The 110,968-nt window shown below is 44.3% G+C and overlaps 7 protein-coding genes and 1 pseudogene across 9 annotated transcripts; 3 read left to right on the forward strand and 5 right to left on the reverse strand.

Moving 5' to 3' along the window:
• Window positions 1-16,444: 16,444 nt before the first annotated feature.
• On the reverse strand, window positions 16,445-18,109 carry LOC100832844 (UDP-glycosyltransferase 90A2). Its single transcript, XM_003563918.4, has one exon. The coding sequence runs from the start codon at window positions 18,010-18,012 to the stop codon at window positions 16,576-16,578; it is 1,437 nt and encodes a 478-aa protein (XP_003563966.1). The 5' UTR covers window positions 18,013-18,109; the 3' UTR covers window positions 16,445-16,575.
• A 1,058-nt stretch (window positions 18,110-19,167) lies between these two features.
• On the reverse strand, window positions 19,168-24,403 carry LOC100833155 (aldehyde dehydrogenase family 2 member B7, mitochondrial). The gene is made up of 11 exons (XM_003563919.3): window positions 24,097-24,403; window positions 22,586-22,723; window positions 22,276-22,418; window positions 22,026-22,179; window positions 21,696-21,925; window positions 20,922-21,011; window positions 20,650-20,823; window positions 20,382-20,519; window positions 20,097-20,234; window positions 19,785-19,846; window positions 19,168-19,677 (listed from the first exon to the last, which is right to left on the reverse strand). Exons 1-11 carry the CDS (start codon window positions 24,200-24,202, stop codon window positions 19,404-19,406), a joined length of 1,647 nt encoding a protein of 548 aa, XP_003563967.1. The 5' UTR covers window positions 24,203-24,403; the 3' UTR covers window positions 19,168-19,403.
• An 11,030-nt stretch (window positions 24,404-35,433) lies between these two features.
• LOC100833469 (potassium transporter 24) lies at window positions 35,434-40,454 on the forward strand. Its single transcript, XM_024457420.1, has 10 exons — window positions 35,434-35,549; window positions 35,684-36,053; window positions 36,185-36,641; window positions 36,747-36,800; window positions 36,990-37,250; window positions 37,348-37,400; window positions 38,322-38,445; window positions 38,553-38,807; window positions 38,999-39,405; window positions 39,556-40,454. The coding sequence occupies exons 2-10, from the start codon at window positions 36,000-36,002 to the stop codon at window positions 40,201-40,203; spliced, it is 2,313 nt and encodes a 770-aa protein (XP_024313188.1). The 5' UTR covers window positions 35,434-35,549; window positions 35,684-35,999; the 3' UTR covers window positions 40,204-40,454.
• Window positions 40,455-46,038: 5,584 nt separating this feature from the next.
• Window positions 46,039-50,195, forward strand: LOC100834977. The gene is made up of 7 exons (XM_003560774.4): window positions 46,039-46,448; window positions 46,530-46,610; window positions 46,713-46,901; window positions 47,426-47,596; window positions 48,213-48,422; window positions 48,566-48,654; window positions 49,130-50,195. The coding sequence occupies exons 1-7, from the start codon at window positions 46,334-46,336 to the stop codon at window positions 49,910-49,912; spliced, it is 1,638 nt and encodes a 545-aa protein (XP_003560822.2). The 5' UTR covers window positions 46,039-46,333; the 3' UTR covers window positions 49,913-50,195.
• Window positions 50,196-50,632: 437 nt separating this feature from the next.
• LOC100835286 lies at window positions 50,633-53,910 on the reverse strand. The gene is made up of 7 exons (XM_003560775.4): window positions 53,357-53,910; window positions 52,492-52,733; window positions 52,289-52,411; window positions 52,014-52,130; window positions 51,740-51,922; window positions 51,504-51,645; window positions 50,633-51,122 (listed from the first exon to the last, which is right to left on the reverse strand). The coding sequence occupies exons 1-7, from the start codon at window positions 53,826-53,828 to the stop codon at window positions 51,046-51,048; spliced, it is 1,356 nt and encodes a 451-aa protein (XP_003560823.2). The 5' UTR covers window positions 53,829-53,910; the 3' UTR covers window positions 50,633-51,045.
• Window positions 53,911-57,279: 3,369 nt separating this feature from the next.
• Window positions 57,280-61,503, forward strand: LOC100833776 (aluminum-activated malate transporter 9). The gene is made up of 6 exons (XM_003563921.4): window positions 57,280-58,245; window positions 59,382-59,519; window positions 59,615-59,884; window positions 60,052-60,188; window positions 60,283-60,429; window positions 60,507-61,503. The coding sequence occupies exons 1-6, from the start codon at window positions 57,843-57,845 to the stop codon at window positions 61,179-61,181; spliced, it is 1,770 nt and encodes a 589-aa protein (XP_003563969.1). The 5' UTR covers window positions 57,280-57,842; the 3' UTR covers window positions 61,182-61,503.
• A 253-nt stretch (window positions 61,504-61,756) lies between these two features.
• LOC100834086 lies at window positions 61,757-65,496 on the reverse strand (annotated as a pseudogene).
• Window positions 65,497-89,046: 23,550 nt separating this feature from the next.
• On the reverse strand, window positions 89,047-102,895 carry LOC100835901 (autophagy-related protein 2). Of its 3 annotated transcripts, XR_729615.3 has the most exons (14): window positions 102,533-102,893; window positions 100,947-101,986; window positions 99,947-100,095; window positions 97,393-97,646; window positions 94,203-97,298; window positions 94,010-94,122; window positions 93,193-93,385; window positions 92,828-92,941; window positions 92,623-92,730; window positions 92,276-92,408; window positions 91,932-92,134; window positions 91,510-91,706; window positions 89,527-89,723; window positions 89,047-89,429 (listed from the first exon to the last, which is right to left on the reverse strand). XR_729615.3 is itself a non-coding variant. In XM_003560777.4 (13 exons), the coding sequence occupies exons 1-13, from the start codon at window positions 102,716-102,718 to the stop codon at window positions 89,663-89,665; spliced, it is 5,847 nt and encodes a 1,948-aa protein (XP_003560825.1). In that variant the 5' UTR covers window positions 102,719-102,893; the 3' UTR covers window positions 89,047-89,662. The 3 variants fall into 3 exon arrangements, 2 of the variants coding, with proteins under 2 accessions (XP_003560825.1, XP_024313772.1); XM_003560777.4 differs by having other exon boundaries at window positions 89,047-89,723; XM_024458004.1 differs by lacking the exons at window positions 89,047-89,429; window positions 89,527-89,723; window positions 91,510-91,706; ... (1 more) ...; window positions 92,276-92,408; window positions 92,623-92,730 and having other exon boundaries at window positions 92,859-92,947; window positions 93,198-93,385; window positions 102,533-102,895.
• Window positions 102,896-110,968: the final 8,073 nt, after the last annotated feature.

The following is a 110,968-nucleotide window of genomic DNA, read 5'->3' on the forward strand; positions in this document are numbered from 1 at the left end:
CGCAGCTGACGGCCCGGCAACAAAGAAGGCCCGCGCTACCCCGCAAGAGCTTGCTGGGCGAAGTGCAGGCTCTAGCTCGTGCCCCGGCAAGGGCTAGAAGCTCCGGGAGGAGGCCCCTCCAAGCCGGCAACAAGTAACGCACCGTCACCGTCGGTGCGAACCTTACTGCCGAATAAGAAAGCGCCCTCATCACTTTCCTCCGGGAGAATGCCGACGTGTTCGCTTGGGAGCCGTCGGATCTTCCCGGAGTCCCCGGGGAGGTGATTGAGCATCGGCTCGCGGCGTGTCTGGACGCCCGCCCCATCAAGCAGAAGATTCGGCAGCAAGCACAAGAGCGCAAAGATTTTATCAAGCAAGAGGTGGACAAGCTCAAGGCTTCCGGGGCTATCAGGAAAGTTCTGTACCCCACTTGGTTAGCTAACCCTGTACTAGTGCCTAAAGCAGGAAACAAGCTCCGCATGTGTGTAGATTTCACAGATTTAAATCGTGCATGCCCCAAGGATCCCTTCCCTGTACCCCGTATCGATCAAATAGTTGATTCCACCGCTGGCTGTGATTTACTGAGTTTCCTAGATGCTTTTTCCGGCTACCATCAAATTCAGATGGCGGTCGAAGACGAGGAGAAAACAGCGTTCATCACCCCGGTTGGCTGCTACTGTTATACGTGCATGTCTTTCGGGTTGAAGAACGCGGGCTCAACATTCCAGTGCGCGCTGCGCGAATGTTTGTGACCCCAGCTAGGCCGGAACGGGGAGGCCTATATGGACGACATCGTCATCAAATCAAAGCGTGGGGACTCACTGATTGATGATCTGCGGGAAACGTTTAATAACCTCCGCAGGATCAAGCTCAAGCTGAACCCCGAGAAGTGCACCTTCGATGTGGACTCGGGCCAACTTCTGGGTTTCTTGGTTTCACATAGGGGGATACAAGCCAACCCAAGCAAGATAGAAGCAATCGAGAAGATGGAGGCTGCCCGCAAGGTGAAGGATGTCCAGCGCCTCAACGGTTGCGTTGCCGCGTTGGGCCGCTTCATCTCAAGGCTGGGCGAACGCGCCCTGCCTTTCTTCAAGGTGATGAAGAAGAAGGGTCCGGTTGAATGGACCCCCGAGGCCGAGGCGGCGTTCCGGGAACTCAAACAGTATCTGAGGTCGCTGCCCGTCCTCGTCGCCCCCAAGCTGGGCGAGCCGCTGTTACTCTACCTAGCAGCGACTGACTGGGTGGTCAGCTCGGTGCTGGTTACCGAGAGGGAGGAAGACGTTCCGGGGACTGAGGCTGCGGGGCAGGGGGCTGAATGGCCCCCAGCAACCGCCTTGGACCCGGGGACCATGCCCGAGCCGGCAGCTCCAGCACCGCGCAAGCGGCTAGTGCAGCACCCGGTGTACTTCGTCAGCACGGTGCTGCGCGACGCGCGAGCGAGGTATCCGCAAGTGCAGAAGCTCCTCTTGGGGGTTCTGCTTGCGTCCCGCAACCTGCACCACTACTTCCAGGCGCACCGCGTCACGGTGGTGTCGGGGTTCTGCCTTGAGCGAGCCCTCACCAACCGTGAAGCCACCGGAAGGGTGGCCGAATGGAGGATGGAGCTGTCAGAATTCGATCTGCACTTCACCAACTCCAAGGGCATTAAGAGTGCGGCTCTGGCGGACTTCGTCGCTGAGTGGACATCGAGTAGGGTAGAAGAGGAGGAGCCGGAGACCAGCCTGCCCAGCAAGCTGGAAGAAGGCCACTGGGTCCTCTACTTCGACGACGCGTTCATCTGCAAGGAGCTGGCGCCGGGGTCATCATCGAGTCACCCACGGGGGACCAGCTAAGGTTCGCTGTCCAGCTCGATTTCCCGAACTCCACCAACAACACGGCGGAGTACGAAGGCTTGCTCACCGGGTTGCGGGCAGCAATCGCCTTCGACATCAAATGCCTGATTGTTCGCGGAGACTCCCAGCTCGTGATCAACCAGGTGAACAAGGACTACGACTACCCGCAGATGGCGCCGTACGTGGAGGAAGTCTGCAAGCTAGAACGCAAGTTCAAGGGATTGTGGTTTGAGCACGTCAAGCGGAAGGACAACTTCGCGGCTGACGAACTGTCCAAGATGGCAGCAGAGTGCCGGAAGCCCCACGGCGGGGGTGTTCTGCCAGAAGCAAGTGGCTCCTTCAGTCGCCCCCAAGCCGGTTGCCGGGGATGCCCATCCGGCAACCGAAGGAACCCCCGCAATAGCAGGGGTCCATGCCGCCAACATAGCAGCATGCGTAGGCGGGGAGACCCCTCCTTGGGCGGTGGAAATTGCCCACTACCTGAAGGAGGGGGTCCTCCCAGAAGACGACGTCGCCGCAGAGCGAGTGGCGCGGCAAGCCAAGATGTACGCCGTGGTGGACGGGAACCTCTACCGCAGGCGTGCAAATAGGGTCAAACTCATCTGCGTACCGCAAGACGAAGGGCGCACGCTGTTGGAGGAGATACACCGAGGCACATGCTCCCACCATGTGGCCTCCCGGGCGCTGACCGGCAAGGCTTTTCGGCATGGCTTTTACTGGCCCACGGCCCTGGCCGACGCGGATCAGCTGGTGAAGACGTGCGAAGCGTGCCAGTTCCACTCGAAGAAGAGCAACCAGCCGGCGCAGGCCCTGCATGTCATCCCCTCCTCGTGGCCGTTCGCGGTCTGGGGGCTAGACATCGTCGGCAAGCTACCGAGAGCAGTTGGCGGTTCGAATATTTATTCGTGGCCGTCGACAAATTCTCCAAGTGGGTGGAAGTGGAACCGGTGCGGAAGGTGACCGCCCAGGCGGCCATCAAGTTTTTCAAAAGCATTGTGTGCCGGTTTGGTGTGCCTAACGGCATCATCACCGACAACGGCACGTAATTTACGAGCGCAGTGTTCCAGGCCTACTGCGAGGGCATGGGCACCAAGTTGCACTTCGTGTCTGTTGCTCATCCGAGGAGTAACGAGCAGGCGGAGTGAGCCAACGCAGAAGTGCTGCGGGGGCTCAAGACGAGAACCTTTGATAAGCTCAAAGGCTACGGGAAACACTAGGTTGAAGAACTCCAGCCCGTGCTGTGGTCAATCAAGACCACACCTAGTCGGGCAACGGGCAAAACTCCTTTCGCCCTTGTCTACGGGGCAGAAGCGGTGCTGCCCCTCGAGCTCAAGCACGGATCTCCCCGAGTACGCGCGTACGGCAACACCAGCCAACACGAGCAAAGGATGGACGATCTAAACTTCATAGAAGAGTTTCGATGCCGGGCTGCTGTGCGAGCCGCGCGCTACCAGCTGGGACTCTGTCGTTACCACGACAAGCGAGTCCATCCCCGGGGACTCGAGAAAGGATACCTTGTCCTGCGCCGGTTACAAGGAACGAAGGCCGGGAACAAGTTGACTCCGAAATGGGCGGGGCCCTTCCGGGTAGTGCAGGTGACCAGACCGAGGGCTGTTCGGCTGGAAACCGAAGATTGCTTGCCGGTGCCAAATAGTTGGAATATTGAGCACTGTACCGCAGGTGATGCTGCCGATGCATACCTCTCGAACTAGTGTAGCCGGGCAGCCCCCGTGTGTAAACCACTAGTTATTTTGAATAAAGATAAGTGTTTCTTTCCTGAATTTTAAAGTTGCCACGTTTATTTGTGTGTTCCCCCATCTTCTGTCTCCTGTTTCTGGTGCAAGGAAGTGTCTTTCCATACTTGGTTGTGAGCAGGGAGCTGCTGGAGCCTCGAAAACGAAAACCCGCAGCCGGATCGCTCCGGCATGGGGCATGCAGTTGTCGGGCTTCCCGCGGCGTGCATCACAAGACGTGCAGTTGCCGGGCTTCCCGCGGCGTGCATCACAAGACGTGCAGTTGCCGGGCTTCCCACAGCGTGCATCACGGGATGTGCGGTTGCCGGGCTTCCCACAACGTGCACCACGCAGCCGCTGCGTCTGGGAAATAAAATGCTCACATCCAAGTTTGGCGTCGACGCTTCCGTGCCCGGGGGCTGGGAGGCAGGAGATTACCCGTGTTGCTTTCTATATTTTCGTGAATTTCGAAAAAAACGTGCAGCACCTCGGGCCTGGTAAGAATCTAATCTGCAGGGAAAAGTGGAATCTTGTGCACTATAATACCCGTGGGCTGCCCACGGGTTGCGGCATGCAGCAGCACCTTGTGGTGCGGAGCGAGCGCACCACGAGGGACTCACCGCACTCCGAGGCTCTTGACTCAGGAGGGGGCCGCCACGTGTGCCACAGCAACTTGGCATGCAGAGTGGTGAAGACTGTACCGCACTTTAAGGGGAGGGGTGCCATGAGCGCTGCGCTGATCCGTCGCGCGCAATGGCGAGCCCTTCCCCCGCGCTTATAAAAAGCGCGCCCTAGCCATGGAACGGCTCAGAGCGAAGGCAAGGAAGAGGTTGTTGAGGCGGGCGGTGCGGCGGAGGCGCGATGGTGGTGCGTCCCATCAGCGCGTAGCGCTAACAGGTGCACTGCCATCGCGCCCCTGCCGCATCACCCCACCGAGCCCGCTCCGAGGGGCATCGCAGAGACACGGAAGTAGTGCATGCCATCAGTGCTCAGCTCCGACAGGTGCACTGCCGCCGTGCCCTTGCCACGTCTCCTCTAGCGAGTGGCTCCGGGGCGAGGGTTGCCGCGGAGGCACTGTGGTGGTGCATTCCATCGATGCCCGGCGCCGACGGGTGCACTACTGCAGTGCCCCTGCCTCATCCCTCCAGAGGGCATCTCCGCAAGGAGCAGGGGTTGCCGCGGAGACACTACGGTGGTGCATGCCATCGGCACTCGGCGCCGACGGGTGCACTACCGTAGTGTCCCTGCCGCATCCCTCTAGAGGGCACCTCTATAGGCGGGGGTCGTCGCGAGGACGCTGTGATGGCGCCGGTGCCAGCATTCGCCGTTCGTTCCAGCCCATCACCGCGTCCTTGCCGCGGCCCTCGTTCAGTTTTGCTCCCAGGCAGCGAGGGCTGCTGCGGGGACATCGTGACATCCTTGCCGCCCGCGTTTAGCGGTGGTGGCGAGGAAGCCACGATGTCCCTGTTGCGGCCCTCAGGCAGATTTTCAACAAGTAGCGAGGGCTGCTGTGGGGACGCCGTGACGTCCTCGTCGCCCGCGGTCAGCGACGGTGTCGAGGAAGTCACGGCGTCCCCACCGCATCCCTCGGCACAGGCTCTTCCAAGGGCAAGGGTTGCCGTGGCGACGCGGCGGTAGCATCGTCGTCGGCGCTTGACGCCGGCGGCGTTCTTGCCACGGCGTCCCCACCGCATCCCTCTATCAGGTATTTGCAAGGGCAGCGAACCAGGAGTGCATCACCGGCAAATGCTCCGAGCACGAGACTGAACGAGAAGCTAAGTACTTGAACCTGAACGGTAAAATCCTTAAGAACTGAACGTAATTGAACGCTACTTCGCCAAATGTGGCCCCGAAACCTGTGCGTGGCTGGAGTGTTAGAAGGACGCTTGCGGGGGGGGGGGGGGGTGCGCTCCCCGTGTGGCTCCCGGATCCGTCCCGGGAGGGCATGGCTTGGAGTTGTTACCCCGCAAGTGGAGAGGCTCGCCGCTACTGCTTGGCCCCAGGTTGGCACCGCGGGTCCGTCCCGGGTCCCTGGTCCGGTCAAGGGTCAGGCGCGCGAGTCCCCGGCAACACAAGGCGAAACACGCAAAGGCTAAGGGAGCCGCCCCGCGAGGCAGCCCCGGGAACAAAGAACCAGAATTAAGCAAATTAAAGAAGCTTGATTAACTAAGTATAGAATGATTACATGAACTAATAAAGATGTAATTGTTCAAATGTCGCCAAGCGCCACACTTGCAGGGCAAAAGCAAGGAAAGATAAATAGAAAGCAGCGGGGACCGGCAGGAGGCTACGGCGACTAGTTGCCGGAGTCTTCCGCCGGGGGCTCCGGGTACGGCTCAAGGTCCGCCTTCCGCTGCGTCCGCTCGACTACCTCGTCGACGAACCTGCGCACCGCTTGGGTGTGGGTGGGCTTGTCCTCACTGTCTAACCAGGCATCCAGCAGGGACTCGAAGGGAAACTCCGGGTCCCGGAGGTGTATCCTCAGGAGGATCGTCCAGGCAACCTCCCGGGCGCAGTTGGCAACCTCATTGGCGCCATATTGGGTTGGGCTGGGCTGCCGCGAGCACCCCAGCATGCTCTTTTTTGGTTTCCTCGAGGGTCGCCGCCAGCGAGTCCAGCGCTCCTTGAAGCTCGGCACACTGGGCCTCCAGTCGTCGGTAGAGCTCAGCCTCCGGGATGACCGGTTCCTTGGCGTCCTCCAAGGCTTCCTTGGCAAGGCTCGCCTCCTCCCTGGCGAGGCGCGTCTCCTCGCGTAGCCGGAAGAGCTCTCGCCGCTCCTTCTCCACGGCTTCCCGCACCTCGCCAAGTTGACTCTTGGCGATGGCGCTCCCTCACCTCGTTGAAGGAGGTGACGAAGGCTTGCTGCTGGTGAAGGGGCGCGTAGAGATAAACAAAAAACTTTTCCTACGCGAACTCCCAAGATCTAGCCGAGGTAGAAAGCCACGAGGATTACCACTAGACGCGCAGTTGCGGATTATCGATGCAGCGCCTTGATGCAGTGCAGTCCCTCGATCCAATCCCGCGATCGTCAAAGTGCTGAACGTACAGCACCTCTGCCGGTATCCACACGTGCGAGGAGGAGCTCCGGCGGCAGACTGTTAGGTCCGGTGCGACGGTTGGACTGAATGGGGCTAGGGTTCTCAACGCATGAGAGTGGCGAACCATGCCCCTTAGGCATCCCACGCCCCTGCTTATATACCGAGTGGAAGTGGGCTCCAGCACTTGTGGCCCATCCACTTTGCGAGTCCAACTCGCATTGTCAGTCCATTTCCGGTTTGGGTCCAATCCGACCAAATACTTGCTCCCGCTCTTAAGTGTGTGACCCCACAGGCTCTTGGCGACTTGGACACGATTGGAGTCTGACTCTCAATCGATCAATCGGTAGCGGCTCCTAGCAGAATGTGCCGACTCCCAAGTACCATCGAGTCATGACGACGTACCTTCCAATGTGACATACGTCTTAGTCCCTTTTGCCTCACGATATACCTTGTCGAACTATAGGCGATTAATCATCATCCCTTTAATAGTTCAACTCTCTTCTCGATCTGTGATATACGATTCATCCGACTAACTCTTAGTCGATCGACTCGGTTAACCGAGTCACGCATGGCCATGCTTCCCGAATCATATCACTCGAGAGGGTCCAGAGAATATCTCTCCAGTCGGAGGGGCAAAATCCCATCTTGGTTATCCACATCACACAGCTTGATTCTCAGTCAACCCGAACTCTGCCTTTATAACTGCCCTGTTACGGAACAACGTTTGACAGAACCAAAGTTGGTGATCCACAACTCGGATTGTGCAATAACCTCAGGTCTAAGGATTACATTGATTGAGACATGCAAATGACGACCTACTCGTTGCATCTCAATATGGGTCAGTTCGACTCGCTAAACTCTTTAGCCGAGTCCGTGTAAGCTAGAATGACATCACCATGCCCATGACAAGTGGAACCGAGTCATCAGCCAACTTTCACATTAGTCTAGGTTATGTGTCCAGCACAACCTCAATGACTAAGGACAATTTAGTATGAACAACATGAATACATAGTTCCACAATCAAATCACATATTCAATGATACATATCAGATGTTCAAACAAGGACAACTTAATAATAATTATGAATACATTGGTAATTACATCATATATGATTGCCTCTAGGGCATATTCCCAAAAGCTGGTCCCTGACGGCGTCCAGGAACTGGTGCCCTCGCTCGAAGACGCTCGGATCCCAGGTAATGGGATTCCAAGCCACCCCGGCGAGGGTGCTGAGGTTGGCGTGGAGGGAGGCGGCCAATGACGACGAAGCCCCCGCCGCCATTGTAGAGCTGTGCGGGGGGTCGTCTGCTTGTTCCGGGGTGTCTTGTCGCCCTTCCCTGGTGACCTCTCCTTCACCCGCGCCCGGGAACCCTAGGGCTGGAGAAGCCACCGTGCGCCCGGCAGGGGCCGTCCCCTCCTGGGCGGCAGGCGAATCCATGCCAGCTGCGTCCGCGGCTGCCGGTGAGCCGCCATGCGCCGTCCCGGCGGTGGCGGTGGTCACCGCTGCCGTCGTGGCCGGCGCGGTAGGGCTTGGTGTGGGAGACGATGCCGGCTCCGCCGCCGCCCCCGTGGCCTCGACATCGGGGTCGAGACCAACCACGGCAGCACCCGCTTCCGATGTGAGCGTGCTTGGGCCTGCAGCAACAAGAAGTGTAAGAATCGGCGGACGAAAGGGGTAGCCGAAGGAAGAATAAGGAGATCAGGGTGGTTACCCGGCAAGACCGTTGGACTTGCGGGGGGAGCCTCCCCCACCTCATCCGTCCCGGCGGGAGCCTCCGAGGGGCTTGCCGCGGGCGAAGTGCCACCTGTGGAAAGGAAAAGGTATGGTTGTGTGATTAACTAACAATTGAAAGTGCAGCAAAGGAGACAAGATGGCGCCGTACCTGTTGCCGGCGCCACCTCCGTTGGAGTTGGGTCACCGGCGGGCGCGGTGGCAGCGCTACTGGCCCCATCGGCGCCGGGGTCGGCAGCACTGCCAGCGTCCACGCGCGCCTTCTTGCTCGGCGTTGCGGGCAGGGAGTCGCCCCTCCCCCTCTTGCTGGCGCTCGCCGGCGAATCGGTCCTTGGGGGGTTGCGCCGGAGCGCAAAACCCCAGAAGACCCCCCGAGCGGGCGGCGCCGTGGGTGCCCGTGGGGTTGCTGTGACCCGGGCCGTCGCGGGATTTAGCGACGGGGCTGCCGCGACGCCGGGGGCTGCCCCCGTCGTGGGTGCCGCCGCGGCCCCCAAAGCTGCTGCTGGAGCAGCCGCCGCCGGGCCGCTAGCTGTCATCACCAGCGTGGTCGCCGCCGTGGCTCCGGCGACCCCCGCGGTTGTGGTCACCGAGCGGCCAGCGGACGTCCGCGGGGCGGCTGCGTCCGCGGACACGTCCACGCCTTCACGGCGGAGGCGTGTCCTGTCTTCGGCGCCCGTGTACATCCACGCAGGCCAGGAACGCAGTTGGAGCAGCGCGATGCACCGGGTGATGAAGGTGCACGCCATGTCCACATCGGAGAGCCCCGCCAGCCGCAGTGCCATGATCTGCTCCACGATGGGGAGGAGATCGGCATCGCGGTGGTACCTATCCTGCCAACCGCTGTGGGGTTGCGGCAGCTCCGTGGGCGAGAGGATGAACTCCTGGGGGTCTTCTACCCGGACCCAGCACCAGTCTCCCCGCCACTCCTTCTCGATCTTCTTCCCCAACCGAACGATGAACTCGGACTTCATCTGGTCGCGGGCGCGGAACACCACCCCAGACAACATCGCTTCGCGTTATCGATCCGGGGGTAAAAGTAATGGCGGAAGAGCGCCACCGACGGCATCACCCCTACGAATGCTTCGCAGAGGAATTGGAAGGTGGCGAGGAGGAAGAGCGACGTGGGGTGGAGCTGCACCACCCGCAGCTGGTACGACTCCATCAGCGCGTGGAGGAACAGCGAGAATGGCGGCACCAGCCCGGTGAGGATGAAGCGCCCAAACACCCGGAAGTCTTTGTCCTGGTGCTCGGCGCCCGCGGGGAAGATCAGGGTCTCCCCGTGCTCGTTGAACTTGGAGGCGACGGCGTGCGGGATCTTGTCCAGCGCCTCGCCGTTGTAGCCAGGCCGGTAGAAGACGAGCGTGGCCCGCATCTCCCGCTTCCTCCGGTCCTTGTCGGCGGCTGCCTTGGCTGCCGCCTCGCTGCTTCGGGACCTGCACCTCTTTTCTCTTCCTGGTGGTGGGGGTCGCCATGGGAAACGGGGGCGGAAGCTAGCAGAAACACTTGGGCGCAAGATGCGAAGGAGGTTGAAGACGAAGGCTGTGGGGAACAAAATGTTTTCCCCTTGCAGCGGCAGTAAAAACTTTATAGCGCCCGGCCATTTGGTAACGGCCGCCGCACCATACGGGTGCGCGGGGATAACTCCTAATCAAAAGGAGTAATGCGGGGGTGGCCTTAACTTCCCTGTTTAAGGGGGAGGTTATGGCACCTGTGGCATCCCCTTGGCTATAAAAGGAGGACCCCCCGCCGGCGGTCAAAGGGTTGAAATTCCAGTTAGTTCCAGTAGGTTGTCCGTTCTGGTTCTAGGCTCTGCAGTCTCACAGTTCGGTCAGCTCACAGTTAGCCTCTAGCATTAGCAGAGAGTAGTAAGGAACACTTAGCCAAAAAGAAGAGAGTACCCGGGAATTCACCCGGCAACCTGTAAACACTCTGTTTTGTGATAATACGAGCTCAGACAAGCAGGACGTAATGTTTTACACCTTCGGGTGGCCCGAACCTGGGTAAAAACGTGTGTGCGTGTGTTCTTACCTTGCATGCATTCTGGGCGCACCTCTTTGCAGGTTACATACGCCATCGGCTACGCCGGCGACCGCCGGAGCGATCTCAGACGCCCCTGCCGAACCTAAAAGGGGGTGTGCCAGCACGCCCCCGGTGTCAGAGCCCCGTGCGACGACAGGTAATTGGAACACGAGTGAGGGTTCACCATATTTCTGTTCCACGCACCAGTGCCGCCCTGCCACTGGTTAATATTTTGGCTCTAGTATTATATTCTTATTATATTCTGTGTCTCTCTAAAAATTATGGCACCTGTACTTTCAAGTGTATAATAATTATTTCTTGTGTCACTAAAGATTTCAATGCAAAATACATTGCTGAAAATGAAATATTTATGCTTTTGTAGTGTTTACTATGGTTAAAAATTGTTATAAATTACAAAATTGCTCAGAATGGTCTGATATTTGGCATGGAGGCTTCTCACACAACAATATGCCTGTATAAGAAGTTTGGTGTCAAAATTCCAAATGAAGCCCATAAGAATACCATATTGGGATCATCTAGGTAGATATCTCTGACAAACACCGCCACTGGTGATGGACCACCAGTGACAGTGACTTGTTTCGGGACATATTCACCGTCACTGGTGGTGGCGCTCGTGGATGCCTCGAGAGGCCTCCAGTGGCGGTGTGTTTTTTGGTTCGTTTTAACCGCCACTGGAGAGGGATCACGGATGAGGTTTTCTGTAGTAGTGTTATGTTATTGATGCATGTATATTATTTAATTTTGCACAGATTAATTAATAAAAATGGTCATTCTTGCATATGTTTGCCGTATCCTATTTTTAGTGGACTAGTTTTCTGTTGTGGATTACTCGTAGAATTCCTAGCCTATGCCGAACTGTACTGCTATATAAATATTTGTGAAGTGCTGATTTGTGTGTTGCTCTTTGTTCGTTCTATTTGGAGTTTCTGCTATTTATTTATTCGCGTATACTTATATGACGTATAGGAGGAGAGGGCGACTTTGGCTACGGTTCAGCGGGTGAAGGAGAAGACATCCACGCTGAAGGTGCCACCACATTTTTCTGATCTTTTTTTTTCCAAAATGAATCATTTACTTAAAATTGCATTATGCTTTTGAGTCAAACTATTTATGCCTATCATCAATTATGATGCCATGCCATGTTACTTACTGTTAGTAGCAAAACCTGTTAAACCTGAATAGTTAGTTGATGCTTAGCCATGCTTAATAAATTAGTTCATATTCTTTGCAAGTATGTATTGATGGTGCATGACCATCAAGAGTGAGTTGTTCATTTAAAACTGAACTACTTTTGAGCATGTTGGATGCTGAGGGTGTTGTCGGACTTGTGCGACAAGTGCCGATGGTGTGTTTTAAAACTATTCTGGTTAACTTACCAAGGGTATGGCGGCATCGGATGATTGGTGGAGTGGGTTGGAGTCCCTCGAGTGTGCATCGATCGATGCAGAGTCCGGAGAATTTTCCTCCTTCGCTAAAAAAATATAAGTCTAATATGAGTATTGTGTTAAATGATCAATATTGTATTACTCGAATTGCTAAAACATCACTGATGCATTGACACTTAAGTTTTGCGGTGACGATAATGCACATATGATGGTGCGAACGAGACTGTAGGATGCCTGGAGTGAAGAGTGGGTTAGCAGTGCGAGACAAGAGAGATATATCAACACTTCTGTTTAAAAAATTAGGTTTACTTCTTGTTATACATGATCCGTATATTGCAACCACTCAAAAGAAACTATATTTATTATATCTGTCATGAAAAGTACTACTTCCGGTTGTACTAAATCAGCGACACTTATTATGAATCAGAATGAGTATATAATTCCACGTAAATCGATAATTTTTATCAACATTCAAAGATTGTGCTATCCAGCGCACATGCTCACCGAGACTTACCGTGCGGTACGAGGATACGAGGATCCCGTGCTCGCTCGCTTGTTTGATCCCGTGCTCGCTCGCTTGTTTGCTCGCATGCGCAGCCCAGCAGAGCGCGGCCTAGCAGAGTGTGCGCCCCAAAAAATCATTTGTTCCTACGCACTGCCAGCAGAATGTGGCCCAAGTGTGGTCCGGCCTAGCCCAGTTTCAGCAACGTGAGTGGCTTGGCCTTTGGTCCACGTTGCTTTAGTTTTTTCTTCTTCTAAATTAGACATATTTTTGCAGCTTATGAAATTTTGGTCGATCTAAAATATATAAAATTCATCGATACTCCAAGAAATGTAGCATCCCGTATATGTCGCAAATTCATGTTTGCTTGTTTAATTGTGTCCATTTGTCAATCTACCATCACACTGCCCGTTTATCTGTATACTTACTCATTTATATAGGCCTACTTAATAGATTGTCCACGTCTACTTGTTGTTTAATTGTAGATGCTTATGAGATTAAATGTACATGTTTACCAAGTTAAATACAAAAATTTAACAGGTTAATTATTCCTACTTACTAGGTTAACTGGCCTACTTAACAAGTTAATCGCACGTGGTTATCAGGTTAATTGTTCCTACTTACCAGGTCAACCGTGCCTTCTTATCAGGTTAACATGCAACGCATAGTTATCAGGTTAACCGTACCTACTTACCGGATTAACGTCACATGATTACCAGGTTAACCGGCCTACTTACCAGGTTAATCGCACATGGTTACCATGTTAAATATCCATATTTACCAGATTAATTGTTCATACTTACTAGGTGAACCGTGCCTTCTTACCAGGTTAGCAACGCATCGCTATCAGGTTAGCCGCACCTACTTACCGGGTTAACGACACATGGTTACCAAGTAACTCTCGCACATGGTTATCAGGTTCAATGTTCGTATTTACCAGGTTAATTGTTCCTGTTTCCAGGTTAACCATGCCTTCATACAAGGTTAACAACACACATAGTTATCAGGTTAACCATACCTACTTACCGGGTTAACGGCATATGGTACCAGGTTAAATCCGCGTAATTATCGGGTAACCGAGACCAACCAACATGCCATCTTAGGACCAAAGCAATACGGCGACTATTACCAAACAACATTGCAACTAGAGGTTTAATAGAAACAATGACCCATGGTAAAGCAACAATCTATGTTGCACCAATACAGGGATACAGACACAACGCCGTGCATACCGGAACAATCATACGGGAATAAGAGAATATATATAAATATTTTTAAAATACCATATATGGATTTTAACACACGATAGGAAAGAAGAAGCAAAGTAAGTACAAAAAACAATGCCTACCAGCAGCATTTAGGAGTACACAACACACACTGCCTTAAACAAATATTTTCTCCGTCCCATACTAAGCGAGTTCTATTACATGTATCTAAACACTTTTTGGATATAGGTATATTCATATTTAGACAAATTTGAGTCACTTGACATGGGAAGGAGGGAGTATAAAAAACAGCCGTTGTAGCTTGTAGGTAGCCACTAGCCTGCTTTCCTGGCCTAATCGAAAAAAAAGGAGAAAAGAACAGAAGGAGAAGAGAAGGAACTCGGTGGGGGAGATTGGAGAGAGTAGCAGCTGGCTGGTCAAAGAGGTGAGGACGAGGCTCTGCCGCCGCCCCTGCCCCAACTCTGCTCCGCCGCCGCCGCTGCATGCCTGCCCTCCGCTCTGCCGCCGCCCCTGCCCAGCCGCTGCATGCCTGCCCTCTGCTGCGCCGCCACCACTGCCCTTCCTCTGCTCCGCCGCCACCCTGCCCCGGCTCTGCTCCACCACCGCTACCGCTGCTGCCCGTGGGAGGGGAACCAGAGAGACGAACGGGTACGAAGAAATCGAGACGACGAGATCGGGATCGCAAGGGGCGGACGCGCTGCAGCCGTTCGGTGGCCAGCCCCCGAATATCCACGCGCGCCTCACGGGAGCGCAGCGGTGGGCACGTCTTCTCTTTAGATTTCCCGTACATTCATTTGTTTTGTTCACACGAAGAAGTGACTTCTGTTCGCTCAGAGCATTTCCAGCCGTCGCCCACAAACGCCCATCAAACGTCAAATGGGACGTCGGCGCGGCCTTCGGGGGCCGGCTCAAGCTGAAAAGCAACACGGGGCACCACTATTGTGAGACAAAGCAAATTGGGGAGGAGGGCAACGTTTGGGGGGTGCGGCTGGGTCGGTTTCATCCCAAACGAATTGCTTGCATCGACACCCCTGTATGGCCATGTGCCGAACGATTTATGGGGGGATGAGTGGAGATGCTTTTAGATCGTCTAAAAATTCAAAACGGATGTATAAAAACAAGGAAGAAAAAAAATCATGTATTTGGAAACTAATTAAGAATGGTATAACAAGGCATCGTCTAAGGCCTCTCGCGCAACCAAACCCAAGAGCCGCGCAGTCACCTTAGATGGCATTTCTGGATGTTCGATTTTATCATACTAGATGATGCCCCGTGCATTGTTGCGGAAATTTTTAGTTAACATACGTGAGCCCACGTTGTGAAGAACATACATGAGTAAAAAGTAGCAACAAAAGAGTATCCAGTGAAAATATAATGGAATTGTATGATAGATTATAGATTCTTCACTTAGTGAAAATAGCTTGATGAAAAGTAGCATGCATGCATGTGCAAAAAATATAAGTTTCCACCAAATAGGTATGAATAAATTAACGCTTGCATGTTGAGAGAAATCAAGTAGTTGATTTCTCCTACTTAGATATAGAAGATTCCCATTTGGGCCACGGATAGACTCTTCATGGAAATTAGTATTTCATAATTCCGCAAAAGCGACAATTCTTAACAACATATATGTTCAAATTGATCGAGCTGCGAATTCGGTTGCGCATGGGGTCGATAAATATTGTAAGGGTGTGAGCAGTAGGGGTGAGTTGTATGGCGAGGTACCCTCCTGCGTGTTGGAACTAGTCGAAACTGATTGTACATATATTGTTTAAGCAACACTTAAAATGAACATGCATTTGGAAAGCCAATTAAGTGAGAGTGAGAGGAAAGACATATCTTTGGACAACATAAGAATGTTCATTGGCCTACCATAAATTATTTTGTTGTGTTCACATCAAGAAGCAATTTTTTCTTACACGCTTTGGCCGTCTAAAATTAAAAATGGCTCTATAAACACCCAAAAAACATTACCATGCATAAGCAACACTTAAAATCATTTATTTGTATGATGTTTTTGCTCATGACATACTATATAATAATCAGAAGTTCACAAATGAAAGATGGTCTTTAAATATATTTTTTCTCGTGCTTCTGATAATTTGTAGATCAAAATAATAATAATTATTTTCCTGAAAAGCAATAATATTTATGGTGACTATAGAACCGAACAAAAAAAATGCAGAGGAAGGAATTCCACGGTCGCTGCATTGATTGTTACACTTAACCTCATGATTTTATTACTAGTTCGATGTTCGACGTGATCACAATCATCTTACAAAAATGGTAACACAAACAAAAGGCTACAAAGCACTATGAAGCACCAATCGCTGAAACATCACCCCTACTGGTTGAATAAATCTTGTGCGGTTGTGCCACTTTCTTCAATCGATTGTACCAATGTCCATAGAAGTAATTAGGACTGATCTGACCTTACGGTGGCCGCGGCGTCATTGCGGCAGGGCTAGCTCAGTCCGGCTGTGCATCTATGGACGCTGGTCCTTCGACGTCTCTCCCCTTTCATGAGGCGTCGTCGAGGTACTCCCGCATCACTCCGCTCTAGATTTCCAGGTAAAAACCTAAAGTCCTCGGACTAAGCAGCGACGATGCTGGTAGCGTCGTTCTCACTTCTCCCCTTGGGGTCGCCGTTGGGGGAACACTATATCTGTGGACGAGGGGATGTTTGTCGCCGGCTAGGCACTTACTTGTCTGGTTCTGGTTTGCGTCGTCGTTCTCTGGTAAGTTTAATGTGTTGTTCTCTATTTTAAAGATATGTTGGCGAAAGACGGTGACGGCTGACGTGTGAGCATGTTGAGAGTTGACTTGATCGGTTGGACCTTCGTGTCCCCGGCCGGATGATGGACGGTGGCGTGCGTTCAGCTTGGCCACATCCTTTCTTCAGGATAGTAAGTACATGGTGGTGGTTTTGGTTGGTATACAATTTATGGCTTCCATGAAACCAAACTATGCCCCGATCAGACAATGTAAACGCCAAAAAATTATTTTAAGACACTTCCAGCACATGAAAGCTGAAGTCCTCGCATGTACAAGGACCGCTGTGCTGTCCCAAGTTAACAGAACATAAACAAACAAAACAAATGATTACGACTACTCAACTTCACTCTCGGCTGGAGCTCCACCGATCTCACTAACCTCCTGGACCATCCGCGCCAGGTTCTCAAACGAGGAACCACCCACATCCATGGCCTTTCTAGAAGCCATCGAGAGCTCAGCGGCCCCCGCAGCGGCACGTCTCCCTCCTTCTCCCAACACCAGCTCCCGTGCCGACGCCTGCACGTCTCCGCTCACAACCAACCCTCCTTCTTTGTGCCAGACTCTAAGCCCGGCATGGACCACGTCCACGACGAACTTCGCGTTGAGCTTCTGCTCGGCGGCCATCGGGAACGCCAGCATGGGCACGCCCGTGGCGATGCTCTCCAGCACCGAGTTCCACCCGCAGTGGGTGAAGAATCCTTTGGTGGCTCCGTGGCTTAGGACTTGTAGCTGGTTGATGAAGCCTTGTACCACCTTGCCCCTGTCTCCGAACCTGTCCTTGATGATGAGTTCGTCCTCGGGGTGGTCGAACCACTTGGGCCGGACCACCCATATGAAGTCTAGGCCGGAGAGTTCCAGCCCAACGGCGACTTCCTCCAGCTGGGCCCGGCTGAGCTCGGCCTGCGAGCCGAACGCGACGTAGAGGACGGGTCTGTCCATGGCGAGCCTGGAGTCGAGCCAATCCAAGATCTCCCGGTCGATATCCGTCGTCGTAGCCTGCACTGGTTGTTCAGCGGAGGAGGCGAGGCACAAGGGACCGACGGGCCACATCTTGGCCTGCGGGACGGAGCGGTTCCAGAGGTCGACGTAGCACGACTCGAGCGCGTCGAAGGTGTTCGCGATAATGCCTGCGCTGGTGTGCATGCATGTGGAGCTCTGGCACACGAAGTCCCAGAGCGGGCCGGACGGGGCCGGGTCGTCGAAGGGCGGGTGGAGGTCGGATTGCGTGAGGCGGAGATCACCGCCGGACACGCCGTGGAGCGGGAACGGCTCGGACGGCGAGGCCACCTGCGAGAGCGGCCTGTGCGCCATGACCGCGTGGGCGACGTAGGAGGCGAAGGCGCTGAAGCCACAGGTGACGAGCCGCGGCACGGCGAGCTCGTCCGCGGCTTGCTTGGCCCAGAAGAGGAAGCCGTCGTGGACGAGCACGTCCGGCCGTGGCTCGATGCGTGCCAGCGCGTCGGCGAACGCCGGCCCGAGCGCGTCCGCCACCGCGTAGATAAAGTCCCCGAAGCAGGAGGACGCGGAGGGTAGCTCGTCCATGCTCTGCGGGGCGTCCTCCGAGGGGAAGGGTAGCTCGACGAAGGCGGCGGGAGTGCCGGCGAGGGAGGCGCGGAGGAAGGGCGCGTTGCGCGGGGTGGTGAAGAAGGTGATCGACGAGGCGAGGCCGCGGTCCAGGAGGAGGCGGGCCAGGTGGATGAGCGGCATGGCGTGGCCCTTCGCCATGAAGGGGAACATGGCTACGTGACGGAGCGGCGGCGGCGGCGCCATGGCCGGTGGTGCTGTGCTGTGAAGCTCTTGGTGCCTAGCTTCAAGTGCGAATGTTAAGTGTTTGTAGAAAGCTCACTGTCTCGTTTCGTCCGCGGGGTAGTCGCTACTCGCTATATAACTCCTCAAGGCTTCCTGTCAAAGCCGGGAGTACTGAAATGCATCGGATGCCTTTCGGATGTGTGGAGCACACACACGCTTAGGATAGCCTTTTATTCGTAGGCAACTGTCCTCTGTACTCTTGATGACTTCGTAACTTGTGAGCCTTGAACCTTCCTCCGTCAGTATCGCAATGTCTATTTAGTTGGTTCGCCTATGCTGACCAACGGGCAACATACCTCACTCGTCGTGTAATCCTCCGATTCATAAAAATGTCATCGGGAGGAGTACCAATTTCAGCTTCTGCAGGTCTCGCGGGCCACCACATGCAATGCATGCATCACGTCTTAGATTCAGTCAGGTTCACAGGGATTAAAGAAGATCCACCCACCGTTATGGCTGCTAACCGGAGCGGCGGGCACCGGCGGCTGCCCTGTGTTGTATTGGAGACTTGGAGTCATGACCGAGTGTAACAAACTCTTGTATACTGTAATCTTAATGAGATGGCATGCACGCAAGGATCCTTTTCATGGACCCAATCGCCCGGCGTCATCAACTGATCAACCCCTCCAGAGAAAAATATCTGTGCGACGCCAGGTCGCCAGCGAGCGGTCCTTTTCTCCACAAGTTTAGTTGGCCCAGCCCGTTTTTCGGCGTTTGGTGACTGAACTAAATGCATGGCGGGAAGACTCTTATTGTATGCCTGCCAGCGTCTTGCCCAGATCAATCATGCATATGTTTCAAGATATACTTTGGGCTCCTTTTGTTCTGTTCCTTACTAATGAGCACTTGAACACTTCAGATAGCCGCTAATAAGGTAGTTTACCACACTTCTATTTCCCTTACGTGTTCTTGTTTTCCCAAGCAAGGTGACAACTACTCCACTGCAGCTAAGTGAAGTTCACAGCTCCAATCGAATCAAACAGACTGAAGTATTCAATTTTAGTTGCATAACACTGACATGACATAACTACGATAGTGATCCATCAGCGCTTCGGCTATATAGCAGAAAAGGAAACTGAGAGGCAGGTTTTACTGTCAAACAGAAGAGCCAGGACAACCAAACTGATACTTCTCCAACCAGCGATAATTAATGAACATGTTGCTACAACACATATGTCTTTCCGCAGTAGAAAAAGGAAACAAATTACATAAACCGAGCAACCATGAGATTTATTAGAGACGTCGAACAGCCCACGCATGCTAGGGCAAAGCTTATTTCAGACCCTCATCATCATCATTATTTCATCCGATTGTCGCGATTTCACCATTATCCAGTTTCTGACATGATTTTATCACAACCACGCGGCGTTCTTAATTGGGGTGACGACTGCCTTCGTTTGTAGGTAGTTCTTCAGGCTGTCGATGCCCTTCTCCCTACCGATGCCACTCATCTTGTACCCGCCGAAGGGGATCGCCGCGTCGAAGATGTCGAAGCAGTTCACCCAGACAGTCCCAGCCCTGAGCGCACGTGTCAGGGTGTTGGCTGTGCCCAGGTTGTTGGTGAAAACACCGGCGGCCAATCCGTAGCGGCTCGCGTTCGCCCTCTTGATGACCTCGTTGAGATCACTGTCGAAAGATGCACAACAGTCCCAATGTTACTTAAGAGTTTTGGTATTAATCTTGGTTGCTTGCATACTGTTCAGAGTTTTAGCCATATCAAGAACGGTACTCACTTGAACTTGAAGATTGACTGAACAGGCCCAAATATCTCCTCTTGAGCTATCTTCATGCCATCCTAGAATAACCATATAATGAACGTTAAACATATGTTACAATGGATGGAACAAAGGGTTGTCAAAACAATTTATTTTTTTTGAAACAATGGGCCTCCCGTCGATTTCCAGTAAAGAAACCGCCAACATGTTCTACAAAGGAGTTCAAAAGGCAGGAAAGCGAAAAAGGTCCAGAACTTGTTACAATGCCTCAGGCAAATACAAAAAGAAGCAGTTGTCCAAACATATTATGATGTGGCAAAATAAACCTACCTGCACATCTGAGAAGATTGTTGGCTGGATGTAGTAACCTTTGTCACCTAACTTGTCACCACCCGTCACAAGGGTGGCTCCACTGTCAACACCTGACTTAATGTAGCGCAAGATTTTGTTGAATTGCTCATCATCAATCTAGAAGCAAAACGGAATTTGCAAGGTTAGGATTGGTCAAAAGTGTGGATTCAGTTATCTGTATAAATGTAGAAATTGCAGCAAAGCTATTAACCTTCCAGCACAAGAAAATGTGAAAAGAACCCTGCTTAAGGAGCAAATATGTACCTGAGGGCCCTGTTCAACACCTTTCCTGAATGGGTCACCAACTACACGCTTCAAAGCACGAGCTTTCGACTTCTCAACAAACTCATCGTAAACACGCTCATGTACAAATGTGCGAGACCCAGCACAGCAGCATTGTCCCTTACAAGTTCATAAGGCGAGCAAAGTGTTAGGGAACGAAAAAAAGTGATTTGAATACATTTTATTAATCATCATGCTTATATTTTCTCAAAAAATGTCATGCTTATTTGACATGAATATTAATGAGTACCTGGTTAAAGAACAGCGCAAAATGCGCAAGCTCAACAGCATGGTCAATATCAGCATCATCCATGATGATAAAAGGAGACTTGCCACCTAGCTCGAGTGTCACTGGCTTGAGATTGCTCCTTGCAGACAACTCCATGATAATTTTGCCAGTATCGGTTGATCCAGTGAATGCAACCTTCATCGAGGATTATGTGTTTATTATGAGAAATTTTTATTGAAACATTAAAGTATACAAACGTGCAGTGCAAAAATTGTAAGGAAGCAAAGGTTTACCTTATCAACATCCATGTGACTAGCAAGGGCAGCACCAGCAGTAGGACCAAAACCAGATACAACGTTCACGACACCCTCGGGGAGTCCAGCCTAGTTAATCATGTAAAGTTATGATCAGTTAAATCCAGTTAAACGACGCAGGACACATGAAAACTACTTGCATATATATTAACAAAAATTAATTATACTTGTGCAGGCATAAAATGAGATTCGTTTCTATGGTATGCGGTGGACCACGGCTTAACTGGTGCCCACATTGAAAAAGTACTAAATAAGCAACTCGATAGTTGAATTTAAATCATTTAATATAGGATGTCTCTCTAAAACAATTAATACCACCAGAAGGGGTAGTTTTCATTTGTCCCATCTTCCTTTTTGGGGTAGGAGGAGATGGATTTGGTCACTACTCAGGAAGGAAACAACTTGCACAAAATACCATCGAGCTTTCTGAAATCACTGAATACATGCAACAGAAACACATCTACTATGTTAGACATTCAAGAATGTTGTGTTAAACTGATCCTAACACCTTCTATTACTAATAGTACACAATCCAAGTATCCAATCACTATGTACATTACCATTTTTCAAATACAAAGATGAACAGAACGCTTGCATGTTCTAGAGCAAACAAACTGTACCCTCTACAAAGGTTATAAGATCAATCAAAGCCCATTGTTCCCAAGGTAAATGTAATAACTGCTACGTGTTTCTAAAAAATGTAGTAACTGTTCAAATAACACGAAGTAATTATGAGATAATCAGAACACCAACCTCATGCAACAGCTTAGCCATATACAGGGCAGACAGAGGAGTTTGTTCCGCAGTCTTGAGCACAACAGTGTTCCCAGACGCCAAGGCAGGACCGACTTTCCAGGCAAACATCAAAAGTGGGAAGTTCCAAGGGATGATCTGGCCCGCAACACCGATCGGCTCATAAAGGACCTGTACATGGTGTGGGCTGTCAGCCGGCACGACGAGACCATGGATCTTGTCAGACCAACCTGCAAATATTTCAGCAGAAATGGAATCCTTATTAGTCATGTATATAGATTAACTTCTTGGCTAGATCTACTTGTTATCGTCAGGAAGGAAGCTGCTCACCAGCATAGTACCGCATAAGCCGCGCAATCATAGGCAATTCAATGTGGGCAGCTTGCTCAAACGTCTTTCCATTGTCCCAAGTCTCCAATGCAGCAAGATCATCATTGTGCTTCTCTATAAGATCAGCAAATCGCAGAAGAATCCGGGATCTCTCCTGTAGAGGAAAATTTCGAACTGTTTATGAGCATGACTTGCGAAGTACTGCCATGATAGTACAACATCAACAAAAGTGCCGAGCTGGAGTGTTTACGTAGGCAGTCATCCTTGGCCATGGTCCTTCATCGAATGCCTTGCGGGCCGCAGCAACAGCGAGGTCAATGTCTTTGGCATCACCTTCAGCCACATGAGCAATCACCTCCCCAGTACGAGGGTCCAGAGTTGGAAAAGTCTTACCTGATGAGATGCAGACACACGGTTTGAGTTGAACTCATCAACAAGAACAAAAAACAGAATCTGGAACCTAGAGTTCCAGTTTATGGGCCTATAGTGCTCAAGGAGACGCTGAAGCCCACCGAACTGGTCCCTACTAGTTCAGCCACATTAGAGTTGAAGTAATGTACCAGATACAGCATCAACAAATTTGCCATTGATAAGAAGCTTTGTCTCTCCCACTTTAACAGGTGGTGAAATAGGTTCCTCTGCTACTGCTGCAGTGCCAAACCTCTGAAGGACTCCCGGCACCAGTCCTCGTGTCCCATCTGCCGACGGAGTTAATACACATAAGTGTCATAATAACATTTTGCTAATGTGTGAACAAATGACATAGTGAGCAAGTATATTAATTTCCATTCATGCTCACAACATTGTCAGCATGATCTTGTGGCAAAACAAATGCAACAAATATCTCTAAATATGACGGGGTGAAACGGATGTGCATTGTATTGCCAATTTTCAAACGAATTTCATGTATGTGGTGAATTTTGTTCGGCATGAGTGCGAGCCAGATCATGTAGGAAGGAATGGTGAAGGTATCACACTATATATTTCAGTAAACTGGATTTGGTATCAGAAAGAGCAGACGTTGTGTTGACCAATAAACCATGTCGGTAAATTATCTTCAATCAGATTCTGCACCGAAAACAACATCACTCTTCTGCATGTTTGTTCAGTATCTATGCTTTCATTCCTGTTTGACCGCTCAATACCGTGGAAAAATATTACAGCGCTGCTAGACTATTTGGGAAATTACTCTCGGTCTTTAAATAAAATACATCCTAGACTTTTTTATCAGTTGCAAAGGAGCAGCGGGGAAAATGGGCAGAAAATCGTGACCTCATTTTTCCACAGTTCTGATAACGACCGGGAAGAAGAAGAAGAAAACACTGACATGACATGTTATATGTTATCATGCCAGGAAAAACCTTATCTCCAGAGCACAGCAACTAGAAAAGTCCAAACTGGCGCCCACATCTTGACTCACTGGTGACGGCGTAAAGCCAAAAGAAACGGGCCCATTTTTGAGATGGAAGTAAATCCTCAGGACATCCATCCTAGCTGAGCAAAGAGGAAACGCAAGAAACATTGGATGGAAGCAAACGTCCACCGTCTACGAGGTAAGGACGATATATCGTTCCTTCAAGCTGAGGACAGCTAAAATATCATACCGTATATTAGAGTACCATTTAGATAGCTAACTCGAGAGCATTATTTTTCCTTCATGGGAGGAACAAGGGAGAGTTGTCTAAGATCGGATCAACAGAAGCATGAACAGTCAACCGTAAAACCAATGATTAAACTGGTTGTGGCACGATAAAGAAGCATGGACCAACGGAATCGATTAAACTAGTACTGACGAAGTGACACAACGGCAGCACGAAACGCCCTGGGATTTTCAGATCATCAGGCGGGGCCAGCCTCTGCGCAGATCTGAAACTCAGCCGTGCCAAGAACACAAAATACAGGAGCGCAAACTTTGCTTGCTACGAACACCAACCCAACCCTGGCACGAAAAGAAAAGAAAAGAGAAATCCTAGTACTCCTGGTCGCTGCAAAGTACAGAATACTGGGAGTTATTACTCCTGGTACTAGTACTACCAGCAAACAGGAGGAAGAAGCAGGGAGCAATCAATACCTGCCCTGCGGAAGGCGGAGGGGACAGCGGGCGACGCTGCGGGCCTGCCGAGCAGGCAGCGGGAGACGAGGGAGGAGGCGGCCCTCCTCGTTGCAGCAGCAGCCATGATCGCGCGGGGCTGTGCAGGAATTAGTTGCGCCAGATCAATCAATTCCCCCTCTGCCTCTGCTAGCAGAGTTGTGCGTGCAAAGAGGCTCACTTTTATGGATATCCCGCCTGTACTTGCGGACGGCGTGCGTGCCCCAGCAGTGTGGGGGGAACGGGAGTGAGGAGTAATGGGTTTGGCTCGCTGATGATGTGACGAAAGCGAGGGGTATCCTCCGGGTTTAATAGGGCTGGGATTTGGACATTGGGAGGGTAAACATGGGGGTATTTTTGGTATTCGGGGACAGTGAAAATTCATTTGGGTGTGTGCGCAAGCGAGGAGTGAGGATGGGTGGTGGATGCTTTTTGGTTTTGTACGGTGCTTTTTTTATTGGATACGAGGGATCTTCTGTAAAGAAATTGTAAGGTTTGGTCCCTGCACGTGCAGTTTGGACTTCCATGACTCAAGGAAAAACTGACCATAGGTAAAGAGAACCTGACCAGAATTTTCATTTTGACTGGTGGATGCCGCTTTGGATAAAAATTATATAAAAATGCAAATGCAAAATAATTACTACTAATAAAATGGTAAAATTCTTTGTGGTTATAAAAGAAATTAGAACAAGTGTGTTTGGTTCTTGGTCAAATTTGGTCGATCAAAAATTGGCAATCAATGTTTTTTTTTGGCAATCAATGTTATTTGGTCTTCGTATGGTTCGTAGGCAAAAAATTCGGTTACCAATAGAACCTTGCCAACCACCTCATATCTCTTTTCACAAATTTTACTAAATTTTTGGCCAAATATGAGCCAACAAATCATTGGCTAATGTTTTGGCTAGCCAGTGATTAGTAAAAATTGAAACAACATATATAGATGGACAAAAATCAACCCAAATTGGCATGGTAATTTCAGTAGCTGCCTTGGATGGCATGGATAGGAATTAGGGACAGTCATGGATGGTTTGGATAGGATATCCATTAGTGCCTCGGCGTGTGCAAAGGTTGGAGCTCGGGCTCCATCCTGCCGAAAATAAAACCCAAAAGTAGTATATGTAGAGGCTTTAGAAAATCTGAAAAAAAAAGTGCTTCCATATGTATATGTACAATTTATGTGTAAAATTTTATTAACAGATTATAAAGCTATACTGCATAAATTTTATTACGTAACAGATGATTTATGCTTCCACATGTATATGTACAACACCATGGGCCATAGCGCTGTCTGCCGTTGAAGATCAAATTAGGTGCCATCTCGCCGTACTCTTGGAACTTCTCCATCAGCGAGTGCATAGAACAAGATACCGAGAAAGGGTCCCACGTTAACAATCATCTTGGAAAGAAATAAAAATCGCTCCTAATTGGCTCGCATATTATTATGCAGCTATTGCAGGTTAGCGACGGCAAGCAAAATCCCATGGGCCATGGGAACAGAGATACTGTATATGCCTGTCTCTATCGTCGCTGGCGGTACTGAAGGTCTGAAGCTGCGAAAGACGATGGAAATTTTCTTGCTGCTCTAATCAGTTACCTACTGGTGTTAGGTAGCCCACGCAACTTTGGGGTGCCACGGAATGGGCGGCGTGCACGGACGCATGGAGAGTTTCTCAAATTTGTTTAAATATGAATGTATTTATAACTAAAAAATATCTAGATAAATGTAATATTTTGACAGGTAATATGGATCGGAGATCGAAGGCAGTATGTTTCACGTGGCGATCTTGGAAACGCTTCTCACGCTCGTCGCATCGATCCTGTGCTTAGTTCTTCATTGTCTTGACCTCACCAGCCCAAGACCAACAACTCAACGTACGTTCGTGCATGAACATGTTCTCACTATGCAAGAAGAAAAGCAGGGGCAAGGTCAGTTTGCGGTGACGGGTCAAGGAGAGGCCCCAACCTCAAACACTAAAAACGGCAAAAGCTGAACCTCCTGTCCACATGCATACAGTACATTTGAAAGCAATTCAGCAACGGAGAAAGACGTTTAATCGCGCACAGCTCTTCCCGGAAGTCCACGTTGCATCGTCGGATTGGTTTATGTCAGTATGTGTACAGCCACACGACAGCGAAGCCTGAACAAACGAAGATCGGAATTTGGTGGCGCCCTCTTTTAATTCCCATTGGTGTGAGGTGTACGTACCGATCTGTCGATCTGATTCCATGTTATTATTATTCAACTGAAGGGAGCCTTTCATGCGCTTGCATAAACAACAAGATGGGAATCACGTAATCACATGAGCTCGATCTCCAGCTTCCAAGGGGCTTCAAAAAACAAGTGCAGGTTGACCTTGAGGCCAAGCTGGCATGTTACGTACTCTCTCCCTTGTTAATGAGCACGCGTGAACCGCAGGCATAATATACTTTGGGCTGCAGAAACTCGAGCTCTAACGTAAGTACATACATAACAAACCATTATTAAGAGATGCTCAACATATATAATGTTATCCACCTGCTATTAATTTGATGTCCGGTAGATCAAAAGTAATCTGGAGATCTTAGAGAAGGATCGTTGAGAACATATATAAACAGACCACTTGTCACGCACCGGCCAGACAGGAGCATGCAGAATAGATGATATAAAATCATTATGCATGTGCAGTGGAGTATAATTTAGCAAGTGTGATGCGATCATCTGTTAATTAACAAATTCTTCAACTGTGTGTACCGTTAGTGTGACGACTAAATAACTGTTCACTAGAACCGACTCCATAATGGCGTTCTCAAACTAATTGCCACTTGAGATCAGGGGCGAGCTAATTCCTTAGGTCCAACCAGCTGGGCCGGTTATTGTTTTGTCTTTTTTTTTCCAAAACGGAGGACGTTCTCCTGGACTCGCATCGGTCTAAGTATTGCGGAATTCATACAGGGAATTCCTAGAGGCTAGAGGGGAACTCAAGATCCGATCTCAAAGTGTTTGTTTATGAGATTGGAATCAATACATCAGTGAGTTCCACAGCCGTAAGCGCCTGTTTATCTTTACTCCTAGCTCCGTTCGTAAATACTTGTCGCTAACTTGTACTAAAACAGCGACAAGTATTTAGTAACAGAGGAAGTATTCTTTAAGCCACAGTTGCGTCCGTCGTAGGTATGTCCTCACACGCCCGAGCGAAAAAAACAGCGTAGAAAAACCGGTTCCTATCTGCCATCCAACAGAAAAAAGAAACTGCCGTGATTTTGCCGCTCAGAAGGAGCACCGAGAGCACAAAAAAGAAACTGCATCGTCAGATTATCGCGCAAAAACAAGCAATCAGGCGCATGTTAATTAGGCAACTACTCAATCGTGGCATGATTTCCAATCGCAGCTAAAATCAATCAATTTAATTAGGCAACTATTAATTAAAACATGTTTCCTAATTGTAACTGCAATCTTAGGCCAACTAGCAATCGATCGTTATTTTCTAATCGTCCCCAAATTTCGATCGTTGGGATATTTGTGTCTCCGTCGCAACGCACGGGCACTTAGCTAGTAGGCGTGTAAACCGTAGCAGTATAAAATGCTTGGACGGTAAACAGTAAATCGTAGGTCTTCACAATCACAGCCGTTGATCCTGATACCAAAGAATGGACATCTGCACGCTTTAGTTTAGGCACTTGAACGTCTTCAGGTAATGTAATCGTTATTCCGATCCATTTATATATAAAAAAGCTAACATTGGCCTCTTGGAGCAAAGCCCATTAATAACAATTATTTCCTCCATTTCATATTAAGTGTCACGATTTTGTGACAAAATAAAATGTCACGACTTTGTTTAGATTGACGCATTTTAGTTTATAAATGCATATTTAATAAAATTGTGGCATTTATTATGAGACGGAGGAATTAGTACTCACATTGAGATCGACGAAGATCGGCATGACTACTCTGCTCCACCAGAAGTCCAGAACATCCGTGGATGGGTGAGTTGAGTACGCACGCAACTCAGGTGCGTGCCGTCGCATGCATCGCAAGCTTCCGAGAGGCGTGATCGTCGCAGTTCCGCTTAATCCTAGTCCAACTTAACTAATGGGATTGCGAATTTGCGATTTAGGGGTCCCGGGGCCCTGAGCGCTCACCTCGTCCTGGCTCATGGCCATCGACGAACACTGGCGCGATGCAAACACGAGGCGAGATGAGCCTCCACCACATGCGGCCATCCACACGTAGAGCCCAGCCCGCCGCGACGTTCGATCGTGTTTCTTGCGTGCGCCCACGCGTTCAGGGCTTTGTTCCTCCACGCGAGCGGTCAGTCCGTTCTAATATTGGGCTAGCCAAGTGCGTAAGCTGGGCCATGACATGCCGAACATACCCGTGCGCCGTGGCCGTGTGGCCTCTGATCCATGAACCAAACAGGTGTGGGCCAATGCTAGATTATGGATCGTTTTCCTGCATCATTCAGAAGCATACAAAAAAAAGAGACAGTTTCCTCCTTTTCCTCTAAAAAAAAACAGCTTCTTTGTTTTACAAAATAAAATGCGAACTTGCCAAGAGAAAAAACAGAGCATATCTCACTTTCTAGCAATAAGATGACAATAGTAAAGAGATTGGTTTAAAAAATGACGATAGTTGGATCAATGACGGGTCTGAGGTTCGATTCTGGGAGAATATTCTATTGGGCAGTTGTTAGTACCCAGGACTATAGGGAATTATCCGTAACAAGCATGACACCATTGTTCAAGTAGTTAATAGTTCTCCTCCTAACATGTCGTTTAGGAGAGACTTGGTTGGTCCTTCGTCTTGGCGTGATCCAATTGACTCAGAACCGAGATGTATTCCAATGGAATTTAATTCGGATCTTTTACCATCAGCTCGCTGTACCAGGTGTTAGTCAATACGGGTGCTCTTTCAATGAGTCGACGCCTTTGGAAACTCAAAGTTCCGCTTAAGTTGGCTTCTGCATCATGTGGTAATTCTCACAAAAGATGATTTGATAAACAAAAACTGACATGGTGACCCCAAGTGCGAATTTTGCTCTCACAGTGAGACTAATCAAGCACTTATACTTTGATTGCCAGTCCGCTCATTCCGTATGGTCTACCATTCAGGTAGCGTCTAATCTTCGCTCGCCACATAGTGAATCAAATATTTTTGGTAATACTACTCCCTCTGATCTATAATAAGTGTCGCTGACGTAATACAACTTTGTACTAAACCAATGACGCTTATTATGGATCAGAGAGAGTGCATGGCATAGATAGCAAGTTTAGAGTAAAGATTTTAGTGGGAACAACCGCTCTTTATTGGTTGATTTGGCTATGCAGGAACGAAGGAACGACATTGTTTTTAATACGAAGAGGAGATATGATACACTCCACCCTCCCCCTTCACATCCGACGTGGATGCGGAAAGATTGGAAAAATGGGGGGGGGGGGGGAGATCTCAGCTCCACTACCATGTTAAGATATCCCATCCATCCATCTATCCCAAAAGACCGATCTGATGGGAAGAGAAGATATGATACACTTAACGGACATCTGGACTGTGGGAGAGGATCTCCAGTAGTAAAGTCATTGCCGGATCTACTCAAGGCCAGATTGTGGCCTTTTGTGGAGCAATAGACAATGCCTTCAACAAGAAACCCACACGCACACGCGCACATGATTACCATATACAACCCACATGAAGGTCAGACCTAGTGTTTTTAGGGCATCTCTAAGGGTGAGCCCCCATTTATCCTCCATATTTGTCCATTTAGAGGGTTTTTGGACAAATAGGGGTGAACAAAATATCAAGTTGTCCAAGGGTAACCCTCATTTATCTTCATGAGCATTTGACATGTGGGCCAAGAAGACAAATGGACAATGTTTGGACAAATTTTGCACAAAATGAGGACTCCCCGGAAGAAATGTGAGATATGGCCACTTTTGAACAAATGTGGGTTCCCATTGAATTGTGTATTTTGTTCATGTACTCTTAAATGGATAGATTTGAACAAATGAGAAGAATTTGGGACGTTCTCTTGGAGATGCCCATGCCCCGAGCTCGAAATCATGTGCTCAAAGAAAACAACTAACTTCACCATGCGAAACTTAGCTTGCAATTTTTGATTTTTGATTTTCTGTTTACTGCTATTTGTATTGTTCCCGAAATCTGATCGTTAAAACCCAATTTTTGGGAGCCAAAAACAAGGCTTTTGTGTTAGGCCGTGCTGTGCAGCAACACAAGTTCGTCGTTGACCTGGTATTCGTCACCTAGGATTTGGGAAAGGATTCATATATAGAAGAACTAATTATATTCCAACATTACCGTACGCCTGCAAGTTTATGTATTCTAAACAGTCCAGGGCAGGGTGGAAAAAGCGATCGAGCCAGCTACCAAGGCGATCAATTCGTCGATCTACGAAGAAGCGGCCGGCATGACATCTTTGATTCGATTTCGATGCAAAAGCAAAACACGGTCCCAACCTGTGCGTCTTTTCCCACAACCGCGCGGGTCATCAAGCATTCGGCTTACGCTCACGCAAAAACTCTTGTTTTGAAGCTTTTTTGACTCTGGAGATCGAGGAAGCATAGCAGCCTCCGTCACACGCACAGGAAACAATATTCCTCTTCCGATACGGCATATCCGCTCCGGGGAGATCTGACTGACGTGATAGCTAACATCTGTGCGGCCGTGGGTGCCAGGGAACGGCGACTTTACAGGACAGCAACGTGGCGCCGGCTTCGGCCTGGGCGACGTGACGCCGGCAAGCTGGATTTTCTCCCCACGCCAGGGGCAGACAGACAGCTGCCTTTTTTGTTGTTCATATATCTTTCTTGTCCTTGAGGTATTTAATCGTGCATGACTGCATGAGGTGTGTGTGTGGACTAAACGGGCCGCCCACCTACTAGCTGGGTTCAAGACTTCAAGTGTGTGTGTGTTTTCAAAGGAACTGGGTTCAAGTGTTGTACCCGGTGAAGTTGTTCGCTTTTGCCTTTTGTGGACACGGCTCCCTGATCTAGCTAGTAGGAGTAACCGGGAAGAAGCTATTAGCAACCGATGGGCGAAAGAAGAAGAAAAAAAAGAGTATATTTTGCATGGACAAAAATCATTCCAACGAGACTATATTACTCGGGGGGTTGTTGGCGCGCACACGTCGCTGACAGCGGCAGTAGTAATTTAAAACGGAGAAAAATTCGCGGAAGAGGACAGTTAGTTTTTCTTTATCCAACCAGACCAACACGTCATCGCTTATGAAGCTTGTTTTGAGCCAAGAACCGGATGCGCACAGCCATCACTTACCTATAAGACCTAACGTATCAAATCAAGCAATCATCGATATATCGTGCTGGTGCCTGGTGATGCCGCGATACGCAGCCACGCACTTACCATGCCGTTTTCGGTACATGCGGTTTTCCTTAAAGTTTCTTTTGGTGGGGGGTCTAGTCTAGGAATTTGGATGTCAGCTCATGATCGAATATGAATGGAAGACATGCAGCGACGAGACCTTTTCATTTTTTTAGAAGGAAACCAGCAGATCAATGATCTACTACAAACTTATTGCAAAATGTTAATATACAGAATGTACACGACAACGATAGTTATCTAAAAGCTCTAACCCAATCTCCAAATCTGGCGTGATTCTGTCTTTTTGCTCGATGAAAGACCATATTCATCTCATCTTAAAAGAGTCTTCTACATCTATAAAATCATGGCTGAACATTATTGAAGATATTGCGGGTCCTCCAGATGCTCCAGCATACATGCGTGCATGGCAATTTCCATGAATGGAACATCGAGCTGGGTTTTGATCTCCTTGAAATTCTGATGGATATTCACTTGGGGTTCAAAATGAGGGCGGATGTAACTCCAGCATGCCAATGCAAAAGGGCAGCAGAAGAAAAGACGATCTCTCGTTTCCAGGTTAGATCCATGACAGAGAACATATACATAAGATTGCATGAAAAAGTTCTTCTTGAGGAGCATAACTTCTAGTGTTCAGCCTATCAATGAGGAGAAGCCAGCAGAAGAACTTGTGTTCTAGCTAGCAGGACGAGTCCCAGATCCATCCGAACGAAGTTGGAATCTCAATATGATCAATGAGGTATGAGTATATCCTAGCAGCAGAAAAACCATCTTTGGCCCCATCAATATATATTCCAGTTATCATGTTCCTGGTCAAGAACAAGTTGATCATCTATGTTCCTAAACTCATGGAATTGGGTGAATGCTTCCAATGAGAGTGGAAGGTGGAATAGGGAAACTCTATCCGTGCAGTGGTGGACCTTAACCACAATAGCATTGCAGTTGATTGCAAAAGAGAAAAGTTCATGCCATTGCAATCTATAAACTCTATAAAGTTGAAGCCCACTAAATGCAGTTAATTTAGCAAGCTGCACATGCAGCCTATCCACATCAGCATTCATCTAATTACGACCCCACTCATGCAGCCACGTCATCGTTTATTCCCTGGACGTTTTTCTCTGTACGAGTGTTGCACACACATCTGGTTTCGTGATATGGGCTTTTCCTTCTCTCCCCTGACATGGCCCATTACCCACCCGAATCCTCCATGGCCCATTCCCACCAACTCTGCCCAGCCCACTCTCCCGAGTCCCGAACTGTCGTCTTCCTCCTCCTCCTCCAGCGTTCCAAAAATGTATTAACCGATGCCGTCGTTTCCAATCCCCTCAAAAGAATCGTTTCTTGCAAAATTGACAACGGAATATTTATTCTCGTGGTTCCACGAAGCGATTCAGGCCACCAGTCATCTGCCGTCCCCTATTCAATCCCCATTTGCAACTGACGCGCACCGAATGCCAGCCGTCATTGAACTCTCGATCTCCCTCCACGGCCTATAAAACCAACTTCTGATCATGTCATCTCGAGCCACTTGCCGTCCTCTCTCAAAGCACTCTCCCAATTTCAATTGATAGAAACAGAGGAGTTCAGCAGGGAAGGAGAGGAGATAGGGAAATCACACGGGGGCTCACCGAGGGACACGTTGGTGCGCTCGGCAGGGTCCAGGAGGAAGGAGAAGGGCCGGCAACGTCGAGGCTCAGTGTATGGGTCTCGGAGAGAGATCGTGAGGAGGTCCCACGTCACTGTTGGACCTGTCCGGCTGCTGCAGCCTCTCCATCCAGACGCGCTGCCGCCCACGTTGACACCGTGCGGGCCCTGGTGGTCTGGTGCGCATGCCCACGTAGGTAGTCCTCGCCCCCGCTTCTGTCGCTACTGCTCCGCCGCTGCCTCCGGTGATAAATGGTGGGTGCAAGTGAAAAATGGCTTTCTAAAATCTCTAATAGAGTTGATTTAATTTATTTCCATTCAAACAATTTTATCATCAGATTGGAGAATTTTGTAATATGATTTTTGTCCAAAAGATGGATAAAGTCATCAGAAATATTAAGCTTGATTAATAACTTCCTCTCTTCTATCTTGAGCTTAAACATGTGGTCAGTGATGAATGCATGTGTTATGTTCGATCGATGAGCAAGCTATTTCAGTGAGGGCATGATAGGCCAAACATGCATATCCTCATCTGTTCATATATTTCAATTTGAAAGAAATTATTTTCACTATAAGATCAATGTAATAACATGCCACTTCCTTCTTTTGAACATTAATGCCACTTGATCACCTATTGGCTGTTGATAGCATGGGTCAGCTAAGTGATTTCAGAAGCTCAAAATTGGTACATATTTCAGCGGAGAGGCCCAAGCGATTTTATAGAGATTAATTACTCACATATGCAGTACAACGGATCAATAGTCGATGAATAAAACGTCGTCAATAAGGCAATTGCTCAGCGAGTTATAATAAGTACAATTTGAAGCAAAATTGTATTGTTGGGTGTGCTGATTTTCATGTTATGTGGAACGATTTTATTTTGTACAGTGCAATTGCGTCTGTTGGTGCGACATTTTGCAAGCATCCTACATCAGCTATGGTTCATGAGATCTCCTTTTCTTTTCTTATATTTTCGTCTTCTTACTTTCACTATTTATATTTAGCTTATAACCAGTTTTCCGTGGCAACGTGCGGGAAATCATCTAATTCATACGGTTTCTCCTGCCAGTTATCTTTTCAAAAGCATATCGACGAGACCCTTTCGCCGTACTGTACTTGTAAACCGAACATTGAATGCTGCATAGAAGACGGATATATACAAATCGAACCGAACCTGTTCAATTCTACCACTTGATTTAAATATTCAAGAGCTCATGTAGACATGTAGTGGACATAGTATTGCAATAGTACTTTAATTTATGCTCCTGCTCACGCATGGCACATTTGGTCATTCTCTTTTGCCCTTTCACTTTCGAATCAAACTAAACTAAAACACTCGTTCAACCGCCTAAGCATCCTGCAAAATGTTATTCGATTCATACTATCAAATCCAACCAAACAGACGGCCGGCCGGATAGTCATCGTATGAAAACAACACTTCGTGTGGCCAAAGTCGGTGCACATTCGAATACAAATACTAGATGGGCCGAGGAACGAAATACAGCAGCCATGAATAATCCATTTTCTACTCCTACATACATACATACACATTTCGCTACCGTCCGAAGACGACATGGAAGCAGCTGATAAACGGATCAGATTGGCATCCTTGTTCCTGCTGCATGCAGTCATGCACCGCTTGTTTTCTTTCACACGTATACGTACCAAGGCATCAGGAGTACGTCGCAAAGTTATCTAAGCAAACCTCGGAAAGAGACTCTTCGTGTTTGCGAGCAGCACTGTCCGTTTACCAAACAGATCTCTTTCGCTTTAATTATTTCCTCTTTAATTTGACTTTGATAAATATGGCAAGCGAAAAAGAACTACCGTGTCTTAAACGCCAGGAGCTAGCATTTAGTGGCAAACGAAGATCTCATTATCTTCAAATTACTTCCGCATCTAGATCTAGATAATGTACACGATCTTGATCCGCCAAGCGAGGTTGGGAATTTGCCAGGAAAGACACGTGAAGAAATGTCTAGAAACATGATTTACTTTGAACACTATTTTGTCACCGACGCTGTGCTGATTCACATGAACAAGTCAATTTTCTTGGAATTACTTATATAGGACGATAAGACGAGCAATTTAACCGGGGAACCATAATGAGCTTAAGCCTATCATCTCAACCGCCACGACTTTCATGGAGGAAAAAATGACATTTTTCTTTAGGAAAGCGTGGGATGCCAGGAAAAGCAGACAAGGAAATAGCATGAGATATCTTTGGTAGTGATAACCACAGCCCCCACAGCCAAAGATCTCCCACCCATGGAGGGGGTAGGGAATCTAAAAGGAGCAACCACATATCAACTTGCCCCTGATACGGCCACAACACCTGATAACCCCCCCCCCCACCCCACACACACACACACACAATCTGCCCAATCCTCGTGTTGTATTGTGTCATCTGCTTCTTGACTTCTGCGCACCTATATAAGTACAAGTCTAACTCTTGTGCCATTGTGTAAGGGCAGCATGATAAGATTGTTGGCAACAACAGAGAAGGAATATCCTCTGATTTGCCTGTTCATCAATTCTTGCTTCTTCTTCCATTTGGATTTATCTAGAGGTAATTTTGGATATTTCTTTACTGCGTAGTAACAAGTACAAGTACAGAAGGAAGCAAAATCAAGGACAAGAACCGGTACTACTAAGCTGTTCTTGCAAGAAGCTACGAGAAGGGCATCAAGCGCGGGCCGCGTGGCGTTGCTTCTGCTACCTTCCCTCCCAACCGAAGTCCAAACCGAGAAATCCTTCCAAAATCTCTCTTACTCCTCTCTCAATTCGGCATCGGCTAGCGCTACGTGGGTTCAGCGAAGGTGGCGACTTGCACGACGCTCGGCAGTTGGCAGTTTGGCACCGTGACGCGCGCGTGAGCGGCAGGCAGAGAGGGCCCCAAAGGACGGCGGCGGGAATGGACGCAGAGAGCGGCGGCGGCAGCGGCGGCTGGAGGGCGGCGCGCAGGAAGGTGAGTCCAGTCCGGAGCTCCGGTTTTTTTCCTTGGATTCCGTGGGAAAGATTTTCGATCTCTTGTTGCCGTTTCGGGGGAGACATTACGATGGTGACGGGCGGTTTCCTGACTGACGCGGCCGGTTGCAGCCATGGCGCGCGGAGCTGTTGCTGGCGTACCAGAGCCTCGGGGTGGTGTACGGCGACGTGGCGACGGCGCCGCTATACGTGTTCAAGAGCGCCTTCGGCGGGGGCGACATCGAGCATTCGGTGGGGAACGAGGAGATCTACGGCGCGCTCTCCCTCGTGTTCTGGACGTTGACCCTCGTCCCGCTCCTCAAGTACGTGCTCCTCGTGCTCCGCGCCGACGACCACGGCGAGGGCGGCACCTTCGCGCTCTACTCGCTCATCTGCCGCCGCGTCCGCGCGGGGCTCCTCCCCGGCGGCGACGAGCTCGCGGAAGGCGCGTCGCAAGCGCCGGCGCCCCTGTCGCGCGCGCGCGCCGCGCTGGAACGGCACAGGGTCCTGCAGAGGCTGCTCCTGCTGCTCGCTCTGCTCGGCACGTGCATGGTCATCGGCGACGGCGTGCTCACCCCTGCTGTCTCTGGTGGAGCCCTCCTCCTCCTTCCCCACAGATTTGGTTGATATTGCCATTGGTTGGTGTTATGTTAGAGGAGGCTGATGTCTTATTCTTGCTCTATTTTATTTACAGTCTTCTCGGCGGTTTCTGGGCTCGAGCTCTCTGTGGACAATGAGCAGCATGAATGTAGGTCAATTGCTTGCTCTACTTACGTTTATGATCTGTCAATGTCGATGTGTGTTGCTTTACTTGCTGATTCTAATTGAATATATTCTGGAAATTGCATCAGTTGTCGATTTGTATTCTGATGTTTATTTTCTTCTTCTGAATATCCAGCTGATGGTTGTGTTTCTGTTGTGACATGTTGGTTTTCAGATATATTGCTACCAGTAACATGCGCGATACTGGTGGGTTTGTTCACCTTGCAACATTATGGTACACACAGGGTTGGCTTTCTTTTCGCGCCTATTGTTTGCTTGTGGCTTCTCTGCATCAGCATCATTGGTGTCTACAACATCATCCATTGGAATCCCCATGTGTACCGAGCTCTTTCGCCATACTACATGTACAAATTTCTCCAGAAGACTCAAACAGGTGGCTGGAAGTCACTGGGTGGGATCCTTCTATGCGTGACTGGTAAGGGAAAATAAGCTGCTGTGAACCATTTGACTCCGCAACTTTGAATTAATGACGATAATAATTGATCACATGTAAAACTATTCAAAATTCTTAGGCTCTGAAGCTATGTATGCGGACCTTGGGCATTTCTCGCATTCTTCTATCAAGGTACAAGACGAGTGCCTTATAATGAGGATAACATTACATAGTCCTTTTTCACATGGCTTGAATTGTCATCCCTTTGCCTTTGAATTAGTAGCTTCTAATTTCTATGCTAGTAAGATGGTTCATCTGTGTTAGATGTCTACGATGTACTTCTGTACACATCACCAACATGAGAGGAATTTTGAAGTTTGTATATGAAACAGTTAAGTAAGATGCAAAAAAAAGAAACCTTTGTGTTGGAAAACAGTTAAGTCTTAGAAAAAAAACCTTCGTCTTGGAAAACAGTTAAGTCTTGGAAAACTAAAGGAAAAGCGGGTAAATAATTTATTTGAGTGGCAAAATAATTTGACTATATGTAACTATTGTTGTCTAGTGCAAATCTGTGTGCTGCACAATTACCATATTAGAGTGTAAGCTCTTCGTCGTGGTGTCATATTACAGATTGAGGTGGAGAATTTAGAACTATGAGCCTGTCTCTGTGGAACAGCTTGTATCAGTTGTTGTAAGGTTAATTTTACCTTTCTCGTCAGGTTGTACTTGTCGCTTAGAAGACCTATAGTTTGTCTTGTGAATAAACTTATTGCCAATTGACTAAGCTCTGCTCTGTGTACAATTATACTTGAGGTGGAGCCGTGGGGTTGTCCATGAAGCCGAGAGTCGGTACAATCGGTTACTTAACTTCAACAAAAGTTTGGTAATTGAAATTTATAATCCTTAGGAATTGACATTAGGGGTGTGAATATCACATCATTTTTCCTGATAATTAGGACTAAAATATTTATACTAACATAGATGCTCTTGTGATAATTGAAATTTATAATCCTTAGGAATTGACATGCTACTGGCATTCGTGATCTGGTGATCTTCACCTTAAGTTCTTATTTAAGTCCAAAATCCCTTACTGGTATGCTTTAATTCCAACAGATAGCTTTCACCTCTGTAGTTTACCCTGCTCTGGTACTGGCATATATGGGACAAGCTGCTTACATTTCAAGCCATCACAGTTTTGAGAATGTCAATCATATTGGATTCTACGTATCAGTGCCAGGTACTCTTTATATTTTCCTGTTCACCTTCATGGTAAACATTTAGTGAGCATAACTGTTAAAGAAATCCCCCATTTAGGTATATACTTATGCAATAATCTCTTTCTAGAAAAATTCAGATGGCCTGTTCTGGTGATTGCAATACTTGCAGCCGTTGTTGGGAGCCAAGCAGTTATCACTGGCACATTTTCAATTATCAAGCAATGCTGTTCCTTAAATTGTTTTCCCAGGGTCAAGATTGTGCACACATCCTCTACAGTACATGGCCAGATATACATACCAGAGATCAACTGGATCTTGATGATACTATGCCTGGCCATTACTGTGGGCTTCAGAGATACAAAGCACTTGACAAATGCACAAGGTAAAATTGCAGTTACATAAACATATAGTTTCACCATTTCGTCCTTTTCAAAAGAAGAAAATAAAAATAGTTTCATCGTTTTCAAGATAACACCATGTTTTCCTTTTTATGCGAACAGTCACAAGTACGAACTTATATAGATTTAAGGTCAACTTTGCATGCCTAGCTAATGTGTTTTCTTCTTGGTTCAGGTCTGGCGATCATAACTGTTATGCTTGTCACAACTTGCTTGATGTCACTGGTTATAGTTCTTTGCTGGGACAAGAACATAGTCTTTGCTCTTGGATTCCTTTTTTTCTTTGGTGCCATTGAAGTTCTTTATTTCTCAGCAGCCCTTGTGAAATTTCGTGAAGGGGCTTGGGTACCCATCACCCTTTCCTTTATTTTCATGCTGGTGATGTGTGTGTGGCACTATGGTACCATAAAGAAGTACGAGTTTGATGTCGAAAACAAGGTGTCTATAAGTTGGCTCTTGAATCTTGGCCCTTCCTTGGGGATTGTTCGGGTTCGAGGAATTGGTCTGATACATACAGATCTTGTATCTGGGATTCCAGCCATTTTCTCTCACTTCGTCACCAATCTGCCTGCGTTTCATCAGGTATCTTATCATCTTGTTTTGCTTTAACATTTTTGCTTTGAACATAACAAGAACACTGTTCTAATACCGCATCTCTATCCTCTATGCTGCCCAAGTTAACCAGTATGTGCATCTAGCTAACTTCCAACAATTAAACATGTCTGTTGCCAGGTTCTGGTCTTTCTTTGCATTAAATCAGTACATGTACCACATATCCAACCTGAGGACCGATTTTTGGTTGGCCGCATTGGCCCAAAACAGTATCGTCTGTACAGAGTGGTTGTCCGATACGGATATCGCGATGTACCAAAGGATGACATAGAGTTCGAGAAGGACCTGGTCTGCAGCATTGCAGAATTCATCCGCTGTAGCGGTTCTGATGAGAAAAATGGCTTTCTGGATGGTGCAGCAGACCTTTCCTATGAGAGGCTGTCTTCCATCAGCAGTGGTCTGCCATTTCAAGAGGAGGGCAGTGAGCTCTATGAATCAGATTCACCAAGATCATCCACAGATAAGGAGATAAACCAGAATGCAATAGCGCCAAAGGCAAAGAGGGTAAGGTTTGTGCTCCCAAAGAACACACGGGTAGACCACGAGGTGTGCGCTGAGCTCCATGAGTTGACAGATGCTAGAGAGGCAGGCATGTCGTTCATCATGGCGCGCGCGTACATGAAGGCCAAAAGCGGGTCTGGTCTGATAAAGCGGGTTGCTATAAACTTCGTTTACGAGTTCCTGAGACGGAACAGCAGAGGTTCCGTCTGTGCAGCTAACATACCTCATGCTTCGACCCTGGAAGTAGGGATGGTTTGCCAGGTCTGATATCATAGTCACTGCCACGCTCCGCTGTTCATGTATATTTCTGTGCATATATGTATATCCTAACGAAAAGAGGTAGAGGGGACTTGGCCAAATAGTTCAGATCATAAAGTGTCCACAGTTTGCTCTGCAATGTCTTGTGTTGAGCTGATCTTTCTTTCGGTTTTTTCGTCTGTTGCTACCACTATCGGCGTTGTATATTGGTCGGAGAGTGTAGGAGGAATACGGAACGAGAGAGCGTTTTTTGTGCACGAGCTTACTGTTTAGGCTGCTGTGTTATATTCTTATAAAGTTTTACTCCAAACTAGTTTGTTAGACAAACTGAGAAGAGGTTAAGAAATGATACACTGTTATTTGCCAGAACTTGGCAAGTTTAGCCAGGCACTGCAGCTAATCTATTTCAGTTAGCTAATTAGACAATGTACTTGGCTTTCTTGCTAGCTGAAATCCAAAACAATTCAATCTCTGCAGGAATGCAACAAACTCTATAATGCAAGCACTGCAGGTGAGTTCCAGTACACTCTTGAAAGAAACGAAATGAATAAAACCTGCAAGTTACCAATTTCTTAATGATTTTTAGGGAGGCACAGTTTTTCTAATACTAGGAACCTGTCTCTTTCAGTATTTCGCATCCATTTTCTTGTTTCTGCTTTGCGCTTTTCTTAAGATGGGCCAAGCGGCGACTTCCTCTTTGGGCCCAATAAAGAGCAGACTCACAAAAACAAAGACGTATTCTCAAACAAAAAGTTAGATTATCCTGTCCTGGCCCCCACATATCAAACAAACTCTCCGCATCTCGAGGAGAACCTGTCATGAACCAATCACATCTCCACACGTTGTGTCTCAGGTCGCACTGGCACGCCTTTGTGCTGCTGGCTGGATGCTTTGGCTCGGCGCCCTTTTGTCCTACGGATGTGATCTGATCCCCTCAACCGTGCTCCTCCTATCATTGCGTATCTATGCCTTCTAATGGTCACCTAAAAGGCAAAGGACCCTTGATTAAGTGCAGTTTATAACAGAAAAGGAAGAAGAGAGAGTGTAGTGTAACCATAAGATTCAGTGGAACACTCTTTGGTGTGGTCATGTTCCTTCTTTATGCTTTGGAACGGGCACATGCTTGCTAGCCTAATAATCGTGACGATCGAATCAGGGAACCATTGTTGATGAATTACTCATAAAATACCCTCCACACTAAATCAAATCGAATCAGGAACAATGTGTCGTGGTGCTCACATTGTGGACATGTCGCACGCCAACTGGAAAACACATTTTGCAAGGAAAAGAAAAATCTTTGAACATGAGAATATTCTCTGGCCGCATCGATCAGTGCACACGGACTTTATATTATTGAAGTCTCCGAGGGAAATTGGTCAATTAGCGAAACCACGATGCTTCTCATTTGGCCTGCAATGTGTACAGTATTTGAGTGCGTAGTCATCCTAACAGACGGTAATAGGATAATCATGGCAGAAACACGCAAGGCCGGGCCGACGGGAGTGCGGCCGGTGCGGCTGCACAGGGCCCCAAAATCTGGAGGGCCTAAATTCTCAAGTTTCTGTTATAAAAGCATGCAATCGATCAGCACTTTGTTTTTATAAAAGCATCTGCCTTGGTGAAAAGATGTCAGACAGGCCTACCTGCCTAGCCGTATGTGTTCGTGAGAAAAGGCAAGGGTTGTCCAATGTGCAAGTGCAACATGTAGGGATTTCACTGCGTTTCTTGCTTTTGCATGGTAATTTCGTTGCATGTACAATTATTCAAAGATCTGAATGTTGAACTGAAATAACTTTATAATGGTGCGTTTGAATTACAAACAAATTTGGGACACACATGCATGATCAAGTCAATAGCATCGCTCGAGCCCTTTGTGTTTCTCGCGTTGATCGTCGAAACTAGATCTCATGTTGATAGGTTTTGATAAACTTTTTTTCCTACTAAAGAAAAACTAGTATACAGTACTTGTACTCTGTACATCGGCAAGGATCGGTCCCCGGGTCTTTTCATTCTAGAGCAGTGCCGTAGCAGTTTGATGAGGACACGAGCTGAGTTCGTTGTCTGCCTAATCACTAAGAAAATTCCCAATTCTCTAATTAGATTGATGATGTGCCTAGTGTTTCAAGAATCAATACCTACGTTATCATGAGAATTTTGCGTTATAATTGGCATCGATTTAATTTCTTTTGTGAGATAGGGCCCATTTTCAAATTTGGCACAGGGCCACGGATTTTGCTGGCCTGGCCCTGGAAACACGAATGCTAAAATGTAGTCTGAAGTGAGGAATTATGTTTGCAAATTTTGGTTTAAAGTGGCATTAAAAACACACACTATATTGTTCCTGCCATAGTGCCATCCACTATATATGTCACAAATATATAGTCCAAAGTGAAATTTACTTCACCCAAAAAAAAAAGTGAAATTTACTTCTGGAATCAAGATAAAATGCTTTTTGAAAGAAAGAGAATTAAGGACATAGCTTTGGGTCATTGGAACACAATAAAGCTTGGTCAAGATCCCATCAAGGCTACCCCAAGTACTTTATTAAATACAAAAGAGGACAAGCTTAAGCTCACGTATAAGTTAGTCTAATTTACCACTCATATAACGAATAGAAGCATGGATACATCATCGCCCTTGTGCATTTTTTTTTTAGTCGACCCTTGTGCATCTTTGCTTCTTTGTTTTGCTGGTGTGTGATCGTGAAGACATGAGAAAAGCAGGTAAGTAGTAGAGAGTACTAGAGAAAACTTCTTTGTCGTCAATGCATCATGTCACCTCATAAAGAAGAAGCTGTCACATGCTGACATGCGTGTCTACGTTCTACGCTAGATAGCATTAACTGTTGCCTTGGAGAGAGAAAAACAGAATGGAAACAAAGGTGAAAGGAACAAAATAAAGGGGGTGCAGCCCAGCACAGAATGTGGGGCGAACTGGATAATATCAGCTGATCGGCCGATCGCGAGCTCTCCGACAGGCCACCCTCCCCGTAATCCCCGTTGCCCACTCTACCCATACCCATTGGGGATTTGGATAATTGGGTCACAATCCACAGGCCAACGTGGTACTCCGTACTCTGGTTATTTTGCCTGGTGCGAAGCAACTTACGCACGTGCCGTCTTGCCGGACGTGCACGGCCACACACTTCGATCGTGCACACAAAGACACTGAACGACCGGCCAAATGGATGATCTATCGTGAAGATGTTTCTTGGGTGATGAGCATCCACAACGGTTTTCGAACTAGGGGGACAATACAAAATGTATTTTGGATCTCGGGATGCAATCTCGTTAAGTAAGAACATAACTTTCTTTTTTGAAAAAGAGGGAAATTCCGACTTCCGCAGTAGCCATCAATTTTTTAAAACATTCAAAGTACATGTCTCAAAGTTAGAGCTGAATACAAAAGTATAAAAAGGATAAAAAAAAACATTTTTCCAGCCTAAGACCTGCGCAGCCACTCAAACCGGCTGAAAAACTCCGTGCTACCGTCTCTAAACGGTTCTGAGTTCTAGATACACGTTGGTGAACTAATATCTCAACCTATTTTTCAGTTTACCGGGTTTATTGAAGGTATAGGGGCTGACTCGTGGACTCCACAAGTCAGGTTTGCGGTTAACCTACTTAGTTACCAAATTATCTGTTTCTTGTAACCGATTGGCACAAAAGTCATAGTTGTGTGGTAAAAATTTCAAGAGTTGTGTTTTTTTATAACAAAGTTCCAAAAATAAGGGTTATGTGATATTAACTCTTATTTTTAGGACTATTTTAGCTACCCTATACAAACTTTGTTTTGTATGTTTATTTAATTACTACTCCCTCCGATCCTAAATTCTTGTCTCAAATTTGCTCAAATATGAACGTATCTATTCTTAAAAGGTGTCTAGATACATGTAATATTTCGACAATAATTTAGTATCGGAGGAAGTATTTATTTAGCAAGACTATACGGCTAGACCTAGACCTGATAGTAAATAAATAGTATGGTAATACAGATCGATGTGGATGACACCAGAAGTCATCTCAAAGAGGCCTGCAAGACAGATCTTTATCACTGTGTAGATAGGAGGCCTGAAATAGGAGTGCTTGACAAATTTAAAATATGCTATGGGGTTTTTGCGTGTTACGTGGACATCAACACCATCTACAACTATAAGTTTCCTCCGAAGAAGTGTAAGTGTCTATGTTCAGGACTATTTTAATGGTTCAGATTCTCTAAGGGCTTGTGCCCACCCCGGTGGGGATCAAAGAGGAATGGTGAAATTGTAGTTCATGTTCGGCCCCAAATCACTCTCAATCCCTGCAGGTAACGTTGCAACCTAACATGGCCTAAAGAATTTCAGGAAATCCTTTTACATTATGTTTACATTCATGGGCAAGGCATGTGGGAGTTTGAAGAGCGACCCCTTAAAAATCTTTATATGATGGCTGAATTGGAGTCCATATAATGATTACCCCTTTTGGCCGAACAAAAATTCAAATGATCTGTGATGATATGTCCAAACTTGAAATTTAAGCAACAAAATGTGGTGCGTAGAACCCCACGGACGAAACATAAGCATCCTCATAGGATGGGCAGCGATGGATACATGGAGAACGTCTCAATAAGGCACGATATGCTCAAGCTTACTAAAAAAGAGCCCAACACGGGCAACACCATCCTCAACCCCCCGATCTTAGAAGGGGTCAAGCACTTGTAAGATACGGAGTATCAAACTACATGTAGTCATACATAAATTGATGAAAGTTCATATCTCATTTTGTGAAGCTCATGCTCGTTCGTGGAAGCTCATCTCAAATTAGTTGAAGCTCATAACGTCATTTCAATTTTACAGAAAGTAGTCCAACATTTATCTAAATAGTTGAAAAGCTAGGTTCAGATTCGCTCTAGATGCTCTGACTATGCTCCGTGAATCAGGATGGCAATGGGGCAGGTCTGGACAGATGGACCACATCCATATCCATCCCCAAACACATTATCCACCATGAAAATATCCGTGGACGCAAAACGATATCCACATCCATATCCACGCAACATACACCATCAACAACAAAATACAGCATTATGCATCGGCATATACGGCAGCAACAACAGCATACATGAGTGAATAATGGACCCACATGAGTGAACAATGGATCGGTTGTGGGGGTGGCGGCTGAGTGACAGAGAAAGAGGGAGGGAGTTAAGGTTGGGAAATATTTATATATGAGTGAATAATGGACCTACATGTCAGTACTTTCTCTATTTCCTTAAATACCAGGTGTACATGGATATCTATAAATCAAATATGTTATCCGTGTCTGTTCCGCGAGTTGGCGGGTATCCATCTATGTAACCATGGAGCGAGGTCGTGCTCTATACCCGCGATCCATGAGCTGGATATCTATGATTATCCATTTTTTCAGTATCCATTGCCATCATGACATGTGAAAGGGAGGACCGCCAGTTTGACGATTGCATAAAACCCTCACATCACGTGAGAACCGGCCAATTAGTGTCTTGGGCTCTCGCACTATTCCTCAAATAATTCTCACAAGTAAGGTTATTCATACACGGTTTCAATCAAAACCATATAAACCGGCGGAGAGAAGTCTAGGTTTCAATAAAAATTGCAAATCCACCGGTACACTGGCAAAAATAAATTTTGAATACAAACCATTTTCCGAACGCTCCTGCCCACGACCCACGGGAATGCCAAACGGAAAACGGAAAATAGAGAAGCACCTCTTGGTCTGGTGGTGGAATTGTGAAAATCCTGATAATCACGGACTCACGATATACTGTCTTTCCCTCAGAAGAAAACGGAAAACCGAGGTAACGGAGTCACGACGGCGGTGCTGTAGCAATAACAGCGGCGGCAGCAAAGCAATACCGGCGAGCGAGAACCGCAGGGCGCAGGCCTCCTCACTCCCACTCTCTCTTCCTCGCTTTAACCCCTCTCCCTCTCCTCTTTTCCTGCCTTTTTTTGGCGGAGAGCGAGAACTCCAGGCGTCCCCAAAACAGGTCGGATTCTCGGTGCTTTCTGAACCTTCTTTACTTGTCCTCGAATGGCTTCCTCCTCACATTCCCCCTAGTTCTCGCCACCCTCTCCCTCCCCTGCAAGCTTCCTCTGGGTTCTTTGCTTCCGCGAGTGGACCAAATGATGGAGACCAATGTGTCGGCAGGAAGAGCAAGAGGCGTGGCGGCGCTCCTAGTGGCCGCGCTCCTGCTCAGTGCCTCCGGCTCCGCGTCGGCCGCGTCCTCGTACCCCGCAAGTGAGCAAAGCTCGGTTCTTGGTCTTCGAGTTTAGTTTGGTTTGGTTTCTTGGGGGCTAATCGTTACCGATTGGTTGGCAGAAATTGTGGGCGGGCTCCTGAGAAGCACGGCGTCGGCGGTGGTGAAGCAGCTGTGGTCGCTCAAATCGACCACCAGGACCGGTAATGGGCGTGGTTCTTGTTGGCTATTTCCTCAGGTTCATCATCGGTTTTGGTTTCTTGAACGGGGGTTTTGGTCGGGTTTTTTTGTGTGTGTGTCGGCAGTGGCGTCGACGGCGGCGGCGGGGAGGTCCATGGTGAAGTACGAGGGCTGGTACGAGGTGGAGACGGTGTTCGACGGCAGCAAACTGGGGATCGAGCCGTACGCCGTGGAGGTCACCCCTGCCGGCGAGCTGCTCGTGCTCGACTCCATGAACAGCAACATCTACAGGGTCCAGCTGCCGCTGTCCCGATGTGAGCACTGCACGCCCCCATGATCCCAACTGCTTCTTCCAATCCTTTTCAGGTTTCGTAATGCCGCACGTAGTTATTGCTGGTAGTACTCCGTCATCCATCACCGGATTCTGCTAAACATGGTTGTTTTAACGACTAGTATGTGAGGCCTTTGGGCGGTTGGTCAGGGGTGATGTGTGATGGGACCTGGTCACTTTCACTTCACATGTTTATAGAGTGTCGGATTCTTCCCAGAGTTGAACAAATAAACCTTGTTTTATTCACCTGAAAAATTAATAGCAAAATGTAGTACGAATTGTTTGCCAGAATGATTAGCAACATTTGTCATGTCTGATGTGAAGATCTGTTATTCCAACTTTTGTATGAGTGGATTTGATATCTATCATTTCCCTCCCTTGACACAATGTTTTACTCTGGAGTGATGAAATTATTACATATGTGTACTGTATTATTTAACAGTAGCTACTGTTCAGCTTATATGCCAGTTTCTCTTGCATCTTTGTAAAATGGTTTGAACTATGCAGATAGCAGACCAAAGCTGGTCTCTGGTTCCCCTGAAGGATTATCTGGTCATGTCGATGGGAGACTCCGAGAGGCGAGGATGAACCACCCTAAGGGGTTTACAGTTGATGACAGGGGCAACATTTATGTTGCAGATGCAATGAACATGGCAATAAGAAAAATCAGTGATACAGGTAAGCTAAAATGTCTCATGTAGGGTCTGTGCACATGATATGTATGGTCCCGAAGTATCCTATGTTTGCTCTTTGTTTCCCATTGTGCTTTTCCAGCATTTTATTAGACTTGCGTCCAAAAGTTGCAGTTGGAGCTAGGTACGCTCTCAGATTGAGTGCGAAAATCAAACACAAAATGTCAACATGGTAAACTATTCAGTGTGGGTAGGGGAATTGCATAGTTAGACTTACATACTAAGTTTCTTAAGATTTAGTGATACAAAAAGCTCTAAGAGAGAAATCATTACTCCATGCCCTCACAATTGCTCATTGAACTTGTACATGTTTTGATTCTTGAGCGTGTTGAGTTAAATGAAGAATTTGCATACACAAAACAGGTATGTAGTGTAAAGGTGAATATCATAAGTTGAGGTGCTGGTTTGAGTTTGCCCAAAATGCCCAGCCATTTTAACTTCATCATTATATTTTTCAACTGTTTTTGAAATAAACAAGTTTTCTTGTGATTAAACATATCTCCTGAAGAAACTACACATCTTTTTATTAATTGAGGTTGACTTCAGATGATTTTTTTTATCTTCTCAAATCTTCTAACATAAATGTTGCAATGAGTATGTAGGGGTCACAACCATTGCTGGGGGGAAATCAGTGAGAGGTGGACACACAGATGGACCCAGTGATGATGCAAAATTTTCTACTGATTTTGAAATCCGCTATATCAGTAGTAGCTGCTCCCTCTTGGTCATTGATAGAGGAAACCAGGCAATTAGGGAGATTCCACTCCAGCTCGATGACTGTGAATATCAGCATGAAGCTGGTTTCCCTCTAGGTACATTCTACTCAAAGCTTTCCGATGGTACTGTTTCACCGAAGAATACTGTTGTTCTAAAGCCAGATTATCGCATTTGCTGCTCATGCGGACAAGTTCCAGTAAATCTACACACACTAATACCACAGTTTGAATGCTTACAGGTGTTGCCTTGCTTTTTGCTGCTGGTTTCTTTGGTTACATGCTTGCATTGCTCCAACGCCGGGTTTTCGGAATGGTATCAACAACAGAGGTAAGTGCTTCATTGTTTATATTGTTTTTGTTATCTGAGAAAAACATCATGTACACATGCTGGCAGTATGGGTGGGCACTTCACTACTAGGGCAAGGTCTACGATGGACCACAGTCCTGCAGGCCTGCTGGAAACCAGTAGACCGTCGCATGAATCCATTACTGTCAACATTTGATTTCCCTAGAGCTAGTGCCTATCATCATTCTGCCCCAGCAGCCTGGTCACTCATTCTGCCCCACACCTATCATCACAGCTACAAGAATTATGGTATGGTGGTAACTTTAGAGTTGATAATAATCCTGTGGACCTGTACCATAACTTAAAATGTATCTAAAGAAATTCATTCGTTATCCCTCTAGAGTCTAGATCATAATTTAAATAAAGATGAAGGTCATATATCTTCGTAGTAGCTACCTTATTTATGCATTGGATGTGCAAGCTACCTTGTTGGTAATTGAATTTTTTTACAATACAGGAACATCACCCTTCTCCAAGAACCACCAGTGCAAACTTCCCTCCGTATCAACCATACCAACCATATCAACAGCCATTAAAGCCTTCTCATCGCCCCCCACTAATCCCAAATGAAGATGAAGCTGGAAAACAGGAAGCGGGAGAAGGGTTCTTCACCTCAATTGGCAAATTCATGGGAGGAGCAAAATCATCTGTGGCAGAGATACTTTCCAGAAAGAAGCACCCAACAAGACAGCAACATCATCATCACCACCACCAACAGCGAAGAGCTAACCCATGGCCAGTGCAAGAAAGCTATGCCATCCCACATGACGAGACGCCTCCACCATTGGATACAAGAGCACCAACCCCTCGGAAGAACTATGCTTTTATGACAACTGAGCCTGAAAAGATCCACCACGTCCGTAATGGGCAGCCCTATCTCAGCAGTTGGGATGCACGCGGCCCTCAGCAGCCGCAGCCGGAGCAGCAGACATATCACCACCAGCAGCAACACAGGCGGCAGCCGGAGCAGCAGGCGTATCAGGTGCAGCAGCACAGGCAGCAGCCGGAGCAGCAGTTGTACCACCTGCAGCAGCACAGGCAGTACTCTGCTGGGCCGCAGACTTTCTACGAGCAGAGCTGCGAGACGACGAACGAGGTCGTGTTTGGCGCGGTCCAGGAGGTGGACAGCAAGCGGCGCATGGTGGAGATCAAGGCCGTGAACTATGGAGACACATTCTACGAGCAGTACGGGGTGCGGTATCGCAACAACTACATCGGCTACAACAGCAATAACTATTAACAGCTAATCCTTCCTGTTGCTATTTTCTTCCTAGACTTCTTTTCTTCCCCCTTTTGCTATATGATTAGATTTACCGCTCGTTCTTGTACTCCATGCCCTCTTCATTCCGAGGCATGTAAGAAAAGAAAGAGGAAACGGAGAAGGTAGAATTTAGTAAGCTCCTGTCTTAGTTTGTGCAATTGAAAAGCTGGGGATTTTGGTAGTCCACCCTGGTGAACGATTATCAATGATTCCGAGCCTTCATTTTGTATCTGTCCCATTTAAGTATCAACTGCTTCGATAAGCACTGTGCCTGTGGGATGAAGTTCCAGACCATCATATTAAGCTCGCCGCAGCATTTATTTGGATATCATGGCAGTCGGGTAGGAAGGCACAAGGGGGGGCATTCGTGATCCCTGGCCTCGTGCAGCTGGTGAATACACTCAGCCTCAGGAGCATGGACGGTGGTCAGAAGAAGTATGTGGCAAAGTTTATAGCGATGGGTGCAACAGTATCAGCACACCGGCGCAGCTCTCTTGACACGTGGGCCTGGGATGCGGACGAATTTTTGTAATAAATGCATCTCGTGACAATGTTTGTCACAAGATATACAGGATAAGTTGCAATGGATAAAATGAGACGAAGATATGCAGGATCTGGATAGGTCTGAGGAGCTTGTTTGAGGGGAGAGCATTGGGCTACGCATGCTGTGTCTCATGAAAATGAGCAATAACACATTCCTAAAGCTTTGAAATAGAGCTTCATGCAGAATCAGTACAAAGAAACTTATAATGTAGGTTGATTTACATTGAGGAACCATTGATACATAATGTTCTACATACAAAAAATCAGCTTACCCGAAGTGTTGAGTCAAGAAATCCACACCATCATTTGGTGTAGCTCTTTCATGCCACGGCGTACCACGGTTTTGTTTCCACAAGTTGTTAGGCCACTATTGAACCACCTCCATTCCTTGTGCTACTGGCCATAGCTGTAGTTGATCTTAATGCACTGTCATTCTAGCTACTCCGCACATTAGGTCGCAGCAATGATCATATGATAGCATACAAAAACAGTTATCATATGAAAAATAGCTTAGCCGCCACTGGCAAGTCTGGTGAGTTAATCATGAAGAAAAGCCACCAAATTATGCATTAACTATTCATCTGGTAACTGTCCTCTCCTGATACATCAAGAAATGATCCCAGTATCTGAACCATCAAGCTACCAGCTGCAAAAAAATAATACAAGTGTTATCGTTTCATTTTGAGAACTACTCCCCTTCTTGAAATATAAGGCATAGTTTGACTGTCGAAGTTTGAACTTTGAAAGTGAGTTTCTTGTAAATATTTTTTAATAGTTAAAAAATAGAAAACATAACAAAGTGTCTTTGAATAAAAATCATATGGTATTTTATGTACCATAATTCAAATAGCATTAGGTTAATTATTTGTCAACGCTTGAACTTGGATGGCAAAACAGATGCAGCACTAAAATGAAGGATCACTGACCTCTTGCCCTATAACTAATCTCAAATTTCATCGTTCATTCTTTTTTAGTTTGTAATGGAGAATATCGCTGAGAACATGGTGACTGGTGTGGTGGGAAGTACCTATGATGAAGATAGCTCCAATAAGTCCTGTAACGCCCCATCTCTCGCCATGGATTGCCCAGGCAAAAGCAGCACCCCAAACTGGTTCAAGACCATAAATTATTGCAGTTTCTGTAGCTGACACATCACGCATAGCAACAACCTGAAGACAAGGAAAACTGCCAAAATAAGCATTGCTAAAGAATTAAACATGGCATCAAATTGAACAGAATTTATATGGCAGGACTAACACTAACCTCTGCCCATAAACAAAAGGTAGTTGAGAGTATGCCAGTGTATAGTATTGCTAGCCAAGGAAATGCTGCCATCATGCTGAATAACTGTGTTGGTGTTTGTGATTTTAAATTCCAGTGTACCATACTCTGAAGGAGGCGTTTAACAATGAACGAGGCTGCCGACACAAGAGCTAGAACAAGCACCTGGTTTAAAATAAATTCATAAAGCACTACATCTAGAAGAAAGTGGAAAAGAAATGCAAGATGAGCATTGAGGTTTAGTCAGAAAACCCACCTGACATCCAACAAGCGCTAGGAAATTATCTTTTTTCATATTTCTGGAAATATGCTCTGTTCTGAGCATATGAATTGCAAAACAAAAGGCACTAAGGAGGGTCAGAAGATCACCGACCTAATGACAGTAGGAAGAGACACGATCAATAAAGATGATATGTGCAACTTGTGCAGTCATTGCTAACTCACTGAATCAAGGATAGAACAATACTAGTCCATAAGACATAAAATTATTTAGAAAAGCTTTTGGACATTTCTATGGGATAATCGACTTACACATGGCGGAGAACCACTTAACTCTAGAATACCAACACCAACCATTGATAAAAGTGCTCCCAGCCATGTATAGATAGGTATTTCTGCACCAAGAATACCATCCAATAGAGGGACAATAATCACCTGAACATGTTTGAGTAAGGAACATACACCATATATTAGAGGGAAGACTTTACTGGACTAAGCTTGAGAACAGATCTTACTGTGAGTGCAGAAATGAAAGATGCACGACCAGCATCAGCCGTAACTAACCCAATAGACTGAGCTAGGAAGGCCAAGGTTACCCAAATGCCCAGTTCTACTCCTCTAATAAAGACTTGCATGTCTCTCAGTGACTTCAGCAAGAAAGGCACAAAAGGAATGGCCGCGATACTGAAGCGTAAGACATTGAAAAGGTCAGGATCCAACATACTCTGCGCCTCTTTAACAACAGAAATGTTGCTTGCTGGAAGGAAAGATTCAAATTAGCTGATTACTAATGAGAGCTAGTAGTACTTGTCAAACATAAAATTGGATTGTGAGGTATGAATTTGCTACGTAGTATTCTTCTTCCAAAAATATTAAAAAATTCCACATCAAGCTACTAGAGCACATAGATTGATTTATTTTATGTGCAACAAATGTCGAACACAATGGTGATACAAGGCTGTATAAGCATGGACTTCTATTGTTGCCGAGTAAGCATTGGATAAATGTAACATTGACACTCAATGATGGCTGAGAAAAGTAGAGAATTTTCATGCTATAACAGGCGAAAAAGATGGATTCATCATCCATGAGAAGACATGCACTGTCCCGCGAGACAGACCATACCGTGAACAAGTTTGCACACAACTTAAACGGATTTTATATCAAGATACCCAAAAATTTAGTATCATGGATACCATTCAACAAGCCATTATTACCTGAAATTTTCATTTTTTATATTTATGAAAAATCTGATAGAGTAAGCATATTTCAAGAACCTCCCTGGCCTCGCCATCTCTTGTTGAAATAACGTCGAATAGATGGTGTGCAGCATGCAGTCATTAGAGATTTAGAGCGCCCAGAAGCCGAATATGTGCGTACCAAATATGAGGACGACCAGATTGAGCAGGATGACACTCCTTGCCCTGCTGGGGACCAATAACGTCACCTTTCGCCACGCAGCGTGCGCCTGCCGCCTGACCGTGAACCAGGACGGCGGCTCCTGGGGGTCGGGGGTGGAGGGCTTGGGCGTCTTGGGCGGAACCACCTTCCACCTCCCGCTCTCACCAAGTGCCTTCTTCGAAGAAAATCGCTTGGCCGGAGGAAGTTCGGGATCCTCGGACAGATAGTCTGAGGAGGCGGCGGAGGGCGACAGGAGTTGCCGCCTTCTCGGTACAGGCATAACCGGTACGTTGGGGAGAGGGAGTTGGCGATGGCGACGGGGGTGGGTTTCTAGACTGCGAGGGCGCCATGGGCGGGGAGGATTTGGAAGCTTGGAGAGAAGCATTTCGCCGGAGGAGGGGCACAGCGAGACGATCTTGAGCAAGACGTGCTGTTTTGAGTGGTAGCACATGGCGAAGCAAGAACCCACGCACAAATCTCGCTTCTTTTTTTTTGGAAAACACAAATCTCGCTCAGGTCCACACACAAACGCTTACGAAGAAGAAATGGAGCGGCGGCCAATTCTTTCTTTTTTGAAAAGATCTTAACTCTTTTTTTTTCTTTTTTTCTTGGAAACCATAGACAAAAGTGACCCGCTAGAAGAGGGACACCGGACACGTCCTGAGAAACAACAAAAATAAAATCAGACGCTTCCCATCACGCCACTCCGTCACTCCCACATCGTCCGGCGCAGATTTTTTGACTACAAGTTCATAGACCAGATCCTTGCAACAAAAAGAAAAGTACATAGACCAGAGATCCAAAGTTGCAAGTCATACGGTTAGATAATCTCTTTGCAAGTCAAGTCTGGATTTATGTGTGCTTATTTTCAAGCTTGCTCAAGTCACAACAAGCTTTCTTGTTCATCTTTGTCCAAAGGACCTGCAAAAGAGATAATGACAATGGGTGGTCCGATCTTCTCGTTGAGCTCGTTGTGGATGGATAATACTCGCCAGACGCTGACGAATGTCTGGTTGGTCCTTGCTGCCAATGCAACAATTTTCAAACTATTTGATATTCGCAACAACACACGCTTGCGCACGTGACCGCTGACCACGAAGCGGTTCTGCAATTTACCAATTCCTAGTGGAACAATAGATAGCACTCGAATCTTCAGTAACAAAAACACCAGATCGCCACAAAGTGGTGAAGATAAATTTCTGATCGAATCAAAGAGGAATATAATTTCAGATGAATGCTTGTAGCAGTTCAACGAAAAGTTCTAAATAATCTAAACGTGGTCTCACCTAATTGTGGACGCCCCTCAACTTAAATAGGAGGGTGGACGTCCTGTGACCTAATTGGACTCGGACTCGAACTTGGTTCAATCCAAACTTGATACAAACTGACCCAAAACGTTGGGTTCAGCCCAAACTAGGGGCACGCAGGCCCAACTCTCATCGTGCACACACTTAGGCAAAATAACATGTCATAGGCAGCCCTATGTGTGTCACATATCCCTCAACGTGCATTTAGTTGATTTCCTCCTCTTCATGTGGTGCGCCGGCCTCCCTCTCCTCCCTCGCGCTCTTCTTGATATAGGAAATCATTGGCAATGGATCTTGCTGCAACTCTCCTCCTCCACGTGCAATGCTTAAGTCATCTTCAAATCTGATCATACATAGATGCATAGACTTAGGTAGTATAAAGCTCTCATCAATAATAACATCAGATTCAATTAAGAGTGACTTCACCTGTTGTTCAAATAGTTTTGCACGTGCTCTTGTTATTGGTTCAAGTCTAACTTCATTGGGCTTGTCTTGTGCGGCAACATCATCAATTGGAGTTGATGACAAAGAACTAGTGATGTTCTCATCATCCTCGCCCCCTTGAAAGGCATCGACCCTGACGCAGCAAGGTCTTCTCCAGCATATGGCGTCAAATCAGCAACATTGAATGTATTACTAACGCCAAACTCATCGGTTGGAAAATCAATCTTGTATGCATTGTCATTAATCTTGGCAAGCACTTTATATGGTCCAGCACCACGTGGTTGCAACTTGGACTTGCGACGCTCCGAAAATCTGTCCTTGTGAAAGTGTACCCAAACCTGTTGTTCAAGTAGCTTTGCACGTGCTTTTGTTTTTGGCCCAAGTCTAATTTCATTGGGTTTGTCTTGTGCAGCAACATCATCAATTGGAGTTGATGACAAAGGACTAGAGATGTCCTCATCAGATAAAAAGAAAACGAAAAATAAATTTGACACCGTAGGTCAACTACACAGGTTACTACGGGGACCTATTGTTAGCCATGCACTAAGAAAGATAAAACAACAAGGCAATAATGTGTTGTCGTATTAGGCTACTCATAGTGGAAGTAACATAAGTGATAACATGAGTGCCAACTAAGCAAATTTGGTGATGTGGCATGTTATTAATGAGGAGAAAGATGTTTGTGGTAACTAGATATGCTACCATAACATCACACAAATCAAGACAAGATGAGTCTACAAGCTAATAAATGACATAATGAATGACATCACATATATGTTACTACCCACTATGGAGGTAGTAAGTTACAAAGATATGTTACTACTCTAAGTTGCCATGCACTATGACCAGACTTAGTACAACACCGGAATTACGGATATCGATGCTTGATGGGTTTAATGTTAGTGGATCATATATGTCGTCTTTATAGAGAGACATGAGAGACACGGTACACTCCACAAGTTGATACGGCGATTTTTTTTTAACAGATTCGAGCAGCCTGAGTGGCTTACTTCTATGTCATGAAAGTCACCTGGAGGGGCTAATTACCAAGAGTTTCTTGTCTGCTATTTTTTGATTATCTACACTCTACTTCGGAGTTTTAGGCTCTCTTCATATGAGTTCATTCGAGGTGATTCGTATGAGTTATAGAACCCTCGAAAAGTATTTATAGGATTTGGATGTGCGTGGGATCGGTAAAATAGTAAGTTCTGGAAATTATCAGGATGTCTTTCCACATTTTTGTGGTTGAGTAATTTTTCTTCATTTAGGCCTCCTTTTGACTTGCTAATTAGCTTAGGTGGCTTGACTAATCATTATTGTTTTTTTGACCGAACTAATGTTTTGTTGATTTGGTCTCTTGCCATGTAGAATGTAAAACTCGGCCCACCGCCGACCGGAAATTTTCTATTTCCCCACACGATGGATTTGAGGATATGGAAATGCATACGAGAGTTACAAGATGTTGTAGGACGGATATATAAAGCACACTCTGAACAATGTTGGTATTAAGTGAACCAAAAGTTTTTTTTGCCTTTAAATTTGTTGTCAATGTGAAGTAATTTTTGGGAGAACATTGAGAGTGTAAAGTTGACAATCTCCATAAGCAAGATGCATTTCAGGTGGGAAAAAAACAAAGAGAATGATTCAAATGATATGTTTTTCTATGTTAATTGTTTGAGTTTAGGATATACTTTATAAGAATTTTGAAATGGAGTCTTTAATACTCTGTTTCAAAGGACAATTTATCAGGAGCTCGTGCCTTCTGGAAAAGTTCTCTTGGTCTTTAATTGTGCTATAAATCATACGGAATTCCACATTGCAATTCTCCTTTCCCGGCCTGTCCTGCGTGAAACGAGGATTATAAAACACAGAAACAAGAAAGACTACAATCCAAGAAATATAATCACATCCATCCGTAAAATTGGCCCCTCCGACTTTTTCTATGGATCCAAATTCCAAAGCTTATGTTATAAAAAAATTAGAAAGTCAGAGACTGAATCATTCCATAAGAATTTTATAAAATCTATACAGCTGCACCGCGCGATCAGTAGGCACCACAAGAAAATCTCCTACAAATGCATACAGTACAAATCTTTCAACAAAATAAACCAACAGGGTGGCCACGATCGAACTGTAAATCGGCTCGAGAAGCTACCAAAAAGTCCAAAGCAAAACAGAAGAGGCAGGAAGAGCCAATTAATTCTTGCGGGTGACCTTACGTTGAACTAGTAATGACCCAGCAAGAAAAACACTTTCCCGTTTCGTGCTTCGTCCGACGAATTAGGAAACGAGCAATGAAGTAGAAGCCGTTAATAATTGGATCTTGATTGCGGGCGCCTGAAGAATCACCGTCTTGTCTCGTCTTGCAGAGCTTATTCTTATTCGCGGATCGCTGCACATGCGGTGCCCATGCTGTTTCGCGTCGTCCCGTCCCTTCCCGTTTGCCGGCTAGCTTTTCTTTTCTCTCCGCATCCCGCGGCAGCCACCCACAGGCTGCCACAGGCCACAGCCAGGCAGCCAGCAGCCGCGCGGCGCCACGGGCAGGACGGCAGAAGAGTCCAGAGCGCAAGAGTGGAGAGGGCAGCGGGAGCCGCCGACCACAAAAATCTGCAAACAACACTGAAAATCCACTCATCCATTCCAAACCCCCGCACACAGCCCGGCAGCGCGATCCGGGACCCTCCTTCTAGAACCTTCGGCAAGCAGATCCACCCATGGCCTCGGGCGCGGCCACCGCACCGGTGCCGCCGGCGCAGCTGGGGACGCTTTGGTCGGCGCTCGAGGACCAGCGGGGCACGCGGGACGTCCCGCTGCTCTCGTCGGCGTGGAGCCTGCCTGGCTCCCTCGCCGGCGAGCGGGGGGAGGCGCAGGCGAAGGAAGGGTTGCTCCGGCGCGCCGCGGCCGCGGTGGCGCGGGTGTGGGGCGCGCTGTGCGCGGCGGCCGCGGAGATGTTGGCGTTCGCCCGGGCCGACCCGCGGAAGCCCGTGTTCGCGGCCAAGGTCGGGCTGGCGCTCTCGCTCATCTCGCTGCTCGTCTTCCTCCGCGAGCCGCGCGACATCGTCAGCCACTCCGTCTGGGCCATCCTCACCGTCGTCGTCGTCTTCGAGTTCAGCATCGGTACGCTGCTCATCAATCGGCGCTGCTGCTTCTTTCTCATTCTAACGTTCTGTGTATCACTTCTTCGCTTTCTTGAACCTTCTGTCCTTCACCACCTGATCTCGTGATCGAGCATAATTAGGTTAACCGTCGCCGTCGGTAACATTCCCCTGTGCAATTCTGATCTGATCTGCGTATCACAAGTTCCTGTTCAGTGAAGAACATGCGAATCTGGCAGGCTTGAGATTTGAGAGCATAAGGTTTGTGCCGTCAGCAGTGTGGAGAGGCAACCATTTTGTTTTCCTTTGAATTCCGAGGGAAAGCATTGGGAGTCACATATTCTACTGCTAAGGGAAAGGGAGAATTTGTCTTCCGTTAGGTCCATCTGTTGACGTTCCACTATTGTCGCTGTTGCAAGAAACGTGCAGCGCAGCTATGGAAAGAGGACCCTGACCCTGTGTTTCAAAAGAAATCGGAGATGACCTTGTGACAGATAGATTAAGATAGTGGTGACCTGCACTTTCTTATTTTCTTTAAGCATGTGTGCTGGGTTGTTAGATGTTTACATCCATATTTCAAGTTCTTCTGGGCCACCACCTGGAAACCGAGCCTGTTAGTTTTTCTGTAAGAAAACATCAGTGCCACTTAATTTTATTATTCGCTATTTTACTTGGGACCGCATTGACCTTGGACCAGTTGTAGAACTTACTATATGAAAAAGGTATATACACATGGTTAAAGAAATGAATGCTTCATTGGAAGAGAATCTAACATCGACCGAATGTTGCTGCAGTTCTTAACTAGAAAATGAAGGCTATTTCTTTTAATGTTGCTTGCTAACTCGCATGCAGGTGCACACCCGCACACATAATGCAGTTATGAACAGGGAAGGAAGGTGCTATTGATCATCTGTAGTTCTTAGTTAGCATGTGCAGTTCCTAGTTAGTATGGTGCTATTGATCATCTGTCATTTTGCTTATTTGTGTAGTACCATTTTGATACAGAAAGTATGAAGCATAAAGATATTTACTGTGTATGTTTGTCTTGCCTGGATCTCACTGATATGGAACTCTGTTTATTCCGTGATAAATTTCACGGTGTGTACACCTGCAAAAAATATCCATCGCCCTTTATTAATTTAGCCAACTGTTATGCAGGTGCAACCTTAAGCAAAGGTTTTAATAGGGGATTGGGAACACTTACTGCAGGAGGGCTTGCTCTAGCAGTTGCCGAATTGTCCAAAAATCTGGGGACACTGGAAGAAGTGATTCTTATTATGAGCACCTTTATTGTTGGTAAGATTTGGGAGCATGCTGAGATAATTTCCTGGTGCATTTTTACCGAGTGTCTCTAACTTGTAGTCCATTGTTTTTATGTTTTTGACTGTTAGGATTTTGCACAAACTTGGCAAAGCTGCACCCAAAGATGAAGCCTTATGAGTATGGTTTTCGTGTATTCTTATTGACATTCGTTTATGTCATGGTCTCTGGGTACAACACAGGGAAGTTCACTGATACAGCTGTTAGTAGATTTGTATTGATTGCTCTTGGTGCCGCTGTCAGTCTTGGAATCAATATAGGTATTTACCCAATATGGTCTGGAGAGGATTTGCACAATTTGATTGCCAAGAATTTTGCTGGAGTTGCAAAATCCTTGGAAGGTATGCTTAGAAAATCATATTATTTGTCCTGTTCCATTATTTAACTTCACATTTCTAGGAAAGCTAGAAAACATTGATAGTGGTATCATTGCAATTTGCAATGCCCATAGAGAATAGATACATCTGAGTTTTTATGCATTTATTTCCAATTTTGCTGTTCACTCTAGGCTGTGTCGATGGATATCTGAAATGCATGGAGTATGAACGGATTCCTTCAAAAATACTTGTATATCAAGCTTCGGATGATCCTCTATATAGTGGGTACAGGGCAGCTGTTGAGGCATCAGCACAAGAGGAAACCCTGGTTTGATCTTGCTCAAAAGTTACACTTCTACTTTGGGTTGGTTATTTCCTTTTTCTGGTCAATTTTGACCTGGTGCTTTTGCATGTGCTTGCAGTTAGGTTTTGCTATATGGGAGCCACCACATGGCTCTTACAAAATGATGAACTATCCATGGAAGGGTTTCACTAAAGTCGGTGGAGCATTAAGGCATTGTTCCTTTGCAGTCATGGCATTGCATGGTTGCATTCTTTCTGAAATTCAGGTTTGCTCATACAGTTTCATGGACAGCTTCTTGAAGTTCTGCATTTATTTCCTAATTAAGTATATATTTGATTTTAGGCACCACCAGAAAGCAGAAGAGTTTTTGCTTCAGAAATTCATAGGGTGGGAAGAGAAGGTGCTAAAGTATTGCGTGAGCTTGGAAACAAGGTCAAGACGATGACCAGGTTGAGCTCTTCAGATATACTATTTGAAGTCCACTTGGCCGCTGAAGAGTTGCAAAAAAAGATTGATGAGAAGTCGTATCTTCTGGTGAATACTGAAAGATGGGACGCTAGCAAGCGAGCTGAAGGAATCAAAGAAGCCATGAATGGTACCAGTGTTGCGGGAAAGGAAAATAAGAATGAAGTGACGGAACCTACCATTGCTGATCAAACTTCAACACACCATTATAAGAGCTTTGCTGCTAATTCATTTCTGAGTAGATATGATTCATCGTCAACTATAGACGGCTACAAGACACTAGTGTCTTGGCCTGCTCGGAGATCATTCCATCCAAATGTGCCAGTTGAAGATGAGGAGTCTAAAACATATGAAAGTGCAAGTGCATTGTCCTTGGCCACATTTGCCTCACTTCTAATCGAGTTTGTTGCCCGACTACAGAATGTTGTTAACGCATTTGAAGAGCTGAGCAATAAGGCTAACTTCAAAGAGCCTGTGGAGGAGCCTATTGCAGTTAGCATGGGTGATGGGTTTCTCGATAGAATATGCAAATCTGTAGGACTGAAGAGTTGACATTGGCAATGATCCTGCAAGGTTCCTCCATCTGAAACCTTGTCTCTTGCCTTTACCATGCAGTTTAGTTTAATAATTTTGGACCCCAACATGTGTAAATATTAAACTTGTGTATATGCAACGAAAGATTGCTGGCTGTATTGCTGATGGAGCTCAGTTTGCTGCCACTAAAGCGATCAGCTATGGTAACACTGTTGATCCATATATTCCTTTCTTTGATATGTCTAGTCACGCTGAAATTATGTTTAACTCCTGTCTAGACAGCTTGCTGGTAGGACGCTCATGTATACTTTGTGTAACAGGGATGTTTCGTTACATGCTTGATGGAAAGATAGCTGTGTTGCAGTTTGATGATAAGTCGTGATAGTGCTTTGGGTGTGATCTTGCTTTCAATGCGTTGTTGTGCTTTGTTGCACTCTCCTCAAAGTGGTGGTGTTGCTTTCTATGTGTTGGTGTGGTCTATTTGGACACGAGACTTGGCGTTGATTTAGTTAACCTTTATGTCTAATCTTCTCACTATATTCATCGACCAAAAGCTCCTGTATATCCCATCAACTAAAACCGTTCTTGTAAAATTAATAATCATAGAAATAACATTACTGCTACTCATTTTGTATTGATATGCTTCACCACTTAGTCTTACAAGTGGATGAGATATGCTCTAGAAGGCTACAACACAGTTATAATACAGAATTCTGCTTCTTTGCTATATATACAGCAGAGAAAAATTACAAGTATATATTCATCTTTCTTTCCTTTCTTTTCCTATCCCCTGTTTAACTACATCCATTATATGATAATGGCAGCTTCAAATGCAGAATTGCACGTCGAAAAGATGAGCACGGGGTCAGGTGAAAATGTGGTCATCTGTCTAGTCCATTTACGGAAGTTGATTGAGCAATGCTCTTGAAAGGAAGAAGGGAACCCTGCTTTGTTTCTGTGGCCTTGTGCAGTCTGATTGAACCCATCCGATCCGATTCTCATCATTGTCATACACAACAAACTTCCCACGGAGAGAAGCATCTGCATGAAGCAAAGAGAGATAGGTAAAGCATGGCAGCGACAGTTAGTGAAAAGATGGAAATGTGCCAAGAAAATGTCCAATTGGTACCTCCAATTATTATTGTTGAGCTGTGGCCAATCTCTGTTCCATCAAGCACCCCTAGGCATACATTTCCCTTGTCCTGAAAATGTGTCCCAGGCAAAACATGATGGCCGTGAACGCCGAAGAGGAAATGAAGTTCAAGATGTTACTCTTTGCGTTTTAAAACTTACGCTGATGATCAAATAGTTCTCAGGGGAAATTGCGAACGTTGTTGGGATCACAAACCATCTTTTCCTCAGTTGCAGAATCAAAGGGTTGAACAACTGCTCCACATCACCTACAGACCTGGAAAATGCACAATGTCATAAAAGAAAACGACAGGATAGTAATTCTGCATAACATGTAATGATCGAGAAAGAAACAATCTATTACTTCTCAACAGATTTCCATCACATTACCTCACTGGAACATTGGGTTTCATGCAGAAAGGTAGTGTCTGATCTGACTCATCACGTACAAAGCCTGGAGAGGCATCTTCAAGCTGTTGTTTTACAGGAGAATAATCAGGTAAATGTAACACGGAACTGAACTCGTTTCATCTGATGGACAGTTAATACAAAAACTCACCAAGGCAATCAGGTTTGTGTATATTTCATGTGGGAAATAAGTGTATGAGCTCCCGCTGTCAAAGATCACTTGGGTCAGTTTGCCTGCCTGCCCTCGCAAATTAAGCTCCTGAGCCCCATAGTTTACTTTCGGGACTTCTGTGCTGTATACATTTCTGACAGTACACAGAAGGCAAAATTTCAATCTTATGTGCAATCTAACTAAAGCAGTGAAAGTTTATTAATGGGTCAGAAAAAAGCACAATGTTAGCAGTACGGAAATTTACTATAATTTCACGCTGTGATGCTATTAATTGCTATGGCTTGTGTAAAAAAATGGTCACTTTGTTTGTAGCAACAATGCAAATATGAGGAAGAATTGGGCATTTTTTTAGGAAAGAATTCAGCAGTGTTTCAGAGCAGTTTGGGCAAGTTTTCCCTTCGCAGTTTGAGCCTTGAGAGTGACAGGAATTGGTTAAGATTTCTCGGAGATTTGTCACAAACAGAGCATGTCGTATCCGCTGAAGATGATGCAGGGTATTGGTCTCCAAAAGAAAAATGATGGCCACATATGAAGTTAATCTTCAAACAAAAGGATGAGACTTACCCTGGTCCATTCCGGATGGGAACCCATGTCATTCCCCATCTGGGAACATAATCATCACCGAGGAACATATAGCCACCACTGCTGGGATCTGTGGCCATACAATGGCCAAAAACATTGGAAATAATCCCACTGTTGGCTAACTGGGTGGAAAGGCTTATTGCCCCATTGCTAAGGCCAAGGATCCCATCAGTACTTGTTGGTGAGTCCAAAAGCTTTCCTTGCTGATTGTGTGCACACCTAACATATTGTACACAAGTAGCAGTTTGTTAGTATACAGACAATATAACCCACACGTCAGAGCGTTTAGTTGTTGACAAGTCGAATCTTATTCTTACCCGAACACAAAGTCTACATTTTTCATTTCACCATCTGCAGTGGTCAGTTGCATATTATCCCTTGCAAGCACACCCTTAGAGGAACTTCGATCTGCATATGTGATCTCATAGTCACATTGTTTGCAAGTCTCGCAGTAATTTTGGTTGCCTTGCAATTCCTCGCAGAGTGGATCCCTGGGGTGAACTATCTTCCCTTCTGTAGGCTTATATACAGGATGAGGCCCCTGTAACAAGTTTTAAGATGGTGATTACAGGGATACAACAAAGTTGGGAGAATCAGGCCCATGATGAAACACTGGAACTAAGACATCCACAGAAATTGTATTGCAATGAAGCTAAAAAAATCTCCACACGAACACGAGAAAAGAAAATGCATGTAATTGAAAATAGTGCGCACCTTTGTGCAGTTTGTGCAGGGTGCATCACAATGAATCCATGTGAAGTCGCTCCCAGTATCAATATCAAGAAAATATGGTCTTGGAGGATTCCCAATGTTTATAGAAGTGTAATACTGCCTATTTAAAGGGCAGAACAACCAGAAGAAGAACAATGCCATGTTAGTGCTTAGAAATAGAATTCACTGCATTCTGATAGAATCATAGAAGAACTAGCAGGCAAACAGGAGGAGTAATCTGAACACCAAATGTTGACTTTAGAAGGTGGACAGCGTGAGTCTTCCTTTTTTTATTTATACAACTAACGACATGCCTATATCTAAGTACACGTTAGTTCTGTAGGACAAAAAAAAATGCAACATTCCAAATAGTATCCTATCAGGCAATCATTCCAACTTGTCCAAATTCCTGTAGGGATTCAGTTCATTCATGTGAAATTCTTCAGAGTTCTTTTTTTTTTCTTCAGAAAATGAGATATTCCAGCAATCCAATTTGCAAACATGCAGTATATGAAAAGATCGGCTACTCCCCAAAAATCAAACAAAATGTTAAAATAAAACTGGCATTTCGATAAATTAGGGACAAAATTAATCCAACTCAAGGCCAGCGAAAACGCAATTCAGAAACCGACAAACTCCGATGACCAATGCGCCAAGCGAACGCGCAGAAGTGAGAACAACAAGAAACCAAAATTTTGAGGAATCCCAATTGGCCGAAAGGAGCTGAATTGCCGGTGCGTCACAAACAAGGAATCGAATTCCTGCACGCACCTCTCTGGAACCACGGCCGTCGATTTCTCCGCCGCCGACATGACGCAGGCCTTCGCGTACAGCGGCAGCAGGAAGGAAGCGCCCCCCTCCCCGGAGAGCGGCCGCACGGCCGCCTCCTCGGAGTACCGCAGGCGGTAGCAGTGCCCCGCCACCACGAACGCCGCGAGCACCATGAGCGCCGCCGCCGCCGCCGCCGCCGGCCGCAGCGAGCACGGCGGCCTCAGTGCCGCGGCGAGCTCCGACTCCGCCGCCCTGGCGTCGTGGCCGGCCAGGAGGGCGGCGATCGCGACGACGCCATGCGGCCGCGGGGTCTCCTCCGGCAGCAGCGGCGAGGCTGACGACATCTCCGGCCGGCGAGGTCAGCAGGGGCAGGGGCGGAGGTAAAGGCTAGAACTGGTTCCTTAGCCGTCGTGGGCACGAAGGCAGCACACAGACAGCAGCGCGCGAGTCTCTTTGGAACGCGGGCGACGCGATTCTGCCTGTTTGCTTGGCCTGGGTTTGGTATATTATCGCTTCCCTCGCTGCGGGTTTTGGATTCTTGCGAGGAAGTGTGCGGGTCACCGAATGGCCCGCCCGGTTGACTTAATCGTACGTAGCGGCGGGAGGCCAGGCCACGGAGAAGAATGGTTAAAAGCAGAGAAGCTTGGAAGAAGGGATCTCTGCTTCGTTGTCCTCGTATGCAACTTGCTGCTGAATGTTCGAGGCTGTGTATTTGTGAGATGAACATCTTGATTGGGTAATCCTCACTCGTGTAGGCTGTGAGGAGATGTTGATAATTGATTGAGCCTAGCTATTTAGGCTGTCCAAATATGTGCAGAAGACTACAACCATTTAGGGTAATGATGTAGGAATATTTTTGGACTTTGTACATAATGAAGGGGAAAGCAAGCGGCAATTCCAGAGTATAGGTTCCATTGGAGAAGAAAAAGAAAGATTAAAAGCTTGTCATCAAGCCAAGAGGGCTCATCCCCAAGGAATGCCAACGTCTTTGTGTAAGGTGATTCCAAATACCTGGCTCTGGTGCTCCAGCTCTACTTTTTGCCCTCCAAGATGATAAATTCTTGATGCATGTGAGCTCTAGTTCCACCTAGATAAGAACTTTGTATGATTGTATCCCATATTTGATAATAGTACAAAAATAGTTGGTGATTCGTGTTTTTTTCTCCAGTTTGGACGGTTCCCCACGTTAATAGGTGGTGTTGGAGGTGTTTTTATCTCATTTTGTTCGTGTCTACTTAGTGGCTTATCAATACTTACATGTCGGTTTAACTCTGTCTACTGTTTGGTTATCCATACCTACTTGTTTGATTTTGTGCTTCTGGTTGGCCCAATAATCGGCTCCTCATTCTCCGCCAAAGAACATTTTGAAAGTTTTGCTTGTGCATGTAAGTTTTGAAGACAACTATCTCAAGAGGATAAACACATTCCACAAACGAAGCAAAATCATGGTGAAATATATACATTCGAAGTGCAAAAAGTCATATTTGAACATATTTGGACAAATTTGAGTCACTTAATGTGAGACGGAAGGAGTAATTAATTGGAAGGGGGTAGAAATTGAAGCCAAGCTTCTCAAATCAGCTGCGATGGATGCCTGGAAACAACCCGTTGTTTTGCAAACCAAATTCATCAATTTTTCGGGAGGTGAGTTTGTGTGCTAGAGGAGTAAAGAGTTGCTTCGTGCTTCGAAAACAATAACAAAAATAAATAAATAGATGTTTTCTTTCTGTGAAATCACAGTGTGGCTACAGTGTTTCAAAAAAATTGCAATTTTCTTGTCCTTTTTTCAAATGGTTCAAAAGGATCCATTTCTATGAAATCCCTTTCCTTTAAAAATCCCGTAAAATTATTTTGTTCCAAACGGGCCCTAATTAACTACGTGGATCCGCAGAAAAGTTCGTGTGTTGGTTCTTGATTCGAGGATCTCTGTACTATTGACTTTATCATTGATACCCATCCTGCTCAGAAACAAGATAAAAGGACAGATCGATGAATAGTACTCTGACCAAGCCAAGCCGTTCTCGTACACATACGTTGCTGCTGCCTGTCTACATCAGCGATCGCTCCGTGGCGGCTCTGTACCTTGTCTATACAAACCTGGGAGTCGTGGCCGTGTAGTTGGTGGCACAGCGACAGAGTATTGACAAATCGGCGCTTAATTAAGTTAAATCACTCCGTCTAAATTAACACACGTGGTGCTCCCTACGTCCAACAAAATATGTTTCAAATTTGACTAAATTTGAATACATCTATACACTAAGTTATGTCTAGATACATTCAAATTTTGACATCTTTTGTTGAACGGAGGGTAGTAGATTTTCGCAAGGTGGAGCATCTGGATTTCCATTGTTCCCCGGGAAATCATGGCCGTGTGGACTCCGACGCCGGATCAGGGGACTAGGGGAGTCCGTGCAACTGTCAGGTGTCAATTCCAGGAACAAAAGTTTCCTCGCAACTTGGCTCCGTAGTACTGATGCGTTTTCTCTATCTGGTCACGTAAAGGGGGCGCGTGTAGTCTACGGGGAGGAGTTAAGCGTAATGGTTGATTGCATGATTGGATGGACTTGGACTTTCTTGCACACATCCGTCGGCCGGATCGAGGAGGAGCCGGTGCAGATTAAATAAGCTATAGCTAGGCGAAAGCGCTTAGGTTTGTTGAGGGTGTTAGCTAGTCTGATTGCTCGAGATTTGTATCCTAAGCAACGTTTGCATCAGTTAACCCATCATTGTTAGTAGCAGCGAACTTACTTTTTGGGATGTTAGCTAGGTGAGGCTTGTATACTATGGCCACCTTTTCTGTTTTCTTTTTCATTACAAATGCACGATTGAAAACTATCTATATCCTACTCGTGAGAGGTGCTGCTTATTTGGACACAAAGGCAGCGGCCTAAAGTTGGTTATAACTTATAAATAACAAATGAGAAGTCTACTTTAGGCCTCAACTAATGTCCGAGTCTGAGTTCGGTCCTTAAGAGCAATGCTGCATATGTCTAATTCGGCACACTCTCGCACTCCCGGTTCCAAAATACAAGATGTATTTTATTTTCTACGACCGAGGCTTTAAGCAATAATTAGTTTATTAATATGTAATTTTTGTGAAGTAAAATTGATATTATTGTATTCGTGTTCAAAGTAGTTATTTATGATTTATTTCACATAAGTTATATGGTGATAGAGTAATTCTTGGTAAAAAAACGAAATACGTCTTTTATATTTTGGAACAGAGAGAATATGTTTTTATAAATGGGCACATCTAATTTGTGGGCCATCTGATACTCGACTGATGGTAACAAACTCGCACAAGGTTTGTCTAGGTGAGCATTAAAGAGTCCTTCAAACTCAAACAAATAAGTTTGGCTTCTATACTGACGAAATCATAATTCTCAAAAAAAAAACTCTTGAACTTACTAGTCTGTTAACTAACGGCGGATGTGGGAAGATGAACATTTGACAAAACTCAATGATCGGAGAGCATGTGAGCATGGATAGGGAAAGTGTTTTTTATACCTGTATATATTAGAGGTACTCTGTCCACGTTTTGTATCGCTCGTTCTCTAAAGTAAAGTGAAGCAGCTCTATCACCTTAAAAACGTTTGCACTAAAGATTTGGAATCGCAGGTAATCACAATCTTTTCCTCTTCGCAAAAAGAAGAAGAAGAAAAATCTCAATCTTTTCCTATTTCTACATCACCAACTGGTAGCTACATCCGCCAGCCGAGAACCCTGTCCACACTGCTCTGCTCGATCGGCCGATGTGAGCCTGTAGTTTATTCAGTACACAATGCCGTTGCAGACAATCTCGTACGTTGCAAGCAGCACAGATAGATGCTGGTTCGGTTATCTGGGAGGAGTGGGATCATAGATATCCAGACGGCAGTGGCGGCATCGATGAATTATTGCCTGCCTACGCACACATAGCGGCTGCACGGTCAGTTTCAGCGAGCGAGCGCCTTTGAGTGCCGCGGAATCAACTCGCAAGGCTCCAAAGATTGCAGGCAGCAGCAACAACAACTCTAAAGCGCACACGGATTTGTTCGTCCTCAACGCTGACGCTTAACCCTGTACTGATACACTCTCACCAAATAAAGGCGCGGCAACGGCGCCTCATGGGTTGCGCGTCAGCATCGATCGACGGTACCGGCCTAATAATAAAGGCCACTGAAACACCTTTGGAATTCTGTCATCTATTTTATTAGCGTTCCAAAATGTAGAGCGTATAATTTGTAAACTTCCTAAAATTTAACTAACTTTACAGAAAAATAACATCACCATATACAGTGTCAAACCAGATACGATGAAAATATATTTCGGGATGGATCTAATGATCTTCATTTGATACCATAGATGTTAACCAACCTTATAGAAATAATATCAACATATATATTGTCAAACCAAATACAATAAAAATATTTTAGAATGGATCTAATGATCTTCATTTGACACTATAGATGTTAACCACTTATAGAAAAAATATCAGCTTATATAGTGTCAAATTAGATACGATGAAAATATATTTCAGAATGGATCTGATGATCTTCATTTGACACCATAGATGTTAATATTTTTTGTTATAAGATTTGCCAAACTTAAATTTGACAGTTAATAAAATTAGATGCACCCTTCATTTTAGAATGGAGAAAGTATGTGCAAAGGAGAGTATTATAAATATAAAGAATAGAAGATATGATATATGTGCAAAAACAAAGTACTCTCTCTGTCCAATATTAGTTGTTTCAAATTTGTCCAAATATGAATGTATCTATGCGTAAAAAGCGTCTAGATATATCATGGGACGGAGTGAGTATTAGAAAACATAATTTTTTATATGATTAGATGTTTTTATTCACAAGACTAGAAAAGACACAAAAACTAAATAAGCACGGTGAAATTTAGTAAGACAATAGGCAAAAATAAAATTGGACCATTCTGTTCCATCACAATTAGAAATTATACAGAGATATGTAAGTTGATCGTAAAAGTTACTGTATTTCTCTTTTGAAATTGAGAGTAAGGGAAGTGTTCGTCTATTTTCATTTGCTTCGTTCCTTCAACTCCTGAATAGTTCCACCAAAGAAAAACATAATCATATTCAGATGTTTATCCTCTATTCTCCCTATGAATCAAAGGAGCAACATATTTATAGAATTTTTACCTGTGCAAGTCTGGTTCAAAAAACGATTCACAAAACTCTCTGCAACATTCATATTTTACCTTTCAAATTTTCTTGGAGCCCTAAAGATCCATGGTGGCAAAATTTCCTGCTTTTGATTTTTCATAGGATTGAGAAGTTATCACTACGTCACGTTAGATAACCGGACGCATTCCAAAGTGCATCAATTTGGCTTTAAAGTGCGTCAAATTCATATTCGTGGCATTTCAAAAGTGTTGAATATACTCGTGTTGACAAAAGTATGTGTGACGCACTTTTATTGGCAAAATCTGCGGTTGAAGAACTAAAAGTGCGGTTAAAAACAAAAATTAACTACATTTGAGCAAAGTATGGCTAACATAGTGCGGACAAACGTCTACCATGAGGTAGTGTATGATATCTCAATTCGATGTTTCTTTTTTGGTAGGTTACAATGCTCTCAAGTTGATATGGGCCATTCATTTTCCTGAATCCAGAAGTTCATATAAATGTGTACCAACACTCTGAGTTTCCGTAGTACTAGTGGATTTAGGGATAAAATCGGCAAATATCAACATTCCGGCCTCTATGACTTGCCGCTATACCACATAGGATGCAAGCAGGGATCTTGTACATGTCCCTTTTTAGGCTAATTTTTAAATCTTGAATGACGTTTCAAGTAATTTTCTGAAACCAACAAGTACTAATGACTTAGAAGTGGGATATTAGTGGGATGTCGCTTGCATCCCTCATACCACTGCAGATACGACCGACCTTAGCAAAGTTAAGGACATGTAAAGTCTATGAAAGAAACAAGACCCTGATCATTGATCTTCAGCCAAGATTTCTGAAGAAATTTTCTATCAATAGAGAATCAAGATAGATTCTACCTTCCTAGTGTCTCCTTCCCAAATTATAAGTCATACATATTTTGTCACAAGTCAAATTTTCATAAGTTTGACCATGTTTATAGAGAAAAAATATTTTTTGAACGGTAAACTTTACTTAGAAAAAGAGTAACAATTTCTATTTATGGCAGTTGATATGTTCCAACATTCCCACCTACTATTTTTGGTGTTTTTCTCGTTCTAAAGAGATGCCCTCTAAAATAGATGACACCATCCTTTTTTAACCGAATCGATAACTGTAAAGAGTCAATGCTCCCGAACAGAATACCCAAACCAAAGTATCAACATATACATTATGATATTAGTATCCATAAATCGTTCATGAAATATTTCGTCGTGCAGGTCTTGGAACCCTGGCCACTTGTAGATTGCTTTCCTGGTGCGTAATGGTTCGGCCAAAAAATTCGTCCCCCTGTCAGGTGAGACATATATGTTGATATTTTGTTGTATAAGTTTGGCTAGATATAAAACTTAGATTACCTATATTTTGGGAAAGAACGCAATTTCTTTAACCCTCAATCTAGCAATAGAGGTAATCATATTCCATATCCATAGTCTTGGGTAAAAGGAGGCTACGACTTAGATGAGCAGTCGTTGCTTTGCTGTCGTGTGGTATATACTAATTCCTCCGTCTCATATTAAGTGACCAAATATTACATGTATCTAGATGCATTTTGAGTATAAATACATTCATATTTGGGCAAATTTTAGTCATTTAATATGAGACGGAGGGAGTATCTCAGATTAGTAGGCTTGTTTGGTTGATATGCTACATTTTTTTTGAGGGAATGCTGGTTGATACGCTACATTTGTTACACTTTGCCACGCCTCAAGTAAAGCAAATTTGACTCGAGTCAGTCACAGTTTTGGTTCATGCCACACTTGTGGTAAGATTCTTTTTTCATGCAACCTGGATCATACACATGTCACTAACTCAAAACAAATGTGAAGATTCCTAAGTGTAATAAAGTGTGGTGCCAATTCTCATTGCCTCACCTTTGAGATGCATATGTCAAAAAAATGTGGCAAATATTGAGAACTTTAGTATAACAACCAAACATGCGCTACATAAGAGCTTTTTGAAGCGCACTCTCACGATAACCATAATATTTACCAACATGTGTACGACTGTAAACGAACTAGGACGAGAGACTCGACATCAAAATAAATAAATAAATAAATAAATAACTAGGATGATCATGAATCAGTTACTATGAAATTCCAGGTTAAACAGGATATCTAGTACTCCCTCCGTCCAACGAAGGATGTCTCAAATTTGATCAAATTTGAATGCATCTATATACTAAGTCATGTCTAGATACGTTCAAATTTTGACAAACTTGAGACATCTTTTGTTGGACGGAAGGAATACTAGTTTTTTCCTTTCTCAAAGATGACAAACATCTAGTAGAATGATTAGGACATATAGAACGGTCAATAATCCTTCTCTTATGCGTTCCAGTCATCTAGGAAAAATAAGCAGATTTCGATCCTATATAAACCAAGGGCAAGATTAGATCTTATTTTTGGCAGTCACGTCTTGCTGGTACCAAAAGGCACCGTGGAACAAACCACTCCATTTTGGCAGTCACGTCTTCCTTCTAAAGAGTACTACCTCTGTTTCATAATTCTTGTCAAAATCTTACATGTATCTAGACATTTGTTAAAAATAGATACATTCATTTTTAGACAAATTTGAGATAAGAATTATGAAACGGAGTGAGTATTTATTAAACTCTGCGTTCTAAAAAAGTGCGTGGACTCGTTGTGAAGTCGGTTTCAGTTCCGATGTCTACTGTCCTCCATTTTCTGAGTAGATCGATTGTACGTGGCCGCCGGATTCAATCGCTCACGTGAAATCGTCGGCGGTTTGTTGGAAACCAATGAATCCGCATAAATCACCAATCAACACGTACATTTTTTTTCCGGAAAAGGCTGACTCCCTGGTCTCTGCATCAATCGATGCACACAATCATACATGTCGATGACATGCAATGGTGAGAATGTACATAGAGATACAGGCAAAAGCTGTCCAATTTGTAAATCACAGGAGGAAGAGGATCTGCGTGCTGGTGTGATACGAATACGAGGGCAGCGACAAATGCAGTTGGGGAGATCGGACGGAGAAAGAAGCAGAGTTGTACAGTACAACACCCCAAGTCTGCAAGCAGACAACCAAATGCTACTACTGAACAGCAAACGGCCGGTGCTGCTCCTGCCGGCACCAAGCAGTAGGTACCTTACCTGCCTGCTATTCTGGCTTGGTGCTCGGTCAGTTTCCATTTTTCTCTTTTTTGATCGGTGCGCAGTCAGGTCCTATCTCTTTCCATGCCTGCTTTCCCCTTTTCGGGGATCTGTTTGGTAAGCTTCTTCTGTTCTGTGGCACTTATGCTCCACTGTATCGGAAACAATTCGCACAACTCAAATTCAGTCCAGAATATCACTCATTGAGTCCCTGTCAGGCCAAAATAAATGGAAGAAATACCATCGGTATCAACTATCAAGGAGAAGGTATCAACCTTAAGCAGGTTGGCCGTAGTACTAAAGCACTATATTCAGTCTTGTGGCGTTTTATTCCAGCTAAGAAGATTCTGTTCCTTCTCCAGTTTTCAGCTCGCTTTTGGCGAAGGCGACATACAGTTAACACCTGCAAGAAGACCCGCAAAAAAAAGAAAAAGAAAGAAAAACACCTGCAAGAAGCCAACGATCAGATTGCAGCTGCTGTAGCAGAAGTCACAGCCTCGTATGATGAAAAAACCTCGTCGATTTGATTACTATTCCGTATTTTCTTTATTTAGTTAGAAAAGATACTGTTCCCGGGATGGAGGAAATTACACCGCAGGTCCCTTGGCAGCGATGTTCAGTTTCATCCATTAACTTGAAAATTGTTCAAATGACTCACTAAACTTGGCAGCTTTGTTCATTTTAATCCAATTGGCCAAAATCAGATGAAATTCGGCCACGCTGGCATGTGTCGTGGACCTGACCTGAGGGGGTTTTTCACAATTTTCTGGTTATGGACCTTTTCTGTTTAACCCCCTCGAATCTCCAGAATGGGGAGACGCTGCCCTCGCCGGTGAACCCACTTCGGGCCGGCATACGCGGTGTCCAAGCGGATGGCTTCGTTGATGGGTTCGGCGGTGGCTACTTGAACGGCCAGATCCACGTCACATGCCATCATGACCGAATTTCGCTCGAATCTGACCATTTGGACTAAAATGAGCAAAACTGTCAAGTTTAGTGAGTCATTTGAGAGGTTTTCAAGTTAATGGATGAAGCTGAGCATCGCTGCCAAGTTCGTGTACCTGCAGTGTAATTTCCTCCCCGGGATGTTGTATACTTGTAATTAATGAGTAGAGTACATGCTCACAGAGAAGGTAGCAACTCCCTCTGGTTACCCGGTGCCAGACCTGACCTATGTTCTTCTCTTCCAGTGAAGGCAATTAGCTAGATTCTCCATCAAAGCGATTCCTAGGATGATTACTTGCGTAAATCCAAGGACATGCCTGACAAGATTGGCTTTGCACCCCAATAGCAAATGAATTTATTCTGTTTTAGTATCTGACGCCGATCAGGTGGACAGAGAATTTTGTTCTTTTGATGAACAGAAATGCCCTTTTGATGGCCTCTTGATTCAATTTGACAAGTGGAGGAAAAAGAAATTTCTCTTTGACGTGCTGAATTATATTGTCAATATTTCTCCAACGGCTTGAGCATTTAAATGAACTAGATGATGTCCCGCGCGTTGCCGCGGAACCGTGTTAAAACAAATGTATAAATAGATGTTTAAATTTAGTTAAAACTAATGGGGAAAAAAGAAAATGTGTTCTTGCTTTACATTTAAAAATACGTGACAAAAGGAAGTATGAAAGGAGAAACGATTCCAAAAAAGACATGATTGAATTGATGATGTGGCATGGTTTAAATTATAGATTAATGCAAAATTGTAGATGAATACAACCATGACTTGATGAGGTGGCATATTTTACATGACAATGTGAGGTGGCATGTTTGCATGTTGAGACAAAATATGTAGTGAAAAAATGTAAATGAATACATGCATTTATTGAGAGAAAGAAACATGCATGATTTAATGAGGTGGCAGGATTTGCATGACATGCAATATGGTGGGCCTAGTGAGGTGGCATGCTTGCATGTTGAGAGAAATAGGTAGTTGGGATCTCCTATTTAGGTATAGAATATTAGTTATGTATATGAAATTCAACATGGTACAGTCTAAAAGCTGCAAGTTAAAGTGAAATTATTAATAAAAAGGGCGGGATGATCTGTTCATTTTTCCTTCTTTTTCCTCTGGCTCTCTGGGTGCCTAGTATTTTCTTTCTCCTGCTTCCTTTCTCTCTCGAAAGGTATCCACTGCCTCAAATATTGTTTTGACGATCCCTCCGATGGGATTGTGCAGAATTGTGTCTATTACTACGCTATGAAATTTCTTCACGATCCAACAGTGAAATCTCCGGCCACTTCCAAAATATTGAGTGTTGTTCGGATTTCTCGCGGCCGTGCGTGACAGCACGAATGTCTGACTTGTTAACATGTTTCTCGCTGATTCAACCATTGTTTCGACGATCCTGTCAGTAAGATTGTTCAAAAAATTTCTAATACCACAATGTGAAATTTCATACCGATCCAATGGTGGAATCTCCGAAAAACTTCAAAACACCGAGTGTTGTTTGGGTTTCTCGTGACCGTGTGGGACAACACGAACGTCCGACTTGTTCGCATGTTTCCGCTGCCTCAAGAAAGTTTTCGTTGTTCCCTTCAGTGGCATTGTGTGGAATTTTATCTAATATTACAATGTGAAATTTCATCATGATCCAACGGTGGAATCTTCGAAAAACTTCAAAACACCGAGTGCAGTTTGGATTTCTCACGGCCATGCGGGACAGCACAAACGTACGATTTGTTCGCATGTTTCCCGCTGCCTCAAGAATGTTTTTGCTGATCCCTTCGATGGGATTGTGTGGAATTATATCCGCTACAAGCTCGTGAAATTTCGTGGAGATCCAACGGTGCAGTCTGCGGCAAAATTGAAAACATGGAGGCTCCGTTTAGCATTGCGGTGGATTATCATAATCCCTTTTTTTACCCGTTTTTCACTATTTTCGTGTTTGGCTAACAAATTTTTCCATACTTCCGTATGTATTTTTCTACAAGAGATTATAAAATATGTTCAGCACATCACAGTTCAACAATGCCAAACTGAGCCTAAGTGTTACTTGGAGCTAGATACAGTGTAAAGGAGAGAAAGAAATATTATTTAATGACCATTGTATCCTTTTTATGAAAGGATATAGAGTGATTTGTACCGCACTTGTGTTTTCGTAAAAGGAGAGAGAGGTGTATAGAATCAGAAGTCTAACAAAAAATAGTTGTGACATTTATTGATCCTACATCTTAGGTGAATTAGCCAGGTGCATGCAAGTTATATGATATCAGAATAAAGAGGTCTCAAGCCGGATCAATGAACTTCAATGGTCTACATCAATCCGACACCTAAAGTCTGATGGAGCATCGACATGAGGGAGTGTGCAAACATATTGATAGTGCGTAAAAGATAGTTTTTCTACGTTGTACTCCCTCCTTCTCAGTTTAAATGTCGTTTTAGGTTTTAATTTTTTTCAAAAAAACTGTCATATTAGCGTTGGTCTCATCGCTCTCTTGTATGCATTAATTGCATGCGTGCCGCACCAGAGTTCCACGCTCGCGGAGCAAGGTAGGAAAATCGGTCCGGGTGATTTATTGAATATTTAACCATGCAATTACTGCCAACGTTGGCCCTATTTTCCATTGCTTTAACTACTCCTTGGTATCTGACTTTTTTCTAATACGACACTTAAACTGGAAAGGGGGAGTACATCAAACCACACAATAACATGGACACAAGGCTCGTCTCAATGTTCATAGGTGACGAGTCTATTAATTTTCCATGTTAGGTTTTCACCGTAAAGATTGTTTTTATGGAGTTCTCACCGTAAAGTGGAGATACACGGCCAACCTATTAGGATGGTACTATCTAAGTAACATGGCAAGTTTAGATATGGTTAATAAGAGACAATGCACTAGCAACGGCCTAAGCTATTTTACATTCAGCAGAGAGTAAAATGGATCGGAAGTCACGAATACCACAAAATTAGGACCTGCTACACATATGCATCCACGAAACTGCCAAAAAGTTATTTTTGAATGCTTATTCATCTGTACTTTCTCCATTCCAAAATATAATGTGTATAGATTTTTTTCATTTGTTTCACAATACACCTCATTTTCTCTTGGTACCCGCACCCGGCCAATAACTAGTCACATCCATTTATTATTAACCCAATATGAGTGGTCAGGAACTAGAAACGAGAGCTGCTTTGGTCCAACTGTACAAATCTATATGAGGTGTATTTTGAAATGAAGGGAGTAACAATTTGTGGCACTAATTTTTTTTTAATGATTGGAAGGCCAAGTATGCACGTAGTTGCTCCTCTCTGCGTCAAGTCACCTACAAAACTATGATTTCGTGAAAATTATAGGATGTAAATGCACGGTTAAAGACTAAAATTTAGTAGAAGGTGCATCTACAGTTACGCGTGAGTAACGACACAGTTGCATGCTCATAAGCTCAAAGTGGCACTCTACATGTGGATAGAGATATATCCAAACAAATTTATAATGCGAACGCGAGATTATGGCAAATTTTCATTTCCATGTGTCACTAACAAATAATATTGAAATTCAATTTCTTTTCAGAATGAAGCTTGCAACAATAACTGCGCGTTTTTTTGTTGTTGAGGAAAACAATAACTGAACGCTTAGATTTGTACAGTAAATTGAAGATAGACAGCTCACACGCTCTTGATACATTAGTACACATAAGGAAGCTAGTGCATACTACGTGGAGGACGTATCGGAGGAAAACCTCCGTTCAATGAAAACCTGAAAACTTTTAATTCTAACCATTGAAATTGGTTAGAATTTCAGATAAACGAACCAATGGAAGGTTCCACCTCTGTAATCATTTAAATTCGACCTCTAATCATGAGGGTTTTCTCATAAAATGCGTTAAGTGTGATTAGAGCTTTCTCCTGATGGTTAGGGTTGAAAAGTTTCAAGTTATCACCGAATAGAGATTTTCACCTGGTACACCGCGTACTATATTTTCTCGTATTGATGGGAGCAAAAGTTAAAATACCTGATCATGCACCTTATGTATATGTAGGCACTTCCTCTAAACAAAATCATTGTAAATACACTTTCTTCAAGCCGATAGATCTCCAGTTTCAACAGAATTTTCAACCATAAGCGTTAGCCGATCATAAATATCATCAATCTTATTAAGTCTGAAGCTGCCATGTGGGGACAGGTAGATGCTATAGGTCTTGGAGCCTTGTTTTCGGTCATGATGATGTACCTTTATTTAGGGTAAGGCATTAGATCAATGATCCACTACAAATATATTAAAAGGTCCAAAGACAAAGTCCACTGTACAATGAATCACTACTACAAAATCTGTTATTCCTGCAAGCACCCCACTGACGCATGCGGAAAACGCGTCAGAATTGTTGGTTACCTCTGACGCTTCTTAGGGAGCAAGTCAGAGAGATCACCCGCGAGAGGCATGCAAAAACCATCTCTGACTTTGTCCCGTAAAATGCGTCAGACACTTCGTACCTCTAACGCTTTGTTAAGTAAGAAGCGTCGGAGTAGTGTAAAGCTCCTCCGATGCTTTCTTCTTAGAACGAGTCAAGGACCTGAGAAGCACGATCTCTGACTTTCCAGTAGCACCAAAGCGTTAGTGTTTCTTAGTCATTTTTCTCACCACGTTAGTCACGCTAACTTGTTTCCAACCTTGTTGTACGTACGTCTTGCATTATTATTTGCGGTGTTTTTTTTGCCTTTTACAAATTTAAATCTCTCTTTTGATATTTCCGGGTCAGTTCTGTACGAATTGATCGAAATCAATTTAACTAAAGAAAACCCGAACCTCCTCATCATCCGATGAGACCGGCTCCGGCCGCCTCCGGTAAGGGCTTTCGCCGTCTAACTCCCTCTTCTCCGCCTCAATGGAGGAGGTAACGAGTCCCCAGACCATGTATGCATGTAGAAGGAGGCCATAGGAACGACGATCTCGATCGATTGATCACAAAACAAGGCCGCCGGGATGATCTTTGCATGATACACATGCCGGAATATATATAAGCATATATAGATCGAGTTATTGCTTGGGAATTCGAAACGATGAAGGCATTGAGTTTGCATGGGAAGACGAAATGATGAAGGCCAAAGGGCGTGCGGGAGCACACGGCATTCAAACGCACTCACACCTCTGATTGCGTGGCGCACAAACAAACGTCAGTGGAATCTTGTTAATGTACAGCTAGTTATTTTGTTTATATCTTGTGGGTCAGTTCTGTACGAACTGATCGAACTTAATTTAATTAAAGAAAAATCGAATGGATTAGGAATTTACTTAATGTGTTGGTCAGTTATGTACCTTAGACGGAGAAGCGTCAAAGCTGGACATGCGGGACGTGTCAGCGGTGCTCAACTCCTCTGATGCGTCGCATGAAGAAGTGTCAAAGGACAAATTGTTAGGCGTGTCAGATGGAAGAAAGTTCTCTAACGCGTTTTATTTGGACGTGTCAGAAGAGACCCATACAGTGACACATCTATTTTGTAAGCGTCAGAGGAGTTTTGAAATCTTATAAAGGTTCACGGGTTGCCCCTCGCTGCAGAGACGTAGAGTGTTTCAGGGATCGAGCAGAGTATGAGCCTATAGTCATGGCGACCCGCCTCGGGAGTATGCACATGCACATCTTTATCCAGTCCATGGCCTCCTCTTCCGGTCCATCGGCTTCGCCTCCGGTCCATTTCCCAGCCTCGCTACCTGATCAGTGCCCATTTTACACTTTAATTCAAACACATTTGGTACTGATCATGTTTGAATATTGGCAGATTTGAATTTGAATTTGACATATTTGAACCAAATATGCCCAAATCTGCCATTTCACAACACTTTGACATTTATATGTAGGTTTGGTGTGCAGAGGCACCTTTCTTCATCCATCGACATGTATCAAGGACCAAAAGAGAAAAAACTAAAAGGCAGAAGAAAAGAAGGCCAAGTCATCAAGCTAAAACTGGTGAAGTAGCTCCTTGTCACTGTGTTTTTGTGCAAAGTTTGAACCTTCTCTCCATCAGCTAGGCAGCATGGACTAAAAGTGAAGGATTAGAAGAAGAAGACTTGGTCAGCAACCCAAAAAGTAGAGAAGAAGGCAGTAGAAGCTGACCTCAAATGCAAAAAGGCAGAAAAAGGTGGGATCTGCCCATGCAACAAGAAAGAAAAGCAAGAGGGCTTTGTGCATAACATAAAGCTTGATGTTGTCATCTTCATGCATCCATGACACAGCTTAGTAAAGTATAAAAGCAGAGCCAGGGCCTCCCATTCGAAACATCCACCCTTGCCTCCCAGCAGAAAAGCAAGCCAGCCCTGGGAAGGGCTGGCAGAAACCCAAGCTCCGAGTTCATCCTTTCCATGGCATCCAAGATCCAATCCTGACCTGTGTTCATAGTTCTAGGCCACAAAAATCTATCCCTTACCTCCCTCCTCTGCTGTTCTTCCCTCTGCAAATCTCCGTAACTCAGCTCAAATCCCTCTATTCTTCCTCCCCTATTTCTGTTATAAAGTAGCTGTGTTCCTTGCCTCAGATCTGAATTTCTGTCGTGTAAAACTTGTTTATGTTCATGTTAAACTTGTTCCTTGTGATGTTTGTGATGTGTTCCATGTACTAGATCATCTTCTTGTAGTCCCAGTAGCTTAATCTTTGTGCTTGTTGTTGTCTAAGTGTTGCTGTTTTTCCTGTTCCTGTCAACTTTTGCACTTCTTGTGTTTAATCTGTCGATATGTGTTTGTTTTTGTTAGATCCATGTTTCTGTCATGTTCCTATATGTTTTTTCGTAATGTATCAGAGTAAAAATGTCCAAATTTTTCCTCCCCAATTTCTCAATCTTCTGTCAACTTCATCTCCCTTTCCTAAATTCTGAACTTTTCTCTCTAAAATCTATTGTTCCTCCCTCTTCTTCTCTAAATCTGCTCTTCTCCTCTTGTTTATTTCTTTCCCCTATCTCTAATCCTTCCCCTAAACCCATTCTTAACCCCTTCCAATCTATTTTCTCATCCAAATCCCAAATTCTAGCAATTTCTGTCCAAAGTCTGAATTTCTGTCCAAAACTCTATTGTTCTTCCCCAAACCTTCAATTTCTCCCTAAACCTGACCTTTTCCAACACCAATTCTTGCTTCTAAACCTTCCCCACATCTCCTTCCAGCTCTACACCTCTGTCCCAACTCCAAATTTCGGCCAAAACAACAAATTCTGAATTCTAAATCTCTTATGTCCAAATTCTGAACTTCCCTGTTTCTGCACTGAGTAGCCACCTAAACCTGCTCCTAGCCCTCACCTCCTTCTTCTCCAATCCTGAAATCTTGCTGATATCTCTTCCCCAGGTCTTCCTCTTCCTTCTCCAAGTTGTCTCACCCTCCAAATCGTTCTAGAACTCCTCCAAATTTCCTATCCAAACTGCTAAGTTTTGCAGTTCACTGTCTGAAATTAAGACTTAAACAGTTAAAATATAGCTCTCTAGATCTGTTTGTAGCCCTCAACCCTTGTTTTTCCCAGCCTAAACTGCTGCTTCATCCTCTTCCCTACCTCTTAATTTTGCTTCTATTCCTTGTCTCAACCCCAAATTCATTCTATATCATTCCCTGCCTTAATTTCTTTAGTGTTAAGTTTTAATCTGTCCACTGTCTGTTTTCAGCTCCTGACAAAAGCAGATTTCAGATTGTGAACAGTAAAATAAGAAAACCCAAAAACATAGTTGAACTTGTTTTTATTTTCTTAGTTTAGTTGTTTTCCACCCAAATTTGCTTGTTTAGCTATAAGATCTTGACTTGAAATCTCTCTTGCACACCAATCCTTGAGGAGAACTTCACGTTTCTTGTACTCCGGCTCTCCTTTCTCATCATCTCCCATGTTGCTGCTCTCTGTCGTTGCTTCTCCATTCACCATTGATGTCTCTACTTTAGCGTGTCCTCCCCCGACGGCATGCAATGGCACGATAACCATCGCCAATGCAACATCCGCATCATCACCATCTGTGTTTGATGTTTCAATTTCTTAGTGTTAGATCTTGTGCAATATGCAATGTATGTTAATTTTGATCTTGTATGTAATGCAATGTATGTGTGGATCTATGCAATGAAAATCTTTGATTCTGCATTTTATTCGGTGGCTAGTTCTGTGCAATTAATGTAATTGTGTTTTTGCAAAAACTGGCTGCTGACAACGTGAAGAAAAAGCGTCAGGTTTATTTTTTTTGTTTTTTGAAACAGCACGAACGTTCTCTGATGCATCTTAGCAAATCATGTGTCGGCGGAGAAACCTCTCTGACGCTAGTATTGTTAAAACGTGTGAGAGGAAACGTGTTCTATGACGATTCGACGATGAGCAAGTGTCAGAAGAGTAACCTCTACGAGTAGGTACCCGGCTCGTACTTGCTCACCTATGACACGTCGCTAGTAAGAAGCATTAGAACATAATCCATATCTCTGACGCGTCTCGACGTGTCAGTAGTGTTTTGGTTACCTCTGACACTTGATTAGAGACGTGTCCTTTTGCGTCAGTGTAGAGGTTTTCCGACGCGTCAGAAATAAGTGATTCTGTAGTAGTGATAATCAAGAAGATTAAAAGAAGGAAGAAAGGAAAGAGGAAATCAACGAAATTATGAAATCCATTCCTTGAAACCAGCTTATGCTTTTCTTCTAGCTAGCCCGGTGGAAGATCAGGTTCATTTCCTCTTTAAAGATCCTTCGACATCTGTATAGTGATGGAGTGGTTATGTTAAAGATAGAGTCATTCCTGACTTTCCAGATGCTCCAGCAAATAAGATTAGTGATCTCCATCGAAAAAGGAACCTTAAGATGGTCCCTAAGTGCCTTGATATTCCCATGGACATTATGAGATGGGACAAAATGTGGGCATATATATCTCCAGCAGCGTAGTGCAAATGGGCATTCGAAGAACATATGATCCATGTATTCAATTATGTGTTGCTGGCATAGGACACATTCATATGATGGCAGTGCAAAGTTCTTCTTGTGCAGCATTCTTCTAGTGTTGAGGCGGTCAACAATGAGGAGCCCGTAAAAGAATTTATGCTTCAGTTGACTGCATGATTTCCAAAGACATGTGAATGTGTCGGCAATCTCAATGTGATCAACCATCGAGGGTAAATCTTGGCCGTGCTATATGCCCCCGGTGAACACAGGAGTGTCCATGAGTCATACTCATCATCAAGATCAATCTGATCCAATTGGTTAGAGAAGTTCTGGAATTCCTCGTATGCTTCAATGGAAAGAGGTAGCCTGAAGAGCTCAGTGCAGTCCCTTGCAAGACGAATTTCAGCAATTGCAGCATCTTTCTTCAGTGCAAAGGAGAACAGGTGGGGCCAGAGAAGCTGAGGTTGTATCTCCATCCAATTATCTTTCCAGAATAAAATAGATGCACCATTGTGAACCGTACAATTGGCAAGATTCTTATAATTCTGTAGTAATTTCAGATTGTCTCTCCACCAAAAAGATGCAGCAGCAGCTGTTTTAGGTGGAATGCCATGTGAATAGTGAAATTTCTAAATCATCTTCCCCAGGGAAGGTCAGCATGGTTAAAGAATTTGTGGAAGTTTTTCATGATTAAAGAAGGATGATGTACCTTGCCATTTTGTCCAATACCATAACACTGTCTAAATATGTATATACATAGCTCTATATGAACAGTTTTTTTTCATCTTCCTCTTATTATCCCCCACGCGCTCCTCTATCCTGACCCTAACTTGAATGTTTGAATTTTTTTATAGATTTTTCTAAGTTTGAAATTTGGGTCAAATTTGAATATTTTGAACCTTTATGGCGTCTGGAAGATTCGAACGTGCCGTTGAACGTTGTAAATAAGGGTATTACGGTAAATATTGTTGTACATGCTGAAATACATGTATTTTATGAACAGTAATTGGTTTTAAGTGGACAGAATGGCATAGTTAGAGGTATAAGAAAGTTAGAGTGACATTTCTCTAAATCAAGTTTTTGTAATGGCATATTTCCAACCGGTGAAATAGAAAGTGACACATATCCAATTAGCCCGTTAAAAAAGGACTTGGCCGGGAGAAAACTACTATAAGTAGGACAGCGGCCTGTATCCCAGTAGAAAGTGCAGAAACCTATACTTTCAGCAGACAGGGTTCAGGCAGCTATCTATCATACAGATCATGAAAGGTTATGGTCCATAAAAGATCATGAAAGGTTTTGGTCCATAACCACCAGCAGTTTACGATGATCCTATCCTACTTGCATGTAGGCTGTCTAAGCATGCAACCTGCACAAGTAGGATTAGGTTATGATTAACTCCAAATCTAAATTAAATCCTCAGCAAACGGCAGTTCTGGGAGCTGGGAATTACTAGTAACAAATTAGTCCAATCAATCAGCTGGTCTAATCATCGGTCGGTCGTTTTCGGATTGCGTATGCCAAAGGCGACAAGTGCAGTTGGTAGTTTCAGACAACCTTTTTTTAGAGAAGTTTCAGACGACGTTTGGTTTGGAAGCATCAGCCGGATAGAGAATCAAATGTTCGATGTACACGGATCGAGAGGTCCTTCCTGCAGCTATCCTGAAAGCAACATCGTTCAAATAATTGCCTGGACAAATTTTCTTGTGTGTGCTGAGTACCGTGCTCTCACCAACTCCTTGAGTTGATTGATCCAACAGTTAGCTAGTGTGGATTTTTCTTTGTTCAGAAAACATGGCTAGGCTATATAGACGGTAAAATTTTGTTTGGAAGAATATGAGTGGCTGGCTAAGCATCAGTAGATCTTCGTTTGTTAACACCCCGAAAGAGGCAAAATGGCCATGACTCGAGATGATTTTTAGGGAAAGTAGTACGACAAGATCCTACTGGTTATATGATAATGTATATTGTTAAGAAACCTGGTGGCCCTTTTTCGATGGGAACTTCACTAATTAATCATTTTTTTTGGGATAAAAACGTACAAAATTATATATTCCACAGAGACAAGAAGTCTGGAGTACAACAATACCCTGACTGAGTCAGAGTTAAGAAGCCAACAACGAAGAAATAACAAAGATGAAGAGGGAAGGCTCTTACTAACCACGTTTGGTGGTGACCAGTGGCGAATGCATAGGGTGGAAAGGGTGGTTCAAGGACCACCATAAAATTATTTTTATAACTTAGGTATGACATGGTGAAAAGATAAAACAATAAAAATAAATAAATTTATATGAACAATGTCACTTAGGACATTTCCAACAGTCCATGTAAGCAGGTACTAAAGCCTGCCATCTCAGCACTAAAATGACGTGGACAGAAAAGCAAAGGGAGAAAATGAGAGGGGGACGATCACCTCACCAATGCCAAGACAAAGTACCAACCGAAATCGTTGTTGGAGCTGTGCTCAATACCAGGAAAGGCATATATCAACGGGGCACACCATAAAAACTGACCAATCTATGCACATAGCTTTTTCTCCCATGTATGTCTTGGTAAACAAATCAAAGTACCCATTGTTGGAGCAGTAGTTACTATACCTAATATTTTATAGTTTTTATCCTCCTAGTAACAGCTCTAGTACCGTACCATTGATGATGCCTTTATGGACCACCCTCAGTCTTTGTGCTGGATCCGCCACGGGAAACGACGTGGGGTTGGTCACCGGGGTTAGCAAAGATGCGGATGTCAAAGAGGGAGATGAGACGAAGTGGGCTGCATCCTCGCGGCCGCGACGAGGCTTGTTGCTGCAAACCGTTGGTATCTTCGTCTTCCTGTGGTCGGGTCAAACGCCTTGACGTCGTTGCGGCGGTTGAAGACGCCTCGGGACAGCGACGGGCAGAGCTCCGGACGTGGCGTCGGCATGTCCAAGGGGCGACGCAGCCAACAGTGTAGATGACTTTCCAACCTTGTCAAAGAGGTAGAAGAGATTCATAGGAGTCTTGAGGGGTAAGGAATTAAGAAACGGAGCTTCAGAGCGACCTCACCTTCAACAATGGAGGCGGCGACCAGCGGGGAAGGACATCGAGGCAACGGGCTCTACAGATGATTAGAGGAATATGGAATATGGCAATGAGGGAGGAGAGGCAAAGGCTCAACGTGACGCGATCGGAATGAGCTTATATAGGCCGAGGAGGTAGATCAAGGGGTGGATGCCGACGGCTAGCATTCGGAGTGCGTCCGTTGCAAACGGCGATTAAGATGGAAAACAGAACATTTATTGACTGAATCTCTTCTTGAATCAGTGGAGATTAATTTGGTAGTTTCGGTTCAAAGAGGAATAGTTGGGAAGAAGGAAATCGAACCGGGCAACAGAGGACAAGGCCCAAGATGAAAAAGAAGAAAAAAGAGAATAAAGGGAGATGGACTGTGGCTTGCTTTGGGTTGGGCTAGGAAAGACCCAGGCGGAAGGGAGAGGAAGTGAGGGGAGGCGGACTGGGCCGGCTGAGGAAGATGGGCTTCGGCCCAAAGATAGGTTTAGGGTTAGTTAAGCCCTTTTCCAAACAAATTACAAAAATTCAAACATTGCTTCATAAATACCATATGAACTCCAAACAATTAATAAATGTTCATTAAATCAAAATAGTCATCACGGGCTTAGGAAATATAGTTTCCACCCACAATATTATTTTATGAAAAAATCAAACTAAAATAAGTTTTGAATAAATTCCAAATATGATCTTATAATATTTCTATGGTTCAACAAATTACCAAATAAATTTATAACATGAAACCATGCACTGTGTAAACCATCGCCTGTATATGCTTGGGAAAGTCACGTTATTCCCGCTCTCAACGATAAATGTTGGAAATGCATTTGCAAATGAGGACGTCATGTTATCCTCTTCTATATTATTTGATCATTCCTTTTAGGAAATGAAATAAATATACCAAAATAGAAATCAAGCAAACATACGTTAATCATTAAATATATTTTCCAACCTTATAATTCGGAAAGTCATATTATTCCCTCTCTTTATCATTTAGATAAATGTTGGATATCATTTATAATGATCCAAAATTAAAATGATGATCTAGACTGCTCATGAGCATGATATGCTTTCGTGAACATCCAATTTGGAAATTCGAGATGTTACGATTCTTTAATAAATCCAAAAATGCAAATAGGATTTGTTGAGTTTCCACATTTGAAACAATGGCATAAAATGCAAATGGATCCAAATAGAAATATTTTCAAGTTGTATAAATCACCCAACCATGTTGTATGATTTTGGATAGTCATATTAATCTACTCTTTTGTTGAAAATGTAATTACGGCGAGGAAAAATTCAAACAAGTCCTATGAATTTTAAATCCTTCGGCGAATTCAACCAAATATCAACAAAAAATCTTTTGAACACAACATATTAATTAAAATAATTATTTTTGTTTAACATTCCAAAATGGGAAACTTTGGGATGTTATAGTGACCAAATTCTCTGAAGTTTTTTACGCGAACGTGTCTGAAATATCTTGTTCACGCGGCCTCCGGTTTTTACCTTTGACACTCTTTATACGGAGCGTCAGAGATAGGGAACTGCTCTGATGCTTTTTAGTTTTGCGTCGGTAGTGAACTTGCAAAGTAACGTGTTCTTCGTAGTGAATCCACTTGCACCAAATTGGGTCAAAACACTTTATACGGAGCGCTTGTTGCAAAAAGGGCCATTTAACCTTATCATAAGCCTTCTCAAACTAAATCTTAAATAAGACCCCATCCACTTTGTTTGGATGATGCTCATGAAGTCTCATGCAAGACAACCACCCCTTACGATATGTCGACCTTGGCATAAAGGTAGTCTGAGTGAGTAGGACTAATCACCAATGGGCGATCCCAGTTATGCGTGGCTACCATAGTAAAATTCTTGAAACTCACATTAAGCAGACAAATAGGCCTATACTGCTGAATTTGGTTTGCGTACTCCTTCTTAGGAAGCAAAGTAATAACCCCAAAGTTAAGCTTAAACAGGGGTAGCTCACCTGCATGGAGCTGAACAAAAGGGCCAAAAGGTCATCTTTAATAACATTCCAGAAGAACTTGATAAGTTGCTTCATGTCAACATGCTGAGCAAGAAGAGAATACAGAAGAAAGGAGTCATATGCTTTACCTTCCTATCCTGGAACAAAATTCTAGGTCTGGAGTTTGGTTGGTTCAAAATTTATCAAGTTAATGTCTGGCTGCTTTACTTTCAGTAGTCCACTGGGCGAGGGAGATTGCTTAGGAACCTATTTTGACATGCTATATATGTAATGAACTTTTTTAGTCACATGCTAGCGGTATTTACATAGAGGCACCGAAGGACAGGATGTGTGAATCACTGTATATTAAGCTAGGAGTTTAGGGTTTATTAAGCTGGGAGTATATCAAATTGAAAATGATGATCTTGGTCTTTGAATAAGATTATCTTTGGTGATATTTAGATTTATGTGATAATGATATAAAACCAGGATTCAATGTAAAATAAATCACTCCAATACTTACATGAGGTGATTAAAAGTATATATGAGATTTTTTTTTCAATGTTTATATTTTTATTATTCCATAGCAACACATGGTACCTTACTAGTCGTACATAAGTTGGTAGATATTTCTATAAACTTGGTCAAATTTTAAAAAATGACTTAAAAAACTAAAACATTTTATATTTATGAACGGAGGCAATAACACAGAACGGCTCGTCAATTCAAATAGGTAAATAAACATGCAGGCTGTAGCTTAGTCTGCGATGTAACCATTTTGGTTCAAGACTTCTGTGTGGCAAGCGGGACTCTGACCTCTGCGGTGCCGAAGTGGACGAATTAAACTACAGATGTTATTTCAAGAAAAGATAAAAAAAATGTATTATTTCAAGAACAGAATATTGCCACCGGCGAATGTATTGCAGGGCAAGAAACCGGTCAACAACGTTCCACTTCCGTTAGGTCACAAATCATAGGACCACGAGCATAAAAGGGCTGGCAAAGCAACAACTGAACACAGTTTACTGCAATAGCAGAAAACCTGATAATAATAACATTTACACTTGGTTAAAAAAAACATTTACACTTGAAATGCCGGAGAACATATTGTCGGCGGTTAGCAAGACGATAAACACACTGGCAACCGAAACAAAAGAGTTAATTACATCTGCACAACTCAGAACACAACCAAATTATGTACGAAGTTGGAGCCATTTTCCCTGATCGTCTCCCTCAACCTTAGGTCAATGCCTAAGCTACGAGTTTACAGAACTTCCACCCGAGGTGGAAAAGGTGTGGTGACTACAACCGTGGTGTGTATTAATTTACATGCTATAGAGGAGCTTGACGTACATATAACCTGTCCTACGAACTATACACCTGTGCAGATATATTATGAACCCCATTAAGAATGTGAGCAGATGATGATTTTTAAGAACTGGATCCCTAGAGCTAGAAGTACAGAATTCTCACTTACTCTGTACAAGTTTGCCCCTCGCTTTTGATGTGAGTGCATGCAGGTGCTCTCCAACCAGTTCTCTTAAGCTAAGAGACGATAGGCGGCAAGAAAGCGAAGATGCCATTGAGCTACCCAACCCTCTCCTCAATGAAGTCTACAATTGAGATGGACCGAAGTATTTGTACATAGATTCTTTCTTGTGCTCAGGATCAAGGCTGTGAAAACAAAAACTTTAGTACACAAAATAACAGCCATGTGCCAACAATGGTAAAAGTAGGCTCAGATATGGTGTGACATTCACACTGGAGGTAAACATGTTTGAAGACTATATATGAGAAAAGCCACAACAATTGCGGCAGTGGTTAATGCAGAACAACTACAGATTCTTTTTCACTTAACCACACTATTGGGGTACTGTTTTTACCAAGCCCAGACCGTTCACTTCACCATGCTTGACAGTGCTGCCATGTGGGCCCAGCAGCTGCCACTTTGTCAGCCAGCGTGGAACGACTCAGCGCAACCAGCACTCTATCAGGCTGGTGTGCGCAGGGCATTCTCCTGTCCCGACCTTGATACCTAATCCCGCCGCTACAGCACTTTAATCCAACAAACAAATCCATCTCGGATTGATTCCTTAGATTGCAGCGACGACGAGAGGAATTCAACCAGGGCATTTGCCTCCTCTTGTCGCTGTGGCGGAAAATATTGGTACGGGGCGGTCTGGTTTGTCGGATTGAGGCGGTGGCATCGGGATTAGGCATCAAGGTCAGGGAGCACCCCAGGAGACTGCTGTGTGCGCACCAGCTCAATAAGGAGCAGCAGGTGCGCTGGGTTTCACTTTGCCACATATACACTGCAAAGTGGGCCCACATTGCAGTCAGCTGACCCGGTGTTATGGTTTTGAGTAACCATTGCCCCAATTGTTTGGTTTTCTAATATCCCTCATGTTTGAAGCATATCAATCCTGTACATGACCTCAAATTCACTAATGCACTGACCGTCAGCAATTTTGAGCCCATGTGTTTCTCGGTTACCCTGGTAATTACTGAATTTAGTAAGATTACTCAGCAAGACTCTGGGTTACGAAAACCATAAGGGCATGTACAATGGGGTGACGTCAGCCTTTTCTCTGCCACATAGGATAATTGCTGATGTGGAAAAGAGAGAGGTGAAGAAAGGTATGAGCCTTCTCTTAGCTAAGAGATGATCTCTTCACAAGAAGGATAAGGCAAAGAAAAGGCAAATTCCCAATTGTACTAGATTTCACCTTTTCTTAACATTTATTTGATTAATTTTATTCATCTAGGCATTAATTGTAAGATATGGCACTAAGAGATGATCTATTGTACAACATGTTTTGTTGTCTTATCTAAATGACGTTCTCAACCACTCTACATGCCCTAAGCACCCTTGTGACCCTAAAAAAAATTCTGGGTCAAGGACATAACTATACCGAGAAACAATTAGTTTGGTCAGTGCAAAGCTAGGTAATCACTGAGGAACAAATCAGCACCATGTATTTTCCTTGGCCCGAAAAATATGTTTAGTCCTTGACTTCAACAAAACATTGAATGTGTTCTTTACTTTGGTTCAATGGTCTCTGAAGAGTATCATATTAACATTTTTTACTTTGTGCAACTAACTTCTTTAAAAAGAACATTACAAGCTTGACTTGTAAAAAGCACATTACAAGCTTGACTTGTAGAATTACATTTGCATAGTTGTTGGAGGTTTATCTTAATGTCATATTGAGATTCTCACTAATACAAAATGACACGTATTTTCGTGCGTCTCCGAGAAGAAAAAAGAGTTGTTGTAGTGTTTATATCTTCACTATATGATTAAGTGTTTTACCGAAAATACAGATATTTAAGTCGGTACATAACACGAGACAGAACATATAAATTAAATCTATATCGAGTGTTCAAAATCTTAAGTGGAAAGTACTTGTTATACCCATGACTAGTTGCCACTGATATCTGAGAATGAGTGAAAACTAACCTGTTCCTTAGTCCAAGAAGTGCATAATGTAAAGCACGAGCAGACGCTGATACTGGAGCTACAGCAGCAGCTGGTGCTCCACAGATCGCAGTAGCCAGTGCTGATCCAGCACCAGCCCCACGATTATAAACTTTGATAGGGTTCCCAATTAAAGCAGAGGCTGTCCTTCCAAGTCCATCAGTTAAACTTTCATAGGCCTGGTCAAGTTTCATGGTAATCTTAATAACATTAGCCAATATTTTTGAAACTGTGAAAGGTGTATGTGAGGCTTCAGGACTAGGCAAAATGAAGAGGAACTCACTGAAGGTCTATTTAAAAAAAAAGAGGGGGACATAACAATGCAGGTGCTTCGTGAAGATTTAACTAGCTTTTATGGGCAAGTACAAGAATGCATTTTATCTTAATTCAGATGAATTCAGTACCTGCTTCATCCCTTGATGTGCACTTTCAGGCTGGTTAGCTCTTATATTAACTTTGGCTTTTTTAACTTCATTTGAGGTTGAAGGCACTGGAACAGCTGTAAGGGCGTGTTCTGTCTTCAAAAGCATATCATGAGCTCCTGCCGCCAAATGGACACCAAGCCCTACAGCTTCGATGGAAACACTTCTGATAAAAGCAACAGCACCTGTGAAACAGCATGTAAGAATTATGATTATTCGCGGCAATGCATATCATCATTCATCAAATATTTTATAATACCAGAACATATCCGTAACACTTACAACGGAAATGTTAGCTAACGTATACCAGTGTCATAGTCGCTTACCTCTTTGCATTCCCTTGAGCAACTTCCGGTCCTTCCTGTAGCTTTTGATTGGTAAAGAAACCAACTTCTTAGTGCCTGAACCGACAGCAACTAATGATTTTATAGGAGGAAGCCCTTTCAATAATTTATGGACCTACACAAGCAACTTATTGTCAGTTCAGATAAGAACATGAACGAATTCTCTTTATTTTACACAAGTATGTGTATGCTTTCACATGGAACACTGCACATTTCATCTCTGTTTCTTTATGATATTTCTTGTAGTAAGTTTGTACATGCATCTGTATGTGTATGCATACAACAGCAAGCACATCTATATGTACAGTTGTGCGTGGGGAGATCGGGACCTGATTTTTGGAAATGTCCTCCAACCACTCTGCAGCTACAGTTTCACAGATACTACTCCACCCATAGACACCCATTGCAGAAACATGCTTCAGGTTCAAATCAATTCCCTGAACAGACAAAAAATCATGTCAGGGTTGCCTGTTGAGATACATGCAATCACCAGATTTGATCGCTCTAAAGTTTCTTTTTTCAAAAATGAATTACCTTCCATGGAAGGATGTTGAGAAGTTCTGCATAATGTCCTTTTCCCAGTGCAATGGGATCGAACTGACGAGGAATATAATTAATGTGCAAGACAAGAGGCTTCACATCAAATTTCTGAAACCACAGAAGAAAAACAAAACTCGTCAGACTCAGATTGCGACATCGGTTACCCAGCTGCCTGCTGCTCACCAGCACAAATAAATTGACAACAGAAAATAGATTGATTATTGTTGTTTGGCACACATATGGGCACAATTTTTTAGCATGTCAGTTTCAATAGGTGCAAATCATTCTCATGTGAGCCATATCAAGTCCGGTCAGTATAAAACAAGTAAGAGAATAAAAACTGATAAAGTTCAAAATACCTGAAAAAAAGGAAGTAATGCCTCATCCACAATTGAATTGCTTCCGCAGGTTGTACTGTTGATACCAACAATCTCATTTCCACAAGGCAACTGATGGTTTTTGTTACATGAGTCGTTCTGGAAGAAACTGATGAGGAAGTTCAGTTGCGCTTGAGCAAGATGCAATTGAAGAGGCAAAATCTCAAGACATAGCCTGAAAAAGGATGCAGGAGAAAAGTGTCAGTTGATAGTAAGAGAGCATAGAAGTGCCAGAAAGGAGAAGATGAAGAACAGCCAGCAGTGTTCTTGAGAACTATAATTGAACCAAAATTAGTGCTAGAAGTTAAAACTCAGTGTAAAGAGTAAGAATGGGCCATACAAACTTTATTTGGAACATCCATAACATTAACAAGCACATAAAGCAGCCCTAATACTGGATTTGTATCAAATCAACTATTGCACCATATTAGATCCAATTACTACATAAAATTATGTCTCTGCTGTTTAGTTTTGAGAGTCACCATGTTCCACATGCCCCTCAAATGATGCAAAAGGATATATAGCCAAGTACATTGCGACATCTTCTAGTACTGATCTCCAACGTCTACATTAGGCTATTTTACTATACAATCTACCAGGTCAAAGGATGAAAGTATACCTTCTATAGTTCTATTTAATATTTATACAAGGATTATGTAGATAACAAGGATATCCTACAGTAGTCTTTAACCATTTGAATCTATTTAGAGTCATGTGAATTCAGTATAGGGTAACAGAAACAAGGAGATCCCTTTTCCTAGATTAATTCAGTGTGTATGCAACTTAATGCTGCATTTACCTGTAGTCTTCCAGAGGAGCCTGTGGCTCAGGCCTTACAGACTCCAGTTCTAACTTCAATGCACTGGAGTGAGATTCTCTAGGGTAATCCTTTGAGTTGTAGCATCCAAGAACCTTTACATTGAACGACGGTAATTAAAAAGCATTTACTCTGATAAAAGAGTGATTAACATAATTTAGACACAAAAGATTACCATTTTCCATGGAGCATGTGTATTTTGGTCACAAAGATTTAGATCCTGAGCAGAGATAGATAACTTAGAAACAGAAACATCCCCATCTGGATACATATCAAATTGGATACTGAGCCCTGAGACGACACATTCTAAAGACGAACTCATATCTCTTCCATTTGAGCATGAGCGGCTAGCTGTATCTTTTGTAGCTGACGACCAGTCATCTCCAGCATACATTCGCCACTTAACATCTATATCATGAATAAGAACCTTGCCTTTCAAATTGCAAGATTCACCAGAATTCAAGCTGCAAATAGCAGGCTTGTCTTCTTGTTGGAACACATGACCCCCTTGTCCATTTTTCCTTTTTGAAACATGATTTTCAACTATTGTCAAGGGAGTATTATTGTACCATCCACCATCTACACAGTCCATGGTTTTACGAGCATCATCACCAGATGTACATTGATGGTCTTCATAAATAGGAGCTGATGATGAATGTAAAAGATCAGGCATATAATAAGAGTCAATAAGTTGCTCGGGACAGGAGTTACTTTTTAGTGGTTTTTGAGTGGTATTGGCTTCTGGAGTTATTACTGATGATCCAAGCGAAATGTGTGAAACACTCAGATCATTTGCCTCAGGAGTGGATGTATTCATCTCAAACTCAACATTCAGTTCACTGCTGCTCAATGAGTTGCTACAATTTCTCTCCAAAAAATTGTAGGCTGTGTAGACCTGATCTGTGTAAAAAGCATTCTCAATTACATCATCAAGTAGTCCATCTGACTTGCCCTCTCCAGAATCTGCCGAGTTTTCAGTGCTGCTCTCAGACATATCTGATGCATCACTGGCCATATATTGCTTGTTTGCTTGTTGGACACTATTCCACCTAGATTGTAGATGAACTAAAGCGTCCTGCATATCTGGAGCATATAGCTGCTGTAGTTGGGAACCCAGACGAACAAGACCAGATGTTGTATCACGACAAGTTCCGATATCAAACTGTGACTCAGATATTTCAAGCTTCCAAAAGGAAGTATCAATTCTTAGAGCAGCTTGAATGAATGTGTTATGGCCAATCTTAGCATAGCCCATTTGGCGAAGGTAATCTACACCATAATCGCAAGTGACATTTTTGGAACCAGATGATACACCAATGAGAAGTCCAAGATCTCGCAGCTCAATATCAAAATCAGTAGCTGCAGAATCTGATGCAGATCTATTATGAAGTTTAAATGATGATGCAGCTAAAAGGCATGAAAAGAATTTGCAGTCTGGAGCTTCAGAATTGAGTGTACAATTTTTTAGGTGAGGTTCATAGCTCAGAGCAACATCAGCCAACTCAAGAAAAAAAGATGACCAAAAAGGTTCACCGGCCTGTGAATTATTTGTGCCACTACTATTGGACTGCTCAGTTCCACTTGAACCTGAACTGAACAACAAACATATTGCATTGATCCAATCCATTCGTCCTCCAGGTGCCACAATTGTCCCAGAACAAACATTGACAGAAGTATAATTCTCTTGTAGCTTCGGGTTCCTGATGTGGGTCACAGAACAGCCAGCAGTACCGAAAGACAATACATTGTTACCTTCACCATCACCCCGCCTGCTAGCAGAGTCCTTACAAATAACTAGAAGAAAATCTGTGCTTTCTTGAAATGTTTTATCATCTGTACCAGTAATCGAACCCCAAAGCTCACCTTCACCATGATTAACCCAAAGAAAACTGGTATCACTGACCCCACCAACATTAGAAAAGGAGCACAGAGAGAAATTCGAAACGGACAACTTGAGGCAACTCCAAGAACCTTCTAGTTCTGTCTGCAATGAAGGACCAACTTCCACAGTTTCACCCAACTCAGTGCAAATATCCAAGATGCTGCATTCAAAAATGACAGATGTTTGAATGGCAGTTTCATTGGTCTTTTCCTTGCTATTTTCAGAACTGCTTGTTGCTCCTCCATCTGAGAGCCCATCAAGTATATGATCTAGCAGCTGATTTAGAAGTCCACAATCCTTCTTATTGAGACGAACTGAAACACAAGGAAGTTGAACATGCAGCAAGAACTGGGTGCTCTTAAGGAGCTCCTGGCGTATACAACTTGACTCTACAAGATCTTGCGAAGTTGTAGAAGAGGAAACACCAGCCCATTTGCCGTTTTGTTTCTGATTGATCTTTTGGTCATGTAGGTTCACCAAACTCCAAGCTTTGTTCACCATCTCAGGGCAAGTCACAGGGTGGTTTTTCCGGATCATCTTAATGCAGGAGTCATGATGATCAGATCTAGTCACAGAAACGATCTTCTGGGCAGAGAAAGTGTGCCTACTCGAAGAACAAACTCTACCATCCAATGAACTGGCGGGTTTAACCAAGTAGATTTCAAAGTCCCCAGTAGCCAAATAGAGTGAGGTAGATGGTGTGCTCGGATGAACATCAATAAGCCTTTCATTTGGAAGTGGCGAGGAAGCTTTATCTGAGTTCTGGGATGATGTGTGGTCGACGACAAGGAACTTATCCAGGATTGATGGGCGGCTTAAATCCCATGAGGGCTCAGAAGGAAAGCAGAAGATGATTCTTGCATGTGACGGGATAATCTGAACCTTTAGACTCTCGCTCGAGGAAGTATTAGTTCTGGTACTAAATCTGCTGCTTTTGTCATCACTATCCCTATGAAGTTTATGCTCTCCATGAAAGACACTGGACTCGACTTTACTGATAAAATTCAGTATCATGTATACTGTATGGAAGTGCACCCACAAAATCAAAGGAGCCAAACAGATTGATAGTGAAGTTGACGTTACTGAATTGCCATCTTGATCTGTATTACTGACATCATAATGGAATGTGCATTCATCAGATGTTTTTAGCAGCTCAACCTTAGTGAATTTATTTGAATTGTTGGAAAAGCATCCAGCTGTTTCAACCCTATAATCTTGAGCTGCAAATGGGAATTGAGGGAGAGCAGCTTGAACTTCTCTACAGAAAGTATTATTTAAAAAAGCAGTGCCAAGGTGGGAGTGATTTGAATCATGGTTTTCAGTACTGTAGTATTCATCAAGCTTCATGTGGGCAATCGATGCCGTGAACCCTACTTTTTTAGGATATGTCTGTCGACATAAGGAAAATATATTCAGTATCAAGCTTCATAATATTCCAATTATGCATGAACTAAGAACAAGTGCTACTGGAGGCAGACCATACCTCAAGTTTAAGACTAATGTTCTGGCACTTGGCTTCAAGATGATGCATATTTAAGCTGGAAGCCATAGCAGGTGACATCATTGATTGTTCAAAATGCGCAGAGGAAAGGCAGCTCGAAAACATTTCGGAATTTCTCATATCATTGAAGAGACTAAGAGGAATACTGGAATTGCCAGTATCAATCTCATCACTGAACAAAAGAATAACAGATATCTCAGCAATGGCAGCCTGCAAGGTTTTCTTAATCGGTGGTTCTGTTAAGAAATGACAAAAAAATAAGTGAAGTCACAATATATAGAATTGCAGATAATTTAACTGAAAACAAAAAGTAAAATGCTTTCAGTCACTTCTTGATTTGGTACCGAAATACATGCAGTGGGTTTTCATGCTGCAATGTTAGCCTATAGCCATGGTGCCATGGCAACTTGGCAAGAGAATGGAGAGAAGCTCTTATTCAAGCCACATTTGTTGCAGAACTCACAAGCGCTGACACCAGCAGAGAATGGTCCTAGAGTGTCATATCATGCTAGCATACCCATGTTTTTTGACTGGATATTTCATGTGAGAGCTGAAATTAGGTCGGCATTCAGTGGATGGCAATCCTTCAGCTCAATAAATTTGGTTTTTAATCCATACTGGGCTTTTAACTTAACAAATTAATGAGAAACTGACAAACTGAACAACACTTTTTTGGTTAATTCAAAAATATTATTGTTAATCAACACCATCATATTACAGTTGTTCACAACATGTTCCCCTCATCAATCTACTTACATGACAGCCAGCCAGCCAGGTATAACACTTCCTCTTAGAAGTGTGAAATACTATCAACTTAGGCAGCACATGGAATTGCAGTGGATTCTCATAATCCTGTTTACGCCACCCGCCTTTGCCTATTTCATTGTTCAAGTAAGTCCATTTTACCCCCCTGAATTCCCCGGGAAGTTCAAAAAACACCCTAAACTATGAAACCGGGTATTTTACCACCACCACCACCACCCCACCCCCCGAACTGTCAAAACCGGGAACGCTGACCCCCCCCCCCCCCCCTCTGGCTGTTTCTCTCCTCTGCGGGAAGGTGGGTTTGTTGAAGTGTATAAGTGGATTGCCTAGCCCTTTCCATAAGATTGGTCTCTTGGTTGCGTTGGCTAGCGCATGAAGCTTGACATAGTATCAGAGCCAAAGGTCTCAAGTTCGAATCCTGGCTTTCGCAATTTATACTAAAAATTGCTCGTGTCCCCTCCCTCCACGTATTGGCCTCTTGAGCCGTACCTCTGAGTTTGCACGTGTTGACTTGTCTTCCCCGTCACACGTGAGGGGGGGGGGTGTTGAAGTGTATAAGTGGATTGCCTAGCCCTTTCCATAATCGGCCTTTTGGTTGCATTGGCTAGCGCATGAAGCTTGACAGGTTTAATTTTTCCCCAATCTCACCTCTCCGGCGGAACCTGATGGAATTATATGCGTGGTCGCCACTGCTGCGGGCAGTTGAATCTGCTCCGCCGCCAAGCTAACTGCTCATCTCTGCCGCGCTTGCTGGTCGTCTCTTACCCCCGCAGAAACCCACATGCTCCCAGTGCTGGCTCCCATTCAGCGCCACCGTCCCCGCCGAATCGGCAATGTCGTTGTCCTCCGGCTCGGATAACGAGTCAGTTCACTAGCTGTGAGTTTTTCTCTATTCGATTTGATTCCAACTCTGATTTTTACACTTCTCTTCGATTTGATTCCAACCCGACAGTGTCAATGCTTCAGATGGCAGAGTATTTTGGGGAGCTTGAGGGGGAATCCTACAGATGTGTTGATGCTGGGGCTGGGGCTGGAGCTGCTGCTGAACCAATGAGCCGCAAGTACTTCCTTCATATGCTTGATCATCGTCTATCTTTCAGGACAGTGAAGCAGAATGAGGTGGAAAAGTTGGAGAAGGAATTGAAGATGAAAAGATCAAGTTGGAATTTGATTTGACATCACAGGATTTGAGAATTGAAGAGCTTGAAAAGGAGGTAAAGGAGCTGTGAGTTGGGGATGGAGCTAAGGTGTCCACTGTCCGCGGCCAGAGTCAATGGCATCGTGCCGCCGCAACCTAAGGTTCCTTTGATTGAGGAATATGAGAGGAGAGAGAGGCAGCCAGGCGCAGGAGGGGTGAAAAGAGTCACTTCCCAGCGTGGCAGTGCCACTGGCCTGCCGTGCCAGTCAACGAGGTCAAACCCGGGAGAAACAGCCTGATACAGCACGGTTTCAACAGTTCAGGGGCGGGGGGTAAAAATACCCAGTTTCATAGTTCAGGGTGTTTTTTGAACAAAATGGACTTCTTTATTGTTTGGCTGACCAACTTTTTCCACTTTTATGTGTATTTTTCCGCAGCATATTATAAAAGTTTGGCATGGCACAGTTCAGCAAACGCAAACTAAGTCTTAATATGGTTGGCACTCAAGAGTAAAGGGCCAAGTTATCTTAGAGAACTGAACCCACGAGAAAGTGTGTCATAAGAAAAATACAAGACAACCAAATAGAATACAAAGCATAAATCCATAAAAAAATTGGAACTGTAGATATATACCTTTAGGGACTTGGTCTGATCCAGAAGCTAAAGTGGATGCAAAAGTAATTGCGTTGAATACTGAACACGTCCAGTCCCATACGCCACTAGTTCCTAAATTAGTCTGGGAACTCCTCAGCTCTTCAAAGCATTCAAAGAACTGATCGATGCTGTCAAAGGTAATAACAAATAAGTAAACAAACAAACCAAAGAGAAATTTTACTTTTCTTATTTTTTGGCTCAAATGATCTGCTTCTCTTAATAAATGTAAAGCAAAAAACAGACTATTACACAATAAGAATGTAAACAGAGACAAAGGGAAAAACATAGAGGAAAATTTATGCTTACTTGCTAAGGTCAAAATAAGGTTTAGCATATTTGGTCATTAAAACCCCAGGCAACGTACCAAAGATGCAGAGAACTATTTTCTAACTTATGCCAACAAGTAACCATCCTTAGTAAGTTGCAACTTTCATGACGATAAATTATTAAGACAGCTGAAGTAAAGGACAATTGCAAATGGATAAGAGCAACAGTGCATGCTCCAATAACCACTAAAAAAAGGGAACTGGCCGTAGCTCCCATTGGGGATCTAAAATAATGCAACCGGTCAAACATCACAAGACATAGAAATGGAAATAATGTTGCATAGAAGCAGCATCTTTAATCTTCTCAAAAATGATCTGACAACACCTATATCAAAATATCTTTACTCTTATAAAAAAGCCAATCGGTGGCATCGGTCCGTCACCTCCTCGTACTATAAAAAAAGTTTCCACCTCCTTCTAATGAAAATAGTAATTCTATTGCAAAAGACTGACATGGTAATGATGTTCGTCACCAAAGTTGGATAAAATTATTAGCAGATAACACTAATATATAATTGTAGTTTTTAGTCTAATTTATCTATAATGAGTAGTTTAATTTGTTTTCTTCGAAGCAACGCACAGGTATTTAGCTAGTACTGGACAGAATGTTTAAAGAGTTAATCACATTAGCTGAATTAAATAAAGAAACAAACCTTTCATCACAATCTGAGTCAGGGTCACCTTGATCCTCGTGGACAACTAGCTCCGGAATCCAGTCCTGAATCACATATGCCTTAGTTAGGAAAGAATCCTGATATCTGTCTTGTCTGCTTTGATTGAAGGCACTCTGGTCCGAGTCGTCCCTGCTAGCTATCACTGAGTCTGAACCTGATTTCGAAGAGCTTAAGATAGATCTGGAGGTGTTCAAGGACACTTCTGCTGTATTATGAACCTGTTCAGTAACTAGCTTCCTATGGAGAGAACCCAACACATCCATGAACCACTGGATACTGCTGAATTGTAACAGCAATTCTAATGATTCAACAGATACATCTGCATCAATTTCCTGAAGGTTCAAGCATCCATTATTCCATGGGATGCTTAACTCCAACTTCCCTGAGAATCCACCTATGGGACCCGTCAAGACGTCGGTAGTACTATTATGACCTGATGAGATGTCAGCTGTTCCTCTCTCCAAATCATTCCGAAGCAGTGCATCAACATCATCCATCTTTAAAAACTCAATCACCGCCTCACTGAATGTTACAAAATTATACAATTTGAGAACAGGCTCCGTTTTAAGCTTCGTACCAAATTCTATCTCTTTAACCCGAAAAACTAGTGATCTATCAAATTCTGAGACCTTGGTATCCAAACTGGTCTGAGGATCAAATACAACATAAGTATTTAGTAACTTGATTTTGAAGTTAGCAAGGAACCACTTCACAGCACTGGCAATCCTCTTGACACCTTCATCCACATCTCGAGATGCAGATGTAGAACAGTGATCACTATCAGATCCATTTCTTTTGGTGTTGACTGATGTTTGTGTGCCACTATTATTAACAGAAACAGAACATTTGGTATCTAAAGGTCGAACTTCACTATCAACAGATGGAGCAAGCACAAGCTCCAAATCTTCTACGACAATCTCGCAACTGTCGACAGGTTTGCCAATGGTAGGAAATTTAGGAAATTTAACCAGCAGGGATTTTATCGATCCTTCTTTCACCATGACAGGAGACCTTGAAATCTGAAAAAGGAAATAAAATTAAGTACAAAATTGTGTGAAGAGCAAACCGAACAGTTTAACAGACCAGAACTTCAGAAGCCAGAATAACAATAAAGGGATTGCAGATAGGCACCAAGACTCACATCCCTACCGGTTCTCTCAAGGCCTACTCCAGCCTGATCATACATTTTAGCAATATAGTGCACCCTAAGAATCCTACTGATATCGCCGGCTAGTCAGCTACCACTACCACACCCACGGGAAAAAAAACTCAACAGACTGATAAGTGAAACAACGCCTTTCCCCGCCAATCCTTAAGCACTGAAACTTGTAAATCGTCCTCGAAAATTCGAACAAATCCCCAGCGCTCTGGTGAAGCAAATAAAACAGAATTCGTCGAGAAATTAAACCAGCCAATCACCCCTCCCCCACCCTACTGTCAACATGTCGAACTTTTCACCACAATTCGATTCTCCAACATGCGGGGACCGAAAATCCAATCTGCCGCGTGTAATCGAATAGAAAAGGCGTCCTAAACCGTACGGGAGAGGGATTCACATCACCTACCAGGCCATTGATGTAATCGGCGTTCAGCGCAAGGTCGGTGAGTTCGAGCGTGCCGCGGGTGAGCTGGAGGTCTAACTGGTCGAGGTCGAGGTCTCCCAGGAACAGATCCCCGAACCCCTTCTTCAGCGCCGCCTTGCACATCCGCTTCATCAAGGACACCACCGAAAACCCCCGCAGCAGACCCATCTTCCCCCTCCCCCTCTCCGCCGGCAAATAGGATTCTGAGGCGGCGGAGGGCCGGGGGAGAAGACGCCGGAGACGGCGGGAGGACGGAAGGGAGAGAGAGGAGAGGGGTTGCTTCGTAGGTGTGGCAAGTTTTTCCGAATTAAACCTTGCGGGGGGCGAGTTGTTGCGTCAAGAACCCCGGGAAGGTTGTCTAATTGCGGTTTTATACGCCGCCGCCAGGTTCGTGTCTCCGTCCGGAGGGCCAAAACAAATCTGTTGGTAGGGAGATTCGAATTGTGTTCTAGTCCGTGCATGTTTTGTTTTTGCTTTAAGTTTATTCTTTGCCGTTATTTAGTCTAATTCTAATAAAACTAAAAACATAATACGGAGTAAGTAGGATAGCTTAAGTTTTTTCGGATTTCTAAGTGGGGCACGTGCCCCACTTTGTCTTGCGCAGCGGCGCAGTTCCGTACCATCCGGTGCTCCCTCCTGGTTCTCGTATCTCTCTCATGCCGCATAACTTCCTTTCTCTCCTCGTTGCTCGAGTCCCCGTTGCCTCCAGCCCTCCAGTCGCCCCCTCCGCCTGCAGGACCGTCTCTGCCGGCTCTAGCGCCTCCTCCGCCTGCAGGGCCCGGCTCTGGCCGCTCCCACCGCGTGCAGGCCCCGCCTCCGCGGCCTGCCGTAATCGCACCCGCCAGTGCCTGACCAGCCTCCTCCGCGTGCATGACACACTTGCCCCGCCTTCATAGTTTCGGTGACGAATTGGGGAAGATTAGGGAGATGAGACCGGGAGGAAAAAGGCAGAATCGGCTCGTGGGGCAATGGGATAAAACTTCCATGCTTCAACTTGAGAAGAAACGGTCAGGAATGAGAGAATCGAAGGGGAGATCAACCAGTGGCAGTGAAGCTTTCTTACCGGTGTCGAGCGTACCAGAGAAGGAAGACGACTGGGGCTGGGGCGCTGGGAGGGAGATGGGCCAAAAAGGAGGGATCTGGCCCAAAATGGAGATGAATAGGCTTTGGCAAGCCCAAGAACATGTGGACCATCACAATGTTAATAATGTTGAAAATGTGGATGAAAACTGCGCTCAAAAAAAATGTGGATGAAAACCGGTTGTTGAGCGAACGTGAATTGATTAGTCTTAGTTGCCACTTTATTTGATATTAATTGTCATATTTTTTGGTCTTAGTTGCCATGTTATGCACTACCCGCTATCATGTCGTGTACTACCTAATTGCCATATCGTTTAGTCCTAGTTAACATGTTGTTGTTTTTTGAGGCCGTTAACATATTATTTGGTCTTAATTGACATGCTATGCACTATCAACTACCATGTCGTGTACTACTTAATTGTCATGTTGTTTTTCCCTAGTTGACATGTTATTTGGTTCTAGTTGCCAAGTTGTTTGCCCTAATCGTCATGTCACTACTAGGTGCCATGTTGTGTATTATGTAGTTATTATGTCATTTGGTCCTAGTTGCCATGTTATTTGATCTTAGTTGCCATGTTATGGGGTACTAGTTGCCAAGTTTAGTAGCTCACATGTCGTGTACTACCTAATTGCCATGCTGTTTCGTCATAACTGCCATTTTGTTTTCCCTAATTGCCATGTTGTTTGGTCATAATTGACATGTCGTGCATTACTAGCTGTCATATCGTGTACTAATTAGTTGCCATGTTGTTTCGTCCTAATTGTCATATTGTCTGGGCCTAATTGCAATGTTGTTTGGTCATATATAATTGTCGTAAATGTTAGTTAACCTGGCAATTAAGTGTGGAGAAGTCGACAAGTATGTGCCAATAGTCTGGCAAGTAGGCTTAGTTAACCTGTCAACCCATCATAGTATAGTTAACTTGGCAAGTAAGGGTGGAGAAGCCGGCAAATAGGCGCAACTAATCTGGCAGGTAGGCTTAGTTAACCTAGCAAGGCGGCAGAGTTAACCTGGCAACTAAGTGTGGAGAAGCTGGCAAATAGGCGCAAATAATCTAACAGGTAGGATTAGTTAACCTGGCAATTAGGCATAGTTAATCTGGCATTTAGGCATAGTTAACCTGGCAATTAATTGTGGAGAACCCGGCAAATAGATACCAATAATCAGGCCAGTAGACTTAATTAACATGGCAATTAAGTGTGGAGAAGCCGGCAAATAGGCGCAACTAAACTGGCAGGTATCATTGTTAACTTGAAGTGTGGAGAAGCTAGTAGTCAAATAAATCTGACAAGTAGGCTTAGTGGTCCGAGCAAGTAGGCACACTTAACGTGGTAAGTAGGATAATCTGGCGAGCAGAAACATTTAATCCGGCAAAACTGAACACATTCAAAACGGCGAATAGATGCGGACATCCGGTGATTTGGTGCAGATAATCTGTTGTAGCAATAATACCTCTTTTTAGCTTTCATCAGTTGGATTTTCAGATGTGCTGTTGCGCTGCTACTTGGGCCGACTATGGCCCAGTTGCTACCACGTTGGGCCGTGGCTGCCGGGCGTCGTAGGGGAGTAGGCGCGTACGGGCGGACGAGATCACGCCGCTGCGAACGACTAGGTGGGGCACGCCGCTGAGTAGTTCGATCCAAGTTTTTTTATGAGATCCAGGATCTTTTGGTGAGTAGCTTATTGTTTAGGTACCCCAAAAAAATATGTCACTCCATCTGTTTCTTTTGCTAATTTTTTTTAAATAATACGAATTAAATAATTATTTTTGAAAATAATACGTGTTTTTTAGAATTTTCAAAAATAATACGCCCTCGGTCTGGGCCAGTAGCTCCAGTCGGCCTGGGCGAAGCTGATTAGTTCCAGTTGGTATGGGCGAAGCTGATTAGTTACAGTTGGTGTCGCCCAAGACGATTGGAACTAATTAGCTTCCCCAAGCTACTTAGTTGCATGATCAATGCATGTTTAAATGGACGTAGCTTGTGTTTCGTCCACAAACCCAACAATTCGACTGAAATTAAGGCACGACTGAAATTAAGAGAGCATAGAACTGAGGCACGATTGGACTAAAATTAAGGCACGATTGAACAGATGCTGGTTACAGAACTAAGGCACGATTGAACTATTTGTCTTAGTTCTGTAACCAACTTGTGTTAATTTGCTCTCTTAATTTCAGTCGTGTCTTAATTTCAATCGAATTGTTGGGTTTGTGGACGAAACACAAGCTACTTTCATTTAAACATGCATTGATCATGTAACTAAGTAACTTGTGGAAGCTCATTAGTTCCAATCGGCTTGAGCGACACCAAGTGGAACTAATCAGCTTCGCCCAAGCCGATTAGTCGTTGACTGCTCCTAATCGGCTTGGGCCAAGCCGACTGGCCCTAATCGGCCTGGACCATGCCGAGGGTGACCTAGTTTTGTAATTTTTTAAAAGCACGTATTATTTTAAAAAATGATTAAATAATTTGTACTTTAAAAAAAATTAGCGTTTCTTTTTACATGTACATATAGCATAAGCACAAAATATCCATACAATTGGACTCTCAAAGCCTAACATATTTACCTTTCCTAGGCGAACAATTTTAGTGTTGGATTTCTATTGGGTTTGGGTGACGTAAGGTGGAGAAGAGGAGAGATTGGAGGAGGATAAAATGAACGATAAATTAATTGCATTAGGATGTAACTTATTTGGTTTGAAAATTGTTGCAATGTACGGATATTTAGAAATGGGAGGAGTAATGACGTTTTGACGGGGAAATATCTTCTCCTAACACATTTTTTGGGGGCTTGGTTGATCTCTAATTTCTGCCATGCAAACTAGGTGGCAATCCTGTAAAATTGTTGATTGAGGAAAAATTCATGCGAACTTTGGTAGTATTAATATTTTACTAATTTTCTCCTAACACCATATAGTTACTACCAACAAAAAAATTAGATAAATTTAAGGATCATATCTCATACTTGGACTATCAAAAACTATTAGTAATTCACTTTCAAAAAACAAACTATGAGTAATTTTTACTTCTATAAAAAAAAACCTAAATTGGTGGTGGCTATCTGTCACTTTTTGGTTGTGCCACTTGATTTTGTTTTTCATCATTTGTTGAGCAAATCATTAGTACGATTATGAATAATGATTATATAATCTAAGATATTTGAGAATTAATACTATAATATTTTTAAAATTTGATATTTTTTTATCCAATGCACGAGTATATTTTACTCATGTAAAAAAACTCAATTGGTGATGTTCGTCTGTTAATTTTGGTTAGCACTTGATTTATTCATTTTCAACACTTGTTGCACAAATCATTAGTATGAATTAAAATAATTAAGAATAATAATGATATAATCTAAGATAATCAGAATTTAATATTACTCCCTCCGATTCATAATAAGTCCCGAGGATTTGGTACAAATTTGTAGTAAATCTCCGACGCTTATTATGGATAGGGGGAGTGTAATTGTTTTTTTTCATCCACAGCAACGCATGCACCAGTATTGTGCTAGCGACTCGAGACAGGTGGTCTGTGCATTATGGATGGCAATCGATATCTCTCGTTCCCTATTTACGATCGGGAATTTCGCAAGTAAGCAAAAATGCATTAATGTGAAAAATCTAACCCCAATGGTGAAAATAGGATTAGAGTTTTAGCAACGGTACCTTTTGCTAATTAATTAACGATTTCCACGAGGTCAAAATTTAACGAACTTCGAGCCAAACAAGTTGTCCAGCCTTTGCAGGGTGCCAAACGAATAAAACGGTCACTTTTCGGCCAAAAGAGGTTATAGAGGCTGAGGTGGACAGGGTACCGTGCGGGCGAAGTATTCCGCGTCGCAATGGTAGCCGCCATCTATACCCCGGGCTACACGGCCGGGCCGTTCGTTTTTCTAGTCGCGACGTGCCCGGTCACGGGCCGCGAAGCTAGCTAGGTGTGCGCCCAAAGGTATGTATCGTTGGCTCCTTGCCGGTCGGTCCTGTCCCCACCCAACAAAGCATTTGCGTTCTTTGTTTGCCCGCACGTACGCACGCGCCAAGGAGACACGAGCAGATCGGCCGCAGCCCGCAGGCAACAATTCTGTATCGACCGTGGAAAGTAAAAGTAAATTAAATGTCGCTGTTGGGTTTGTGTGTTGCGTGTCATGTAAAGCAACGTTACGCAAAGTAAATACGCATGGATGGATCAGCACGTTCAGATTTTTGTTAGTCAAAGATCGATGATTGTGTTGATCGGTACATAATGATGTCCTTGCACACGCACGCCAGCGGAAACTGCCGCAAATAGCTCCACATAGGCAATCAGTCCACCGCTACGGCGGCCGGAACAGAAGGTCGGATCTTCGTTTCTTTTGGGGGTGTTGGTTCGATAAGAGCTGTCCCACGTTGAATAAAAGTGACTGATTTTCGTCCCGTCACAACGACATCTTCCATGGCAGCGTCAAGAAGCACGTGGTCTTGTTGCTCATTGGATATTCGCCGCATTGAGATTTCTTGTTCATTGCGGGGGGGTTTTAATCAAAAGGGGCGGCCTGCGGTTTCGTTGATGGAAACCAAAATGTCATTGCGTAATTTAAACACATACACAAATAAAACCTGAGCAACATTGCTCTAACCCTACGGGTTTAGCAGTAAAAAGAGCTAAAAAGCAAGCGCTCAAACAACTGGGTAGAGTATGACAACTGAAGACAAGAATCCCCTGTAGCATTTCCGACACCTTCATTCATCCAAACTCGTGGCTTGATTTTTGTTTAGTCATCTGCCCTAGCCACCAATCTTCGAGACACTGGAGCCCAGCATTGCGAACACCAAAAGATCTCAGCCGTGACTCGTCATAGCCGCTGCGAGCATTTGAGGAGCGTTTCACGGGCATCGGTTTTCTGTAATCCAGCCCACAAATCAATCGTGGAGAAGACTGTAAAAATCACAACAGAAGGATCATAAGCATCAGAATCATGAGAACAAGCATTATTTCTAGCTTTCCAAATCACCCAAATGATCGTGGCCAATCCATGATAACACCAAGTCTCTCTCCTTATTATGAAACTGTAGCAGCCAACAATCTAACATATCAACCACGCTAGTTGGTAGAGCACAGAGACCAACACTGACCTGAACAGCATGCCAGACATATTTTGCTAGGGAAGAGAAGAGCAGATGATCGATTGTCTTCTTTCTAGAACAGAACAGACAACAATCATCACCTTCCCAACCCCTCTCCCTGAGCACATCTCAAGTGAGAATTGTTCCTCTACTTACTAACCACAGAAACACCTTAATTTTTAGAGGAACTTTAATTTTCTACGGAAATTTGTAAGGGAAAGGAGTTTGTGATCTTTGTAATAACCAATACAATGATTCAACCGAATACCTGCCTTTCGATTCCAACCTCAAGCACAACCTATCCTTACGATCACTAACATTAACCAACCTGTACAGCTGTTTTGAATTTTTTTCCATTGTGCAAAAGTTTCCCCAGCCTTAGAAAACACTTTATGGATTGTCATATCAGCACTCAAAGTCAGTCTAAACAGCCGAGGGAACTGCTCTGACAAAGTTTCGCCCCGAATCCAATCATTCCAAAACAGAGTGTGCTTACCATTCCCAATTAATCTTCTACAATAACTAAGACTAGCTGAATGCCCATGCGTTGCAACGGAATGATATACTCAAAAGAAAAAAAGGTAACAAAAGCAATGGTAGTGATCGATAATAAGTCAATACTACAGTTTACATCCCGACAATATATGAACATAGGCCATTCACCTCGGCACATTCATAAAATTTCTTGTGAATATGTATTACAGAAAAGAAAAAAGCACAAAAAATACTCGAGTTATGTATAATAGAATCATGCTGTCAAATCCACCTCATTGGAGATGATGGGCTTGAGTAGCTCATACCGTTTTTTCCATGAACCTGATAGCACAATACATTTGCATGTGCTCATTAATAGTGGTACTCTTCTTCCTACTTCTCACATAATGAATTGATTGTATAGCTGGTTCATGCTTTATATCATACATCAACTTATGCAACATCATACATTTTCTCAATCTAAAATCTAAATAACTTCCACACTCCATGCTCTTGTGAATTTATTTCAAATACAAGTTCAACTGATGTCCCCATATTTCACAGAAACCTAAATATTCTGGAGTTTGTTTTCAGAGATGTACGAAAAGACAACTTCAAATACTGTTGCGGCAAGTCTGAGCCTTCTCACTCCTGCGACCCGTCCTCCAGATCCTTGTGTGGGTTGCCGCCTCGATCCAAAGCCTACCGCAGCGCTGTTGAAATCCTCTCCCCCGCCTCCATCAGCTTATCTTGATGTGCCATCTCTCTGAAAACACATCATCCTTCCAAGTAGCAGTACCCTCTCTGTTACCCGTTGACTTCCACGTATGGAAAAACAAAGGCATCAATTGCAATAAGCATATCTCGATTCGAGTATTCTCTAGTTGCAATTGCAGAATCCAGCTCCGAGGTCTCCTCTGAAACTTCAAATTGTACGAACATATCAGAACTATCAGGCAAATCTTGTCAGAATTCTTTGCAACATAATTGATCATATTTTCTTTTCACAGCAAATCTTATCAAGAATATTTTTCCTTGTATAGAAACAATAACAAACTTCTATAAAAACAATCACAGGCTCCAAGTGAAAGACGTATCCTTTTCATGAATCCTAAACATTTCTAAGCTAGAAACAATGCACTGATTATTTCTAAACTGATAAAATATCTTAACCTGTCATGAAATGAGTGAGAGATACCAGCACTAACCTCCTGACGGAAACAGCGACCCAGATTGACTTTAAGCTCCGTGCAATCTCCAAAAAACTTCTTGACATGTTTATCCAAATGGCACTTTTGAAACTCTTCAATAATTTAGAACAATCCTGGATGTCCTTTTCATTTGATTCTGGATGTCCTTTTCATTTGAACTTGTAGTGAGCAATCAAGATGATGTATAATATACAGAAAACTATTTTAGCCAAAGGACTCTTTGAATTATTAGTGTGTTCTATATTGAAAATTGTCCTAGTCCAGTAAAAAATCGTTGAATCAATATTGAGACACCCTAATAGTTCTAAACTATCAAAAGTAACTCAAGGCAAGATCTTGCAGTGCAGCACCGCGCTCTCAGGAGAACTCGCCTTGGAACATGGCGCCTGTATCCAGCCCCTTGCCAAAGAAGCACCGACGACAACGCGGCAGCGCGGAGCACGAGAGTCGCTGGGTGTTGTAGCCACCACTCCCTGCAGCAGCAGCATCCCTTCCTTCTTCCACCTCCTCCGCTGGAGTCTGCCACGTCCGCCGGCCACCGCAGCAGC

This window comes from Brachypodium distachyon, chromosome 1, assembly GCF_000005505.3.
Source record: "Brachypodium distachyon strain Bd21 chromosome 1, Brachypodium_distachyon_v3.0, whole genome shotgun sequence".
NCBI classification, from domain to species: Eukaryota; Viridiplantae; Streptophyta; class Magnoliopsida; order Poales; family Poaceae; genus Brachypodium; species Brachypodium distachyon.

What these genes read in the sequence shown, in the direction of transcription:
- LOC100832844 (XM_003563918.4), bottom strand. Translation starts at nt 18,012, where the DNA reads ATGGCGCCGCCGCCGCCGCTCCGTCACGTAGCCATGTTCCCCTTCATG.
- LOC100833155 (XM_003563919.3), bottom strand. Translation starts at nt 24,202, where the DNA reads ATGGCTGCTGCTGCAACGAGGAGGGCCGCCTCCTCCCTCGTCTCCCGC. An exon ending in CTCCGCCTTCCGCAGGGCAG is followed by an intron (nt 22,724 to 24,096) that starts GTATTGATTGCT and finishes CTCCGTCGGCAG; the next exon opens with ATGGGACACGAGGACTGGTG. An exon ending in TGGCTAAGCTGTTGCATGAG is followed by an intron (nt 21,012 to 21,695) that starts GTTGGTGTTCTG and finishes ATGATTAACTAG; the next exon opens with GCTGGACTCCCCGAGGGTGT.
- LOC100833469 (XM_024457420.1), top strand. Translation starts at nt 36,000, where the DNA reads ATGGACGCAGAGAGCGGCGGCGGCAGCGGCGGCTGGAGGGCGGCGCGC. An exon ending in GATCCTTCTATGCGTGACTG is followed by an intron (nt 37,251 to 37,347) that starts GTAAGGGAAAAT and finishes CAAAATTCTTAG; the next exon opens with GCTCTGAAGCTATGTATGCG. An exon ending in ATCTGCCTGCGTTTCATCAG is followed by an intron (nt 39,406 to 39,555) that starts GTATCTTATCAT and finishes GTCTGTTGCCAG; the next exon opens with GTTCTGGTCTTTCTTTGCAT.
- LOC100834977 (XM_003560774.4), top strand. Translation starts at nt 46,334, where the DNA reads ATGATGGAGACCAATGTGTCGGCAGGAAGAGCAAGAGGCGTGGCGGCG. An exon ending in CGCGTCCTCGTACCCCGCAA is followed by an intron (nt 46,449 to 46,529) that starts GTGAGCAAAGCT and finishes ATTGGTTGGCAG; the next exon opens with AAATTGTGGGCGGGCTCCTG. An exon ending in CAAATCGACCACCAGGACCG is followed by an intron (nt 46,611 to 46,712) that starts GTAATGGGCGTG and finishes GTGTGTCGGCAG; the next exon opens with TGGCGTCGACGGCGGCGGCG.
- LOC100835286 (XM_003560775.4), bottom strand. Translation starts at nt 53,828, where the DNA reads ATGTGCTACCACTCAAAACAGCACGTCTTGCTCAAGATCGTCTCGCTG. An exon ending in CCTTTTGTTTATGGGCAGAG is followed by an intron (nt 51,646 to 51,739) that starts GTTAGTGTTAGT and finishes CCTTGTCTTCAG; the next exon opens with GTTGTTGCTATGCGTGATGT. An exon ending in TGGAGCTATCTTCATCATAG is followed by an intron (nt 51,123 to 51,503) that starts GTACTTCCCACC and finishes ATTTTTTTGCAG; the next exon opens with CTGGTAGCTTGATGGTTCAG.
- LOC100833776 (XM_003563921.4), top strand. Translation starts at nt 57,843, where the DNA reads ATGGCCTCGGGCGCGGCCACCGCACCGGTGCCGCCGGCGCAGCTGGGG. An exon ending in TATGAGCACCTTTATTGTTG is followed by an intron (nt 59,520 to 59,614) that starts GTAAGATTTGGG and finishes TTTGACTGTTAG; the next exon opens with GATTTTGCACAAACTTGGCA. An exon ending in GCATTCTTTCTGAAATTCAG is followed by an intron (nt 60,430 to 60,506) that starts GTTTGCTCATAC and finishes ATTTGATTTTAG; the next exon opens with GCACCACCAGAAAGCAGAAG.
- LOC100835901 (XM_003560777.4), bottom strand. Translation starts at nt 102,718, where the DNA reads ATGGGTCTGCTGCGGGGGTTTTCGGTGGTGTCCTTGATGAAGCGGATG. An exon ending in GACTCAGATTGTGATGAAAG is followed by an intron (nt 100,096 to 100,946) that starts GTTTGTTTCTTT and finishes TACCTTTGACAG; the next exon opens with CATCGATCAGTTCTTTGAAT. An exon ending in GCTCAAGGGAATGCAAAGAG is followed by an intron (nt 92,135 to 92,275) that starts GTAAGCGACTAT and finishes GCTGTTTCACAG; the next exon opens with GTGCTGTTGCTTTTATCAGA.